The sequence below is a fragment of the Pelobates fuscus genome, chromosome 1 (assembly GCF_036172605.1).
Source record: "Pelobates fuscus isolate aPelFus1 chromosome 1, aPelFus1.pri, whole genome shotgun sequence".
NCBI classification, from domain to species: Eukaryota; Metazoa; Chordata; class Amphibia; order Anura; family Pelobatidae; genus Pelobates; species Pelobates fuscus.
In genome coordinates, this window is record NC_086317.1 from 26,152,483 (window position 1) to 26,296,661 (window position 144,179).

General features: G+C 40.5%; 2 protein-coding genes across 3 annotated transcripts in view; one reads left to right on the top strand and one right to left on the bottom strand.

Moving 5' to 3' along the window:
- The window catches only part of LOC134602216 (putative gastrointestinal growth factor xP4), a 14,406-nt gene extending 6,290 nt beyond the window's left edge, over positions 1-8,116 (top strand). For both annotated transcript variants that reach the window (XM_063446888.1, XM_063446879.1), the window contains exons 2-6: positions 313-453; positions 1,022-1,168; positions 3,146-3,295; positions 4,650-4,796; positions 7,918-8,116. In XM_063446888.1, coding sequence (XP_063302958.1) covers positions 313-453; positions 1,022-1,168; positions 3,146-3,295; positions 4,650-4,796; positions 7,918-7,934 — 602 coding nt within the window. In that variant the 3' untranslated portion in view covers positions 7,935-8,116. The remainder of the gene's footprint in view (positions 1-312; positions 454-1,021; positions 1,169-3,145; positions 3,296-4,649; positions 4,797-7,917) is intronic.
- A 43,522-nt stretch (positions 8,117-51,638) lies between these two features.
- On the bottom strand, positions 51,639-114,631 carry ABCG1 (ATP binding cassette subfamily G member 1). The gene is made up of 15 exons (XM_063442388.1): positions 114,416-114,631; positions 108,058-108,301; positions 70,879-70,996; positions 70,359-70,491; positions 68,579-68,629; positions 67,550-67,695; positions 66,427-66,550; positions 64,918-65,032; positions 60,316-60,464; positions 59,887-59,988; positions 58,622-58,790; positions 58,012-58,112; positions 53,943-54,101; positions 53,664-53,782; positions 51,639-52,158 (listed from the first exon to the last, which is right to left on the bottom strand). The coding sequence occupies exons 1-15, from the start codon at positions 114,455-114,457 to the stop codon at positions 51,930-51,932; spliced, it is 2,001 nt and encodes a 666-aa protein (XP_063298458.1). The 5' UTR covers positions 114,458-114,631; the 3' UTR covers positions 51,639-51,929.
- Positions 114,632-144,179: the final 29,548 nt, after the last annotated feature.

Genomic DNA, 144,179 nt, shown 5'->3' on the forward strand with positions numbered 1-144,179 from the left:
TAAAGAAGTAAAGGTGGGGCAATTACCATGGAAACCAGTAGAACCAGCAGGTACATTGCATTGATGATTCCTCCCCTTTTATATATTTGCATCAGTTTTTAGAAGAGAACATTTTGATAAATTTTTAATAATGCATGAAGGAAGGTAACTTTTATTGAAATGAGATGCACATATGTCTTCTTTTCAAAGCAGGGGGTTGGGGGAGAGAGAATGCTATAGATATTGAATATGTTTAGATCTGTCAAAATGAAGCCTGTCTGTGATATATCTATTTTTTGTGATGCAGATTTACTTACTTGCTTTATCACACAGACAAATGTGGCGTGCAGCCCAAATCCAGAGATGAGTGTGGATTTTCGGGGATTACCGCTGATGAGTGTGAAAAGAGAGGCTGCTGCTTTGACGACAGCGTTTATGACAGTATCTGGTGTTTTACACCTTGGAGATTTGAATGTAAGTTTGTCTGTACACATACTGTAACCTACAAGACTCCTTGTGAGAGATTCCTTCAATAATACCTTCGCATGCAGCACTGCAGGGGTTAACTTAATTGGCCTGCCATTCCAATCATGCTCTGCATAACATCAATATATGCTAACCTGTAGTTACATTTTGCACAAATCTCACAAGTGACAGGGCCTTCAACTTATCCACACTCAGGACCTCCAGAATTAGAAAAAATACACATCTATATACACAAATAGATCAAGTTTAATCTTGCTAAGCAGCTGTGTTGAAGTATAAGTTTAAAAAATGAAGTATAAAAAAAAACCAAAAAAACCTACAGCCACTATTTTACCAAAGGATAATATTATTAATGTATTAATTTTAGGAGGTTTGATGAATCATAATAAATAATATATTAATAAATGTATTACTTTGTTTGAATATATAATTGATTCTAAATTGTGAACACAGTTGGATAACTTGCTTTTATTTTTGTGGGGTTTTTTTTTGGTTTTTTTAACTTTCTTTTGTTTATCCATTATTCTTTTTCTCTTGATTTTTTTTTTCCCTTCAGCAACAGAATGTAACCCTGCCAATCCCCCTGCCAGAGTGAATTGTGGGTATCCAGGAATCTCTGCACACAACTGCACAGATAAGGGATGTTGCTTTGATTCCAGCATACCTGATGTTGTGTGGTGTTATCAGCCAGCTATACAAGCAGGTAACATTTCATTGCAATCACTAAATATAAAGTTATAAAAAACATAACTGTATGAGACAAAACCAACCAAACTAATATATATATATAAAGATATATATTTTTTAATATATATACACCAAACTGTCAATAGGTGTCGGATCCAAGATAGCCCCCTCTGCTAGGTTTAGCAAAATAATATTTAAAACAAAAGGAATGTATATCAAATTGAGAATATCTCTAATTTCACATTTGCAGCAAAACAAAACAAAAACATTAAAATAAAATAATGAATATAGCATAAAATGTTCTGTATCTGAGTCAGATAACCTATATGGGTTTTGTATCACATTTTGCTTTTATTGAGAATATCCCTAATTTCACATTTGCAGCAAAAAGAAAAAAATTATGAAAAATAATTCTGTATCAAAGGTTCGGTATCTGTACCAGAGGAAAGCAAATTATAACCCTAAAAAAAAAGTGCTCTAAAAAGTCTATTTAAAAACAAAATTAAGAAATTAGCAGTATATCAAGGCTTGTCTGGAGATTTGCAGAAAAATGTCTTCACATACAGTGTTAATTGGTGATGCTATATGCAGGGAAAGAGCCTGACTTTGCTCTTTCACTAAACTAGTGATCAAAAGAGGGGTACGTATAAATGTCTCTCTTAAATCCTCTAGTAATAAATTAGATAAGTGTAGAAAAAAAACACAAAAACAGAAATAAAAACAGAAAATAAATAAATAACCATGGAACATGGAACAAGAGTCAAAATATGTAAAAGTCAAAGAATTTCTAGGTTTTAGTTCAAATATATGAATATATAGGAATATATAGCAGCGGCTACACATGCGGACTAGAGGGTCCTTCCAAGGAAAATGTAACAAGTAATACGTAAAAAAGTAAGTGAATCAAAAATAATGAAATAAAAAAAATATATAAACTGGAAGAGCCAGTTAGATGTGAAACGTGCATCGGGACAGTTGTGTATGAGGGTGGCTGTGAATTTGGAACGATGCTGCAGCTTATTATTTGATTGTATAGACTGCCACCTCATAATTAGTATTTAGTTCTTTTATTTTCTATTTTTAATTTTTTTTTTACTTTTTTACGTATTACTTGTTACATTTTCCCTTTTCCTTTCCTCCGTCTTAGTTACAGGGAGGTAGTAAGGGGGGTTTAGCATTTTTTAAGGGGGTGCCCTCAAAGGCATGATAGGAATACTTACTTGCTCCCCCCCTACATGATTACATTAGTATTCACCTATTTTACCTTTTTTCCTTTTTTATTTCTGCACTTAATGACAGATTTTTTTCAGGACAGTTATCTATCTCTCTCACAGTGTACTATTATTATTTTTTTTAACTTTATTGGTTATCTTATCTGTAGACATCAGATACATTTGATGGTTCCTTTTTCTTTCACTTTTCCTTCCATACCTGATACATGTTTGTTAGCTAATTTGTATCTTATATCTATGTCATGATATTGATTTTATATGTCTTTCACTATCTTTGCAGTCCCATTGACTGGACAGTAGCCAGGATTTACTACATATGTTTTCTCTTAGGCTATATTAATATGTCATAATAAACTTTAAGTTTTATTTATCATTATTCCGTGGTTTGCTTCCTGTCATGAAAGTTATAGTTGGAGTGACTTTTATCTAATCCCCACTTCTCTTTCATGAGTGTTTTTTATGTTTTTTCTCAACATTTACATTAGAGGTTACCCCCCATCTCCAACCTAGCAACCTGACACGCTCTCCCTATAATAAATTAATTTCTACAAGTTAATAACTTAGCATTTATTATTGTTAAAATTGTCAAAAGGCATTGGTGTCCTGTAATTTTCGGCAACAATCCTCCAGCCACCTTGATATTTCTTTGACATTTACTATCTCTGTTTTGTTAAGTTTTAGTCAAGTAAAGTTTGCTTAATTTTTGGAAAAAATAAATATTCAATAATATTCTATATAATAAAATCTTATTTTTCTGCCAGTGGAACATGACTGTTCTGCTGTACATCCCCACGATAGAGTGAACTGTGGACCTCCTGGAGTGACCCCAACAGAGTGTGAAGAGAATGAGTGCTGCTTTGATTCCACTGTCTCAGGTGTTCCATGGTGTTTCAAACCCGAGATCAAAACAGGTAAAATAATCTGAAAAAAAGCTACTTACTTACACTGGTCAATCAGCTTCTCAATTCACTGCTAGGAGACAGAGGCCATTATCAATATAAAAAAAAACAAAAAAAACAGAATCAAGATATAAGTTCATACACTAAATCCTAAACCCTGATAAATTATTACTTAAATATAGAAAAAATATGGATGATTTTAAAAAAATTACGTATTTGGAGAATTCTTCTGCCATTACACAATTTTGACCTAAATTTAGTTCTCATTTCAACAACATTTGCTGTTAGATGAATAAACCCAAAAAACAATATACACTTAGCGTTCCAAGGTATACCGTAATGTACAAGGATGGATAGGCCAAAGGTGCGCTAATATATCAAAAACAAATTTACTACTGACCTATGAAAACAAGAACACTCCAATAATGGATCAGACCTTTCAGACCATTTTAACCTGAACATGTGTTTCTGAAAATAATGAAGATACTTGCTGATCTGCCCTTGGAAGAGTATTAGGAGATCTTCTAAACCGTTGAAGAACCACAAGAGGCTGTGTAGCGGGATATGAAGAGTTCAGAGCTTTGCTCATCTGCATGACATTTTAACTGTGAATGTCATAATACTGTTAGCTTTTACTGCAATAAAATACAAATATTTGTATTCGGCGATGGCTCACGTGTAAAACAGCACCCCCCATGTACAGGTTTTATGGTGTTTTGGGAAGTTACAGGGTCTAATATAGCATGTTACATTTTTCAGTTTTTTGCACGTTGAAATTCGCCAGATTGGTTACGTTGCCTTTGAGACCGTATGGTAGACCAATCTTTTGTAGTAGTCACTTAGTCACAAACACTGGCCAAAGTTAGCTTTAATATTTGTTTGTGTGTGAAAAATGCAAAAAACTAAATTGAACGCCAATTTTGGCCAGTGTTTGTGACTAAGTGGCTGCTAAAAAAGACTGGACATAGCCCATTTGCAATACCTTGGGTTGTCTACTATTGCAAATGGTATGCCATCATGGGATGCCAGGTAAGTCCTCCCATCGCAATCGCCATCATTGGATCGCCAATGAGCAGGTAAGTCCCCTGGATGGCATGGGCGTGCTATGCCGCCCGCCGGCGTTTAGAGCCGGGTCCCCAAGGATGGCATAGCATACCAGCCATCCTTATGGGGTTAATCATATATTAATACATGATACTTGGTAAAGTTTAGTTCATAGTATAGAATGGTTTTTATTTTAGAGTCTTTTAAACCCATGAATGAAAAGCTAATTCCAGAGAGCAATGGCATACAGAAACATACACACAGTATATAGACTGTATTTAATCCTGTCATAACATGCTTTGTATTCTCTCTTGTTTTCTAGAAACAATACACTGTGCAGTGGAAGCAAAATCTAGAGTGAATTGTGGTCATTCAGGAATTGACATGGACCAATGCTACAACAAAGGATGCTGTTATGACTCTTCCGATCCAGACGCCGCATGGTGTTTCTATCCAGATATAACAGATGGTAATGTCAAGTTCTATAGTCGTATTTATCCCCGTGCTGACTTGTTAATTTGATTATGTACAAAAATGTTAACCATATTAGAAGCCAGCCCCTGCTTTTACAACTGTACGCTCTGAGCCCTACCAGCCAGGCCTAAATGTTGCTTGCCACTACAGACCTCCTCCTGCAACGTGACCTTTGAGAATGTGGGTGCCCAATGTGGGTTTACACTAGGAATTGCAGGATGTCTTGTGCACCTGTATTTTTGTAGTTGGGAATGCTATGCCAATGAAATATTAGTATGGGTTTGGGTTTTGGGAATATCATTTTGCTTTACATTTTTTTTATTTTAGATAAGACAATGTATACAGGGCCGGTGCAAGGATTTTTGCCGCCCTAGGCAAAAACAATTTTGCCGCCCCCCCCCCCCCCCATATGTCCTGCCCACCATGTGACATCACAATGCCCCACCCATATGCTCTGCCATATGGGCCAACGCCAGTCTTCACAAAGTGTCTTTTATCTGAAAAGACAGTGTGTTTACATTAAAAAGCCTACAGGCAGAGGCTATAGACACCAGAACCACTACATTATGCTGTAGTGCTTCTGGTGACTATAGTATCCATTTAATGTGCGGTAAATTAGAGATTAGTGCCACTAATAATATATTGGATTGCCTACTTACCACCAGATGAGGACAAGAGGCTGATGATGGGCTCAGTCTGGCTCCACAGGTCTGGTGTAGAAGAGGCTCTCTGGAGACTGTTTTTAACAGTGCTCACAACAATTAACGAACAGGAAGCAGCTCAATTTTTTAGGGCCCCTTACACAGCTCAAGGTCTGGGCCCCCAGGGGGCATACGCCTACAATGCCCACCCATAAATCCACCTACATGGCCCATCCATGAGTTGGGGATTTTTTATGTGTGCAATTTGTGTAAGGGATGTAGTGTGTTTATATGGGATGTAGTGTGTGTTTGCGTGTAAGGAATGCATTGTATGTTTCTGTGTGTGTGTGTGTATGTGTGTGTGTGTAAGGGGTGCAAGGTTTGTTTCTGTGTATGTAATTGAATGCAGTGTGTGTCTGTAAGGGGTGCATTAATTATGTAAGAGAACGTAAGGGATGTATTGTGTGTGAGTAGGAATGCATTGTATGTTTCTCTGTGTGTGTGTGTCTCACTTAGTGCTCTCCCTTGGCCCCCTGCCCCTCTGCAGTCCCCCCTTGGTGGTCTTCTCACTCCCCTCTCCCCCCCTTAGTGGTCCTCCCTCTCCCAAACCCCTTAGTGGTCCTCCCTCTCTCAAACCCCTTAGTAGACCTTCCCCTACTCCCACCACCCCCTTAGTGGTAATCCCCCCCCCCCTTAGTGGTCCTACCCTCCTTCCCTCTCCTTAGTAGTCCTCCCTCCTTACCCCTCTTTGGTGGTCCTTCCCCTCCTTAGTGGTCCTCCCTCTCCCAAACACCTAGTGGACCTCCCCTCCTCCTCCCTCAGTGGTCCTTACCTTCCCACCCCTGTTCCCCCTGTGTTCCTTCACCCCCCTCCCCCAGTGGTCCTGACTCACCCCTCCCCTAGTGGTCCTTCCTCCCTCCTCCCCTCCCATAGTAGTCCTTACCCTCCCTCCCCTCCCCTAGTGGTCCTTCCTCCCCCTCCTCTAGTGGTCCTTACTCTCCCCTCCCCTAGTGGTCCTTACCCCCCCCCAGTGGTTCTTACCCCCCTGGTCCTTACCCACCCCCAGGGGTCCTTATCCACCCCCTCCCTCCCCTAGTGGTCCTTATCCCCCCTCTCCCTCCCTCCCCTAGTGGTCCTTATCCTCCCTCCCCTCCCCTAGTGGTCCTTACCCCCCTCATGATCCTTACCCCCCTAGTGGTCCTTACCCCCCTGGTCCTTACCCACCCCCAGTGGTCCTTATCCCCCCTCTCCCTCCCTCCCCTAGTGGTCCTTATCCTCCCTCCCCTCCCCTAGTGGTCCTTACCCCCCTGGTCCTTACCCACCCTCAGTGGTCCTTATCCCCCCCTCTCCCTCCCTCCCCTAGTGGTCCTTATCCTCCCTCCCCTCCCCTAGTGGTCCTTACCCCCCTGGTCCTTACCCCCCCCAGTGGTCCTTATCCCCCCTCTCCCTCCCTCCCCTAGTGGTCCTTATCCTCCCTCCCCTCACCTAGTGGTCCTTTCCCCCCCTCATGGTCCTTACCCCCCTGGTCCTTAGCCCCCCCCCTGGTCCTTACCCACCTCCAGTGGTCCTTACCTCCCTCCCCTCCCCTAGTGGTCCTTTCCCCCCCTCATGGTCCTTATCCACCCCCCCCGGTCCTTATCCAACCCCCCCACCCTCCCTCCCCTAGTGGTCCGTTATTCCCTCCCCTCCCCTAGTGGTCCGTTATTCCCTCCCCCCACCCCCACCCCCATCCCATAGTGGTCCGTTATTCCCCCCCCCACCCATAGTGGTCCGTTATTCCCCCCCCCACCCCCCCTCCCATAGTGGTCCGTTATTCCCCCCCCCCTCCCATAGTGGTCCTTACCCTCCCCTCCTGCCCATGTAGTGTGGCCGGGCGGCGCGGAACCCGGGACAGGAACCTCTGTGGAGAGACCGGCAGGAGGGAGCGCTCTGTGCTTCCCTCCTGCCGGTCACTGAAACCCGGCCGCCCTCCATGCAGCAGTGCTGCGCCGCCTGGGGCTTGTTAAAGCGCTCAGGCGGCGCAGCATGAGGAGGTGCACCGGGGACAGGGATCCGGCGCCCCCTGGTAAGTTGCGCCCTAGGCGGCTGCCTAGGTCGCCTTACAGGTGGCGCCGGCCCTGAATGTATAAGTAAAATTGTAATGATGTATTACATGCATACAGTTCATGCTTACATCACAGTGAAGTAAGGGAACCAATAGTTTAATATACGTTACCTGTTACAAACATTTTTTTCTAGATGGTTACGTATAATGGGAGGCGAGAGGAACTTACTCAAGATCTCTCACCTACTTATTTGTTAGCTTGTCTGGAAGGTATGCAGACTGCTTAGTGGGGCATTGGAAACCACTGGCCCCTGCTTAGAAAATCATGTTAAGAAATATTAATGTTAATGTTTTCTTTCTATAAAGCTTGGTTAGTTAACCAAATATCACTGCACTTTACACTAAACATGTTTATTTTTTATTTTTTGCAGTTGTCATCATCTCCTAAGAACATTGCCAAGAAGTCATCATTTATTTAATCATTTCATAGCTGCTTGCCATCCATAGAACTTTAACCTTATTTTGTAGCACAGTCTGAATTCAACTGATTACCAGGACATTTAGGCATGTTGTATCTCTTGTAGACAGCTGTCACTATGAAACAAATTACATCAATAATAAAACTGCATCATTGTCTCAAGTTTTATGTTTTAATTTTCAAGACTCCTTGACTTGACTACTTGACTTCTTTACAAAACTTCAAAACTACTTTCAAGGAAAAATAGTCATGTGTGTGAATGTGGATGGATATAAAGCAGGTATGTAGGTGGAAAAAAAGACCTGTATGGTTTAGCAGATTTGTGTACACAGAGAGAAAGAGATAGAGAGGGCTTTTATCACTAATTCTCATTGTTCCACCTCCTTAATGCTACCCCTTATCCCTTATTTGTGGAGTTTATCTACTGAACAGTGATCAGTTTTAAAATTAAAGGATCACTATAGTGTTTTAAATCATTTAAAATGATTACTTATTTTTAGATACATTTTTAAAATAATATTTTCTAAATATCCAAATATCAAAGGATATGTCCTATATAAAAATGCATCAATATATTAAAAAATATTAAAAATATTAGAATAGTTTTCAAAAATATTGCATCATTTTAAAATCTTATTCAAAAATATGAAATCATTTAAAAATGTATCTAAAAGTATTAAATTGAGGCCATACTGCTTTGTCATGTATTTGAGATATTTCAAGAAATAGGTTTACAAAAACACAAGTCTAAATGTAGGTTAATGCAGTACATATATACTATCAAGATTGAAAACCACTTCTGTACTCTAGAACAAAACATGACTTTCTTTCTGCAGTAAATAATCCCAAACCTACGGAACAAACGTATATGACTAGTAGTGAAATGTATTTTTCTAATTTATTCCAAAAGCATAACAAAACAAACATTTCACATACTGACGAAATGAAATTGAAATACAATTTTCAAGGAGCGTTCTATGATGTTCAAAGGGTTGAGTTTGATGATAGTCATCTGATGTTATCCTGCAAGGTAGCCATCAAACCTCGAACCCCAATAACGTGCCGAGTGCTGAGTAGACTGGTGCACCGTGGAAACATTTGTTTTGGCCGAACAACGTTGTCCAAAAATATAAATATATGTGTATGGATTTGCATAATTTAATGCATGTGGCAGTTAAGCTTATCAAATTTTGTCCATGGAAAAATATTAGGGAAACAAATGATATGAACCAAAAGGACTCTGAAACGCGACAATCAGTGTACTGCAAAATATATACATAGCATTTTCCTGCCTTTTGGTTCATATATCAAGTGAGGAAAAGTATCAAATAGAGGGAAAAAGAATAGGAACAGTAAACAAATATTTCTATACATATTTCTAAAATATATAGTAAATAAATCAAGGTTTTTATTACTACTCCTATTTTTTTCTCTTCTATTGGTCACGTCTCACTTGATCTGCGAATAAATTCAACATTTAGTGGTTGTCCCCTAACCATTAATCATCTTTATTTCCATCAATGCAATATAATACACCAATCTCTTTATTTGGTGCAATGTATGGAATTCTGAATCACGAGTGAAATGAATATGTTTGTCTATTTTGCGAGTCCTTTATTTTGTGATTAGTTAAATGGTGGATCGGAAATTGGGAATTTGGATGATCACCCAATCAGCCCAAATTAGGACAAATTGCAGTTCACATCAAATGAATTTCCAAGTCTAGTAATCAATGTTACATGTTCTGGGGGTTAAAATATCATCACCAAGAGACCTGTCATAGCTAGGATGAATGTGAGTTCAATTCAAGCTTTTTACAGGATAAGTCACTAGTGAAAGGAAACATATTCATAAGAAACGGGAGAGAGAACATAAGAGAGACAGCCATCATTAAAGAAAGAAGGATGGAGAGTGATATAAAACAGTGAGTTCAGTTGGAGCTTTACAATGGAGAAGAAAGGAAAAGGATGGGGAAAAATACCTGGCAAGGTGAATACATTCTGAGTTAGAATTGGAACTGATGGTACAGAAACTGGGTCCAAAGACAAAATTAGACATGGTGGAACTGGAAAACAAGGAGGAACTTGAAGAAACATAGAAACATGGAAAGTGACGGCAATTAGAAACATTCGGCCCATCTAGTCTGTATTTTTTAAAAATACTTTCATTAGTCCCTGACCTTATCTTATAATGATATCTTATAGTTAGGATCGCCTCACGCATGCTTACACTCCTTAAACTCCTTTACTGTGTTAACCTCTACCACTTCAGCTGGAAGGCTATTCCATGTATCCACTACCCTCTCAGTAAAGTAATACTTCCGGATATTATTTTTAAACCTTTGTCCCTCTAATTTAAGACTATGTCCTCTTGTTGTGGTAGTTTTTCTTCGTTTAAATATAGTCTCCTCCTTTACTGTGTTGATTCCCTTTATGTGTTTAAATGTTTCTATCATATCCCCCCTGTCTCGTCTTTCCTCCAAGCTATACATGTTAAGTTCCTTTAACCTTTCCTGGTAAGTTTTATCCTGCGATCCATGAACCAGTTTAGTAGCCCTTCTCTGAACTCTCTCTAAGGTATCAATATCCTTCTGAAGATATGGTCTCCAGTACTGCGTACAATACTCCAAGTGAGGTCTCACCAGTGTTCTGTACAATGGCATGAGCACTTCCCTCTTTCTACTGCTAATACCTCTCCCTATACAACCAAGCATTCTGCTAGCATTCCCTGCTGATCTATTACATTGTCTGCCTACCTTTAGGTCATCAGAAATAATCACCCCTAAATCCCTTTCTTTAGATTGTGTGGGGGGGGGGGGGGGGGGGAGAGGGATAGATTTAAAGAGGATTTTATTGGGGGGTTAGGTACACATGGGTAAGACACTGGTGTGACATGAAATCATTAATGGGGTTAAATGAGGACAGTGGTCAAAGAAGAAAAAAACTAAAATATTGCAGTGACCGAAATGAGGATGAATAAAACTTGAGTGTGACTAGTTTCAAATCTGTTACTTGATTTCTGCAGAAGACTGAGCACTCAGGCTAATAGAACACCCCAGGCACCATACCCACTGCAGCCAGCAGTAGTTGTGGAGTCAGAGGTGCCCTGGTGCCATCCCACAGTATCATGTAAAACCTTCCTTGCATGGTTTGACAACTTACCTTGGGGCCACCATATGCCCACACTGCATCTGATGCTTCAGGTCTTCTCTGGCTGGATAATTTGGAATGCTCTATAGAGCAATGTGAACTAATACAAAACGTCGCTCATTCAGCTGATGCTTCTCAAGGCACTAGGCATCTGGATATAGCAGATGTGGTGCAGGCTCCGGGCAGAAAACAAGTAAATTGTCAAATCATACTACAATTGTTGACATCTTACCATGAGACTGCACCAAGACACTCCTGGCACCAAAACCACTCCAAACTGATGTTGTGGTCATGGTGCTTAGACTGTTCCTGCTGTCACTGAGTTGTGGGCTGCACTAAAGCATTGTCCCTGCAGTACCACATATGGCAACAAAGTGATATATGTTACGCACATGTAACCCTCAAGTGCTATGTGTTTGTGTGTACTCAGAGATATATCAGTGTGTCCGTGCGTTTTAGATGCAAGTCATTTAATACATTATAAGGGACATTAATCTAAGTTTAAATAGTCTGAGTGTTTTTTTTTTCTATGGTCACTGGGCCAATTTGTTATCATCCCCCATGAGTTGGAACTTTCCCAGAAGAGGCTTGGATTCTCTGGGTAATGATTTAACCTGCTTACCGAATAGCAGATAACAATTTCTGTGAGAATCCTGATCATTAAATATATAGGAAAAGTATGGATTGTTTAAAAAGCGCAAACGTGAATGGAATTTATAGTCAGTGTTTTTTTTCAGTTCTATCCAGAGTGCCTGCAGACCTAGGTAGACAACGCCTATCAAAATAATGGCAATACGAAGACATGGACTGGGTGGCTATTAAGATTTATTGGAAACAAATCGTTCAACATTTTAACTCCAAAAAGAGAAAATCTATCAAAAGTGCAACAGCAAGTTCTTAAGTGGACTTATGAAGGATGTTACATGAAATGGCTGCAAGAGCAAAGCTTAGGCCAAAGCTCAGGCCTGTAGAGAAATGTGAGGATCATTTGACAAATTAGAGTCTTATATAATTGTTCCTGGTAAGCATGCCATGACATGTTCAATATCTTGCTCTACCCTATCCAGCTATGTTCTGTACTGCCTTGCTACTTGTTTCTATGCCCAGCCATGGCATAAAATTAAAAAGTTAGTGCCCGTGAATTGTTCCCTGGCAACAATATTACACATCGCATAAAAATAAATGTAACACAAAGTACAAATCAAACACCATCCAGATTTAATTTGGGGGGGGGGAGGGGGCGTGTCCGGTTGCCGACAAGTATGGCCGCGTGAAGGAGAGACTCCTCGAGGCCCGAAACATTTTCCAGCCATAATAAGCGTACCCCACGCATAACATCCCGCAATGGGGCGCACTAAGAAGCCCGCTGAACCCCAGGGTACCCCTAGACAATCGGGGTCCGGGACCGAGCAGTCCATCCAGTCCTTCCTCACCACCCTGAGGGACCACACATCCCAGCCAGAAATGGAGGCCCTGAGTGAGTCGACGGACTCCCCGCCCGAGACCACGGCTCAATTCTCTCCGGCCCCATAGGCTTTACCGGCAGCACGGGGGACACTGGATGGTGACCTGCACGCCCTACTTCCCAATCTACTCACCAAGGCAGACCTGGAGGCACTCTCCGACCGCCTCAGCAAAGTGATCCACGACGAGCTGGCGCAGGTGAAGGCAGATGTAGCTGGCATGGATGCACGCCTCACAGTGACTAAAGCTGACACCAGAGCAATAAGGTCAGAAATGGAAACAACCCACAAGGGCTGGGAAGCCAGTTTGGCCCATCTAACAACCTGGGTAGATGACCTTGACAACAGGGGCCACAGGCTAAACCTCCGTGTGAGGGGGGTGAGAGAGGGGGGTCCAGAGGAGAATATACCCGAGATCCTACGCACAGTTTTCAGCAATGCCCTGGGAGGCCAGCAAATCCACAGGTTAGGCCTGGTCAGAGCTCACCGTGCCCGGCGAACAACCATGAGATATTGTTTGCTGTTTAGACAACTTCGCCCTAAAGGAAGATATACTGCGCAACGCACCCATGCGTGGGGGGACACCCTTGATACCCACAAAGCAGCGCGCACCCTACCCCGACGTAACCCGCAGACTACCCACACACGCGCCAGCACCGCACGTTACGCAGAGCCCACAACCTGAGCTTAAAACGAGAAGTCGCTAAGGACATGAGACCCTAGAAGCAGCCCACACACAGGCAAACTGAGACCTGCCCCATTACCTATGCACAAAGGGGTAGTATACCGAGATGGAAGTAGGGCCTACACGGGCCACAATCTCACATTACCCGGCAGACACCAATTCCCGTCTTTGACGGCTGGACAGACGGTTACCCCCCCGGTGCCACTCAGGCCTGGCTCGGACGCTCCCTTCCGTCAGCCGGTGGCAAACGGGGGATACCCGAGTACCCCGAAGGTTTGGGATTAAAAGGTACCCTCAACTGAGCAGAGTACTCCCGTCCAGGAGTGGTCCTGGACACCAGACTTTCTGGGTCTCCGGACCTTACCACCAGGACTTCAGTCCACTAACCCGACAGTAACTTAGGTCTCTTGGAGACCACAACACAGACACACATACACACTCCCCATCCCCCCTTTTTGTTTTTTCCTCTCTCTCTTTTTCTCTCCTCTTTTCCTCCCCTTCTCTTTTCTTCTTCCCCCCTCCCCCAGTCACCCACCTTCCCCCCCCCCATATACTGCCCGCCAAAGGCACACCTGATGGCCGCCCCGGGGACACCGGCCCTGGGCGACGCTCCCTACGTGGAGGAGGACCTGAGCATCCTCTCATACAATGTTCGGGGCCTCAACATTCGAGAGAAGCGATCACGACTTCTGCGGGACCTGAAACGATACCACGCATAGGTGGCTTTCTTACAAGAGACACATTTTCAAGAGAACCGAACACCGTCCCTGCGAGACCACAACTACCCATTAGGATTCTTCAGCAACAATCCTCTCCATCGCACACTGGGCGTGGGCATCCTGTTTTCCAGGAGGATCCCATTCGTGGAAAGAGACACGCTTAGATGCTCTCAAGGCCGCTACATCTTTACGAAGGGGACCATCCAGGATCAGACGTACACCGTTGCGACTTTCTACGCACCCAATACCAACCAATTCGGATTCCTCCGCTTGGCACTGAAGACCCTGATGGGATTTGCGGATGGCACCCTGATCATAGGAGGAGATTTCAATCTTCCGCTCTACCACCAGGACTCCACAGCAAACCCGGCACAGCAGACACCCAATAGACACTCACGGACGGTACAACTGCTTCACCATCACCAACTCACAGACTGCTGGAGAGTGCTACACCCCACCGAAAGGGACTAAATGTTCTACTCCACGACACACGCCACATACACCAGGCTTGATTACTTCCTCTTACCATATCACAACCTGCCTCTCCTAGTGGAATCGGAAATTCTGCCCATGACGTGGTTGGACCATAATCCCATACGCATACGAATCAAGTCACCCCTGTTCCGACCCCGCCAGGTGTCTTGGCAGCTCAATGAATCGATTCTTACAGACCCCAACCTGGTTACTAAGACTAAACAAACTATCCAAGCCTATTTCCTTTTAAACGAAACAGAAGACGTGACGCCCCTGCTCTGCTGGGAGGCCCATAAAGCGGTACTTCGGGGACACTTCATTACACGATTACAGACCTCAACAAGGAAATTGCAGAACTGGAATGTCGCCATAAGCGTACGCTGAACCCCTCGACATACCGAGATCTCCTTCTCAAGCGCACCCAGCTCACCGAACACCTGAATCAAACAATCCAACGCTCCTACCAACGATTCCAAAACCGGGTATATGAACATGGAAACAAGTGCGGGAGACTTCTGGCAACACTACTAAAAAATGCAGGAACCATCTGTATATACCCATGATTCGAAATGCCACGGGGCAAATGTGCCACCTACCCGACCAGATCTCGGCAGCGTTCACCCGATACTACGAGGACCTCTATAATCTGAAACCAGACACACAAGCCGCTACGACACCTCACAAAGGGGAGGCCATCCGCGCATACCTTGACACAGCAGGATTAAAACATATAGCCGCCCCAGACCGGGACGAGCTGGAGGCCCCCATCACCATGGAGGAGCTGACATACACAATCAGAAAGGCTAAGACTGGGAAGGCACCAGGGCCAGACGGACTGCCTCTACTGTACTATAAAACGTTCATGCCGGACCTCCTACCGAAATTACACTCAGCTCTAAACTCGATCTTGGATGGAGCAACCCCCTCCACCCAGTTCACGGCCGCGAACATCACCCTCCTCCCAAAAGAGGGTAAGGACCCGACATCGTGTGCAAGCTACCGCCCGATATCAGTCCTGGATGTGGACGTCAAGCTCCTGGCAAGCGTGCTGGCCGGCCACCTGGCACCTTTGCTTGGCACCTGGTACACCCTGATCAGACGGGGTTCATCCCAGGGATAGAGGTTAGAGATAACACCATACGGGCACTGACCTTGATCTCCGTGGCCGCACAATCCAAACAGCGAACCCTAATCCTCTCCACGGACGCCGAAAAGGCCTTCGATAGGGTCGACTGGGAATTCCTCTTCGAAACCCTACGAGGCCTAGGCTTCGGCCCCAAATACATACAATGGGCCCAGACGCTCTACAGTGACCCGACAGCGAGACTCCGGCATGAACATTTTATAGTACAGTAGAGGCAGTCCGTCTGGACCTGGTGCCTTCCCAGTCTTAGCCTTTCTGATTGCGTATGTCAGCTCCTCCATGGTGATGGGGGCCTCCAGCTCGTCTTGGTCTGGGGCGGCTATATGTTTTAATCCTGCTGTGTCAAGGTATGCGCGGATGGCCTCCCCTTTGTGAGGTGTCGTAGCGGCTTGTGTGTCTGGTTTCAGATTATAGAGGTCCTCGTTGTCAGGGTGGCGGTCCGATGCCCGGGACCCAGACACTATCCGGGCGGCGGTGCAGGACCGGGACCCAATATGCCTGATGATCCGAGTAGGAGTCACAGAGTGGAAGTAGAATAGCAGGGTATGGAGCAGGGTGACCGCACACCCCCTGGTGTTGAGCACCAGCGTTTGTGCGGCCACAAACCAAGACCCTGTAGCAGCTTAGTGGAAGCCAGAGCAGACATATGCTGAGATGTATCCAGTACTAGAAACAAGATAAAGCTAGAATAGACACCAAACAAGAAAACAAGACAAAACTAATAGAACCCAGAACCAGAGAAAGATAGTAAGCTAAACCCAGAACATATACACAAGACATGAGGAAAACCTGAACATAACTTGGGCAAGACTGGACAGGACTGTACATGGACTGGGTATACAAACTAAAACAAGACAAGATAAAATAGGCAAAACAAGAGGAGGCATAACTAAGCACTAATGAGAAAAGTATGGGGATTTAGTTACATTATATGATCATACATTGCATAAGCCTGCCACAACGCCAATGTACCCCATATTCGGCAGGTCCTACACTGCCTAATGTTCACTAAAAGAACCATACTAGACCAATAGTACTTACCTGCAAGAAAGGGCAGAAGTCTTGAGCAGCTGCCTGCAGTAACTCTGAAACCAAAGGGAAAATGGAAAACAACGGGTGTGGCAAAAAACAAACATTTAAATGAAACCAAGAGACTGGGAAATCCAGAGACGGAATATACGAATGAACCCAGAAACCCAGCAATAAAGAAAACCATAGACTAGAAAACTAAAAACCAAGAAAAACTAAACAAGAATAGTAACAGGAGTACTGGATACCAGAAGCCAAGTCCAGACATCAGAACAGAGCAGATCATGACACTCGTAGTATCGGGTGAACGCTGCCGAGATCTGGTCGGGTAGGTGGCACATTTGCCCCATGGCATTTCGAATCTTGGGTATATACAGATGGTTCCTGCATTTTTTAGTAGTGTTGCCAGAAGTCTCCCGCACTTGTTTCCATGTTCATATACCCGGTGTTGGAATCGTTGGTAGGAGCGTTGGATTGTTTGATTCAGGTGTTCGGTGAGCTGGGTGCGCTTGAGAAGGAGATCTCGGTATGTCGAGGGGTTCAGCGTACGCTTATTGCGACATTCCAGTTCTGCGATTTCCTTGTTGAGGTCTGTAATCGTCTGGTTGTACGCCTTTTTCCGCTCCGAGCATCGCGCAATGAAGTGTCCCCGAAGTACCGCTTTATGGACTTCCCAGCAGAGCAGGGGCGTCACGTCTTCTGTTTCGTTTAAAAGGAAATAGGCTTGGATAGTTTGTTTAGTCTCGGTAACCAGGTTGGGGTCTGTAAGAATCGATTCATTGAGCTGCCAAGACACCTGGCGGGGTTGGAACAGGGGTGACTTGATTCGTATACGTATGGGATTATGGTCCAACCACGTCATGGGCAGAATTTCCGATTCCACTAGGAGAGGCAGGTTGTGATATGGTAAGAGGAAGTAATCAAGCCTGGTGTATGTGGTGTGTGTCGTGGAGTAGAACGTTTAGTCCCTCTCGGTGGGGTGTAGCACTCTCCAGCAGTCTGTGAGTTGGTGATGGTGAAGCAGTTGTATCGTCCGTAAGTGTCTATTGGGTGTCTGCTGTGCCGGGTTTGCTGTGGAGTGCAGGTGGTAGAGCGGAAGATTGAAATCTCCTCCTATGATCAGGGTGCCATCCGCAAATCCCATCAATGGGGCTCTCACGGAACCATTCTGGATACGCAATGGAACACGTCAAGGCTGCCCCCTGTCTCCCCTGCTTTTCGCGCTGACCCTGGAGCCATTCCTTAACAACATCAGAAGCAACGAGGAGATACGCAGACTCCGCATAGGTCGCTCACACCACAAAGTTCTGACCTATGCGGGCGACCTCATCTTCATCGTACAACACCCGGCTACGACACTGCGAAAGATCGTTACGAAATTCGAAACATACAGCAACTTCTCTGTAAGGAAGCCAAGTGTATTTAAACCTCAATCGGTAGTTTCCTCCCGGACCACCAGAGCCTAGTGAACATAGCCCTCCGTTCGGTAGTAATGGTAGACGAATCCCTGTGTAATTTCAATAGTGTCCCTGGATAATTCCCTCAGTAAGACACACAAACTCCCAAACAGCATACGTAGACAGAAGAAGGGTACAAAGATAAACTGAAGATTTATTGACAAGTTGAAAGGAAACCAGGGAGTCAACTGACAATTTTTTTTTAAAATCAGGCTCAAGGTGTCAACTGGCAACATGAAACAAGGGAATACAAACTGTCACCCCAACGCCAAACAGGGGAATTCCTTCACACTGCTCCCCTATATGTCCATAGGTCGGCATACCCGCCAAGACCCTGACGGGTTGGCTTGGGGATGTCCGAGAAAAAAAAAAAAGAAGAAAGGTCTAAGTTAAACATCCAGTTCTATTTGGCGGGACAAACCATCTGCATTAGCTGGGCTCCAAGCTGATCTCTCTCTTCCTGCATCATTCGGAGCTGCTGGTTTGCATCTGGAGTCCCCGACTGACTAGAAAACTGTTGGATCATAAGGTCTGCCATCTCCAGTCTTTTGTGCAGATCCCCAACCTCCAGTCGCATGCTTGCATTCTCAGAAATAAGCGCATTCAGCTTTTCTGACAGTTCCGAGTTCTGCTGCTTTAATTCATCTGTGTTCTTGCTAATTTTTAGGGATTCAAGTCGAAGGTTGTCACGTTCTTTTTCCAGTTCCTTGTTAAGCTTTTCTGCCTGATTTTGCTGTGTGGAAACAGATGATAAAGTACGTTCCAGCTCTGTCACCCTTTGTCTGACTGACTGCAGACGCATAGAAAGATCTTCAGACTCCGCTGTCTTTTGACGTGCTTCTTGCTGGGTGTACAAGAGGGCCGTTTGCAATTCTGACTTCTCAGACACCAAAATGCCAATAGTCTGTATATGAACCTGTAACTGCTCCCGCAGAGCTCCTTGTTCCTTTGCGAACTTCTGATCAAAAGCTTTCTTTTCCTTGTCAAGCTGATTCCCTATCTCCTGGTTCTGTTGCTTCAGTTCCTCTATCTTTGTACTGAGTTGTTTGTTTGTTAGATTGCTGGAGTCCAGGGCCGAAGCAAGCTCCTGGAAACGAGACTCCAGTCTCCATTTCCGTAGGAGTTAGTCTGTGATACAAGTCCATTCAGTTGCTCCGACAGCTGCCGCAAACTGTCCGTTGATGACAGCGACTTGTTGTCACCTGTAGATATCTTCATACCGTCATAGTCCGTCTGTGGGTCAGGAGATCGGCTGGTCGGCATGTCAGGGTGGCCGTTTGTTTCTTTTGTTTTCTTTTTTCTTTTTACCTCCGCTGGGTGTAGGAGCAGTTGATTTCTGCTGATATTGCTTCAACTGGGTCTCCTCAGAGTGCGGCGGTGCTTCCAGTCTGGCTTGAGCTCGGGTGGTAACCGGGTAGGCTTCGGACGCAGGATCTCAGGCTAGTTGGGAAGTTAAACAGCCCACATCATTCCCCAACAGTACTTCGGCTGGTAGTCCCTGCATAATGCCAACCTCCAATTGTTTAGATCCAATTTATTTTATTTTCCCATAATTGTGAATGTCCTCATCAGGTATTGCTTGTGCCGCTTCTGCTGCTCTGCCTGATAACTTGCTGCTCAGTACTGCGGCCCATTTGGTGGAGTCTAATCCCTCCAGTGCACATTGCCTTTCAAAATCCTGCAGATAACTTTCAATCTCCATTTCATTGTCATTAAAGGTTTTAAATGCAGCATAATTTACCTTCTTTGGTAGGTCATTTGTACTTCCCGGGGAGTGCAGCAGATCCCCCTGTAGCAGACTGTCACGGTCATCTCGCTCCTTCTGCGATTGCCTGGCTTGCGCCATGACCTGCAGAACCGCTTCTGTTGCTGGGTTAGGTCCCAATAAACTGAGCATCCATCTGATGTCTTTCTGCATTTCAGTTTCATCCTCACGCTCCGTTTCTGTAGTGCTGGATCTGTCGCTCTGTAACAGCTCTGCAAATAACGTGGCTTTTGTTTTGTTGCTTGCTATTACGCCTCGAGCTTCCAATAAATCCTTAAGCGTGGCTCTCTTAAGCTGTCGGTACTGCTGAGCCATTCATTCCTTTGCTTGTTTAAAACGTCCGTTTGGGATTCGAATCCCGCCGCTTGCCACCAGTTGTAAGGAAACCAAGTGTATTAAAACCTCAATCGGTAGTTTCCTCCCGGACCACCAGAGCCTAGTGAACATAGCCCTCCATTCGGTAGTAATGGTAGACGAATCCCCGTGTAATTTCAATAGTGTCCCTGGATAATTCCCTCAGTAAGACACACGAACTTCCAAACAGCATATGTAGACAGAAGAAGGGTACAAAGATAAACTGAAGATTTATTGACAAGTTGAAAGGAAACCAGGGAGTCAACTGACAATTATTTTTAAAAATCAGGCTCAAGGAGTCAACTGCCAACATGAAACAAGGGAATACAAACTGTCACCCCAAGCCAAACAGGGGAATTCCTTCACAGTCTCCAACCTACGTATCTATTATACCAAATCTGAAATGTTAAACCTCAACGTTGGACATACCCAAGCGCAGACACTCTGGCGCCGCTTTCCCTTCCGCTGGTGCACCACCAAGATGCGATACCTAGGGGTGTGGCTCACGCAGAACCCGGCAGACCTGTTCACGTACAACTTCCTGCCACTCCTCAAGACTGCGCAGGCAGAACTACAGGCCTGGAACGCTTACTACATATCCTGGACAGGCTGCATCAACGCGGTGAAGATGACTCTTCTCCCAAAATTTCTATTCGTATTCCAAACCGTACTGGTTGCGGCACCGAACAGCTTCTTTACATCCATCCAAGCGGCAGTCAGGCACTTCATATGGAAAGGCAAACCCCCCCGAATAGCCCACTCCCAACTGACTCTCTCGAAACCCGATTTCAAGAAGTATTACATCGCAACCCACCTCACACGGATCATTAGTTGGTCAACCAAGCCGCAAGGGAAACCATGGATCCAACTGGAAGCGGACAGCACTGACTGCGACCTTGGAGCCCTACCCTGGCTCACAAGGGAAGCTAGCCGACGCGTGCAACACGAGAACCCGTTTGTGAAGACCACACTCAGGATCTGGCACCAAAATGGCCCCAAATTCTATCTCACGACAGACCCGAGTCCCCTACTTCCCCTCAGAGGCAACCCAGATTTCCCAGCAGGGGACATGGGCCCAACCCCGCAATCAGGGCTCAACAACGCACTGACTCGAATAGTGGATGTGCTCACATCCACAGGCGTAATACACCCAATAGCCACCCTTTTTCCGGACCAAAGACACACCCTACTACACACTATAGCGCGTGAACAATTACGACGTTACGTATGCTCAATCCCCCAACAACTGAGCCTTATACGAGAATGTACGGAGTTCGAATCCCTATGCAGAGCGGATGCACCGCCCCCTAGAGCGATCTCTCAAATATACACCTCGCTGGCAACCGGACGGTACCTCCTGGCACTGCCGTGCATTCGGAGATGGGAAGAGGACCTTGAGGAGCCACTCACAGACTGTCAGGGTACCTGTGGTCTCTACCTCCGAAAGAGGTAGAGACTTAGCAGTTCCTTCATCCGGACGGTCTGATGGCTTCCTTCCTCGCGGTCTATCCGGTCGTGCAAAGCCGGCCGCGAGGGAGTGACTGCCTTTTACAGCATCACGTCCGGAAGTCGTCAGGAGACTTCCGGAACGACCTGTCAGTCAATTGCTGCAGGACCAATCGGGACGCCTCAGAGGCGTGGTTACTTTTCGGAACAGGGTATTTAACGGAGCTTCTCTCGTCAGCTCATTGCCCTGTCGTGGTTCTAGCTTGTTCTAGTCACTCAGTGCTTGTGTTCTGCTTATTCCCTTTGGTTTTGACCCGGCTTGCTTATTCTACTCTGCTTACCTCTGTATCCTTGATTCGGCTTGTCTCTCGCTCTCCTGCCTTCTGTTACCCTCGACCTCGGCTTGTCTTTGACTATTCTCTCAGTACTACTTACGTTAGTCCGGCCATTCTAAGGTCCGGTATACGTATCTGGCTACTGTTTGTACGCTGCGTGTTGGATCCCTGTCCCGATCCTGACATTACGACAGGGCCAATGGATCCTGCAAGTACAAACAGTCAGCTTGCTTCCCCTGATCCTAGGTTTGAAGCCATGGATCACAGAATGGATCAGATGGCACTTGCGCTACAGGCACTATTATCTCGTGCCAATAACCCACCAGAGGAAATACGTAATACCCCTATTTATCCTGTCAGTTCAGGGTTAGAGGTAGCCACAGTGGGTGCTTCTTCTCGCATTACCCCCCCAGTACGCTATGGTGGGGCGCCTGAGAAGTGTCGTGCTTTTTTAAACCAAATTAGTATCCATTTTGAATTGCAACCTCGCTCTTATCCTACAGATAGGGCAAATGTAGGATTTATTATCACCCTACTTATTGAGAAGGCTCTGAGATGGGCCAATCCACTATGGGAGAACGATAACCCATTAGTATATAACTATAACGCATTTGTAGCTGCTTTTAGAAGAACATTTGACCCTCCAGGTAGAAAGGTTAATGCAGCCAGATTACTGTTGCGCCTGAGACAGGAGAACCGAACCCTTGTGGATTATGCACTAGAGTTCAGGTCTCTGGCGTCAGAAGTCAAGTGGAACGAGCCAGCGTATATGGATGTATTTTTGAATGGTCTATCTGATGTAATCCTTGATGAGGTTGCTACTAGGGAACTCCCTGAGAATTTAGAAGATTTAATTTCGTTCATCTCTCGTATAGATGAACGTTTAAGAGAGAGACAGAACACTCGAGAGAGGAATCAGAGACCTTCTTTTAGGTTAGCTCCCTCTTTTCCAAGTCCTGACTCCATGGTATCTTTGCTTGCTGAACCTATGCAGATAGGGTATACCCGCCTCTCTGAGGAGGAAAGACAGTACAGAAGAAGAGAGGGTTTGTGTATGTATTGTGGAGCCAAAGGTCATTTACTCTCGAACTGTTCTAACCGTCCGGGAAACGCTCGCACCTAAGTCTTTTTTAGAGGACAGGCCTTGGGTGTTTCGATTTTGTCCTCTAATCCTAATTATAAAGATCACAGGCTTCTGCTACCAGTTTCCTTGACTTGGGAGAGGGAAGTAGTAAGGGCTATGGCATTGATAGATTCCGGTGCTGCAGAGAATTTTATCGACCAGGCCTTTGCGAGTAAAAACAACATCTCAACCCAGCTAAGGGAGACACCCTTGGCCGTTGAGGCCATAGATGGTAGACCACTACTAGACCCTGTTATCTTTCGTGAGACCATACCCATTGATTTAAATGTTGGTATCCTACACGTTGAGAATTTATCTCTTATGCTCATTTCGTCCCCTTCCGTTCCCATAGTTCTAGGGTACTCATGGTTGAAGAAACATAACCCTATTATTGATTGGGAGTTAGGGGAGATACTTTCGTGGGGCCAGGGCTGCCAGGAGAGGTGTTTAAGCAAGGTTTCTCCCTTAGCTAATATTAACATACCGGAGAATCCTACTCAGTCCACAGAAAGACAAATACCAGACCTTTACCTAGACTTAAAGGCAGTATTTGACAAGAAGAATGCCGATTCTTTGCCGCCACACAGGACATTTGATTGTAAGATTAAGCTTTTACCAGGGACGATGCCTCCGAGGGGCCATGTATATCCTTTGTCTGTTCAGGAAAACTCGGTTCTCGAGGAGTATATTCGGGAGAATTTAGAAAAAGGATTCATTAGGAGGTCTTCTTCTCCGGCCGAGGCTGGGTTCTTTTTTATTAAGAAAAAGGATGGTACGCTGAGACCTTGTATCGATTACCGAGGCTTGAATAAAATAACTGTCAGAAATGCCTATCCTATCCCACTGATTACTGAATTATTTGATCGTCTTAAGGGCTCCAAGATCTTCACTAAGTTAGATCTTAGAGGGGCATACAATTTGGTGAGAATTCAGCATGGTCACGAGTGGATGACGGCATTCAATACCCGGTATGGCCACTACGAATACACGGTTATGCCATTTGGACTTTGCAATGCTCCTGCAGTATTTCAAGATTTGATTAATGAGGTACTTAGGGAGTTTCAACATGATTGTGTTATTGTTTACCTGGACGACATACTAATACACTCTAAGGAGATTGAGACTCACCATAAACAGGTCAGAAAGGTATTACACAAACTTCTGCAACATGGTCTATACTGCAAATTGGAGAAATGCAGTTTTGATCAGTCTCAGACAGACTTTCTTGGGTACGTGATTTCTGGGGAAGGTTTTAAAATGGACCCTGGAAAACTCCAATCTATTTTAGACTGGCCTTTGCCCAAAGGACTCAAGGCTATCCAGAGGTTTATTGGTTTTTCCAACTACTATAGGCGCTTCATTAAGGGATACTCCTCTATCATTTCGCCTATTACCAATATGACCAAACAAGGGGCTGATACTAAGGTCTGGTCTAAGGAGGCTCTTGTTGCTTTCAAAACTCTCAAGGAACTTTTTGCCTCGGCTCCCATCCTAGTTCATCCTGATACGACTCTGCCTTTCTTGCTCGAGGTCGATGCCTCTGAGACAGGAGTTGGGGCTGTTCTATCTCAAAGGTTAGGGGTGGATAAACCGTTACACTCTTGTGGTTTCTTCTCTAAGAAATTATCTGGGTCTGAGAGCAGATATGACATCGGGGAAAGGGAACTATTAGCGGTCATTAAGGCTTTAAAGGAGTGGAGACATTTACTCGAAGGGACATTACACCCTGTTACTATATTAACGGATCATAAGAACTTGTCTTATATTGGGGAGGCTAAGCGCTTATCCGCCAGACAGGCTCGCTGGTCCTTGTTCCTCACTCACTTTAATTATGTACTTACTTATAGACCTGGTTCTAAGAACTCTAAAGCCGATGCTTTGTCTCGTCAATATGAACCATCCACTATAACTGAACCAGTTCTGTCCTCCATAGTTCCCAAGGGAAATATCATCGCTAACACGAATCTTAGGATTCACTCTCCATTGCTTTCCGAGATCATGAAATCTCAGCATTTGGCACCCAAACAGACTCCTGGGGATCGACACTTCGTTCCTGCCACTCTCCAACTGGAGGTGCTACGCTGTCTCCATAACAGCAAAGTGGCGGGGCATCCGGGCATCCGCAAAACATATGCTCTGGTCTCTAAAGATTTTTGGTGGCCTGACTTACGTAAGGATATTAAAGAATTCATAGGGGCATGTGAGGTTTGTACCAAGACTAAGCAACCTCATTCGCTTCCATGCGGATTTCTGCATCCTTTAGAGGTCCCTGAAAAGCCATGGTCCTGTTTGGCCATGGACTTCATTGTTGATTTGCCTATCTCTAAAAAGCAGACTGTTATCCTCACTGTGGTGGACAGATTTACTAAGATGACTCACTTCATTCCCTTACCTAAACTCCCATCTTCGCCTGAATTAGCGGAGATATTCGCTAGGGAGATTTTCCGTTTGCATGGGATACCTTCCCAAATTGTCTCTGACAGAGGCTCTCAATTTGTTTCCCGTTTTTGGAGATCTTTCTGCTCCCAACTAGGCATCAAATTGAATTTCTCCTCTGCCTATCATCCTCAGTCCAATGGAGCTGCTGAACGTACTAACCAAAAAGTTGAACAATATTTACGCTGTTTCGTTTCTGAACACCAGGACGATTGGGTCGGTTTGATTCCTTGGGCGGAGTTTGCACATAACAATCTCATTTGTGATTCTACGCAGTCTAGCCCTTTTTTCTTGAATTATGGCTTCCATCCTTCCATCCTTCCTTCGGAGTCTTCTTCTCAAGGGGTACCGTCGGTGGATATTCATGTTGCCAATTTAAGGAAGTTGTGGGATCAGACTCGACAAATCCTTCTGCACAATTCCATGCTGGTTAAAAAACACGCTGACAAACACGCTGGTGTTTGTTCCAGGCGATAGAGTTTGGTAAGTACTAGAAACATTCGGTTAAAGGTGCCGTCCATGAAGTTTGCTCCTCGATATATTGGACCTTACAGGGTACTGTCTCAAATTAACCCAGTTGCTTATCGTTTAGCGTTGCCTAATGCCTTGCGCATTCCGAATTCATTTCATGTTTCCTTGCTAAAACCACTAATATGTAACAGGTTCTCCTCCGCAATCGCCCCTCCTCGCTCTGTGCAAGTGGAGGGTCAGGAGGAGTATGAGGTCAATTCCATCGTTGATTCTCGAGTCTCCCGAGGGAGACTGCAGTATCTGGTCGATTGGAAGGGTTATGGCCCTGAGGAGAGAAGTTGGGTACCTCAGGAGGAGGTGCATGCTCCCCGTCTCCGCAGGGCGTTCCACTCTCGCTTCCCTTCTCGCCCTGGTGTCTTCCGCCCGGTGGGCGTATCTGAGAGGGGGGGTACTGTCAGGGTACCTGTGGTCTCTACCTCCGAAAGAGGTAGAGACTTAGCAGTTCCTTCATCCGGACGGTCTGATGGCTTCCTTCCTCGTGGTCTATCCGGTCGTGCAAAGCCGGCCGCGAGGGAGTGACTGCCTTTTACAGCATCACGTCCGGAAGTCGTCAGGAGACTTCCGGAACGACCTGTCAGTCAATTGCTGCAGGACCAATCGGGACGCCTCAGAGGCGTGGTTACTTTTCGGAACAGGGTATTTAACGGAGCTTCTCTCGTCAGCTCATTGCCCTGTCGTGGTTCTAGCTTGTTCTAGTCACTCAGTGCTTGTGTTCTGCTTATTCCCTTTGGTTTTGACCCGGCTTGCTTATTCTACTCTGCTTACCTCTGTATCCTTGATTCGGCTTGTCTCTCGCTCTCCTGCCTTCTGTTACCCTCGACCTCGGCTTGTCTTTGACTATTCTCTCAGTACTACTTACGTTAGTCCGGCCATTCTAAGGTCCGGTATACGTATCTGGCTACTGTTTGTACGCTGCGTGTTGGATCCCTGTCCCGATCCTGACACAGACGCAGACTGGGATAAAAAAATTACACTCATCCAGAAGACTCCCGGCTCAGTGAGGCTCCAGGAAACCTCATATAAACTATTCACAAGATGGTACGTCACCCCAGCGGACCTTCACACCAGAGACAGCTCAAAATCGGACGCATGCTGGAGATGTGGAAGAGAGACCAGGACGTTCTTACACCTCTGGTGGGACTGCACTCTCATTAGACCATTCTGGGTAACAGTGGGACGAGTGATCACCGAAATTACGGAGGAATGCCTCCCAATGACACCGGCCCCCTTCTTGCTGCACCACACGGCGATGCCCACACCGGTATATAAACGATCAGTGATACCTAGGCTTCTCAACGCAGTGAAAACAACAGTCCCTATCTTTTGGAAGCAAACACACACCCCCCCACTCAGACGGTGGGTGGAGGAGTTGGAAAACACCCGGAAATTCGAAGACTTGAAGTCAACCACGGCAGCGGCAAAGGAAAAATACATGAAGAGGTGGTTCTACTGGATGAAATATGTCACCTCAGATGACTTTGTATCCCTAACAAAAGAGATTCCACCTGTGAGGATGGGTCCAAAACTTGGAACCGTCTCACTGATGGAGATACACCTTATGGACACTCCAGGGGTGTCCTGGGGCTTAACCCCTATTCAATAGAAAGAGAAAAAAATACTCAAAAAGTTGGGATAATCCAACCAGCAGAGTATATAACTGGAAGGTAGAAAAGGATATAGTTACATAGTTACATAGTTACATAGCTGAAAAGAGACTTGCGTCCATCAAGTTCAGCCTTCCTCACATATGTTTTTTGCTGTTGATCCAAAAGAAGGCAAAAAAAAAATATATTAGATGTTCAAATCAGTGTAATTAGATGAATAGTGATAGAACGGTAGAATGGTGATAGAACAAATAGTGAGATAGAGTGCAAACTAGCCTTAGTGGCTCACCTCCAAGGAATCCTAGGGAATATAAAGCCTCCCAAGGAATAAAATTGTGATTTTAGGAGGGATTATTATACAGACACTTGTTGTTTATTGATCAAAGAATATTCTGTCTGCTTGTGTGATTTATGCACCCGCTTAAATAAACAAAAATAAAATAATAAACTTAGCATAATAGAGAGTAAATTGATTCAGGTTATTAAAGTCACCAGTACTTTAGGATTTTGGCACAGTGATTTTGTAAATGTGCCATTGAGTAGAAAGTTGAATATCGCCTATGAATGGTGTTGAACTTTTTTTTTTTTCATGAAATGCTCAATTTTATTTTAATTTTAGATTAAAGATTTAGTAAATTGCATTATAATCCAATTTATAGAAAGAAAGGACAAGGACAAATACAAACTCTTATATATTGGGATAAGTACCGGTAAGCATAATATTAAAAATCTAAGGATGGGACAGCTCTCCATTTAAATTGAAAATGGAAGAAAGGAGATTTTGGTTCCACCACAAAAGAAAGGGTGTAGAGTAGCTACTGTACTCCGACAGAGTACCTCTGGCCAATTCAGTTTCCTTGCTGCCGCCAAGGGACTCTGAAGCAGTTCAGACCTAGTCACCAAAGCTTAACTGGGGTCTCTGAGGGCCTCTTCCACAGGACCAGGCTGCAGCTCTCTCCTACCAGGCAGTTATTGTCTCCTCTGCCTTTATGTCTTCCTTTCCTCTCCCGGGCAAGTATCAACACCTCTGCCTACACTGTTTTTAACTACTGTCTTTACAAAGGTTCTTTTGGGTCTCAGGCCTACCTCTGTCTTAACTCGTCCAAGGAATGAGGTACCAGTGCAGCTAGCCAACAGGTCCGAAAACTCTGTTACTGAGATCTCTAAACAAACCACACAGGTCACACAGTTCTCAATGGAACTAACAGACAATATTTTATTTTTAACTCAGAACTAGCCCCTATTGACATTACATTAAACTTATGGCAATACACTTAATACAATAAATATAACCAAATCATATGAGGAATCATAAAGACACACATAATAACACAATAAGTTCATTTTTTTTTTTTATCCTTTTTTTTTCTTGTGCATTTGATCATATTACAGAGATACCTGTAGCACCACGACAGCGTTTACAGGCTTTTCATTGGCATACACAGTCATGGCATAACTTAACCGCACATTTTTTTAGAAATAAAAACAGACTAGTAACACATCAAGGTTCATAAACTGAGTACTGGCTAGAATTGCCTGTCTATTGTGTTGGGTCACGGTCTGGTCATCCAGCTTCATACATTAAGCATGCTATGATTCCAACATATACAGTAGCAATTAAGGCCGTTTAAACATTGCCTATCTGGCTGAGAATGTTGTTGCGGTTGCTCTTAAGCTTGGCATTAAACCAGCGGCATATTGTTGTTTACTGAGCAAGTAATATATACAAACATGGGATAACATGAAGTAACAGGAGATTAGTTCTACAGTTTAAAGCGTTGCTACTTAGGCTTAGAATACTATTAGCTATGACAGCATGGCCCAAACCAACATATGATCTGCTCTAGGATACATGGTTAGTCAGTGTTAGGCTGATAGGATTGTAGGGTAGAGGCTTTCCGGGTCATTAGTAACCCTAGTGTACCTTGGGGTTCGCGCTTAAATTTCATGCTAAATTAATGAATATAACACATTTTAAACTGTAGTATGTCATGTTAGGTACACGTGTCTAAATAGTTATGATATGCGTGGGGGAAACATGCTGATTATCTGCTCTAGAGGGTTAAAATGAGCTTGGCATGTAGCTATGCGATGTAGCCTGCCAGTGGGATAAAAAAGATTTCGACTGAGCCTGCTGTGGCCAACGAGGCTCACCCCCGTGGCTGCACCCAGACACAATTTGGTCCCCTAAACTATGTATGAAAAAGACGAAAAAATTAAAATAATAGAGCAACAGAAATATCATGGAGCAAAGCAATACTAGTTATGCAGTGATCATAGGAGCCAGTCTCTGTGAGTCTCCGATTGGAGTTTCAGCCGACTCCAGCGCTTGGTTGGCCCAGCTCGTGGTCAGGATGCGTGGTGGTGTCCTTTTGCGCTCTCTCGCTGACCTGCGTCAGGTACTGTGTCTCATATGGATGGGGTTCGGTCAGTTGTGGTGTTGCATGCCTGGGCCGACGTGGCGGGCCGTTGTAGTCTGGGAGCTGGGTGGGCAGTGGCATACCCCGGTCCCTCAGGCCTGTCGAGTCAGGATCAGCTGTGTGAGGGGTTGGAGACCTCTGCATATCTTCGTCTCATTGTCTGTGTCTTGCTCTGTCACGTCTTGGGGACCTTGCTTGGGTTGTAGCGGATCTGTGAGGTGTCCGGTAAGCCTTTGCTTGGGCCCTGCTGGGTGGCCTCTGCGTTGCCGGTTGGCGGAACCCTCTGTGCTGCCTGCCTGCTGTAGCTTGTTGGGGCCACGTGTGCGGGCAACCTTGTGGTCGTGAGGTCTCCACCGAGCCGCAGTCCCAGCGTTTGCCCGCTTCCGGGGTGTTGTGAGTGCGTCTGGGTGACACAGCTGGATGTGAGGGGGTGCAGGTTGTGGAGCTGCCGGTTTGGCCGGTGCCGGAGCAGGGAGTTGACTCCTCTCTTCCAGTCGCTCCCAGAATTGGCGGCACACGGCTTCAAATTTGGCCCGAAAGGCTGCTGCCCAGTCACTAGTGTTATGTAGCTCTGGGTGAGCTGCACCGCCGTCGGCCATCTTGGCTAGGCCACATGCGTCCCTTCGGTCGGAGCCCTGCTCCAGAGCGACCCAAAGGTGAGTGCTCCCAGTAGGCAGGTGGACCGGGATGACCCCCGCCGGTCCATAGGGGGGGAACAAGGGCCCGTATACACAGAGGCTGCTAGTTGTGGCAGTGGTAGAGCGGCCGTCCCTCCCGCGCACACCTTGTGGGTAGGCCTCAGGTGTTTGTCGGGTGAGTAGGTCTTGCATTGTCGCTTAAGGGGTGTCATTTCGCTCCGTTCAGTGTCCCCTCACGTTTGCTGGCCTTTGTGGCACGATTAGTCGCCGTTTGGGTCGTGTGAGACTGTTGTTTTTGAAGCTTGGTGCAGGAGCTCATGAGGCTAACGTCCTCTCAGCTCCGTGGTCAGGCCCCGCCCCCCAATAACTTATTTTTAAAGGGGTGGGAAGACAATGACAAACAATAAATATGTACTGCCTGTAGAAACCATAATATGAAAATCTACCTAAATATACAAATTACCAAGCCTTGCTTTTCAGGTAGTGCACACAACAGTTGCAACCAACAGGTGGAGCTGCATATAACTGTTGTAAGATCTTCACAATCAACAGATGGTGCTCTATAGGCTTGTGAGATCAATAACAACCAACAGATGGCTCTGTACAGGTTTCACAGCCAAATCCACTTAGTTGGTACAAAGCATCACCAAGACCGGAGAGCACACAAAACATGGAACAAAAAACAATAATACACACCCTAAATCTATAATGGGCACATAAAAGTAATCCGGGGACCTTCATGAAGTGCCCATCTTATGCACCCAGTGATGTGACTACTGTCACAAAGTGATTTGGTCTTACAGTATGAGAAGAAAATGTGTGGAATTCTAATTCACATTACAACGTTCAGTAAATAGCTTGAGAAAAAATGTAGGTGTAGTTTACAGAAAGAAAGTGGGAAAGGTTGATAAAGAGAGAGATAACACAATTAGACAGACAAAATACAGACTAAAAGAAAATGTATTTCATATATACACATTATTGCCAATCCTTATATGTAAACTGTGGTTTTGAAATCCCTTTAAGACATGGATTATTAGAAAAATAAAATCTCCCTTGGTAAATATCAAATATAAGTTTTCAGTATAAATAAATCTTCCCGAAAGCTTCATTAAAACGCTCCTTAAACCAGACCAAGCTCAAGACTTACCAAACAATGACCTCTAAAGCCTTTCGCATCGCTGTGTTAGCCCTGCTCGTCTTGTTGTGTTTGCAATCGGCTGAAGGCGGCCCTGTGCTAAGTAAGTGTATCCTTCTTTGGTGTTAGTAGGAAAATGATTACCTTTATACAAGATTATAAAAACAATGAATATAATGGGTATAATATGGCATGAAATAATGTTAACAATTAAACAATATATTAAAAAATATGTATAATTGCACTAAAACTACATTAACTATAACTTTATAATTTCTATAATTACAATTACTGTGGGATATTGATCAAGAGCAAATCAGGATATTATACATTTTCCACGGAAACAAATACAATGTTGATTAATATATTTTGACATGCTCCATAATTGCTTAAAAAAAACAAAACAACACCACAGAACTTTGTTTAAATTGTGATGTTTTAAGAATCATAGTGTTATGCGAAGGGTAATACACAGTATTCTGTTATGTAGTGGGTGTTCGGAGTTGTGCTGTAATAACAGATACAAGGTTTTATTTAAACATATATATTTTATACATTTCCTCTCTGTCTTGTTTATCCGTCCATCAGTTGGCTCATGCCTAACCCTTTATATCTTAGATACAGTTGGATAGATACATCTTGGATATAACTCAGTTCTTTACTAGCCCTATATATCTGGGATACAGCTCTTTGCTAACCCTATATATCTTGGATACAGCTCTTTGCTAACCCTGTATATCTGGGATATAGCTCAGCTCCTTAATAACCCTGGATATCTAGGATATAGCTCAGCTATTTACTAACTCTGTATATCTGTGATATAGCACAGCTCCTTAATAACCCTGTATATCTGGGATAGAGCTCGGCTCTTGAATCCTAACCCTATATCTTGGATACAGCTCTTTGCTAACCCTATATATCTTGGATACAGCTCTTTGCTAACCCTGTATATCTGGGATATAGCTCAGCTCCTTAATAACCCTGGATATCTAGGATATAACTCGGCTCTTTACTAACCCTGTATATCTGTGATATAGCTCAGCTATTTACTAACTCTGTATATCTGTGATATAGCACAGCTCCTTAATAACCCTGTATATCTGGGATAGAGCTCGGCTCTTGAATCCTAACCCTATATATCTTGGATACAGCTCTTTACTAACCCTGTATATCTGTGATATAGCTCAGCTATTTACTAACTCTGTATATCTGTGATATAGCACAGCTCCTTAATAACCCTGTATATCTGGAATAGAGCTCGGCTCTTGAATCCTAACCCTATATATCTTGGATACAGCTCTTTACTAACCCTGTATATCTGTGATATAGCTCAGCTATTTACTAACTCTGTATATCTGTGATATAGCACAGCTCCTTAATAACCCTGTATATCTGGGATAGAGCTCGGCTCTTGAATCCTAACCCTATATATCTTGGATACAGCTCTTTGCTAACCCTGTATATCTGGATATAGCTGGGCTCTTTAATAACCCTGTATATGTGGGGTATAGCTTGGCTGTTTGCTGACTCTGTATATCTGGGATACAGCTCAGCTATTTACTAACTCTGTATATCTGGGATACAGCTCAGCTATTTACTAACTCTGTATATGTGGACTATCACCTAACACCGGCTTCCTTTCCCCTAGCTGAAGCTCAATGTGCGGTGGCCCCCAAAGCAAGGACAGAATGTGGAGTTCCAGGTATCAATAAGGAGGATTGTGTCCAAAGAGGATGTTGCTTTGACTCTGAGATTCCTGAAGTAATTTGGTGTTTTAACGTCCAGAGACCTTTGGATTGGGTGGAAGATGGTAAATACATAGCTGTTCATAATCCATTTCTATTGTAAATAATGCAATCGAATTAACTAACTATTGTAAATAACTGACTTTGTCTTTGTGCCATGCTACACTCAATATACTAAGATTGAGACTGGTGATGCACAAGAATGGGGCTCCTTACAATTTCTACTGATGTCTGTTCAGTAAGAGCTGAGCCACAGCCTAATGACATTTAGATGGCCAATTCAGTTATTTTAACTAAATGTTTGTCTGTTCATAAAGACCAATTTATATTATTTCACCCTATTGGCACTATCATTCGGCTACCATTTGATTAAATATTAAAATCAGCCCAATCTATTTTTAAGTTTCCTAATTCAGCAATTTGCAAATACCCGAATGGCAATAAAATAAATTTCCTTGGTTTCATTTAAATTTCTCGGATACAAACTAGGGGGAATTACACCCGTAACCCTAGTTACTGAACCACAAGACACCCTAATTCTAGATTCTAACCATAACCTACCCTGTAGCAGTACCCCAACCCTACATTGCCTTATATTTGGGAAGCTGGGAAGATATATTTTCCGATGAATCTTACTGCAGCAATGAGACTCATTTGAAAATAATAGACACCCACAACGCTCAATGGTTATTCAAATCGGGTGATAGTGAATAAGGTGAACTTTAGAGAGATGTTATCAGACCAATTGAAGAGAATTGAGCTGAATGACTGAATTTCCAGCTGATTCTGCATTTAGATAAAGGACCCCGATATTTTTAATCACGAAGCTTATAAATGATTGCCTACGTGATTTTTTAGAATGTATTTAGCAATGTATTTATTTGTTCTTTATTCCTTATTTTCTTGCACGTACCATATTTTATTCTCATTCTACGTAATAATGTTTCTCTCAATAAACTGTTACAGTAGAGGAACATTTTTAAGATTTATTGCTCTGTTTGAATCTCATTATGTGTGAGCTGAACGGAATTCTGAATATGAAAGTTTTGTAGTTTTCTAATCTTTTTATTGTATATTCTTCTTATTTACAACAAACCCTTATGTATATTACTGGTTAAATATATTGAACTAAAACTTTCTACGGGTCGTTCCAAGATTGTTCTTGTGAGTGGGATCAGTGTGACATACAAATGATATAGATTCCTTCCTCAATAGCACATTGAGCTAAAAACCCTTATGAGACCTGAGCAGGGATTAACATAACAACGTGCTGAGTTTTTGTCAGTTCCCTGTTTGTACAGCTAGAAAGATTTACACACATGCTAATGTGTTAAAAATAAATATTGGAAAATTAAATGATAAAATAATTTACCATTAATGCCCAAATATAAACGTCAAATTACTGGAATATGATCATTCTATAGTCATGTGCTTTTCATGCAGGAAATGACTGAGATCTATCATCGCAGGCATAGGCAACCTTTGGCACTGCAGATGTTTTGGACAACACCTCCCATGATGCTTTGCCAGCATTATGGGTGTTAGAGCATTATGGGGGATGTAGTCCACAACATCTGAAGTGCCGAAGGTTGCCTACCCCTGTCCTATCGTATCGTACCTATGGGAGAGCAGTCTATTTCCCATAAGTCCATTTGCATCAGGAGTTGGCTGGAAACATACAGCAGTATCCAGAAATACAAATGCATCTGTTTATAGTGGTTTTATTTTTTGAAATAAAGGAATAGGGGCATAAAGAAGGAAAGTGCCATTACCTTCAACGTTAAAGTAGTTTTCATATATATTTTATTTCCAATGAATGAGACCAGCATTAGTAGCTGTATTCAGACGTGTGCTGCTGTGTCTGTCGGATTTTTTATTATTTATTTTCCTCTTGAAAGTAGGAAACAGAAGTTCGAATGACAAAAAGCCTTCCATTTGTGATCATTCCAAAGCACAGTGCGTTTAAAGTAATCAGTTTGTGGTTGGGTTCCCTAAACCTTTTTTTTTTTTGCTCTGACAACAGAACAGAAGCAGCATAGAAAAAAGATAAAATAGAACGAACACAGAAAGACAACAAACCAGATCCAATATTGTAAAAGTTCCAATTTGTTTACTTTGTGTAAATGATATGATTACATTATTTGTATTAAATCTCTGAATTGACATTTATTTATTGTTCATATTTTAGCAGATTGTTAGAACATCCGCTGGCCATGAAGATAACTCGGGAAGCAGTGAGAAAACTACATTGAATTATGAATTATTTGATTAATATGAAAAGTCCCTTCCTTTTTGCGATCTGTCTCAATCTGTCTTCAATAAAGCCATCTTTACTTATGGGATATTACTGAGTTTTCTATTTGTTACTTTCTAACTATTTACTATCATATATATATATATATATATATATATATATATATATATATATAAATATATATATAGGAGAGAGGGTCTAAACTTGGTCTAATAGAACTGAAACGCTGAGTATATGGTTCTGTTATATTCCTTGACAATAGAAGTCATCTTTTTACTTATCATTTGTAGTTAAATACTTTTACACACACACACACACACACACGCACACACACACACACTCACAAACATGTACTCACATGTACAGACGTACCCAGGGGCACATGCACGTGCACACACAGAATAAATGTACATGATTCATAATGGTGTGTCTTATAAGAAAATAATGCCATTGTGCATTTGTGAAGACCTCAAGAACCACAAAAGCAAACGTTGAGTATTATTTTCAAGTCATGTGCCAGTCACTGCCACATACTCCTTGCCATGATTCATACCACTTACCTTCGTCTGAAGTCCAGTGACATGTATCCAGTCCATAGAGCACAATTAATCAATGAGAAATACACGTAAAGGATAATATGTATCAAAGTGTCAGAATAACTTTTAGAAAATCTTACAGTTACTGTTTTTATGAGCATGTTAAATATTTCTATATATAAAATGAAATATCTATAATTGATACATTTAAGCCTGTTTCGAAAGGGTCTATGCTGGCACTGCAACTAATTTGTTGAATATAAACAGCACCATTTAACACCTATTTTTTATACATTGGAAGAGCCAAAATTCAGAACAAAAATAACAGTTCAAAACACCCAAAAGAGTTAACAGTTGCTAGTACAGACACCAACGGGAATTATTTGGAGCATACACTTGGCTACACTGGCAAAAAACACATCTTGTCCTTACTTCTGTCATTTTATCCCACTCTCGTTTGAGCATGGCCCACCACAAATTCTGTCTCTGTATGTCCAACTGTTTGCTTGTTAATCCACCTATGGAACCTGTAGAATTTGTTGCTGTAATTATGATAGATAGATAGACAGACAGATAGATAGATAGACAGACAGACAGATAGATAGATAGATAGATAGATAGATAGATGCACTAACCATTAAGAATGTTTCCACCACTTTTATACATAACCACCACTTTTATAACCAACTATGTCTGTCTCCTAAACATATGTATGTCAATAAGGGCCCTTAACTGTTTCCAATAAATTTTTTATAAAATATCATTACTACTTACCAAATCTGGTGGAATCAACTAGTTCCAAGGTACCTTTGGTATCTACCTTAATGTAGCGGTACTTACCCTCTCCAGGGGCCGGCCGGGGTCCTCTGTTCGAGCCGCGTGCGGTCCTGCTGCTGCACGAGCCGCGCGCGGCTCATCCGACGGCTGGAACAGGAAGGCGGGCAGTGACCGCAAGAAGCGCTCACGTGTCCCGCCTGAATCTAAGAGCGCGCCGCGAGTCTCGGGCGCGCTCTTAAAGAGACAGTGGGAGCCTAAATTGCCAAAAGGCTCCCATTGGCCCCTGTAATGCCACACTCCCCATACACTTACCTTTTGGGGGTGTGGATATGACAGGAGCCAATCACATTAGTTTAGAAGCTATTTAAACTTACCTTTTTCCCTTAGTTCCTTGCCCTATCGTGGTTTCTGCTACAGTTCCCTTTAGCGCTTGTGGTGTTCAGTTGTGTTCCTCCGTATTTGACCTTGGCTTTGTATTCTGACTTCGTTTTCGCTTTATCCTTATCTGTTCTGTTTGCCGGCTTGCTGTTTACTGTGTACAAGACCCCGGCTAGTCCTAGTTTACGCTGTCTCTTTGTGCCCTTAACCTCGGATCGTTCCTGACTCTGTACTTCTCCTATATACGTCGAGTCCGGCCACTCTAAGGTCCGGTAGACGTATCTCCCCTCTGTGTTGTCTTCTATTTAGCTGAATCCTGCGTGTTGGGGTATATTTTCGTTACACTTAGTCCGACAACTAATTATGTTTTGCACATAAAAACAGAAACTTGAGTCTGTTTTTTTAGGAAGCAAGAAGTATATTTTATACATTGCAGTTCTTCTAAGAAAAATTAGTCTTTTGAGTCAAATGAAAAAATTGGAATACTTTATTTAGCTTTATAATTTGCATCAATTAAACTATATTATCAACAAAGCAATATGAAAATACCATTGACACTAACGTAGAGAAAAATGCATTTTAAATGTTGCTATAATGCTTAAATACACAGAAACACGCCCTATGCTATGTCACAGAATAAGGAGTGTCCACGATCTAACATTTTGCTAAAATGCCCCATATCCTAAAAGTTTGTCTACAATATATTGTTCCAAAGAATGGAGACAGCAAGTTAGTTACCGATTCATGTCTACAGCAGTGCAATTCTAAAACAGCGTGCGAGAGTCCACTATACAATGTTCCCCCAATGAAATAGTGCAATGCACTGGCAAATACATTGACACGAGCAGTAAATAGCCCACTTTCACAATATACATTGTTGCACGCTGATCAAACGTTATTTGCATTGATTCTTGCCTTGTAAAAAATAAGAATTCTAATTTCAAGACATTAGTTAAAGGTTCATATAACATTAAATATATTACATTTTTAAAACATATTTTTTTGTAATTTTTTTTTTTTTTTGGTTAGAAGTTAATGATTAAAATATTTAATATAAAAAGCAGTTCCTTACCCTTCCAAGAGATCAATACAATCATAACATAAATGTATTATTTCCTTTCATGTAGATTACAAAAATAACACGTCCTTTTTATGGTCAAGTGTTTGTGTGAGCAATAGATATTTTACACCAACAAAAGAAATAAAAAGAAATGAAGTATATGTTTTTACGTTTGTCAAAAAAATATGGCGCTACAGCTAATAATATATTAATTCTGATATATATATAAACCTGGAGTGGTACTGGAAACCACCTGTTATTTAAATTTGCATAGGGATTTGGGATAGAGCGCAGGTAACATTTTTAACTTTTATTTGATGTATTCTGGATGATGGATAGCATAGCTGCCCAAGAGTAATGGGAGTTTAGGTGCAGGGCCTATTTTTGAGTGAGTGTGAATATATTTATTAACTGGTCTGCCATTGCAGTCTGCGCCAGGAAAAGAATGAGCATGTGTCATATTATTTTGGCAGGATCAGCTTGCTTCTAACACGATCTGCCTAAAGTGGAAGGTTCATTTTTGTGGCTTTTTAACCTTTCTCAACGTCACCCACTGTATGTTCCAACATTCATTGTCAACTAAAGAATTGTACATTGGCGATTGCTGAATCAGATGCTGGCACGTGTACAAGCTGTGCCAGTGATTCCGATGAAGGTGTGTGTGTTTATGTGTATATGTGTGCGTGTGTTATCATAACTGTAGTTACTGTTTTTTAAGCGTTTTTTTTTTTGTGTATGTTTTTATTGTGTTAGGGATAAACCCTTCTGTTGTTTAGATTTAAGAAAATGTTTGAATGAGGAATAAATAGTTCAGATGTGTACTGGATGGAAGTGAAGAAAACAGTGATTGGTTAATTTCAGATAAAAAAAGTTGTTAAAGTTATGTATTTGCTCATGAAATCAGACATATTTCTGCCTCTATCGGAGATGTAGGAAGATTCTTTTTTTGCATACTTGTATTTCGGTGTCCTATATATTTTTGCAGCAGAATCTTTGAGATTAGATTAGTTTTTATAGCTAAGCAACATGGTAGCACATATAAAGAAAACCTATTCTGACTGCCAGTGGTTCTATATGGAAAAACAGCCCTCCATGCTGTGATTCAATGCTCCCTCTAAAATTCTCAGATCCAATTATTGGACACAACAATGTGTAATATGCATGCAGGAAAACATTGTTTACACTTTTTTTTTCTCATAATCCAATTGTTATAAACAGTACGGGGAACAGAGTGCTCCAAACATCACACTGACAGCAGAGCAGGCACCTGCATACCAGCAGCGGAATTGTGTAGCCAGTGCCAGCACATCACATTCAGAGTGAGGCAGACATAGTGGATGACAGAGGAGCTCCTGGGATCAGTCTGTGCTCTGACTGCACAGCTCCCTCGCAGCCCTGTGCTAATGCCAAGTACCTGGAAGTAACATGACCCGGGGTCAGTACAGAGCTGCAGGTGGCTGTGCAATCAGTGCGCAGACTCATCCCAGCAGCCTAAAACTAGACGCCAGGAATAAATATTTGTGTGTGTATAAATATAAGTGTGTTTATGAATGTGATTGTGTGAATATATGTTTTGGCATATAATTGTGATTGAATATGCGTGTGTGTGTGTGTGAGTGTATGTGTGTACAGGAATTTGGGTATGTCTATACGTGTACATCCATGTGTGCGTGTGTCTGTAACACATAAAAAAATCGACTCAATCAATTGGGGGGATGCCAATTTACATCTTCCACTAGCAACACTTTCATCAATCTTCCCTCACGTGTTCGGAAAAAATAACATACAAAAAAACAAATAAACATGTTTTGTCTGCATTTTGTGTTGTGTTGGATTCACATAAATGTTTTAGTAGATTTGTTTTGTAGTCCATTTGAATATGGAGAATTATGTACATTTGGATATAAAAACTATAATTTGATGTTTCTTAAGCACTCTAAGTTGGAAAACCGAGATGTAGACGGAAATGTGACTCTTTGAAACTAGCAACTACATGTTGCCCAATGGACATGACACACATACATAGAATTCAGCTATTTACTCATCGAATAGCTGCTTTCAAATTACATTCATAAAATACCCTGTTGGCCAAAATATGGCTCAAATACAATCTCTATTGCTGATCCAAGCTGATCCAACACAATCGATTACCTTCACAAGTCTTTGGCATTTCAACATTGATAAAAGCAGAAAACAGAAACGATGTACCAAATGGGTTTAGCAATGACATACTGATACGAGTATTTAAGAAGCAACAAAACAGTGGACCAGGCTAGACAAAATAAGTGTTCCAAGCGGGAAACAAAATGTTTGTTTTATAAATTGCTGTGACTCCTTATTTCTATAGTGCATGCCTGTTACTGACTATGGCTTGAATTCAATTTGTTTCAATCAGCATCAGAAATGATTCCAGAAATTAACTATCTACAGAAATCATCATTAAGGTCCATGGGAATTTATGTTGATAAATAATTTGCAACGGGTTTTTTTCTAACAGATTGGAATCATTTCTGATGCTGATCCAAATGAATTAAATCAAGGTCAATGAGGATAAAACTGTGTGAGTATATATATATATAATATTGTGATTTTTAAATCAAATGGCCAAGTTAAAACATTATTATTTGCCAACCACTAATTAGGTTGTGATAGAACACAAACATTTTCATATGTTTTCTCTGAACACGACAACTTTGGTATCTGATTTCTAGAGTGACGTAGAAGAGATCAGTTTGTCAACATGTTTCGCAATTAAATTGACATTTTCTCAAGTTGGCAATATGCAAGACTACGGCACGAAGGGGAAAAAATCTAAAAGAAGTGTTGGTTCCTAGCCATTTATCTACAAAAAGGGGCAACACTAACTGGCTCTCCGTGCAGGGAACTTACCAATGTGGCAAGTGTGTGGCCTGCCACTATATGTTAAAAGATTCTAAAGTTCTCCCAGACTTGATTGACCAACCAACATGTCAGATTAAACAATTTTTTAATTGCAATACGAAGGGGATTATTTACCTACTGATATGTGTGTGTGGCCTCAGATATGTGGGGAAAACTATTCGCCCCTTCAAGAGGCGTGTTATGGAGCACATACATTCGGTTAGGAATTTTAGAGACACCCCAGTTTCCAGACATGTCAGAAATGAACATCAAGGGGACACGCGAGGAATCAAATTTGCGGGTATAGAGAAGATTCAGCTAGGACGCAGAGGTGGCGACCTGGACCGTACCCTTCTCAAGAGAGAATGCTATTGGATCTACAAATTCAATACACTGGCCCCCAATGGACTAAATGAAGGGTTTACATTCACGCCCTTCATTGAAAATTAAAATGAGTTTTCACAGTAGTTAATATTCAACATCAATAGTAATGCAAATTACTTCAACTGTATATATGTATATTTAACAATTTGTGTAAATACCTTAGTTATTAGAGTGTTTAAGTTTGGTTTTTTAATGCCCCTCGGCCCCTCTAGAACAGAAGTGGATTGGCGATACCACACCTACATTTATGGAAATATGGTTAAAGAACTAAAAGAGATTTGTATATACACTAAGTTCTGGTCCTGTTCAGCCCCTTTAAATAATCAGGACACAGACCTTGTGTCCCTGACAATCATGATCACATATCACATATATTCAGATATGGATGTATAGGTTTGTGGATCCTGCCCCTTTAAATAAGGACGTTAATTATGCTAACATTTATAACATATAAATAGGTACAAATACTTTTCCGTATTACTGAAGCATCCCCTATGTGTATATGTATATATATTACGAACAAAGCTCCTTTAATTATAAATTTGGTGCAAAGTGGATTGCTAACTGGACCATGAAGACTAATAATGGATACAGACTAATCTTTGTCTGATCCACTAGATTAAAAATGACATAGATCGTCAATTTAATCAATGGGAATTGAACGTTTAGACGATAGTGCACTAGGGAGGACCTTCAGAATCCCGGCCAATCAAACGGTGACGTTCTTAGGGGGGCGGCACCCATCTGAACCGAATTTTTTGGCGCGAACAAGTCTTTGACACGCCCACTGTTCTCCGACCAGGTACTCCTATAAAAGAGTTGCACGAGGGACAGTCTGATATAATACCTCTGACGAAGGCGCATCAATGCGCTGAAACGCGCGTTAGGTTAATTCAGACAGGAGAAGCCACGCTACTTAGATTCCAGCAAACTTTAGATAGATTTAACAATCTGGGGGTTGAGGGGTTCGTTATAATCAATTATTTTACTCCTCAAAGAGGAGTTTTGGATGCTCAGCTCCTTTCATGTGATTTGGGTGTTTGGGAGGTGGATCCCTCGAGAGAAGGGGCTTCCTACGTTTGTGCATTTAGCTGAGACAAATCTACAATTTAGCTCCACTGCTTTTTTAGTGGTAACAATGTTGATAGCAAAGCAACAAGTTACTATTCAACATCCCACAATATAGGGATACTGAACTAGGGGGCAACTATGTGCACTTGTTAAGATATCCCTACAAATAGGATCTTAAGAGCAACAGAGTTATAAGGTAGCACTTGTTACAATTTGGTTTCAGATTTTTATACTAATTTTGTGCTCCTCTCTCTGCTTTCTGGCAACAAGAGCCCATTTGCAGTAATCCTATTTGGGGTGTGTGTTTTGTGTTGTCTTTTTCTGGGAGGACTATATATATTATAGATTATAGTCCACACCCAATAGGTACTTTTTACACCCAAGCAAAAAGTGTAATTGATCTCACAAACACAGAGATCAAAGAGCAATTGAGCACCATATGCACTTGATAGAATTCCTAAAATTATCACCAAGTGCAACAGGTTTTTATACCTACCTTTTGAGCTCCTCTCTCTATATCTTACCCCATTGGGCTTTTGAGCCCACTTGCTGGAGTCTTATCTGGGGTGTCTTCGGAAGGACCTAATATATATTTTATGGTCTACACCCACAGTCATTTAGACTCAATATTAATTTTGTGGCTCTCCGTATTATTTTTAATCAATTTTCTCACCATTTTTCTTCACTGTATTATTTTTTGGTGTCAACACATATATAGATTATTTTATTTTTACGTATTGAAATAAACGTTAAGTTTTAGTCAGAAGCATTACCGAAGGGTGGGGTTTCCTATTGGGTGGATCAGGGTTGGGGCTGAGGAGGTTCCTCTTCTCCACCTAGATCTACCTTTTTGTAAATATTGTTCTCTTTCACGTATGTAAGGGTTACCCCCTTGTTTGGATTCCCCAGGCACACTCAGAGGCCGGTTGACTTAGTCACTGGCTTCTTTTCTTTTCCTTTTTTTTTGAATATGCAAGACTAGAATATATTATAAAAGGCTATAGCTCAGATCTTCCTAACTAAATTGTATTTCCTCTGCAAACTAGCGGTCATGTAGCATATGGGAGTCTATAAAACCACATGCCATGAGATTCATCATCAGAGTTTAAGTACTATTTAACAAAACTGCCAATTACTATAGATCAGATGTTGGTGCAAGTTGATGGGATGGACAATGTATCTTGTAACATGCTCAGCTAGTCCCAGCCAATCCAATAGCTCAGGGATTGATCTGAAACTAGTTGAGCGTTCCAGTTCGAATCTGTCCAGCTGATGCTGTGCATCGATGATGATGTCACGCACACGCATCAGATGCAGACCATCTAGTAGATCAGAAATATATCTCAAGCCAATGGAGCAAGCAATTCCACAATCTGCCCAACTGAACCACTAGTCTAAATGTTGATCACAAGTTAGTGGGGCTGTATGCTTGATCATGGGCATAAGAACCCGAAGTGAGAGGCTCAAGGGGACAAAATTTCAATATTTTTGCACAAATCTAGTTGACCTATTTGCCCATCTGATTCAACAGATCATGGATAAGTCATCCTGCCATCCTTTTGCAGCCTTCTTTGCCACCAGCAAATGGGATTTTAATATATTGCATCGTCCCAAGCAACTTGCAGCCTTCCCAGTTCACAGAGCAGAATAGATTTTGGTTAAAGGTCAAGAAGGCATTTCATTTCCCAATGGGTCCACTGATCCAGTAGATCAATTTTCATTAGAAGACAGTGGGCCATTCCACTTGCATCGCCCTACAGCTTATTTTCCACATCTACCATAAAAAACTATTCTCAGTGCATTAATACGTTATCTTAAACAAAGGATCCTAAGTACTTATTACAGCTGACTGGACTTTGAATAATGTCCATTTAAAGTACCAAAATATACTGAAATCATTATGTTTGATTAGCATCAATCTTAACAGCAAATTAAACTGGGCTGTTTGTTGAAACTCTCAGGATCTCAGCAATATTTAAAGGCTCTGCAGCTAGGGATGCCTAGGAGGTAGAAACTAATGACTTTGCAGACACAGTGTCAGCACTGACATAATACAAACACACCAGACACACCAAACTAGATACATTACAATGTTAATGACAATGTTTGCAGTTTTAGTGCTAGTGCATGGTCACACCTTGAGGTGTTAAAGTTGGGACAGAAAATAAAGATACCGGACTGGGTTTGGCTTCCAAAGTATTTACTTTGGACTTGAAAAAATTATCGATAACAAAGTTTTGGATGTCAGCCATCTCTCTAGATACTTAGAGGTTGAGTGTTCTCCTACCATTAACCCTTTCAACAAGCCCTAACCTTCTGCATCAAACATGGATCTATCAAAAAGTGAGCAGTTTAATTATTAAACATCAAATTGCAGTAAACTGTATGCTAAATTGTACAATTTATGCTAAACTAGTCAAACTGTAACTATAGCTGCGTTGAAGAATTTTTCCAAATCAGATGCTTTAGCCTAAATTTTGCAATTTTGGTTCTCACTTCAATTCAGTGTTTCGTGAATTATCCCCCAGTCCTTAAAGAGACAGTTATGGTTTTAATTCTTAAAAAAAAATCCTATTTGCAAAAGTTTAAATAAATATGTAAATGTTATGGAACTTTCAGTATTAACTCTTATGGCTCCAGACTCTACATTCTATAGAAGACAGATCTTCTATTAGTTAATTCTCCTGAGCATTTTTAAATACATTTTCTATGCTGTCTCCACCTACAGGTCCCATTAAACCATTAAAAGCTGTCTCTAAAGTGCAAGATTGCTTGTCACCGGAAAAAGTCCCATAACATTTATATTCATATAACTTTAGACATATATTAACGTCTTTCAAATAATATATATATATTAACTTCTACTGCACACTTTTAGATTTTAGCTAAAAATTACCTTTTTATAGAAGCATTTTTGACCATTCAAGAAACCACTACAAAATTGAATTTTAGAGTACTCCTAATAGAAACAAGAGCACAAATTAAAGGGACACTCCACTGTCCAAATAGAAATACTGTTTAGCAGATATACCACCAGTGAAAACCTGCATGTATTAAAATATGTGTTTTTCATTAGGGGGTAAATCTAAAAACATCTTGCAAAACCAGCAGTTCTTTTGTCGGCTGCCTCTTCAAGCCCTCCCCTTCTAACCACGCACAGACTTTCTGTGGCTGTCCAATCACTGATTCCCCAATGCAGCTTTGCAAGGCAGGTACTCTGGGCAATTGCTGAGTTTGGCTCCACTGAGCTAACCAAACCAGGAAGTAACAGGACTAGTTGTCTGATTGAAAGTCTGGGGGTATGTAACCAGGTTAATTTCTAAAAGTGGCAATTTCTATTAAAATCTGCACTTTTTGTAAAATGAAAAAAATAGGACACACTCCACAATAAATCGTTTCAGCAAGATCAAGCGCTTTAGGGGTACGGAGTGTCCCTTCCAATGACTGCGTTCTATTCTCGAAACACTGAATTTAAATTGAATAAAAAAAATAACTTTTCCACAAAATCAATCCAGCAGACTTTGGCAAAATTACCCAACTCTGTGATATAGTCATAACTGTCTGTTTTAGCCCAAATTTAGCAATTTAGTTAGCTAGAGAGTAATTAAATATATTAAACCCCATGTGAGGAAAACACTTTGAAATATATCATGTAACACAGTATGAACCGAGGCAGGCCCTAAACTATAACAAATGGAACAGCTTAGTAATTAAATGTTCTCTCTTTTGACAACTGATGGACAAATGGGGGACACATTTATTATTTATATTTCTTTGAAAATCTATGAATTTGATAGCAATTCTGCTAGAACATCTTTAGATGAAATGGTGAGGTATTTCATTTAAACTAAATTGCTTTGTCCCTTAAAAGGTACACTTTAAATAAATACTGCCTTAAGATAAAATTACTTTATTGTTATGTATTGTGTCACTGCCCAAACATTTAATTGGACAATGATGACAAATAAGTAGGAGATAAAAATAATTTCTTGGTGATTTGGTTACAGTTACAAACTTTGTACCTAATTCATGAAATGATGAGTTTTGAACTACAGATGTTGAAATGGCAAAATGTGTGTGCATGTGGATTGTACTTGTGTCTGTCAGAGTTATTCACTGATTGGGTTATTTACTAATGGATGCACAAACTTCTCTGAAAATGCCGAAATTCCAATTCTCATATTTACAGAAGCCAAATGCTGTCGGAATTCGGTCGGGCCAAGCGAATCTGCAGCAATCGCCCCGAATGCATTCAGTGTCTGGATTAAAATCACTGTTCGCATCCAAATCCTATACAAAGAATAGATTTTGTAAGACCCACAAAAGACCTTTATTAATAAAACTCGGACCCAAATCCATCCAGCAGGATGCACATTCGCAAATTATTACTCTCTTGCTTTTTTGCAAGTGATTCGATAATTTGATGTACTATGTGCCCATGGGCGAAAAGTTAAAAACCTTTGGCAATGAGAAGGTTAATTATCTGGCAGCTGACCAGAGCTGCTTAGCCAGCCTCCACATCAAAAAAGTGAAAAAAACAACACGGAAATTGGTCATTTATACTAGACATATCTACATAGCATGACTCCATAAAAAAAAAAAAAATGCCATGCCAATGTTATAACATGTCTGAAAATGCAATGTTTGCTTCGCTGTCGTGGTGAGGCAATCTTATTCTGTATATTCTTTGCGCAACAAAAATAAAGATTTAAAAAAAAAAAAAAAGTGAAAAAACAGTTTAATACATTAAAAGGCCTATGGGGGTCAACGAGACTCCCATAATACTGTAAGGGAGGTTTTAAACATATCTCTGAAATGTTTAAAACTAGCAACTGGCAGCACCATCCCTATGGGATAAAATAATTGAGGGGGACGTATGGTCTGGTTACAGTGGTCTTTAACCCTGCGTTGTAAATCATAGAAGTTCTTTAGAAACTTGCATGGGTTAAATCCACCTTTCGTAGGTGTCATACAGCACTGATCGAGTAAAACTCAGTCACATGACATAGGAGCTCTTAGGAAAGCACTGAATCCAATGCTTTCCTGTGTAAAGTTTTTGGATACAAGGGCGAAACTCATCGTTACGCATGCACATCAGTTTATAATGCGCCTTTATGACGAGCATTTGATTGGCCATCATCTTGACAGCTGGACGACGTTGTAGGAGGAAGAGCAGCTGGTAGAACCAATGGAGTCCCAGCTCTTGAGTGAAGAAACGTAAAAATATTTTAAAATTATTTTTATGATAAACGTGGGGATGGTACCTAATACAAACCTGCAAATACGGCACTATAGACAGGTTTGCATTCCTAACATGTTAGTTTTCCTTTATTTCAATTAAATAACAAGAATAGAAATTCAATGTATATGCTTGGTATTTCATTGATTTCCATCCTGAGGCATGCGGTATGATGTAGGCAGCCATTTTCATGTACTACACAACAGCATGAAAAGAATGAGAAATTAGTCAAGGAACACAATGAATAATGGCAGCTTCTATCAGAAGGATATGAAAAATGGAATGCAACATATAATGAGAATGTTTCTACATGACACAAATTAACACAAACCTGAGGTTTTCTTTTCTAAACTGTTAAACTGTTAAAGGGAATGTTCTGTAATATACTTTACTTTTTCATTGTAAAGTCAAAATAATCACTTGAAATTCTGTAAATAAATCCCTCGAATAAAAGTGATTTATATGTTAAAGGATCACTATAGTGTCAGGAAAACAAACTCGTTTACCTGACACTATATAACCCTTTGGTCCCCCCCACCCTCAGGGCCCCCCTCCCGCTGGGCTGAAGGGGTTAAAACCCCTTCAGCTACTTACTTTAATCCAGCGCCAGACTCCCTCCGCACTGGTGATCTCTCCTCCCACTCCGACGTCAGCTCCCAAGTGGAGCGGAATGTGCATGCGCTTAAAAACACCCATAGGAAAGCATTTCTCATGCTCATTTCATGCTTTCCTATGGACGCTTTGCACGCTGAATGCGATTTTCGCATTCAGCGTCGCAGAAGCGCCTCTAGCAGCTGTCAGGAAGATAGCCACTAGAGGCTGGATTAACCCTGCAATGTAAACATAGCATTCTCTGAAACTGCTATGTTTACATCTGAAGGGTTAAAACTAGGAGGACCTGGCACCCAGACCACTTCATTGAGCTGAAGTGGTCTGGGTGACTATAGTGGTCCTTTAATATTGACGTTACTCTAAAATCAACTAGAATAAACTCACTAGGCCTACACAACAATGCAGATTTTATGGGCTAATTTGATTTTCCGAGTGCTTTGGCCAAACTGAAAATCTGCTGTCATGCTGGGTAATGATGGGGTACAAGAATGTTTTTTATTTAATTTCTCTGGAAGTGTAAGTATTGACTTTTCTCATATCTACTGACGTTAATGTTCCTTTAACGTTGTGTATTCAAGGTCAGCAAACTGCCTCTTGGACAGTAATGTACCATTGCTCATTTGAGATTTAATTTGTTTAAAAGCATACTGCTTATTTTCAAGGTGTTATCATACTTAATAAAACAAGCCTCTCCCAGTCTGGGCGAAAACCTCAGCAAGCAACAAAATGTGCAGCGGAACAAAAATGAAATTATACGGTAACTGTGTCCACACTATAAATCTGTCACATTGTTTAAGATCGTATTTATGTATCTGTCATTTTATTTATTTATGGGTTCTATTTTATTAGATCAATTTGCATCCCATTTACAGCACTGTAGATTTTAGAATATTTATAAAATATAAATAAAATAAATTTTATATATCTTAATTTAAAGACTATTTGATTCCCAATACAGACCCAGAAAAGCCTATCTCACTGAAAAACAAATCCTAGATACACAGAACAGCTTTCCAGTAGAGGTGGTATCAGCTAAAAGAATGTTTATATAAACTGAAATTCCGAGCATGAAACACAATTGTTAATTGTTTTACATAGTGAATGGGCACACACATAAAAAACACACAACACAAAATGAATGAACAGACTGACACAAGCAATGGGGTGCATTAAAAAACATGATACAAAATGACAGATGGCAACGGTGAACTTTATGTCTTTAGTACAAATTTATTGTTGACTATACAAAACGCTAATAGACGCCAACGTCGCCATCGATGCTAAAAATATTTCTCAGGAACGCTGGAATGTGTTTTCAGGGCAATAACGCAGAACAATATCTCGGGGGAATTTATCGGTTCTCCATACTAGCGCTTTGTTTTATATAACTATATAAAAAAAATAATAATAACAATAATAATGATAATAAAATATTGACAATCAAAATATAATACAACAGTTCATCATTTGTGACAGCAGTGAGCATTGACAAATTAGTGCATCATTTTCAGTATCGCATAAATGTTGCATCTTTATCATATTTTACATGCATACGGCAATAGGTACATTGCGCTTTGCCCGTATTATACATGCCTTTTTAAACATGCAAGAGTTACTCCGACTACATTCTGTTATGGTACAATTGTGTCTCATCGTCCGAGTGCTAACAGTAAGCTATTTTTTACACTCATCTACCATTTGAAGAGTTAACATGTTTCAGTAAAAAGCTAAATCAGCGTCTTAGATCTGTACACATTGTTGAGGTAGTTCTTATATGTTTTTGGAGTAATGTACAAAGATGACATGTTCCATAGTGAACCAGAATTTAACTTAGAAGAGATTGGATTTACACTTAGGTATATGTGTCTAAGAAGGGAATTAAGTGAGTGTAGGATTTACAAAAAGCAAAACCAAGAATGAGCATATGTCATTTACTGTAGATCAATTGAGGTAAGGTGTTTAAATAATAAAACAAAAATGAAACGCACAAAACGAATTAATAACATAACGTATTGTCGATCACATGAGTACGCAATGCAAACTCTATACTTTTTCTCATTCATTTAGTTATTTTGTGGGGTGGAATTATTTTCTATAAACTACCGCTGACATTTAAACCCTCTTCATGCCAATGATCATGTCTAATAAAATTACTCATGATCCAAATCATGGTGTGTGAAACGCAACAAGATATAATAAATTGCAAACAGGGTTGGCAGTGTTAGTCTACATGGGAGCCATAAAGGCCTTTCATTAATTCAACATATTCTGGACCAAAAGTGAGTTAAGCAGCTTTTTTCTACCAAACCAGTTTTGCATTAACTAACTTATATCTCCTCTATGACATTCATACAATCTGGATTGTTAGTGTAACAGTTACTACACTCCATTAGTTGAAGCAGACATAGTGCAAATTGGACGGCCATGGTACCTTTTGCCAGGAGAAAATTAACACTATTCCCCTTATTGTAACACACAATTATGTTCAAAAAGTGAGACCAGCTCTTAACCTAATATCTTGATAGTTATTGAAAGGAATGATAAGGAGAAGGAAGGTTTTTGCATTGTTTACATCCCTTGGATATTTAGACCTGGATATTTAGACCTTGCAAACTCAAGCGGGAAAGTTATCTGCTTAGTTATAGAATATCTTGAAGATGATTAGGCAGAAACACCAAGATTTTACTGTAAGAATCAAAGCAGGTCTCCAACCAACCATTGTCCGTCCATTATTTAAAGGATTTTTTGACCCAGGATAGAATGGTCATAGAATAAAAATAAAAAAAAAATAAAAAAAAATAGAAGATGTGAAAGCTCGTTCGGAACAATCCGAAAAACCCCACTGATGTTCTAGGATTTCATTCTTTTCCTTCCTAGTTAAATCTAGAAAGTTTAATTAACATGTGACCCAGGAACAAAAATCCCAAAAGGATTGCAAAGTATTACCCAATAAAGTAACTAACACAATGGAGTTCCACGAAGGTTAGGTCTTGATACTGTTACTAGAGCAGGGGTTTATATTCCAAGTACAGCGGGACAATACCAAGCTTCATCGGAAATATTCTTAACCATTGAGTGTGTCTACAAACACTTGTTTGTCATTCCCGTTGGGTTCTGCTTTACCTCTCAGCCCGGATTTTATACTTGAGAACAAAATAGGCCGTGAGACGGAGAACAATAAAGAATACTCCAAGAATGATGAAATCTAGGTACAGCTTGGCGTTTTCTACATCCAGCTCCTTAAGAATAGCTTCTGATTTCTGAAAGTGGCATATCTCGTCTGGGTCGCAATGCAAATCCTCCCTGTCAAGACCGTAAATTGATAAAATCACCCCTTCAAATCCATACCTGCAAGAGACATTAAATAAATGATTCATCTCCACATTAATATCACATGGTAGAGTAGGAAATAAAATGTCCATATGCAATGAGCTGAGAAACTAATCTAGACAAGTGGCTATAATGAGACATAAAACTACTTTAAAGAATATATCATACATTTACTTGGATTTGGTTTACATTAAATGATCAGTTCAAGGTTCTAGTGATATTATAAGTCTGTACACATATATGCTCCATATACAGTTATATATGTACATCCAACAATCTATGTATCTATCTATCTATGACGGTTGCCAATGGGGTAGCTCATTCTTAGGGATATTTCTATAGAGTGTTTTGGACAGCGTTTTGGACTCTACCTTTAAATGTATCGATGCCTGAGTGCTGTCCAATACACACTATAGAAATAATGTTTCTATAAACAAAACCAGAATAAGTCTAAAGGCAAACATAGCACAGAAAAATAAATCACAACAAATTGTCACATTGTTCCTTTGTTCACTAAATATGTTATATGCTAAGGCTATATAACACAAGGCAAATTGTAGGGTTCTTGAGATTTAGGGCAGATATTTTGAAACATGTAACATATCTATTATCATGGTAGTATGCATCGTTTTAAATCTGGGGAAAAAAAACAACTTTGCTTAGTTTTTACATATCCAATGTTGATGGATAAATTAATTGAGATTACAATTTCTTTTTTTTTTTTAAATGAAATTTCTGTTTGGTATTTTGGTCAAATAAATAATGTCACCCAAAAGGAACTATGATGTCCTACCTATCGGAGGCATATCTATGGAGATATCCCAAATCCAAAAACACACACGTGCAAAACAGAAAAGGTCCCTGATAAATGTAATTCTTAGACTCAATTAAAATTCATAATTCAAATTAAAATAAAATATTTAATTAATTGTCGCACTTGATTAAAGGCACGAACCAAAAAAGGAGAAAACACATAAAAAAACACTGATTAAAAACAAGTTATGGGCTAGGTGAACATTGCTACTATTGCTTAATATAAAACTTCCCGCGTTTAGGGGATTGTATGAATACACAGGTAACAAATAAAATAAAAATAACACTATTAGATAGGTCTCTGAATTCCCTAGCGTCAACATATAATTATTATATTTCATTTTATACAATGAGGTGTCTTAGGTTAATAAATGGGGAGGAAAGTGGAAATCCAAAAATCCATACTTAGGCTACCTGCTCCTTTTGGTTAATTTACTTCTAACCTTAAACAGGCTGCACAAAAAAAATCACTTATTAAGACTTGTAATTAATGAGACAAATAAGAGTGAGACAGTTGTTGTTCTGTAGAAATTGCCATCATCAAAGATGATGAAAGCTGGAATGTAACAGAAAATACAATCTACAGTGACTTTTTTTTTTAGTACAGATGGGATTTGAATTTGACCTCAACAAAAATAGGCTTCCTTGCCTTAACTGAACCTTGTTTAATTATTTTTGGATATTTGATAGGAGTGTTTTGAGGTCCATACCTGACGTAGGACATATATGACATCCACTGAAGGTAGCTTGGGATAGTATCAAAGCTCACAAAGAACCCAGAGAAAAGCAGGACTGGGATCGCTGTAACCGGACCCACAAATGTTGCCACCTGAAAAGAAAAAATAATTATTTAAACTGATGAACACAGTACATATTTCATTTGTTAGCTTTTGATTTCCCAACCTCACAGGGACACTTCGGGCTGGAGAAGATCAATTTTTGAAGCATTATACAAATAATACATTAAAAACTTGCCAAGCACCGCATACCTGTAGTGAAGTGGAAGCTGCTCCTATCAGAAGACCAAGGGACTGAGCAACTAATGAGGTCATGGTTCCCAAAGCAGAAAACAGGACAAATCTGAGAATATCTGATGGCTGAGATGTCATCCAGTAGACAATGCTACAGTAAGCGACCGGAAACATGATCTGGATACAAAATAAAATACAGTTTAACAGCAGCACACAGCACACTCCGTTGTGTGGAAATTTAAATCACAAAACATTATTTAATTTCTCAGGAGCCAAGACTATGAATACATTTAAAACAGTATATAAATGTGGTCTGTGCTTTAGAAGGTTTCTCAAACCTTGGAGGTAATATTAAACGATGTTTTAATTCTCTTCCTCATTTGCAATGTGTGCCCTGCCAGTGCCTGGACTGAACTGGATTGTGATGTTACTAAATCTTTAACCCCTTAATGACGGTTGACGGACTGGGTCCGTCATCCTGGGGAAACCCTTAACTACGGGTGACGGACCCGGTCTGTCATGCGTTAAAATTAGCCCCCAATCGCCACGGTGCCTGCGATCTCAGGGTTAATGCTGTTGCTGGGTGCCTCCAAGTCAGGGGCAGACCAGCAACAGCAAATCTCGATGTACCAGCGCACGTGATCGCTGTGACAGCCAGTCACATCGGTGACAATGCTGCTGGGATATCTGATCCGCCTCCCTCCACCTCTTGTGGGTTTTTGAAGTGGAGAGAGACGGATCGTTGATACTTTGTGTCCCTGAAGAAAATGAAACTGTTCTTAAAGGTTCCAATTCCCTTTACCCTGTACTTTTTTTTTTTTTTTTTTTTTAATATCCCTTTCCCTGTTGATTGATCACTGCCAGCAGTGATCAATATACAGGTCACAGTACTTTACTGTGATCTAGTTTTTTTTACCTTCAAGGGTTAAATTGTATTTATTAGTAACCCTAAGGGGTTAAATTTTAATATTTTATTTTATTAATTTGTGATTTAGTTAGTTGGGTAGGTGGAATTTAGTGGGAATTGGGGAATTTAGTGATAAGCTAGTTAGGGGTTAAAAAATATTAAAGTTTAGTTATTTAGTTAAAGTTTATTACCGTAGTAGACAATGTTTAGGAAGTATAGCGCAGAGGAGGCTTATGCCCTTTTAGCGGCCGACTCAGAGGTGACCGACACTGCCTCAGAAAGTGACGCAGGGGACAGGGACTATGTGCCACATACTGCAGGACCATCAGGGGAAATCGCAGATTCCCCTAATGCTGAACATGGCGCAGATGACTGGGTACCCCCTAATATATTTTCACCAGACATCCCAGAGTTCACTACCAATCCTGGCATACAGACTGACCTGTCTGGTTATAATGCGCTGGATTGTATGCAGCTGTTCTTGGGGGGGATTAGATTTTTGGGGAGATAGTCACTCAGACTAATTTGTACGCGGAGCAGTACCTTGCACTCAATCAAGACTCTCTTATCGCCAGGAAAGAGAGATGGACCCAACCAGTGTGCCAGAAATGAAACAATTGTGGGCACTGACAATGCTAATGGGGATAATTAAAAAGCCCACAATTAGGATGTATTGGTCCTATTTGCAATAATCCCTTTTTTTCCCAGACAATGAGCTGTGACAGATATGAAGACATACTGTGATTTATGCACTTTAGTGACAATACGAAGTGCCCCCCAAAAGGTCATCCACAGTATGATCTTCTATATAAAATATGCCCTCTAATTGCCCACTTTAACGATAAATTTGCCACTATTTATACCCCCAAAAAACAAATTTCTATTGATGAGGCCCTCATGAAGTGTAAGGGAAGACTGGGGTTTAGCCAGTACATCCCATCCAAAATTTTATAAATTGTGTGAAAGTGGCAGTGGCTATGTGTACACCTTCCGTGTATACGAAGGAAGGGATTGCCACCTTGATTCCCCAGGTTGCCCAGATATAGTAGGGACAAGTGGAAAAATTGTCTGGGACTTAATAACGCCATTACTTAAGAAAGGTTGGCCTGTGGCACTATTCGGAAGAGTCGCACAGATTTCCCAAAGGCTCCAGCGGGAAAAAAAATAAAAAGGGGGGAAACAGCATCTCTCTGACAGAATGAACTGCTGGCACTCAAGTTCCGAGATAAAAAGGAGATTTTCATCTTAACCACCATCCATGGTGAAAGCACTCGCAGGGTCGCAGTATGTGGCAGAGAGGAATTTAAATGGGTGCCAGTCTGCATACAGCATTATAATCGGTATATGGGGGGAGTTGACCTGTCCGATCAACTGATGCAGCCGTATTTGATCCTGCAAAAGACCAGGGCATGGTATAAAAAAGTGGGCATATATATAATGCAGACAGCAATCCACAATGCCTTTGTCATTTTTAAAAAGGTAAATGCTGAGCTGCAAATACACATTTCTCTCATTTCAGTTCCAGGGTTGCTTGAGTGCCACAGAGGGGGACCATCAGTGGAGCCTAGCAGAAGAATGGAGGCAGGTCACTTCTGCTTCAGGATTCCACCAACCCCCAAAAAGAAAACCCCCCAGAAAAGGTGCAGGGTGTGTTACAAGAGTGCCCCTCTAAGCCCGGCCTATGTATTGGGCACTGTTTTAAAATTTTCCACACCAAGGCCGAATAAGTAGACCAGTTTTGGGTGTGATTTTAGTCATCTGTCTGATTGGTTACCGAATCTTGGCTTTGTCTCCCGTTTATCCTGTCTTCTCTGATCCTTGACCTCAGCTTGTCCTATCGTTGTTTCATTTCTCTTTACTCCTTTGACCTCGGCTTGTACCTTGACTATTCTCTGCTTGTATAGCCCGGCTATTCTAAGGACTGGTATTACAAGTTTCTCTCTCTGTGTTCTCTCTCTTTGTGGTCTGTCTGTGTTTTGGTTTCGGAATCCATGACAGCTTTGCCCGGGACGCAGATAACGGTATACAACCCCTGATAAGTTTACGCCAACTATTCCCCCTTTCACAGCAAATAGTATGCACTTGTTTATAATTTGAATTGATGAGCTTCATAGATGTGGCCTTTGAGAGGTAATTTGCAATCCTGAGCTGCTAAAATGAGACTTGGGCCCAGCATTCACTTTTGAAAAATATGAAAGTGATGTGTCTCCAATGTGCCCCTTCACCATCCACTTATCCCTGACAAAGGTACACATGGGGGTATTGTTGCACTAAGAGGACATAGCTGAGCAACATATTAGGTGTTATACTGCCGTAGCACAGATAAGGATTGCAAAATATACAGTAACATCTCCAAGTGTGTGTCACAAAGGCAGAAAAAATGCTAATTGCTACTACACTTGGTACAAACTAGCAAAAAAATTATCCTACACTAAGGTTTAGAATAAGGTTTAGGCCTTTGTGTTTTTTTTGAACAGCCAAACTGCTATAACGCCCCAAATTGACCCATTAAATCTGTCTCTCAAAATTCTACTGCAAATACTGAAATGGACAGGTCTCCTATATGGCACTGTAGCTTCACAAAATAGTGCCAAAGACATTCATTGGGGGTATCATTTTACTCAGAAGACTTAGCAGAGCATAATTTTGGGGCTTTGAACGTTCAACCCAATTAAGAAACTAAGACTCTTTAAAGAGACAAAGAGGCAACTTTAGCTTTAGCTTTGAATGAGACAGTTGCCTTGCTCTGCAGACTGACAAAAGCAGGTACATATGATTTTTACTCCCTCTGAGCATGACATATAAGCAATGTATAGATTTTAAATAATTTGGAAAGCTAAACCAACAATATTAAATTGAGACCTAAGTTATTTACCAAGTGATTGCAGTTTCCGCCTTCCTTTGTTTTCTTCTACTACATATGTACTAATAGTAATCAATGTTTCGTCATGTATTTTTACCTCTGTGTGTATATGTACAAGTGCTCTTAACAATATATTTGCATTTGTGAGAGCAATTGAAAAGGCTTTATTTTTTTGAGTGGCATGCCTACTAACTTCTACTGATCCCTCCTTCAATATGACTGATCTATACCACAGTGGTATTCGCATGAATAAATAGATAACATCCAATCATAAACAAGAAAATACAGAGTCAGTTCGCTATCAGACAAATGTTTACCTGAAAGGGTACATCTGCCATAGTTTTAGCTAGGTAATACGCCTTCAGACTGTACCAGTAGTTCAGATGTTCTCTGAGGAATACTCCCATTTCTAGTGGAACTGTTAACAAAGAAAATAGAGCAAATTAGGTTTGTGAAAAGTTTATGGTTACATTATTAGAGACATGTACAGCCACTAACATTATAAAGTTATATAGTTTTGTAATTATATTTATGATATTGTTCTGTAAACATTTATGCAAAATGGACCACATAGTTATTTTTTTTTTCAATTTGTATAACATTTTTATGGATTTATGAATCAAGATGCTTAGATTAAGTGTGTACAAGAGGTAGATCCCAATATGATGTGGAGTTACAGCTCCCATGATGCTTTGCCATTATCTGGAATAGAAAAAAACATTATGGAAATCCAGTTTTAAAACATTTGGTGATCTACCTCTTAGGACCTTAATTTAGATTTTCTTTTCCTATAATAAATGTTATTGTTGCCTTCTGTGTGTGTCACAAGTGCACATTCCTAATAAAAAACGGGTTAAAATGAATAAGTTGGTATTGGAGTTAGATACGTAGTAATCATACATTTTGAGTATTCTATATAATACCTACATGTTAGGACAGTCGGCATTAGAGCAGCAAACATTAAGAAGAGCATGGAGAAGAAGAGGAATCCAGAATTACTGAGGACCTTCTTAGCTTCATTCCCGATGCCTAGGTATAATAATCCAATCAGGATTCCAATCCCAATATGTGACATGATCCGTAAATGGGTGAGCACCTAAAAAAAAGAAAAACAATGTTAAGCAGCATATTATTATTATATACTAACCAGATTGAGATACAGCTAACCTAGCTTGCAGCTAATGACATTTTACATTTTTTAAGCTTTTTAAAAAAAATTATTGGTGGGTTAATTGGTAGTTCCTTATCTAGTATAGAGTCCCGTAATAGGATGTTCCAGTACTTTTTGAACACTAGTTTATTTTTTGTATGTTGACAATGAAATTGTGTGATAAACATAAATTGAAAAGCTTCATTGTTGTAATTTTTAACCTCTCTGGATTTTTTTCCTACCTCTTTAATAACTTTTGCTATTATATTCCAGTCTTACTTTTTTCCACTAGGATTTTTATTTTTAATTTAGATTGTTCCTCAACATCAGAATATTTTAAAGATTTTTTTTTTTTTTTTTATAAAAGTGCAATAAAATAAATTAATGGAGAACGTTCTGCACCATCTTTTGTATAGTTTATTTTTCGTGTGACATCAAGATCCATACTGATTTGAACATTACAAGATGATTTGAGATCTATCTATATACTTGTTCCACTCAGTGGTTTGTGAGTACAATATATTACTCATATTGGGCTTTATCACCTAAGCAGTTCTATACTATGTGGTTTTGTCTTTGTTACTTTTTAAGTTGGGTATATTTAAAAAATAATTTGTATAAAATATTTGCTTTATTAGGAGTGGGGAATCCCATGAGAAGTAAATCATTAATTGTGCTAAGTATCCAGATTCCTGCATATGTTTAGTGTTAAGGGTTGTTTTGTGTGTACAATATATAACAGAATCACATGTAAAAAAAGATTTATTGTTGTGTGTTGTTTGTTTTGTCTTATGTAATTTAACTTCCTGGTTTGATGAGAGCTCACTACAGACTCTGCAAACCTATTAAAATTATTATCTTCTTTTATTTATATTTTTTTATCAGACATATTTGTATATTTTTAATGTGTTATCTACTAAGGAATTAAAAATAAATTAAAGTTAAAGCTAGCCTGGATTGTTCCTTAAAAACAAGCTTGCATTGTCATGGGACAGAATACATTTAGTCTTTTCTTTAGAACAGTACGGGTAATGTGACTTACCGAGTCCCTCATAATACTGAGGCATGTCCTCTTAAACAGGATACAGAACTGAGTCAGGCAACTGGCAGAAAAACTATGGCAGCCTTCAGTGGGTGAGGAGTCCTGAAAGTAATATACGCACAGTTATGTGGCATGATTATTTTTATTTAGAATCGTCACAGAAAAATGTACACCATTTAAACTCCAGTTTACCGTAATCAGTTTGCGAAAATTGTACAAATTCAAAATTACATCAGAGATGAACTCTGTCAGGCAAATCGATGATGATGTGTTCTAGCAGAATATGTAGAAACAAACTATATATAAATTATTTAGTATTTGACATATGGGGTGGAAGGTTGTCCACTCTGTGCCCCACAATGCTTACAATTTCCACTATTCCCTGAGTTACAGAGTAACATTTATTTTTGTGCAGATGGATTGATTTACCTCATCAGATGGCTTATGCCACATGAAAGGGTTTAACTCGTTGTCTCCACAATGGTCCATCTTTTCTTCTGTTTCAGGCACGTGATCTTGTACGGCTCGGACAAGACGTGGATTCTGTTCTCCGTATTCCCCAGAGGCAACTTCCATTACTGGAAAATATCACAAACTGTATCAGTTCTGGGTAACAAAGTAACTGTGATGATGTATCGCTACTCTATAACTTATCAAATGAAATGCAGAGATATATATAATCCTGTCAGGTCTAGCAGGCCTAACCTCAACATCTGAGGAAAGGGATTTAGAGGTGATTATTTCTGATGACTTAAAGGTAGGCAGACAATGTAATAGAGCAGCAGGAAATGCTAGCAGAATGCTTGGTTGTATAGGGAGAGGTATTAGCAGTAGAAAGAGGGAAGTGCTCATGCCATTGTACAGAACACTGGTGAGATCTCACTTGGAGTACTGTACACAGTACTGGAGACCGTATCTCCAGAAGGATATTGATACCTTAGAGAGAGTTCAAAGAAGGGCTACTAAACTGGTTCATGGATTGCAGGATAAAACTTACCAGGAAAGGTTAAAGGATCTTAACATGTATAGCTTGGAGGAAAGACGAGACAGGGGGGATATGATAGAAACATTTAAATACATAAAGGGAATCAACACAGTAAAGGAGGAGACTATATTTAAAAGAAGAAAAACTACAACAAAAAGAGGATATAGTCTAAAATTAGAGGGGCAAAGGTTTAAACATATCAGGAAGTATTACTTTACTGAGAGGGTAGTGGATGCATGGAATAGCCTTCCAGCTGAAGTGGTAGAGGTTAACACAGTAAAGGAGTTTAAGCATGCATGGGATATGCATAAGGCTATCCTAGCTATAAGATAAGGCCAGGGACTAATGAAAGTATTTAGAAAATTGTGCAGACTAGATGGGCCTAATGGTACTTATCTGCCGTCACATTCTGTGTGTCTATGTTTCTACGTTTCTAACACATTTTGGAAAATAAACAGCTGATATAGTAAAGGCATTGTGGGATGAAAGACTATATCTTTTCACATTTAATTGTTCCACAGGTAAATTAGCATAACTACAAAAGACGTTATGGGGTGTAGCTCGAATAGGATTGAGTTATATAAGTTCTACGAAAATATTTGTTCCTTATTCTTTAATTAAAATTACGATGAAGGAGGCCGTTGAATGGAGCATTGTAACCATAGAGAAAATACGGCCCTGATTTAATACGTTTTCCAAATGATTCAATACAGTGAGAAAAAAGTTCCAAACAATTTATCTAAGTCACCATGAAAATCGACGGGAATGTTTGAAGATAAATCAGCTTCAATTATTTGCTAACTGTATTGCATCAATTGGAAAGCATATTAAATCGAGATCTATGTTTGATATGCTGCAGTATGTGACACGTGTTTCTACATAACCAAATGTTACTGGTTGGTAACAAATACTAACAGTACTAACAATTCCCCATGGCTGATTTTGATCACATACATTTTTTTAAATTCTCGTGAATTATTTCTGTAAGATTCCCTTTCCTGCTGCCTCTCTCTGTATAAATATTCCCTATCCAAATATGCAAATTCCCTACACTCTTATGCAAATCCAAGACTAATCTAAATACAGTTTCATCCAATGGGAATACCTGAAATAAAGCGAAATGTCAAGCTCCAAGGTTGCCTAGAGACAGTTTTACCGTGCCGGGGCTATTCTTGTTAAAACCACACAGAGAGTAACAACTGGTTTTGCCAATTTGCTGATGGTTTTGCTCAGTTAGCATTCAGAGCCAGACTGGATGCTTCCTACTTGCTTTACTTTCTCCATAGCAGCATTAACCACATGAGAAAACAAAATTAACCGATCAGAAAACAAGGTTATAGAAGAGCTGTTCGGTCTCTCTTCGGACATTGACCATTACTATTTGGGTGTAAGTCCCCACCTCCCTAGCAGCTATAGAGAGGGCATCAGGGAGCAGCAGAGCAGTAAGTGTGTTGTGTCATTGGTACTGGGGGTATAGATATATACCAATAAGGGGAAATGTATATTGGGGCAACAAAAAGCCAGTGTCTGTGTTTAGATATTGGGGTTTTTATTTATTGGGGTTTGGGCGCTTAGCCTTATTACTTTCTGTCTAGCACTTGAGCGATCAATGTCCAGTCATCCAAGCACGTACGTCAAGGTTACTTCAATACCAGAAACTTTTTTTTTTTTTTTTTAAAGCTTTACAATTGGGTCCTGTAATATTCTGGTAAAACTACATATCGTTAATCCTGCACTGAGCAGTTTAGCCAGCAGAGGGTGAGCTGACTCCATAGATCAAGGTTTGGCAAACAAGCACTGCAGTTCTCATCTTAGTATCCCATGATTGCGGGACAGCCATGACAAACAATGTTTTGCAGAGAAGACTGCAGTGGGGCTGCAGTGCCAAAGGTAACATCTTTCTAGCACTGATATCACAATGGCAGCTTTTACTTTACACTGAGGGAGATATTCTACATTAGCAAGGTATAGAATATATGACTTAACGAGAAAGGAAATGTATAGGAGTGAATAAAAATGAAAGGACTAACAATAATGTCAATAGTGGGGATAATAAAGAATACAAGATAATAATGTATGAGTTATTATACACCATCTTACTATAGTTGCTCTGATTTGCCCTGAAACAATGTTTTTGTGACCATGCATAGCAGGGGGCATTTTAAACCTTAATTAATTGGACACTACAGGCACCAAACAACAGTAGTTTTGGTGTATAGATCATGCCCCTGCAGTCTCACTGCTCAATTCTCTTCCATTTAGGAGTTAAATCACTTTGCAGCCCTAACCACACCTCCCTACATGTTCTTAAACACTTCCTGTAAAGAGAAATCTAATGTTTAAACTTCCTTTACTGCACCTTCTGTTTAATTTAGAATACATCTCCTGCTCTGTGTATTGCCTCTTAGACTCTGCAGGATTTTCAATTCACAGAACAGGTTATAAAAACTCACAAAGCAAGCTAACATCTAATTAAAAATGGAACTACTGTGTCATGAAGGCTGTGTGAGTTACAGCAATAGGAGGTGTGGCTAGGGCGGCATAAACAGAAACAAAAGTGATTTAAATGGATACTATAGTCACCAAAACAATGTTAGCTTAATGAAGCAGTTAAAGTGTATAAATCATGCCCATACAGTCTCACTGCTAAATTGTCTGTCGTTTTTGAGTGAAAATACTTTGTTTATGTAGCCATAGGCATACCCCCCTGCATGTGACTTACACAGCCTTCCTACACACTTCCTGTAAAGCGTTCACTAATGTACACTTACTTTATTGCAAATTCTGTTTAATTTAGAATTTCTTATCTCCTGCTCTGTTAATAGCTTGCTAGACCATGTAAGAGCCTTCAAAATGTTAAATGTTAAAATGTTAAAAAAGTAAAATTGACGTAGCAAGAGATAAAAACTTGCAAAGTAAGTTACATCTGATTGAAAATTAAACCATTTTGTTTCCATGCAGGCTGTTTCAGTCACAGCCAGGGGAGGTGTGACTAGGGCTGCATAAACAAAGGGATTTAACTCCTAAATGGCAGAGAATTGAGAAGTGAGACTTCACAGGCATGGTCTATACACCAAACCTGCTTCATTAAGCTAAACTTGTTTTGATGGCCATACTGTCCCTTTAATTAAACGTAATCTGGGTAGCTGATTTGACCCATGGATTAGGGGCACAATCTAGATATAGTTTCCAGATATGTGATGATCCCAATTTCACAAAGAATAGTTATACGGAACATGCTTTTCCTATGAAAAGTTATGTCTCACAGGCACTGTGCAGAGAACGTAATGCTCTTCATTTTAATTATACACATTTATACAGCGCTACCATATTCCGCAGCACATTACAAATATAGAAAGGGACAAGAGGTGAAGAAGGCCCTGTCTAAACAAGCTTACAATCTATAAAGGTTTGAAGTATGTGGATATAATTAGGTGTTTTGCCCAGGGACACTAACTGGTGGGGTGCTCTGACCCAGATCTGGTCTTCTGATTCTAAAGCAGTGACGTTACCACTGACAGCCAATAGTCCAACAAGGTTATCCATAAATAAAAAAAGCAGGTAATCAAAACCTCCCTTAAAGTCACTTCTGATTATCCTACAACGCTGGATTATTTAAATGATTTACAATTTTTCAGCATTTTTCACCAATACTCCCTGCTTTTCGATGCAAGTTCATCACAATATTTTTTGAAGTTGGAGGTGGCTTTTATCTTTTATCTTGTAATGTGGTAGACACTTATTTCTTACAAAATGTATAGCATTTATTTAATATAGGTTATTTAATGTTCCGAGGTACCTATCATTTGCAAAAAATCACAGCTGGTGACAGTAACGTACCAAGGGTACAGTTCCAAAAATATCAGAAAACTAAATATTGCCTCCAGATTGTGCACACTATCCACTATTGGCAATGACCCCAGATGTATTTTAGTAACCATTCTTCAATAAATACACAAATATATTATAAAGCTAAGTATTTCTCCAATCTAAAATAGTCAAAAAATAAGGATCAAGAGGTAGCTTTAGATAGCCACGGTACTCACTGAAATCTGCGGGATTATGGTATGTTGGGCAGTTTAATCCCAAGAACCGTAGGTAAGGGACGAGATTCGACACTTTCCCACGGTAGATGCATTGTCCTTGGCTTAAAACATAAAGCTGTTTGAAAAGGCAGAACAAGAAAGGAATATTAGAGAGGGAAATAGTATACCTGTGCTGGCGTTACATGAAAAGAATAATTATCACATTAAACATTTTTGGGTGAATTAACCATTTCGTTGCTGTCAGATACATGAGCACTTGGTTATTTTATTATTTTCAGATCAATATTCATGTGTATATTTAAATACATAGCATACTTCACACGTTTCATTTGGAAACCATTCAACAAACATTATATCTTCTAAGTTTAAACATACCTTTACTGCATGTTATAATTATACCATGTTTTAATTGTCTATTTTTATTTCTGTGCTACAGAGCTTAACTTATTCAGCGCTGTATGCTATTAAAGGGTTATGCAAGAACTGATAAACTTGTAGTTAATGATTCAGTGTTTTTCATAGCCAGTCCAAATTTTGTCATTTTCTAAATTATTTTAAATTATTTTTGTTGCATATAAAAAAAAACCTTCCTTTTAAGGCAGTCTGTATCTTTTTCTTTTCTAATTAATTCAATTTTTAAGATAGGGATGCTTGTTTATATCCCTGTTTTCTAACTGTCTTGTAAAACAACAATTTTTTTAGTACGTAAACTTTGTTTTTGTTTTTTTTATTAAACCTAGGGAAATCACATGACAAACAGCTCCCGTGTCAAAACCTTTTACCGTGGTTCTACCGTCCTCCATAAGCATTGGACCCCTATATGGCCAGTTGGGGGGAAGAAGATGCTGTTATTAAATCTTCATCCAGACGCCTTCATTACAAGCGAGAAGGTACTTTTGGCCAAAGCACTTTAAACTATGTTGAACGGCTATTACTAAGTATTAGAAATTACAGACAAACCTCTAGTCCTAATTTCCTTGAAAACTACTACAACAACTACAATTAATTATTTCTATAGTGCCAACATATTCTGCAGTGCTGACCTGAACAACATAAGACATTATTATCGTCTTCCAGTTTCCATTTCCAGTGGGCCTCGTATGATGCCTATTGCTCGATATTTAGCCATGGCATTGACAACTTGGGTATAGACAGGTAGCTAATTTGCCCTTTGCAAATAAAAAAGAATAAAAATTGGTGTATCTGTAAAACCACCCTTCTTCTACCTGCTTTCTGTATCCAAATTGTGTAAAAAAAAATCTACAAAAAATGGTTAAAACTAATCTTTTTTTGCTCTTTCGCGCATGTTCTCAAGTCAGTTCAAGAAACTCTAGTGCAATTTGTACGTAGAAGAACAAAACAAGGATAGTATTATTTTATATGTAATCTGCACCACACGCCCCTTCCCCACCCCCCACCCCCCCGCTAAGTAAAATATCAGATATTCTTTTTCACATTAACATGATATTTATTGTTACGCATTTAGAAAGAACTGAAGGAAATACTGACCTGATCGAATAATTCAAACAATTTGGCACTGGGTTGATGAATGGTACAGATGATATTTCTGCCACCTTGGGCCAATGATTTCATCAAGGAAACCACCTGGAAACAAGACGAGCTGTCCAAGCCACTGAAGGAGGGATACGAGCCTGCTGTTAGTAGGAACTTCTCTAAACAATTGAGCTAGAACCTCATAATTTGCATCTGAAGAAATCCCAGACTACTTGGAAATCAAATCTATGTCACTACATGTTCCACAGAGCTACTATTGAACTTACTATCTAGATGGCTTGGAGCCTCATGGGTAATTCGTAATCTGTTAGAATGAATGTCTGGTTTATTTGCCCAATTTTTTTGGACATAGTTATTAGCAAAGTCCACACTGTTGACAATCCAAAAAGCAGCGGAATCTCATAGAAATGAGGATATTTAAAGCTTGCATTTGACCTTGATTAATTTTGGTCTGAACTGCAATTCGTCTGAATTTGGGAAGATCAGGTGTTTGGACGGATTTCCGAACTCTGAGCCGAAATGCAGCTGAATCCCAAACCAAACCGAAATGCTCAATGGCTGAGCATGTTTGTTTTGATTTGTCGTGCCAACAATAGATATGATTGTTTGGGAAATCATGATGATTGATGGCTTGGGGACAGTCACTAAATGTGGATTTTATTCTCAGATGAAGTGACAAGTGATCAACAGCAGGAAAGATATGAGGAGCAATAAAACAAATCTCTATTTATATAATATATGTTTAATAAATATATCATATACAAATATATACTTTTTCTTACTTGATCAGTGAATACAAAAAGGTGGCAAAATGCTTCTACCCATGTACTGGAAAATATATCCATAATAATTAGATTATCTATAGATTTTGCAGTACACTGATTTTCTTAACCTTTTGGTTCATCTGATTTTTTTCCTATAATTTTGCCGTTCCCCTTCCCCCAAAAAAAACAATTATTTTCAGGAATAAAGAATTCAGTAGAGCCAAATGTTCTCATTGTGCACAAATCTTGCTAAAAATGAGAGTGAGGGACTTTACCCTACTGATGTTACTGCATATTGCACATGTTGTAAATTTAGACTGTATAGTTTATCATAACTTTTAATAGTAATTTACCTTGTTGGTTCATCAAAGAACATAACTGGGGGATTATTGACTAATTCCAAAGCAATTGCGAGACGCTTTCTTTGACCCCCAGAAAGACACCCGGTCCTTGTGTCAGCACACGGCAACAAGCCCAGTGCTGTTAAGATCTCCTTAACCTGAAGCAAGGAAAACAATATATCTATCTGTAGAAATGTCTAACATGTTCTGGTAAAATATGTTTCATACAGCATAAATATCAGCAATCACATTATGGGACATTACATGCAGCTCTATGTGTGTGCTTATGTAGTGTATATGGATTCTAGTTTGTGTAGGGGATGTAGTGTGTGTATATGAGATGAAGTGTGCTTGTGTTGTGCGTGTGTGTGTGTAAAGGATGCAGTGTGTGGTTTCTGTGTTTGTTTGTGAGTGTAAGGGATGCATTATTTGCTTCTGTGTCTATATGTAAGGGATGCATTATGTGTTTCTGTGTGTGTAAGGGATGCATTGTTCAGTTCGACTTGTGTTTCTGTGTAAGGGATGCAGTGCGTGTATGTGTAACGGACACATTGTGTATTTCTGTGTGTGTGTAAGGGATGCACTGTTTGTTTCTGTGTGTGTGTGTGTGTGTGTGTGTGTGCTTCTGTGTACATGTATGGTATGCATTGTATATTTGTAAGAGATGTAGTGTGTGCGTGTGTAAGGGATCCATTCTGTGTTTCTGTGTGTGTGTGTGTGTGTGTGGGATGCATTGTGTTTTTCTGTATGTGTAGTGTGTGTAAGAGAGCGTTTGTGGAGTAGGGTAGGGTCTTAGTTTTGCACGGTCAGTGAGGGGAGCAGCATGTTATTTTTTTACATTTTATTTTTTTAAGTGTAATTCCCCTCCCTTACCGTGTGTGTGTGTATGGGGCCCAGGCCATTGTGGACATAGGGCTAGGGTTCACTGGGCCCCGTGGTGTAGGGGGCCACTTACATGCGCAGGAATTTTACAATTATTTGGGCCATTTAGTTGTACGTTTTTCTTTTAAATTGGCATCATATAATAAGTATGACATTTACCATTTCTCTTCTGCCTTCATCCTTTTCCTGGAGTTTTAGGTGTGCTGAAACCTATGGTGCAATATCAAAGTAACACATTATTTGCCTGATAAAACCATTTATTGGTCCATAACACCCCTAAAGTTATACATTAAGACGCTCCTCAACTAAGAACAGATTTTTTGTGTGAAGATTATAAGAAAAATGGCATCTCCCCTCTAAACAGTTTGCAATGCTTGCAAGGGCAGACTAACCATCCTCGAGTTTGTCTTGTTTTCCTTCTGCTCCATTGAACTATGACACGCATTTGAAAAAATGAACAACTTTGACCCTGTAGCAGGGCTTACAAAAGTACCAAACTCGTAAAAGACAAATTAAGTGTTGGTGGGACGTCTGCATAAAGGGGGTAGGGCTTTGGCAATGAAAAGATGGCGTGTGCTGACTTAGATGAGGGACATTTTCTTCCGTAAAATGAAGACGCTCTAACACAAATATTTCCTTATGGGGGTTGTAGATGCTAGGGTGAAAAATTAGTTTGTAACCTTGACCTGATATTTTATCAGTTTACCACAGTAAGCAGCCGGTTATTGGGCACACTGACTAGTTAAGCTCTCTCACTCCAGTGACTGCACGCAACTCACAGTAATTCTAAGTCAGCATTCCATATGGCTGAGTATATTGGGAGTCCCATTACGTATGAATAACGTCAGCCCAAATAGTTTGGAAAAGACTCAAAGTTCCCAGAGGTGAAGCACTGGGGGGGGGGGGGGGGGGGGGGATCCTCATACTGCACTCAAAGAGGAGCAGTGACATTCTGCGTTAAATATCGGTAACTGTTTGTGTGTGTCTGGGAAATGTTACCCCCTCGCCCCCTTTTAATTTAGACAAAAAAGCATACTGCAAGGCGATCCTTTTACAGGCATAATCCCGGGTGAGGCTGCCATAAAATAATTAGATGTTCACAGCTGCAATAAAAGTAATCATAATGAATGAACAACTTTAGCATAGGCTAAGCATGGAGAATTATTTAAAGAAACACTCCAATAACCATAACCACTGCATAGTTATTTACAGAGCCATCAAGTTAAAACCAAAACCCAGTTATAGCTATTTCCATACTATATTACACGCTGCCACTAAAATGTTTGATAGCCCCAGCCTCTCGCCATACACGTACGTATTCTGTATCTGTCGGCTCGTCATAGAAATTACTGAAATAGAGACCTGCCCCCCTTGGAGTTTGTTCACAAATCTGTTAGAGTAACAAAATCTCAGCCAAAACAACACACTAGCCAAAATCTCCTAAAATCTCCAACTCCCTAGTTTGACCTAAATTTTGCAATTCCATTTTCAATTCACTGTTAGTTTGATAAGAACTATTGTTACTTTCTTCAGAAGAAAAAATACACTCTATCTTACTAACCAACAATAACTTCTATTGCGAAATACCCTGCAAGCCTTTTTTAGTTTGTATACTGATAGCTGATTTAGTATACTTAAATCAGCTAATTGATCAGGGAGTGTAAGACAAATTCATGTTCATTAGAATATACTTTAAGATTGGTCTCAAAGATGAAATATACTAGCACCGATCTTATATACATATCATTCAGTAAATTAACCAACTGAACTATCTCATTGGTTATTTCAAGTGTATTGACATAAAATACAATATGACAATATACCTTATTAAATGCTTTATTAAACTGGCAAAAAGGATGAGTAACTATTTCAGTCAGATATCTATCTGCCCCTTATTAACATTTATTTATTAGGTAAGCGACACACTCATTGGCCGTACCATCATGGCCTCCTGGACCGTGAGATGAGGCAAGAGCATGTCATCTTGCATGATGTAACAGGATACTTTTCTGAATGTTCGCAAGTCACGAGGCTGCTCATTAATGAGGACTTCTCCCTTCATACCAGTCTCTCTGGAAGGTAAACACAATAAAATGGTTAAATACCCAGTGGGAAAACTCCTGTTCATCTAAGATAAGGCTTCAAAATGTAAGGCCAGAGTAGCCGAAGCAAAAAGTACAGCTGACTAAGAGAATTTTTACCTTAAATTTAAAAGTAATTTTTTTTTCAGAAAAATTAACTTTGAAGTCTCACTCTAATAAACAGCAATGTAAATGTCTTCTGTGAGCTTTCTATAAACTAGTGATAAAGATATAAAAGTACAAGGCTAGTCACTCTATATAGAACTGCGGATCATGTGTTGTCTTGCCCCCCGTGGTTAAAAACATCCCATTCCTGACTGAAGCATGTCTTGTTAAAGTCCAATAGTGGTATCTGTTCGTTCAGTATTTAACACGTACCTGTAACCTGCTAATATATTCATTAACGTGGACTTTCCTGCTCCAGAAGGGCCCATGATTGCAACAAGGTCGCCACAGCTGAATTTTCCAGAGATTCCTTTCAGTAATGTTTTGTACCCTAAACAAGATGAAAATAATTAATATTCAACATGATGGAAAGTCATTATTTTCTGAGATAAGCAATCTAGACACAAAAAAACAACAACAATGTAGACATTTTCAATAATACTTAAATAACAGCAATTTCTTCCTGACTGCCATTGCAAAAAAAATAATTAATAATAATGAAAAAATAAACATAAAATTGCATTTCTAATGTTCAACAAAAGCAACAATGTAGACAAAATGACATGGCAAATCGCAAATGTAAAATACAGGAAAACTAATATAGCTGCTAAAATATTTCTATTCATAACCAACATTTTGTCATCTCCTACAGGGAGTGTATAAACCCCAAGCAGCTTATAAAGTATTTAGAGTACTTAAAGGAAGATTAAAGTCCAAAACATACGGGAAGTATAATAATCTTTAAGTTATTTTTTGTATTTTCTGCGAACATTAAATTAATCTAAAGTTAACAAATAAATAAAGTCTGCGTTTTATCCACATCTTGAATTCAACATAATATGCAGAGGGTGGATTTGAAGGCTCCCAGCTGTTTTAAAACACTGTCTTTCGTGACATATTTATCTGGGTTTGGTCAATACTTATCTGGTCTATGTTTTTAATTTAAAGAATTATGTATCAAATCAACAGAGAAGCAGCTAATTAACCTCACACAAAACTCACTGCATTTTTAAATAGAAAGTGAAAGATCTATAGAGGGCTGACCACACCACTGCATTAATTCTCCACACTCAACATTCTACCTCGCAATGCATTAAAAGATCATCTTGTTTTTGCTATCTGTCTTTGCCCATTATTGATTGAGTTGGGGCAACGCAGGTCACTGATCTTCCTGTACAATATCCATTAGCCATTGCCAAAAAATACAGCAACTACAACAGGATTTAGTGGTAATCTGTGACACGAAGAATGGCTCCCAGTCACAAAATGAAATGTAACAATTTATTTGTAGTTATTAGTGTGGTGACAGTGAAACATAATGAGATAAGGGCTGAAATGAGGGGCTTAGTCACAAAACATCATAAATGTAAAAACAAATAGCAATATTTAGGCTAATAAAGTTCATTTTGAAACATTCTGTGTTCAATTCACTCCAATTCGAAATATATTAATTTAGCTCGGAATTGAACACGTCACAATGGAACACACTTGAGCACAGCAAAAAAAATTGGTTTGTAAACCTTTTAAAATTTGTAAGTCTTTGTAAAGTTGTTAATTCGTTTATGATCTACTATATCTGTTTGGATAAAATGACGCTAATACTATATATATATGAACAAAGATACGCATGAAAAATTAAATTATCAATAAAAAAATATTGGTTTGGCTTAATTGGTACTGATGAAAATGTAAAATTTTCGGATCAGAAGAATACCAGAAGAAAATGCCAATTAAGCCCTAAAACTAAACCCTTTAATAAAAAAAAAAAAACTCTCAAACTATAAATTAGTGATTCAAAGTTAGTGCTATGTGGCAAAGGCTACTAGGATTCGGCACAGCAAACCAAATTCTGAATCAACTAAGATATCTCGCCTATTGTGATATTTTGGTGATTCGTGAAACAGTTTGGGTTTCAGAAATGTGGCCGAACACAAAATCAGTCCTAATTTAAATGATTTCCGATTCGGGCTGAACTGCAACTCCAAGTCTAATTGCAAATACATAGGAAGTAACATTTATTTAAAAGGTCATTCAATAATGTGTGAATATTCAGGAGCTCGACGTGATTTCAAAATGAATTTCACATTTTAGACCACAAGGGCTGGAAAAGAAACATTCTCCAAGTCAGATATGTTTTCAATTTGGCTATGTCGGTCTAATATTTGAAATTTACTTTGAATTCTCTCTAAATTCCAAACAATCCAAACTGTAATATATAGCACGGTTAGTGAATAAACACAAAGAGTAATTATAGAAAAATCTGCCCCTTCCTAAAACAGTCACAGGTTTAAATAAAAGAGATCTTGACATATAAAATCAAGGATTTGAAACAAAGGCTTGGTAAGGATCTGGTATTTTAATTTTTTTTATCAAACAAAAAAACAAACAGATTTTTAATGAAAAGGCCACGAGTCACTGGGATATCAACACATAAATAATTAAAGCTACTTTGAACGCAGATTGGCGCTTGCTTGTCTAGAAAGAACTGAAGAACAGCTACAATATTTATAGGCGATTATGGCAGTTTAATCCATCAACAGACAGTAGATGGGTAATGATAAGTTAGCTACTAAAAATATCAAGTGTAAAGCCCAATGCTTACTTTTATTTATCAATGGATTTTTCACAGAGTCTACAAAGCACAGGTAATCGTTCACCTGAGTGTGCGAGGGTTCCTAAAAAATTGTGAGATTTTTGAAAGCAGGATGAAATCAAAATGCCCTTCCAAATTAATTCAGAGATACAGCTAAATGTATTGTACACGGCTTGTAGACATTTAAAGAGACTCTCCATGCACCATAATCACTGCAGCACGTTGTAGTAAATATGGTCCCAGGAGTGGTGTGTTGCTGTCATACGGCAGGATGTGAAATTGTTTTAGTCTGGTTTGATGACTTACCTTTGTCTGCTTCAGCAAGTCTCCTCTAGCATGAGAAGCTTGATCTCACTTCTTAGAGCAAAGGGATACTGCAATCATTGGCCGAGAGTGTAAGATTATCACTATCACACAATGAGCGCCGTCCTGCATTGACCTGTTTTGCTCTATAGGGCAATCCAGCTTATCTATCTGGAGACTAGAAGCAACAGATTGGACATCTGGCGGGACAAGGGTAACTTGTCAAATTGGGCTTGAATAGTTTTGTCATCTTACTCTAAGACAGAGCCACAGCACTCCTGCCACCATATTCACTACAGCAGGTGTTTGGTTCTTGGAGCATACCTCCCCGGTGTCCCTAATTAGGGGGGACTGTCCTTATTTTGGGTCCAAGTCCCTTTCTCCCCATTTTCTCTCATAATTTCTCTTTTCCTTAATTACTCATTTAACACATTTGTAGTAAACTAAATAGTAAATTACAAAAGTTAAGCTAAACTAGTCAAGCTATGATTACAACAAATTTGGAGATTTTTTCTTTTCATGTATTTAACTACTACAATGAAATGCTTATGGAGAATGAAGTATGTATGCAAATATAACTTCATCATGAATACATAATTTCTTAAATAGTGTGAAATGTTCAATAAGGGATACCATGAAATCATAAAAAAGTATTTTTTTTTAATTCTTTATTTATGCTCAGCTCACAAGTGTGAGAGGGCAATCATAGTTGGTGCAAAAAAAAAGACAAGAATGTAAATACAAACACAAACATAAACATAGTATAAGGGAAATAAACAAAATGATTATATATGAAAGAAAAGTGCAGGTAATTCGCTCCAACTCTAACTTTCATTATAGGAAGCAGCCCAAGGTAATCTAAGATATATACAGTTCAAAACTTAACATTTATTAGCATTACTAAAAGTAATCCAGAGAAAGTGCAAATAGTTATTTGGACCAAAAAAGTCTCTGTGCGCGTTAGTAGTCTGGAGACAAAATGCTTAATTAAATACTATATAACACAAAAGTCTACTAAGCATGTGTGGAAAGTATCGTAGCTTTTTAAAATACAGCGTAACTGCCGTGAGTCTCGTGGCCACCCCTAAGATAACTGAAGATAAATGACAGCTATCGTGCCTTCGAGGGCACCCCTTAAATAAAAACTAACCCCCCCTTCTTGACTGTCTAAAATGGTATAACTAAATAGTAAATGATGAAAAGAGGAAAAAGTGTACCAAAAGAAAATAGAAAAAGAATAAATGTTAAAATAAAATATGAGGTGGCAATCTAAAGTATCGTTTTAAAAGCTGCAGCATCATCCGCAGATCAGAGCCACCCTCATATATAAAACTGGCCCAACTGTCTCATAACATACAATGTTTCGCAAATTTAGCCTGTGAGACAAGGTTTTTTTTTTTTTAATAAATGATTTATAACTAGGAAAAGTGGGCCCCCTGAATAACCGGCCAAATACTAAAAGACTGTATTTTGTTCCCCATATTCGTGGGCTGCATTTGGGGCAGTCATACCTATTAATCTGGGAACGTTGACCATCAAAGGCCAGTGGATACATAGAGGAAGGGAAACTTGGTGTCAAGTATATGTCCCATTGCCTCAAGTGATGGCTGCTACATAAGGAGCTGACAGGGTTTGTTGTTGGTCAAATGGAATGATCTTCGCCGGGTCCCATCTGCGTACTGTCGAGATTGTCTCTTTTGTTCCAGATTGTGACAAGGAGTCCTCCGGTATGCTCATGGTTTTCCGAAGAGCGGCTGTTTCCTGAAGGTCGAGCATAGAGTGCATAGCATTTACTTGCTTGAGTTGCAATGCTGGTATTGAACGGGGTTTCAGGACTCAAAAGACTCAGTCCAAGGTAATATTTTTGGCCTGTGTTGGTGCCAGAAGGTCTCCCATCATTCTCCTCAGCAGGTGTGGGAGCTCCACTGTGGGGACTTTCTCCGACAACCCTCTGATCTTGAGAGGCGAGGCCAACATCCCTCCTCATACTCTGAGGTAATCTAACCTCGTTCCAACGCATACCTCACTTGTCACTCCCAATACTATTCTTTCTTAATTTTTCACCGAGAGGTCAACATCCCGCCACAGCGCACTGTGGTAAATAGGCCCTCGGTCCAACGCATATATAGTGGCTGATTATAGATCTTTCCACACCTCACTCCTCCACCATCCCCAGTTTTAATCCCATCTGAAGAATTCTCTCTACAATATGCCTTGATAGATAAGCCATTCAAGCTATCATGTCAGCCGGTGTTAGGGCCTGGTTGAGCAAGGACGACATCGTTAATGCATTTAAATTACTCTCAATTCACCCTTCTCTATGGAATCTCAATGGGATTAAGTGGAGAGACCAGTATCCATTTTCTCCATGGAATCTTTGGTGGTCTTCACTTCCTTTTGTCACCTTAAATTGCAACTATCTTATAACACAATGAAACTTTATCTCACAGGGGGACAACATCACATGCTTTCACTAAATCCAAACAAACAAACTTTCTTATCCTCATATCAAATTAAAACAATATGAAAGGGAATCCCGAGGTGCAGTACACAACAACCACATCAGATGTTACCAATCGATGGGAGCTTATTCAGGTCTCTCTAAGATATCTTGGACACTTCACCATGCAAACCCAAGACCAATCAAACTTTAAAAGCCTTCATATACTTAGCTTTTTACAGGTTCCGTAGACCTAGGGAATTCACTACCATCTGAATTAGGTTCTTGCCTTAAAATATCACAAATCATTAAAAATGAAGACCACTATGTACTTTCTCTACAACACACCAAGACCAGTCAACCAGGTCAAATGGTAGAAATCCCTTATTACCCCAGGTTTAATAAATGGTACCCAGTAAAGACATTAGATGTATATCTTGCCTTACATGTGACCATTCTCACTATGAGCAAGTTCATGCTATATGTTAGAATTCTATTAATGAGATAAGGATTCAACCCCATACACTATTCCGGACACTCCTTTAGGATAGGTGCGGCTTCTGCATCCTCCAATAGGAACATTACTGCTCATTTTATTAAATCATTGGGACGCTGGAAATCAACAGCCTACTGCCGATACATTCCTCAACCAGAAAAGGAAATCAGACAAGCATTCCAACACTTAGCGTTTTAAAATTCTATGTTGTAATAATGTTGATGATTGTTAATTGCATAAATTATTTTGGCATGCATCCTTTTTGCCCACTTTATTTACAGGCCCACCAATACGTCGGTTTCGGCACACCACACCCGAATGTTATATATCTCTACATGTATGGTAAATGTATCAAGAACAAAACACAGCTTTTGCTGCCCCATGCACGAATGTAATGGCATAGTGAGTGTTGTGAGAGGGACTAGTGCAGATAAAAGAACTCCCCTAGCATCTCCAGACTCCGCCTGTGTATTGCACAGTTTGTGTCCCTCCCACCACTCCTATTTTTATTTTTTTTAATATTTTTTTTAATTTTATTTTAATTACCTGCTTGATGGGTCCACTTTATTTACAGGTCTACCGATATGTCAGTTTCGGCACACCACAACCGAATATTATATATCTCTACATGTATGGTGAATGTATCAAGAACAAGATACGGCTTTTGTTGCCCCATGCACAAATATATCTACTTTAATTTTTTTTTTTCAAAATGCCTACCGGGTGTTTAACTAATATTATACAATCTAAATCTCTGAGGAAAGATTGGTCAAAAATCCTGATTCTTACTGCAACAACACAAACTATATAAACTCTGGCGCCTGTCAAATCAATCATTCACTACTTTTGTATTAATAGTGAGTAAGGACAATTTCTTGTCAAACACTTCCAGATTGATGGCTATGACTGAAGAAGAAGTGGCTATGTTAACGACAGTGTCAGTGACAAGAACGTGGAGAGAAGCAAAGTATTATGAGAAAACATTTAAACTGCCTAAGGCAAACCATTCAGAAGGAGAACACCACAATTTCTAATGAGTTCATTTTTAGATATATATATATATATATATATATATATATATATATATATATATATATATTGCAATTTTTGAAGATTAAACTAAAATTATGTACAGATGCTCTTTACTTACCGCCCGGGTTCCATTCTTACGACCCAGTCGTAAAACGAGTTGGTCGATAAGTGCGGCACATGCGCACCAGTGCAGGTCGATGTTCAGGGAAATTTCCCTGAACATAGACAAGCACAGCAGAGCAGGGAATCCCTCAAATCTATGTTCGGGGAAAATTCCCCGAACATAGACCAGCTCTCTAAAATGGGGAATCCCTTGAAACCCCACGTTAGAGAGATGGTCGTAAGTGCGAGCCATTGTAAAACAGGTGAGGACCGCAAAGTCAGGACCTGTATACTAAAAAGGTGATAGTTGTGTGTCTGGTGAAATGCCAAAACTGTATGTAAAATATTGAGGGCGTGTGTTATGAGAATGTTTAAGGCATGCAGATCACTTCATCTCAATGCACTAGGCGCACGGTTCCATTATTTGTAGCCCTGCAATGTAAAATATGACCGTTCAGTAGATACAGCAATGTTTCCATTGCATGGTTAAATGTGTATCTAGTGGCTGTCTTCCTGACTTGGTCAGACTTGGTCAGGTAACCACCTCCTGAATGCTTCTCATAGAGAACAGATAGGAGTCCAGCGTTCAGCTGGTGGTCCAGTGGGCTGTCTGTGGAATATGCCCTCTGGCTGAGAACACACCCCTTGGAATGTCCCCTTCCAGTCTCTGACCGAGAGGGAGCACTTCCAGAGTACTGCTCTCAACCAGAGTGCAGTATGCAGAGCAACAAGCACAGCGCATGGAAGGAGATCTCTAGATCATTATATAGGTGCAAACCCTGGCAATCTGGTATAAACGAGTGCCACATTAAAGGGGTTAAGACGGAATTATTATTGATGTTGTTATTATTATTATTGAAATGTTAGTTGCCCATATAAACCAGGGGAGATTTATCAAATGAACTAGAAGTACATATTTTTTTTTAACTGGACGTGGTCTTCTGAATAGCTTCCATTCATTCCAACCCAATTGGGCCGCCATACTGAGGAACTTAATAGATTTAAGTTTGCTAGGGGGTACCTAAGTGAGCCCCTAGCCTAATATTAGACAGATCAGGGATTCCTAGTCCTCTGTTAATTATATTTTTATGGCATATAATGCTTATATTTTGTCTTAAAAACCTAAAACACATACCCATAAATATCCCTGCCCTTAACTTGGAAAATGGAATGCCCTCTACTCACTATAAAAAAAAGAGTAAGAGAGACGATTTAACCCTTGGCATTCTAGAATGGTGAGCAATGCATTTTTTATTAGTCGTAAGGGTTAATACCAAAAGGAGCAAAGGAATGTGCTGAATCTTCCCTCCATACACAAAGAATTTTGAAGAAACCGAAATCCGTTTTTAGTTTGAAAATTGTGCAATTCATTAGGGAATAAAAGAAAAGTAGGTCACTCATAACAGATTAGCTTAAAAAAATAAAAGTTCACATTTTTTTATTACAGCTACAGTGTACAAAATAAAATTCAGTTTATTAAATAGAGCACGAGACGATTTAACTACACCAGCCAGAGTTATATTGGCATAAAATTAGCAAATCCTTAGACAATGTCCCACAATTCCAGGTTTAGTAAATAACTTAATTTGTGCAGGAAATATTAACAGAAGATGCATAAATTAAAGGATATGCATATTCTTCTAATTCAGTCAATCACTCTTACATACAATGTGCACAACATTCTTTTTCCTGTTCAGTGCAGTATAAAGGCCTACTGTAGGTGTTCTCAACCCAGTCCTCAAGGATCCCCTACCAGTCCAGGATTTAGGGATTACCTGGGTGTTTCTAAGGTGTTTAGAAAAAGAAGAAAAAACACCTTAGACTCTAAGGTGTTTTTTTATTTTTCTAAACACCTTAGACACACCCAGGTAATCCCTAAATCCTGGACTGGTAGGGGGTCCTTGAGGACTGGGTTGAGAACCCCTGCAGTAGGCCTTTATACTGCACTGAACAGGAAAAAGAATGTTGTGGGAAAAGGAGACAAAGGCATTATGGGGCTTGAAATAGTTTGGAGATACCGATGACGATTCAAAATGTCCTCAAAGTAGTATTAACTTATATTCTATGTTAAATGGTGTCTTTATCTAATGCTTAATTGTCTCAGGTTGCTGTAATCATGATTTTCTATTTAAATCTTGCACATTGCTCGATTATTGAGCCCCCTGACCTGCCTTGCGTAACACTGTTCCTTTTCCCTTCATGTAGGCTCAAAGTAACCCATCCGATTACTCTCTTTCATCACTCGCTCCAGGCCCTGAGTAAGGTTGACTCTAACTCTAGCCTAGGCCTGTTCGGTTCCTGAATTGCAAAATCCAAACATTGTTAAATAGTGTGAACAGTGTCTGGATTTTCTGAATGGACTTTGGTAAATACCTCAGCAAGTAAATTAACAGCAAAGTCCCTTTGATTTGGACGTGGTCAGTTGGTATTCACAATAGTTTAACAAATTAGCCTTTACTAGGAATCATCAGCTGCCGTCTGCCTTCGATGCCCTGTTTTTGGAGCTACAGTATTTACGTCGCTCCTCTGTACACTACCTGTTGATATAGTTAAAAAAATAACTATTTTGGATCGCTGAAGATGTCCTTAGTTTTATCCTATTTTGTGTTGTACTACTCAGAGCAAAGACTTTAAACTGTATTTTTGGTGTGTGTGTGTTTGTGCACTGTTCCTTTATGCCGGTTGCCAGTATTTAGGTTTTCACAGCGGCACCACTGCGGAGAAATGAATGTTGTTGGTGTGTCCATCAATTCCCTTCTTCTGTACAACTGAGAGCAGGCTGCAATGATCATGGACAGAATTTATAAGAATTTATAACGCCTGTGGATCCTCTTTCAATTTCCATGCAGAAAGTGATGTTACAACATAGCATCATGCATTTTTATCACCGGAGGGCTAACCTTAAAATATGAGGATATTTTGTTTCTACATAATTGGTTACTAAAATAGTTTGCTGTTTCGCCGCTGCCATCCACGGGAAAATGCTTCTCTAGGCCTCAGCCACACCACTACAATGGTGCCAGTTTGATCTTGAGAATTTATCTATTTGGCCCATACGACATAATCTGCAATTAGTACCTAAATATTTAGCTTCTGTAAACATGGAAATGGTCAGGCAACTTTATCATGCGTTTGGCAAACTCAATGCGCAAGTAAAAAAATATATATTTTTTAACAACTATCACTATTTAATAGGGTATATGTAAAAACAGCTTGCAAAAGCAGCAGGCGTTCTGTTTACAAACTTTGCAAGCCCACCCCTTCCAACCCCACCCAGGCATTCTGTGGTTGTCCAATCATAGATTTTGCAATGCATCTCATTAAGAGAACCTTTGCAAGGCAGGTGCTCTGATCAATTGCCTGTTTTTCCCTTTTGCTCCACAGCTCAACAAACCATGAAGTAACCGATCCATTGTCTGATTAATAGTGTAGCACGGTTAATTTATAATAGTTCCAATTTCTATTGAAATCTACACCTTTTTTATGCTACCTATACATTCATAGAAATGTCTTGAATAATTACGTCACTTCCAGCTGTTGTCACACAGTTTACCGTTTGAGTGCTGAAGGGGAAATGAAAGAGAGCAATATGTTGGTATTTAAACAGTTATCCTGAATTTTGAAAGGATACTTTGCTGAAAATGCTGAGGTAATAATTATTTAATGGAAAATGCTGGCTGAAACAGAGAAATTAGTTCAACTATGACATATCTTTATTTATCCACAACGTTTTCATAAATCTGCAAGCTTTTGGAAGTGCGTAGTTACCTTTCTCCTTCAGATAAACTTGGCTTTGTAAAAAGTGGCTAACATTTAAAAATGAGATTTTATCATTACTGGATAAGGGCAAATCTCTAGCAGGTAGTCCAGTGTAATTATTGAATCAAAACAAGTTTGGGAGGGACTGCATCAAAATGGCATCATTAATACGTGTATGTACGTCTCCTATACTTGTTATCCGATATAAGCTTATATATGTATTTTCAAAAAGAAGAAAATTATGTTTGTATTTTAAATGGATTTTCTAATTTAAAAAAAATAAAAATAAAAAATGGCATCACTAAAATTTTGTTCCAGCTTAAGCCTGGCATTGTTGTGAGTTAACAAGGGAGATTTTAAATATTTTCTCCAATATGTTACATATAACCACAATAAGCTAAGACACTTCAGTTTGGCTATGTAGAACTGAAATTCTATAGCTCACAAGTATCAAATATAATGTAATACACGGCTAGTAAGCAAAACCATTGTCTGGAAATCTATTCATAAACAGAACTATTAATAGGACACATGTTCATGCATTTAGACTGGAAGAAAGGAAATTTAGTCTAAGTCAAATGAGTGGGGCTTTTTTACAGTAAGAAGAAAAAGGATGATGAATTAAGAGGTGGGTTTATCAGAATCTATACAGATGTTTAAACAGCAGTTGGATGGATACTTGCAAAAACATAATATTAAGGGGTATCATTCTAATTTATGGGGTAATAGCTTCTTAATTCAAGGAGGCATCTGACTGCCATTCTGGGGTCAAGAAGGATTTTTTTTCTAGTTTGTTGCAAAATTGGAAAAAAACTCAAACAGTTTTTTTCCCTTCTTGGAACAGCATGTGGGAAAGGCTGAACTTGATGGACACATGTTGATGTAACTATAACAGACCTAGATCCGGCAGGTCTGCTACATTTTTGGAATGTAGAATATTTGTCCCTGTAGCCTTGGTTTAATGCTGACCCCTGGCCTGGCCCTGTATAAAACCAAGGTAGAAATGCCTGCCCAAGGAAGATCAATAATTTAAATGACAAGTTATGGGAGGGAGGGCATGCCTTAAGGCAGAGGGTAACATTAAGGAAACTCAACCAACCAACAGCAGTGTTCTCATTGAAATCAGTGGGAACCCCAGGTACAGTTCAAATAGTTCAACTACATTAAAAACCACCGGTACCTAGTAACCTAGGTTCATGTAAAGATATTGATTTTACTTTGTTATTTATTTTCCTTCTTTACATGCTTTGTAGTGCAATATCTCTATATAACATATTTTCATAAGGTACATTTTTTGTCAAGTTAATATTGATGGCGTTTCCTTGAAATTTAAAGTATCTTCCTACAACAGAATACCAGCATATATTTTAATGCAAAATACAGGGGCCAAATAATTTGCTGTTATTTATTATTTACCTAACCCGTTACTTGTTCCATTAGACCAGCATACAGTGTTGATGACAAACTAGATTATAAATCAATGAAAACTGCTCTTTTTTTTTTTTTTACTTAATTATATTTGCCTACACATTTCTAATTATTAGAGTATTGATGTTTTATGATCACGGTTTGTCTCAATTGCCTGCCATTTAAAGGGATTCTCCAGTGCCAGGAAAACATATTAGTTTTTCTGGCACTGCAGGACCATCGAGGGCCCCTCTACCCCCCACCCCCCATTACAAGTTGCTGAAGTCAGTGATTTACTGGAGTCCAGCACCGATGTCCCTCGGCACTGGTCAGGCTCCGCCTACTCTCCTCAGCGCACACGCATTAGACCTCCCCATAAGAAAGCATTATTCAATGCTTTCCTATGGGGATTTCGGCGACACTGGAGGTCCTCACATAGCGTGAGGATGTCCAGCGTCGCTGAAAACACTTTTCGTGTTCTATGAACACGGAAGTCCCTCTACTGGCTGTCTACTAGACAGCCACTAGAGGAGGACTTAACCCTGCAAGGTAAATACATGAGTTTAAGAAAACTGCAATAATTACAGTTGCAGGGTTAAGGGTAGTGGGAGTTGGCACCCAGACCACTCCAATGGGCAGAAGTGGTCTGGGTGCCTGGAGTATCCCCTTAACATCACCTCTCTCTTACATTTACATGCAATTTTCACTTCAATAAGAACAATGCTCTAAAAAAAACTCACAGCCAGGTGACTAAGCCCAACATAATTCCCTTTATAGCCGGGGAAGATAATATCTGTACTTAACCTGCCATTCTGTTCTCAAATGTAGCATGTTCATCCTGGTGTAAATATAAGGTTTATTAATACACGGATAACAAGTTTTTCTTCTTACCTTATCAAACAACCCATGTTACCCATATAACCTCAAAACCCATAACCTATAACTCTGAGCCAGGCAGACCATAACATTAAGACAAGATATACAGAAACCTTAAATGGAACATTCCAACTAAATGCTGCTCAATTATACAGAGGGCGCTATGCACGCATGTTATAATACGTAATATACTAAAGTAAATACTGAATTACAGCAAAAAATTTACTAATCTTTTTCAGGCTCAAACTGCAGCTCAATTTGAATTAACAATTACATGTTCTATCTGACATATTACAGTTAAAGGAACTGAATTTAATATTGTAAAGCGCTACGGAATCAGTTGGCGCTATATAAATGGCAATAATAATAATAATAATAATAATTAATTGTGGCAGCTGAATATCGCAGCACATGCCTTAAATTAAACTAACCAGTTCTTTCTCAATCCTTACTCTAGTCATAATCCTAGCTCTAACCAAAACCCTAGCACTCATTTAAAAAGGACCTTCTGTCCCGTGATTTAGTGGGATCTCTCCCATGTTTTAAGTTCTTGTTTTGATAAGATTTCTAAAATGCATTGCATTTTTCACCTAGAAAAAAAATCTTTCTCCATGGATTGATTGGCAGGATGCGTCCATTCTGATGGGGCTTTGATAATCAGTGCTTGAAGGATATAAAGTCAGATTAGTGAGAGAATCCTTGTCTAGTGTCACTCATGCATCATATGTATCACCCTAAGCAACTTCACAACTGTAAATCCCAGAAAAGAAGTTAAATAATTTGTAATACTGGCTACATTTGGATGCATTTACCACCAGTTCTGGTAGTAATATGAAAAAATACTATTATTACCGGTTAGCTGAGCATGATTGACATCTGAAGGTTGGTATGATTGGCATAATTGGGATACAGCTATACAGAAAGACAAATCAACAAACACAGTTGAGATTTAATTCTGGGTTTTCAAGATGGGCCATTATGATTTTATTTACGATTCCAATCGACATTTCCAATACAGTTCATTCATATTTGGAGGAATATGATAAACAGAACCAGATGCTCCTATAACCAAACTTTTGTTTTATTTTCACCAAAGAGCATTTAGAGATTTATCTGATTGGATCCTATTTAAACAAGTGATAACTCCACAATTCCATTCTTCATCGTCTCGTCCATCCTGATTTCCAGCTCAAAGCAGAAGCACATTGCAGTATATTTAATACTGGGCCTACTGCATCTATGACATAATTGTCTTATATAAAAAGACAGAAGCAGGCAGGTGGCAGCACAAACTTGAAGATGTCTCACAGCATTTTGGTCTCTTCGAATATTTGCCAAGCCAAAATTCACAGTCATTTTGAAAAAAATGCAAACTGCGAGAAATTCTTGCCACATGTAAAAATAGTTTGTTATATGTTAATAATTATCTATGGAAGCACTGGATATTTTTATTCTGCTATCGTAAGACAACACAATAAACAATTTTAATGTAAAGACAAAATGTGCAATAATTATTAAACTTAATTTATACTTCGCATTTAAGTCATGTAAATTTAGTTACACAACTTTATTGATTTACATATTATATTTATATTTTCTATAAGTATTCATTTGCATACACTACTCATCCACAACATTAAAACCACCTGCCTGATATCATGTAGGTCACCCAGGGGCTGATGTGTGGATATTTGACTACACAGGCGAAGATGCCTTTTGTCACCTGCCCCCATCCCTCAACAACATGCATCTTAACCTGTGTGTCCCTTAATCTCCCTCTCCATGCCTAGTTTGGTGTTTTTTATCCTCCCTTTAGTATATCCTATCCCCCATATTTTCACTTTGTGTCTCTAACACCCCCTCGTGTGTGTCTCTTACTTTCCTGCGGCCCCTTTGTGTGTCTTTCTCCCCTTCCCCAGCCTCTCTGTGTGTCTCTTTCTCCCCAGCTCCTTTGTGTGTCTCCTTCTTCCCTTTTCCAGGCTCTCTGTGCATCTCTTTCCCTCTCCTAGCCCTCCCCAGCTCCTTTGTGTGTCTCTTTCTCCCCTTCCCCAGCCTCTCTGTGCATCTTTTTACCTCTCCCAGCCCCTTGTGTGTCTCTTTCTCCCCTTCCTGACCCCCTCTGTGTGCTTCTTTCTTTGCAGTCCTCTAGGTTTTCTCTTTCTCCCCTTCCTCACCCTCTCTGTCTCTTTCTATCCCCAGCCCCTCTGTATATCTCTTTGTGGCGGAGAGGTAGTATCATCCACAGTATCTCCGCTGGGTAACAGGAACAGCATAAAATAATCCAGGCAAATAAGTACAGCATACAATAATCCTGGTAGCGTTGTAAGAATCCTTCCTTCCCAAGAACTAGACGACACATAGGCTGGGAGTCAACTGAGCTTTTAATCACAGGTCACAGTATTTATGGGATTCCCCATGTAAGGGGTTTCCCTACTGACATTACAGGGGTTGTACAGTAGGGGACTACATGGGGAACTTAACAACCTGGACATTTCTCCCACCATGCCCTGCTGTACGAAAGGGATACTCCCACTAGAATATACAGTTAAGTGGATTATCCCTCTGTACAGCAGAACTGACATTTTACATGAAAATACATAACTTGTACAATATTCATTATATTTAAACGAATGGACGTTCGGTAGCTGGGGTCTGAGCGCACATTTCGTGCAAGTACCGCTCAGATCCCAGCACAACTAACCAAATGGCGCACGAAACAAACATTACGTTTAAGTTACATTACAAGTACCAATTGACTTTAGGGAAACACATTACCGAAGGACCGGGGATCCCGAATGGCTTGGAAGTCCAGCGGTATTCGTGCCGTCGAGTAGCCGATTTTAGTTGCAGGCGCTCGCCGACCAAATACCGCTGGGCTAACAAAGGATCCAAGATGGACGACCGCCGCGTGGTCGGTAGCCGAACGGCGGCCACCCTGAATCCTTCTAATTACCGATTGCAACAATGTTGCAATCCTTAATGGGAGCCACACGACCTCCTGTGTGTGGTCTCCCTTCGGTAGTTTGTTCGTTTCACGAACAGTGTTGAAATTCACTGTTCATGAAACCATTGTATGAATGCTGGTGGCTTTCATGTCGCCAGCATACGAACGTCATTGTTCGCATGGAATACATTCTGCAGACATACACTTGGTTCTTAAAGCGATATACACACATTTATGAAAATACAGTTTGAAGTGGCTAATTTTGCCACACTCTTACTCCCCCAGCCCCTTGTGTGTCTCTATCTCCCCCTCCCAGTCCATCTGTGTGACTCTTCCCCCAAAGCACCTTGTCTCTTCCTCCCCCCCACCCCCTCTGTGTCTCCATCCCCACCCACAGCTCCCCTGGGTGTCTCGCAAAACACTGTGCTGCCTGTTACTACTAGTTTAATAACTGCTGCTGCACATACCCACCATCATTTTAAAGTGCTAAATCACTCTACAGCTGGGACTTAATACATTCATGCTGTGGCTAGTTAAAAAAATGCAGAACTGGGGCTGTGACTCTGAAGACTGATCTAACTGTTTTAATCAATCTGTTTTAATCTGTAATGATTGTTGGTTCTGTCAACTATGTCAGCTACTTCTTGGCTACATATTACCCCTGCAGAGTAATTATATTGCTGGCTGCAAAGGTAACAGGGAGTTTATTAGTATATTGAGGCTTTTACCCTGTGTACACGGTGTGCTGAGAGCTAATAGTGAGTCAGGAATAGCTTAAATGGTTGGAGTCTATCAGTCTCCTGCTGCTTTAAAGGGACACTCCAGGCACCCATACCACTTATGCCCATTGGAGTGGTCTGGGTGCCAACTCCCACTACTCTTAACCCTGCAAGTGTAATTATTGCAGTTTTTTATAAACTGCAATAATTACCTTGCAGGGTTAACTCCACCTCTAGTGGCTGTCTACTAGACAGCCACTAGAGGGAACTTCCTGACTCATAGCACATAAAGCATGCGCATTAGGTCTCCTCGGCCGGTGGGCGGGATCAGTCTCGCCCACTGGCCGACGGAGTCAGTAGGAGGAGCGGCGCGGAGGAGGAAGCAGCGATGAGGGACCCCTTCAGCAACTGGGGATTGGGGGGTGGGAGGGAGAGGGAACTTGCAGTGCCAGGAAAATGGATTGTTTTCCTGGCACTGGAGTTTCCCTTTAACCGTGTGCACACTGTGTGCTGAGAGCTAATGGAGCAGCTGGCATGTTTCATAACAGCAGCAATATTAAATAGAAAACGAAAGTTATCATAGTAGGAGCACTACTGAAGATGAGATGAAGACAGGGCTAGGAAGAGAGAGAAAGAGAGAGAGATGGAGCATTATACAGAGATATGTACTGTGTGGGTATCTCTGTATTGCAACTCTGTGTAATCCATCATGGTGACCATGTATGTGTAAGAAAGTTACGGTACCTTTTTATTGTGCCCAGCTCTTTGTGTTATTTCTCTGTATTTTACTCAGCTCTACCTGTTGTGTGGGTATCTCTGTAGTCTACCCAGCTCTCTGTATTGTGGGTAGACTATGGGTATCTCTGTACTGCTTAGGGAGGAGTAAAATTTTGAGGAGGAGTCTGGTGCTCCACCATCTTAAACCTTCACCAGCCACCACTAATGTAGCTAACACTTCTGGTTTGCTGAGCTAAATTGTCTTTTTATCTAATGCATGGGAAATGCAATGTAGTTTGTGGAAGCTAGCTCAGCTGAGACACCCAGTTGCAGCGGAGTGGGCTATAATCAGAAGGGAGCCCTGTTTTATTGTCAAAATTCTCAATAATGGTTTGAAAGTAAATAAAAAAGGCAGCGCGCAAAGACTCTTTGTACCATAACCCCTACAATGAGTTGCAGTGGTTATGGTACCTAGATTGCCTCTTCAAAGAATAGCACTGGTTTACATTTACAGTGCAACCCTCACGTATTTAAGTAGGAGAACAAGAGCTATTATTCAGTTTTGCAATATTATAATTGTTACCCCTCTGGGATTATAGAAGTCTGGTTCCATTGTACCCTCCAATTTTGTGTGGTGACCAACAGATGGCGAGCTTCAGAGCGCATGGCTAAATACAACTGGGACTCCATTTTGTTTTGGAGTTAATGCAGAGCTGGATATAAGCAGAGAAAGAGCATGGTCAAGAAATTGTTGAGCCTAGGGACTTATTCTAAGTGCTCAGAGGATTACTGAACTGCCAGAAGAGTATCCCTGCAGGTGCTGTACGAGGCAGAGGCTGCTGTGACAGTGAAGGCTTCTGTGACAGGTGAACTGATCTGAATGCAGACTGCGGAGGGTAAGCTAAAATATTCTTCCTCCTGTCACAACAGGGCACACTGAAACTGACCCCATCATTAACAGACCTGGGTCTCCAGTTCTCTGACCAGTTTACTTCAACCATATTGTGGAATACAAAACCCACGTGCCCCAACCACGTGCACCACTAAGGGTACCCTTAGGAAGCCTAGGGTGGGCTGCAGTGTTGTTGGGCTGGTGAGGTTCATGTTGGTCAGTTATTATGGTTACTGCATTATGTTTTTTCTCTGTTATTTAATTGTATAGTGTTTTGGCTGTGCAATACAACGTTAGACTTAAAGGGATCCTATAGTGCAGGGAAAACTTGGAGTGCCACCCTCCTTTGGGGCCCCCCTTACTTGGCGCTGAATAGGTTAAAAACCCTTTAGTCACTTACCTTAATCCAGGGCCCGGCTCCTTTGGCGCTGGTGACCTCTCCTCCCCCGCCGATGTCAGCTCCCAAGTAGAGCCGAATGCGCATGCGCAGCCAGAGGCGCGCACATTCAAACCCGCCCATAGGAAAGCATTATTCAATGCTTTCCTATGGGGATATTATTTGACGCTGGACTCCGTGAGGACGTCCAGCATCAAATAAGTGTGATTTACTCAGTGAAAATAGAGGAAGCGGCCCCTAGTGGCTGTCAGGGATACAGCAATAGAGGATAAACCCTGCAGTGTGAACATAGCAGTTTCTCTAAAACTGCTATGTTTTCAATTGCAGGGTTAAAATTAGGAGGACCTGGCACCCAGACCACTTCATTGAGCTGTGTAGTTTCTATCACTCGTGTAGATATGTTCCAAGTGGGACCCCACATCAACAGCCTGGATACCCAGCTGGGTGGAGGCACTGCCACAATCACATACCCCAACTCCCAGGTAGCAGAGACTCTGGATCTCCTGTAAGTGTTAAGAGGTAACTGGGGTGAGGGACCCCATGGGTATAAGGGGATTCGCCAAAAAACCTGTTACATAATAAATGTAGTTGCTCACACATGCGCGTTTGAGACATATTATACTTTTTACGTATAAGACACTTTATACTTTTAGATAAATTTAGCAACCAGCTAATATGTAGTGGATACATGGTGTTGTATCCCAGCAGGAGGTAGCTGCAGCAATGACATTTATACATCACACTACCTGGTAAACAACACAGACGCAGGGATGGGGTAAGTGAGTAGGCTGTGTTTTTCACACCAATTTAAAAGACAGCTTTATTTTGTATTTTATTTTACTGCTTTATTTAGAATTAACTGCAACCAGATAGAATTTAGCACCGCAGTTAAAGGGTTTTATATACTAAACAACCAAGAAAAAATAGCACACACTCAGAAATATACAGCTGTAGCAAACAGATGCACATAACTGAGTATGACTGGAAAGATTAAAGTAGTCTCACATGAGATGAAAAATGCTGAATAATGCTGGATATTAGGATAAAAAATAGATAGAGAATATCTAGAGCCCCTATTTAAAAATAACAACCAAATCTATACATATAGTACAAAGACAGTCCAAACAAAGCTTTAATAATCAGGCTAGATACTGTCATAGATATATACAGTAGGTATACCCAGTATAGAAAGGTAAAAGGGGCAAGTGACAGATGTGTATATATATACAATCTAACTCTACCACAAAAACAAAAAATATTACAAAGAGTCAAACACATATATATCACCAGCAATATCCCTAGTGAATATATGGACAAATACAGTAATCTCAAAATGTCCATATAAACAAAAAATATTAAATAGAGGAATGTGGTGAAATATGTATAAAGAATACTCATATACAGAGGTAAAAAATATGAAAAACGAATAATAGATATCGTGGAGCTTAGAATGCCCACGGCATATCTATAAACAGGATAGTATACAGAGCAGATAGAAGGAAACAATACATAAATGTGGGCACAGCTGTTAGGATGAATGCTGCCTAAAGACCACAATGTATCCAGTAAGTAAGTATACTCAGTATCATATCCAGTTACGTATATTAGCCTCTGAGTGGTAGAGAAAAGAAATCTATCTATTAGACATAAAACACATAGTAAGTGAAATAATTATAGTGACATAATGTGAACAAAAAAGTGAGTCTAAAAGAGACAAATAAACGCCTGACACGCGTTTCAGTGCTTCTCAGTACACCTTCGTCAGAGGCAGCAGTGAACTGGAGTGGATTTAAACCCATAGTGCAAATTCAGATTATAGTTGCCAAACGTTAACTGGGTTGGATATTTGTTTCCAGCCAATGTTTGCCTTATTTACGTCATTCAGTTTTTTTATTTACTATTTAGTTGATATATCATCATGTATCAGGAAATAGACTTGACCCACTTACAGGTGCCTTGTGCTTTAAAACAGGGAGGACAACAATCAGGGTTACAACGCCACATTTTTGCAATTTGAAATCTGATTCGTAAAATTCTGCTTTGACTGTAGACAAGTTGGGTAATTTTTTTAAAAAGTTATTTTCTCCTAAATGTTGCCATTCACATTTTTAATTCTCCAAAATTTGAAGAATAATGAATCCAACCCCCACCACTGTGAGTGTGTTTGTGTGTTTGTCTGCTCATGTGTTTAAATAACCAGTCCAAAGTGATTTAAAATGACTGTCACTTGGAATTTAGTCCAGATTAATCAATTTGAAACAAAATCCCAAATGGATTTATAGTATTTCCGTCTAACAATTTTTCATTAATATTACAAATTAATCAATTTCAATTTGACAGCAGACATTTTTTTTAGCAACGTTACAAAGTTTGCATCTTCGACAAACATTAATCAAATGAATTGGCCTCAGCTGGTGCATGAGATTCCAGCGGCCAATCAGAACATGGGATTTAAACAGTGGAGCTGATTAGCTTTCATCATTCCACTGTCCACAATTTAGGAAATATAACTTCACAAGAAAATCAGGTTAGCTACAAACCGACAAACTGCTGAACAGATTTTTAAATTTAGGCTACCAGGCACACCTTAAAGGATCCCTGTTTCCTGACACTATATCATCCTCATGACCACCCCCCCCCCACCCTCCCCCCGCAGGGTCCCTCTCCCTTGGCGCTGAAGGGGTTAAAACCATCCAGCATCACATAAGTGTGATTTACTCTGTGTAAATAGAGGAAGCGGCCCCTAGTGGCTGTGAAGGATACAGCAATAGAGGATAAACCCTGCAGTGTAAACATAGCAGTTTCTCTAAAACCTCTCCTCCCCCGCCGATGTCAGAGTGGAGCGGAATGCACATGCGCGGCAAGAGCCACGCGCGCATTCAAACAGTCCATACGAAAGTATTTCTCAATGCTTTCCTATGGATTTTCTGCACGCTGGATGCGATTTTCGCATCCAGCGTCGCAGAAGCGCCTCTGGCGGCTGTCAGGAAGACAGCCACTAGAGGCTGGATTAACCCTGCTATGTAAACATAGCAGTTTCTCTAAAAACTGCTATGTTTACATCTGAAGGCTTAAAACCTGGGGGACCTGGCAACCAGACCACTTCATTGAGCTGAAGTGGTCTGGGTGACTATAGTGTCCCTTTAACATAGGGTAAAATCTTTTTCTTTGACCCACATTTAGACTATCCTTCATGTACTATTGCATCAAAATGGGTCATCTCAATGTTTGGTTGAATATAGTGGTGATCTTGAAATGTTTGAATACACCTGGTTATCACTGCAGCAATAATCTGGTATTTTGTACATCGATTTTTACATTTATTCTTGTAGTCATTTTTGTTAATTAAAAAAGTATAAGTAAATCGATAAAATAATCTCAGTGGTTATTAGGACTGAGCGTTCAATGAACTAAAAGGTCATCTTCTGCAGTAAAATCTTTGCACAACTTTAATAAATCTGTGCACATTAAATAATTGTGCTGCGCATGCTTATCGATTTGTGACATAAGAATGGCATAGTGTGGGCGTACCTATTAATTGGGGCTGAGATGTTAAAGCACAGTTGTGGCGGATATCGTGAGGAATGGGACCTGCTCTTTTGATGTGGAATTATATTGAACAAAAACAGCTATATGTTCTTCACAAAATAACAGTATGGTAATGCGCTACGGAATCTGTTGGCGCTATATAAATGGCAATAATAATAATAATAATAATAACAGCCTATGAATTCTTATATATTTAATTGTTTCAGTCAATGACATCTTTAACAATCATCACTTAGAAATGATAAGGTGTTAAAATTATACTGAATATGTGCAATGAACATACAGGATAAGACATAATTCAGTGATGTATCTTAACTTTCAAAATTACATTGGAAACAGTATCAAAGTTTTTTTAATTATATTGTTTTGGATCAATATAGAAAGGTTGAAAAGTGAAATGATCTGTTTTGGGCTTTTTAGCAATTCTTTTGGTCGGTTCCTTTCAATTACTGGATCATACACACTTCTCAGTGCAGTCGTTATAGGTTATTGAGCCCTGCATCTAGTCCCCGATAGCTAGGAGATTAGTTTAACTACCCTTGTAATTACACAGCAAGAAAAAAAATTAAAAAAATAAAATAAAACAAGCTACTAAAAGCATCTTGTCGTAGATAATTTTAATCAGTGGATCTGGTTTCCAATCTATAATGTCCCTTTTGCATTTCACTCATGAAACATTCTTGCTGTAATACGATGGTTTTGTGCTCAACGGGTTAAAGCCCTAGGCTTCGATCAATCGGCTTCTCTTGAGAAAAAAAAAATAAACCAGAAAAAAAACATATGGCTCGTAAAAAAAAAAGAGCAAGCAGGGTTTGTTATATATATAAATCTACCTCAATCAGGAACAAATGAAACAACACATATGTGTTTGGATATTATATAGACCTTCTAATCCACCCATTTATTCATCTCCTTTAGCAACAAGCCAGACACCAGCCAATAGGAAATGTTTCACTCCATAAGGCATCCTGATTCGAGGTTACTCTAGTGCATTGACCAGGAGTAACCGGGGAAGAGATATTGTTCATGAATTACCTACACTGCAGTGCACCAGCTGATGGGACTATTGTCTTTTCTAGTAGGGATTAGCAACCAATATAGGACACGGGCTATGCTCGATGATAAACAACTTGGCGATGCGTCTATTAACAGATAATATCAGACAGTGAACCTTCCTGGTAAAAGATATTAACTCTAGAACAACGACAGATCGCAGAATAGGGGAAGAATATTTCGGTGTTAAATGCTCTGAACATTTTCTATATGAGCTGTGAAGAAAAATGGGAATATTAGAATAGGGGAAGATACATTTGAAATTAGAGACTGTAGTAATAATATTAATTAACGTTACAATGCTGAATGCAGAAAATGTGAAGGCTCTTCTCTGCATAATACTTTGTCCGTTCCAAAAATAGCTGGTGGTTCATCATAATAAGGTCAGTAGATTCTAGACTTGAGCACAAATCCTTTTCAGCTGCATCAAACAAATCGCATTTCTGTTAATCTATGCCCCAACGAATCGATCCGTCCGGAATTTACTTTGGAGTTGGACAGAACAGTTCGTTCAGGAAGTTGACTCATTTGATTTATATACACATCTAATATATTCCTTTAACCCTTAGGGACACATAACATATGTGACATTTCCAGAAGTTTGGTCCTTAAGGGGTTAAAGCAGTAATAGCTAACCTTGGAACTGATGATTTTTGTAAACTGCAGCTTCCATAATACTCTGCCATACATTTAGGCTGCTATAAAAATTAATATAAATCTCTTTTGGAAAAGATATTTTTTTACCGAGTGACCGGATTAGTGCTATGTACCCTCCATCTTAACTACTCACTACACTACCCTCCTTGCTAATTTGTCATCCTTCCTCCTAACTAGCCATTTTCCCTCCTACCTAATTACCTTCTCTCTAAGCCAGTCTAATTTCACATTAAAGGACAATATAGTGTCAGGAAAACAAACTCCCTCGGCGCTGGTGATCTCTCCTCCCCCTCCGACAGCAGGTCCCGAGCGGAGCTGAATGCGCACGCATTAAAAACGCCAATAGGTAAGCATTTCTCAATTCTTTCCTATGGACGTTCTGCGTGCTCAATGCAATTTTCTCATTGAGCGTCGCAGAAGCACCTTTAGCGGCTGTCAGGAAGACAGCCAGTAGAGGCTGGATTAACCCTGCAATGTAAACATAGCAGCGTCTCTGAAACTGTTACGTTTACAGCTGCAGGGTTAAAACCTGGGGGACCTGTCACCCAGACCACTTCATTGAGCTGAAGTGGTCTGGGTGACTATAGTGGTCCTTTAAAACCCCTTAAGGACCAAACTTCTGTAATAAAAGGGAATCATGACATGTCACACATGTCATGTGTCCTTAAGGGGTTAACCAACTATTGCTCCAATTACCTTCTATCCCAAAAATGTCCCTGTATACTAAAAAGTAACAGCCATTCGTTCTAACTAGCCAGTCATATATCCACCTCCATCTTTCCAAACCACCATCATTCATAACTAGTTAGCCACCACTGCAATTGACTAGCATCTTCTAATTCTAGACAAACTATTTCACAGTCAGCCAACCAACCAACTAAACAAAAGCTCTATGTCCTTACAATATCATTCCAGCCCCCAAAAAATATTTATATATCTCCTATCGAGTAACTCTTCCTAACAAGCTATCAATCCTGCTTACAAGTCAGTAATTAATCTTTTAAACTGACCACCATCATTACAAACTTCCCCTATCAAACATCTCTCCCTTCTAGTTAGACACATTTTGTCCCAGCCACTCCCCGCTAGCAGTTTATAAAAGAGAGCAAGCAGTTAAAAAAGAGCCACCAGTTAACAAGCAGTTTCTAGCCACCAGGTAGAACCACCAGAACTAGACTTGGTATAATGACCATCAAACACTTTTGTTGATAAACCCAGCCAGCTCCAACATCCAAAACACCCAAGTTGGGATATTAAGTGATAACCTTCTATGTTTCGCAGATAAAGATCTTAATTTGTCTAAATGTGTGGTTTAGTGAACAAACTCCCTTATGTTGATTGTCTCTTATTTTCCACACCGTTGTTACTGCTCTGGAAGCGAAGCTTGGTGCTGAGAAACTGATAGCAATGCCTTGTTTTAAAAACCCGTGCCCTCCCCAAATCTGTCATATTGTTTGGCATTTGTTTTTGCAGGTACATTCGTCCTTCTAAATTGGGTAAAAAAAAAAACAGTTTGTTCAGCACTAAGTTAAAATCTAAATGTCAGGGAAAGAAAAAAGAAAGAGAAAATATCCTCAGTATATCAGAATTCATGAGTTCAACAGAAATGTAAAGGGTTCTGTATCTGTGCACTATCAGGTTTAATCTGCGGGAGTTCTTACAACTACCAACATAGTCTTTGTTACATTGTTGCATGACGTTCAAGTGATGGACGTGACAGAATGTTCTACTGACTGGATGCTTCAGAGGGAACTAGTCTCGGAACCAGTAAAACAACTAAGCCAACTGATATTCTGAGATAGAAGCTCACACTTTCAACCTAAAATATATGTGTTCGTTTTGACCAGCTCCCAACAAACCACTTATTTAGAACCAACTGGAACATTTGTACTTGTTAGAACGGCAGTTCACAGCTTACATGCATTTCCTCCCTAAAAAGTTGATTTTTTTTTTCCTTTATAAAGGGGTCACTACATACAAAACAATCAGTTCTTATCATGTTTGTGCCCGTCTGACTTCATGCCACCTAATATCAGAGTGAAACCTTAGGACTTTACAAGCTGCCAGGTAACCACCTCTGCATTAACAATATCCATGCATTTTTACGAATTTAAATAATATACAAATCAAGCTCGTTCTAAGCAAATGGCATATGTGTCTTATCATATCCCGGACTACAGTTCCTGGGAGGTAACATTTGGTACTTTATACCAGATCAATAAGATATTGGTGTATTCGTTTGGTGTCTTTTATAAGCAAGAAAGTTTAAAGGAAAGGTTCCATAAAAACTGGAATTCAAACTGTTAGAATGGATTAATCAGGTTCTGTCTGTCCATGAAGAACTTCTTCTATCAAGAATGTTATCACCAAAATAAAAATGTATGCTTTACTTGAGATAATATTTTTCAAATAATTATTTTGCAGCAATTTTCTGTTAATTTCAATAAAACAAAAATTCCCAAAGATTTTTGCGTGCACCCTAAATATGGCTTTATCTATTTTAAAAACAATTCAGAATAAATCTTTTAGCAGTATTATTGCAATATTTTTTCGTAAGTGAAAGTTAAGATGTTCTAAGATATGGCTTAATATGAGCTCTCTATCCATATGTATCTGGTAAAATTGCTAGCATGCTAATATGACTTTACCAGAGTTAATCCTATAGACCAGCTCTGTATTGAGAATTATCAGGATTAGAGGGTTTAATTGCTTATTAATTCAGTATGTTAAACCTCACTTCAGAAACTCACACAATCTGACCCTGCAGGGGATTTAAGATACGATTTGTTGTAAGGTTACAACCTGCAGGGATTCACTGAAGACAGCAAGGGTCCTGGTGTAAGATAAGGCACTGGGCCTCCTGAAGGCATGTATACTTAAAAATTACACAACAGGGGACGGGGCTGCTGGATGTGTTTTGGGAGAGATCCTACATAAAGCTATTCCCTTGCTTAAATAATGTAACTCGCATTATGCTTGACCGGCACTAAACCTATCCTAAGGGTCAGAGGAACCATTTGGGGTGCACTGGAGAGGTCTATTGAGGGAGTTCCGATTGAACCTCATAGGAATCCAGCAAGGCCTAGTGTCTCACTAACTGGGACGCTTTCTGCTACCTGCCGACTGCCCTGGGGTGAGAGACCTGCTCTGGGGTGAGAGACACGGATGATCTCTCACCTTGAAGGCTGACTACTGCGACTATTGCCTGGCAACCGTTCCACCCCCCCCCCCCCCCTTTGGACTGGTGGGGGTTATCCTGGTCCCCGCTGGACCAGCGTCTACAGCTCAAAGCAGCTTGTTCAACTTCATCTAAGACGCGGGGCCGACTCAAGTAAATTGCAAGACGCCGACGCACATGTATCAGCCTTACAGAGCTCACTACTGGAACCAATCTGTTTACAGAGCTTATCTCTCTCAGAGAGGCTGGAGGCACTTTTTGACCAATTCTGGGCAAAATTGGAGAAACTCAAGCGGCTCACGACTTCTACAGCTCAGCCTACCGCAAATGAATGGCGAAATGGAGTGCAGCCGGAGAGGCCCCGACCAGGCACAGCAACATCCGAAACCACATCCCATACTACCGCTGGCCCACCTGGGAAAAGAGCCACCCCTACACACCACCCACGTCTGCGGAGGACTGCTCGACACCTGCTAAATCAGCGGAGTGCAACCCTGCGCAGCCCCTCACCGGGGAATGACTTGGCCTGAGGAAGGCTCTGAGTCTGTGGATTAGTGGCACTGGCTCCTGAAGAGTCCTGGGGCTGGAAGGATGCCTCATCCGGAACGGGCTGTGTGGCCCATGAGGGCGGACTTGAACGCTGCTCATGCTTCATACCCACACAGGGAGTTGGGTGACTGTCTTTCCATGTGGGCTGCCATATACCTCTATAATTAATATGCTCTAGCCCCAACAGCAGCTGTTTATTATATTCCATATTTAATTTCAAATGTTACTTCTTACTGTTTATTCTTTGAATGTTTGATTACTGTGTGGGGCCCCAGCAGTGCAAGCTCGAACCTACTCAGCATGATGAGCATAATTTATTTTCTGGCCCTGCCTTCTCGCACATCATCCATATGACCGTGCAGACGCATTTACATATATGCTTCACCACCAGCCTGATTCCTCCGGCATTGAGAAAATCTGAGCATTTTACTGGTTGGAATGCAATGCCTCCATATAGCTACCATGTCTAGTTCTTACGATAGAATGACATTACTCTCTGCCTGCACCAGCCTCCCTACCGCAACACCCAGCGGCACACACAAGTTGTTTAACATATGAGCCGTTTTGTGACATAACAACATAATCAGACGACCAAGCTTGTAATTCATATGCTTTCCCTCTTTGTCACTCCTCTGATTATTTATCTTGCTTAAATTATTATAAAAATATGCATGTCGTACTCCGTACCCCAGTATACTACATGAGGAATGCTGATGGGGTACCTCAAGCCTGTTTGTACCAAGCTTATGAACTGCAAAAATATAAAATAAAATTTAAAAAATTACACAAATGGCAGAAAATGACTCCCATTTGTATTCATTCAATAGGCAGGAGATGACTCCCATTTGTATTCAGTCAAGAAAAGACAATGGATAAAAAGTACTTGATTGTTATGTTCCTGCACTCGTTGCAAAAGGAAATGATATGCAGTTACTGCAGCTAGTTTTCAGTAAACCAGGAAATTGCCATTATCGCCCAGCCAATCCTAGCTTTCCAATATATGAAAATATTTCCTGGACTCCTGGCCAGCGTGCATTAATGGGATATGTAACATATTTCTTAATACATAAATAAATCCCGTTGAACAAGCTAATAAAAGCCACTGTGCACATATAAGAGAAAGTCTGTCAGACGCAGGGGGCCTTCTTCTCACTTTTACCCATTGGCTCTCCCTCTACTATCCAGACAGCCCCTTGATGTTTTAACCCTGTCTTGCACAGTTCGACCCTTCGTGTTAAGTGCCAGGAGAAACTCGAAAAGAGAAGAGATTCTGTGAGAACAGGCAAAGAACACTGAGTGAATTGTACATGATGATGTCATATCAAGAGCTCTTCACCGATTGGCCGAGCTTAAAGTTCCATGAAGAGGCAGAAGAAGAGATCAGTTCCAGAACAGACTGAAATCTCTGCCCGTCTTGTCCTCATTATAAAAGTGGAGCACGGCTTCATTGTAGCGTATTGGTTCATGGTACTGACAAGAAAAAAAATTATTAACTTATTGCCAATTCTCGGCTCAAAAACGGCAAAAAAGGTAAAATGCAAAAAAAGAATAATGTTTCTCAGCCATGTGAAGTGACAAAAAAAAGACAACAACCTATATTCAGCTGAAATCCAGTACTTTAAATTTAGCAATTTTTGTTTTCAAGTATGTATATTAAAGATCAAAACATGTACACATTCCTAGGGGTTTGAGATAGAAAAGGTAAGCCACTATACAACGTTCCCACATTTTAATTCGGAATGACCAGTGCCTTGCCGTGATTAGACTGATCGCTTGTTGTGTATAAACAAATACTATTTTCCAAAATATTAAAATGAGTGGATATTGGCTATCTGGAACACGCTTTGTGTCTGAAGGTGACACAGTGTGATGCTCAGTGTTGCAGGACCCAGATGGCTTGTTATATCCTGATCATTTTGCTGTTTTATTGGGGGAGAATAGTTTCAGCAGATTTCTAATATGTCACAGATTTTAATAGCCATATAAAAATGTCCAGCTATGTTTTACTATATTCCTCATTCCTGTTGAAAAAGGAGATTACTACCTACTGCTTCAGCAAGAATTCAGCTCCTTGCTTAATATATACCAATATAATAAAGATATTGAGATAATGCAGCTTTCTTCCTTAATACAACAGGGTGTGATCTATAAAAAGAAACTCTGGTGCAAAGTTAGAAAAGAACAAAAGCAATGAGCAGGAACAGCCCATTGGTTTCCATAGTAACTGCATCACTTTTAAAACTTTGCATCACAATTGCTCCTTAAACATTTACTTCGGAGACTCTTTGTAGTCTGGAAAGGCCTGTAAGTTGTAGGAAACATAAAGGTTTGTGTTTTTTTTTGTTTTAAATCAGCATTTTTAAAGCATTATATATGTTATGTTTTATAAAAATGTCGGTCACTTCCAGCCCTAGAGTGTCTGTCTAAGCAGCATCGAGGTTTTCTCTGTTATATAATCTCTAATAACATATCTAATCTCACCCACTGGGGTAAATCAAGAGGTCATAGAGATTTGTGCCTCTTCTGGAACAGATCTCAGGCACAGCTTCCTGGTAGCACTATGTGCATCACTGTACTGGTTATAGAAGGGGAACATAAATGGTTCAAGAAGAGCAAGGAGGGGGATAAGTGAGACCCCAAAACACTTTAACAAGAGACAGGTGCATCCTATTGAGAAAGCCCTTGAGTGCAGTGGAATAGCTACCATGGTCGTAGGGGTCGCATCTGAGGATTGGGGGAGGGAGAGAATGAGACAAAAAGAGGGACTTTGGGGGAGAATTAGACACATGGATGATTTGGAAAGAGAATGAGACACATGGATGGACTGGCGGGGATTGAGACAGGTGGAAGGGCTATAGGAGGAATGAGACATGTGGAGTGGCTAGGGGAGGAATGAGATATGTGCTAGGGGAATGAAACATAGAGAGAATGGGGGGAATGAGACATCTAGAGGGGCAGGTGGGGAATGAGACATGTGGAGGGGCTAGGGGGAAGAATGAGACATGTGAAGGGGAAGAGGGGAATGAGTCATGTGGAAGGCCTAAGGGGGAATAATGAGACACATGGAGGGGCTGGGAGGGGGTGAGACACATGGGGGGGGGGGGGGGACCCAGGGCAATTTTAGCACTGGGGCCCAGAGGTTTCTAGTTATGCCTCTGCTTGAGTGTATCCACTCTGCACATTTTGAAAAGTCTTTTTGAAAAAAAGAAAAATGTAAGTGTTTGGCCTTTTAAGCTAGGAAACTATGTGACAGACAGATCCAAGGTCGATCTGTGAACACAAAGAAAGTCCCTGTTACAGAATGTATTCTATGCATTTACAGAACCTCATTAATTCGAACTCGATTATGCAAAATCCAATAAGAGGTTTTAATCTTTTGTGGTATTTTCATGAGCAAATTTATAAAAAATGAATTTAAAAAATGCATTTTCTAGTCTATGTGATGATTTATTTCCTCTTTTGAAAGAAATATTCTTGTTAAAATATACGATTTACATGTCGCATACGAACATTCAGGTAGATTTGATAAAGCCTGAGACTTTTTATCTATCTGCAAAGTTATGACAGAATGTGATTACAAAGTGGTGTAATATAATAGCAAGAACAAAATAGCTTCCAAAGGGATTGTATTCACGCCACAGGAAATTATAGAAACAAAAAGCTATTCTTATTGAGACTGTTTGAGGTGTTTCAAGACAGTAGCTGCAGTGCTAGTGAAATTATTTAGTACGGAGACACAGTGACGAGCAGCATATTGGGGAAGTGGAAGTTAAATCATAGAAGTTAATAAAAATACTTGATGGTTATCTCTACAGTGGCCCTGATGGTCAGAAGAGCACTGGCTTGGCATTGGAACAAACCAACACTACCATCCCATATCGAACTTCACAATATCTTAACTGAGGTCAGGGTCATGGAACAACTCACAGCTCAATTTCACAACCCGCCATAATGTTACTGTAACGTTTTGTCTGCCAGGGTGCAGTATCTGCTCCTCTCATAAGGTGTAGGCCATGGCCCCGTGGTGGAACCTCCCTTTTCTCTTCTCCTCTTGATTCAGAATTTTTATTGAGATTTGACCTCTGGCACATGTAATGTCACTCCCGTTCCTAATCTATCTAATAAGGGCTATTTTCTGATTTACACCTCATGTTTCTAATTATATTATCCTTGCTCATTCTACTTTTAAAACAGTTTGTATTGCCTCTATTGTCATATTGGATAAACAGATTCAATAATTAACAAATTATAAAAAATTTAAAAACCTGATGGACCCCATGTGCATGTGGTAAGTGAAGGTGAGGCTTATCCAAATAGAGACCCAAAGAAGTCCCCATACTTTACATTAAAGTAGAGGGAGGTACGGTAAGTGCACTATATAGGCAGTGTGTATATTATTTATAATGTATTAATATGGAACTTTAAAGGTTAAATTAAAGTAGAGTAGGGGTGGTAAATGTATGGCCTGCAAAATAATTTGGACTGGCCCTGCTAAGGAAACCGCTGGCGGGACAAGAAATTCTAATGACATTTAAATTATTTTTCCCCTTGGACTGTGAATGAGAGTCCAAGAGAATTAAGGAGGGAGGTGCTGGCAGCTGTTGTGGCTGCATTACAGCTGCCAATGGCCAGAGGGAGCACTGTAGCGAGGGAGCTTTCTGTGCCTCTCCTGCTCTACTCTGCTCTCAAGCTCTGCCCCCCAGGCTCATGCAGCTGACCTCACCGACAGGAAGAGGCTGGAAAGTGGGAACTTTACCTCCCAGTGCTCCCACAGCATTCAGTGAGAGTGCTCCCACAGCAACACATGACTTAAAATTATCTTTTGTGTGTATTTACCTGTTAGTGAGTGAGCTTATCTGTAGTGAGCATGTATGTGTGACAGTGAGCTTGTCTGTAGTGAGCATGTGTGTGTCAGTGAGCTTGTCGGTAGGGAGCATGTGTGTGTCAGTGAGCTTGTCGGTAGGGAGCATGTGTGCGTCAGTGAGCTTGTCTGTAGTGAACATGTGTGTTTGTCAGTGAGCTTGTCTCTAGGGAGCATGTGTGTGTCAGTGAGCTTGTCTGTAGTGAACATGTGTATGTCATTGAGCTTGCCTGTAGTGAGCATGTGTGTGTCAGTAGCAACATAATCAATACCAGCTCCTCACCAGCGCCTCACCAAAGAGAAGCAGTTCCAGCCATCACATTAGGGATGAGTTAATTAAATGTCTGATTAAATATAGCAGGCTTATTTTAAAGCTGATAATTTTGCATCGCCTGCGAATTATGTTATAAATATCCAAATGGCCCTTGGCAGAAAAAAGGTTCTCCACCCCTGAAGTAGAGGGAGGTACAGTAAATCATGTCACCATACAACATGTGTATATTTTGTCCAATTCATACTATAATACAGCTGTATTAAAATGCTATTTTTTATTTTTATTTTTTTTAAAGAGGGTTATTCAAACAATTTATAATTTTAGAATAAAGCTATAGAATTTTTCAGGTAAGTATTTTGGTCTTAATATTGCAAAGCTGATTTTCCATTCACCTCGTTTCACTCTATAATGAGTCACACCTATGCACACCTGGGTACAAGGTGACACATATAATAAGACACCGTCATATATCCGGCTGCATTGCTGCAATCTTTTATTCATTTTCCAGCACGTGCAGAAATTCTTGAAAGTTGCGGCGATGGAGTGAATGAATGCCATTATTTATCACTCCTATTAAATGGCTGGCGGTGTCTATCATCGGAAGGAAGACTATACTTAACTGGACATACTGGTGAGACAAGATCCAACCACCAGCTGATTTAATAGCCTTCTATCAAACCGGCAATCCACCTTTCAAAAGATGTCAGGATGCACATGTTATATTTATACCCAAGGATTTGTCCATGTTATCAACAGGCTGGAATATGAACTTCATGGATACAAAACAATATCACGTTGGCCTTACGACACCAAAATAAGAAAGAAGCACTGAATATGGGAGAGAATAGCGCTATCTACAACAAGAAACTGGAGAAAATGAATAAGAGAAAAGCAAGTTTAAGAGAAAAGTAACTGATTCAGAAAAATAGCGGAATTCTAAAATATATTCAGTGTGAGCAAGTTGGCCTAAAATTTGCGGTTTTCACATCAATTTAACACAATATCATGTTTGGTGAATAAACCATGAAAAATACAACTCGTTTCGGGGATCTCTTTTCTGTGCTCACTGAGGGATTTAATTACTAAACTCTACGTTTCATAGAATACAAAATTGTTTACAAATGTTTTCGTCATAAATAACGAATTTGTAAGAATTCTCCGACCCAGGTGTATTAATAGCTGTGCTACGATAGCCTAAAATGCGCACTTCAGTTTTCAATTTACTACAAATTGCTATTTAGTGAAGTAAACCCCCATGCGTTAAACAAGCCACAAACCGGTTTGGAAGTTATGTTTCCTTTGTTATTCGTTGCTGTGAGCTGGGCAACTCAAACGACAAGTGGGCTTTCTACCTAAGCTGTCTGGTATAAATAAAACAGCAAAACGTTTCACAAAACTGGTGGCTGTCAAAAATCTATACAATTACTACCATGCTTTCAGGGTTATTCAAACATGTTTTTAATTCAAGTTCAAGTCTATATTTTATTTTTTTTAAATCATTTATTTCACTATGTCTTTCACTGCTCTTCAATTCCCATCACAAAAGGACATCTATCTGGGGCTGATTTGCATAATTGTGTTTTCTCGTTAATTTCTGATGGAACTGGTTATAACTAAGGAACATTTCCCACAAAAATATGAAGCTCTATTGAGGTAAAGTCGTTCCTATTTTCTAATGCAGCACGGTTCCTATTTTCTAACTGTAGATACTTCACTATTATCAAATAGAAGTCAAGTGCACTTCAGTCGCAATAAAATCTTCAAATTTCAGGCAATCTCAAAAGTCCACAGCAATAAAATGCAGCTTTTCATTTATCTTGACTTGATTTACAGGTACCAAAAATAAGATAAGCAAAGCCAAAATACAACTGCAGTAACTGGGAATGCATATTATTTAACAGGATACACCGCTGCCCAAACACAAAATAATAAAAAAATCACTATTTACTAGATACACCCCAAATGATAACTTTCATGCATTTAATTATGATTGGTTTTTCATTGGGGGTAAATCTAAAATCAGCTTGCAAAACCTGCAGTTTTCTTGTCTGCTACCTTTACAAGCTCTCCCCTTCTAGCCCCGCCCAGACTTATGTGGCTGTCCAATCACAGACTTCCCAATACAGCTCAATGAGAAGTCTTTGTAAGTTAGGTAATTGTTGCCTCTTAAAGGGATTCTATAGTGCCAGGAAAAAAAAAGCCTTTTCCTGGCACTGTAGGGTTAAAACCTCTTCAGCTACTTACCTGAATCCAGCATCGATGACCCTTAGGCACTATTAGCTGAAGTGGTCTGGTTGCCTACAGTGTCCCTTTAAGGGCAGCTGCACTGAGCTAACAAAACCAGGAAGTAGCATTATCTGTTGTGTGCTTGAAAGCCAAGGGGGTGTAACCAGGTTAATTTATAAAAGCGTACATTTCTTTTGAAATCTGCCCATTTTGCAAAATGAAAAAAGGAGGACACACTCTTCACAAACAAAGCTTTTCAGCAAGCTAGAGTTGTTTAGCGGCCTGGAGTGACCCTTTAACGCTTACCTACTAAAGAATGATTTGTGTCAAGCTGACATGTAAAATGTACATTTTCGGCAAAGTTAAATAAAAACCTGAGTAAAATGCTAAGTATGTGATTTCATTCAAAATGAACGTTTTTGGTTATCAAATGCCACTATATCACTGTATATTAAGCAACGCGGTCAAATTACTATTTTAATCCATAATGCAGTTTAAAACTTACTTTCACCTAACCAACATAGTAATATTATCTGCAATTACACTGTGAATATTTGGCAGTTTTTCAGTACAAAAGTAGCCATCTTTGAATTTCATCACCTAAATTCCACGTACACAATACATAATAATAAGGTAGCCTGCAGAGAGTTAAAGGGACACTCCAGGCACCCAGGCCACTTCTGCCCATTGGAGTGGTCTGGGTGCCAACTCCCATTACCCTTAACCCTGGAAGTGTAATTATTGCAGTTTTTTTATAAACTGCAATAATTACCTTGCAGGGTTAACTCCACCTCTAGTGGCTGTCTACTAGACAGCCACTAGAGGTCACTTTCGTGTCTCTAGCACAGATTTTCTGTGCTAGAGCGTCGCTGGACGTCCTCACGCTGTGTGAGGACCTCCAGCGTCGTTCAAGTCCCCATAGGAAAGCATTGAAAAGCATTTTCAAGGTTATCCTATGGGGAGCTCTAATGCGCATGTGCGGCATCGCCGCGCATGCGTATTAGGTCTCCCCGGCCTGCGGGCGGGATCAGTCTCACCCACCGGCCGACATAATGCAGAGGAGGAGCGACGGCGGAGGAAGAGGCAGCGACGTGGGACATGTGGCTGCCTCTGGTAAGTGACTGAAGGGGTTTTCCTGGCACTGGAGATTCCCTTTAAGTTATGTCAGTAACTGGTTTGCAGAGTAAATTTTCTTCTTGCACAAAAGATGGAAACATTCTCTGATGATGCCGAGTAACCAGTATGTCTTAAGCTATCTAGAAATATTTTATTAACTTTTTACAAAAACTGGTGAATAGTTATGCACAGTGAGAAAGTTCTGCTCGTTCTGACCTTTTTTCCCAAAAACAGAACCTTTTTTTTTCTGACGCCTGAATTTCGGCATAATGTTGGTTTCGCTCGGTAAAATTTCGATGTGAAAAACCCAATTCAGCAGCGAATCAGATGTACCAAAAGAACAAGAAAATGGGCCAATGAGCGTACTGCAAAATATATACATAAAATAATATAATATATATATTTTGAAGTACACTGATAGAAGCACCTTCCCACCATTTGGTTCAGAAATCAAGTGAGAAAAGGTAACGTATAGATGGAAAACAGGAAGAGCAAAACAAAAAAAAAAACAATAAACTAAATTATATAAATTATATTACTATTATTATTAGATTATTTATATTTATTAAATGTAGAATATGTAGATATATAAATATATATTTATTTATTTTACTGTTCCTGTTCTCATTTGCTCACTTCTTAATTGATCTGGGAATAAAATTAACATTAACATTTAGTGAAATAAAATATACCCAAATCACAGACAAACTGCAGTATGCAATGGCAGAGTGTGTTCATTTTAATTTGTGATTCTGTTGCATTTCGGCTCAGAATTCGGTAATTCTACCAAATCCAGGTGAATTAGAAACATAGAAACATAGCATGTGACGGCAGATAAGAACCATTCGGCCCATCTAGTCTGCCCAATTTTCTAAAATACTTTTTAATAATTAGTCTCTTATATCTAAGATAGCCATATGTCTATCCCGCGCATGCTTAAACTCCTTCACTGTATTAACCTCTTGCAGAATTGCAGTTCAGACTGAAACTAATCTCCAAGTCTAATAAATAGATTAGATGATTAGCCCAATTTCTGATGGTAGTACCACTTTATTTAAAAATAGATGTTAATAGTCAAAAAGGTATAACAACATTTCTTACTAACTCAACCCTTGGCTGAAATGTAACATGTTTAAACTGTGAAAACCAAGTGAGTATGTGCATCTATTAAAGTGTTACTGTGCAATATCCATTGCTTGTTCACAATATATAGTATTTTGTGTATATGCTGTATTTAAATCTAGTCCCTTACCTTTCTTTTTCCACCACGGTCCTTCTGGTATAGAAAATGAAAGGTCTTTGAACTCAATGTTCACAGCTGGCCTCCTGGGCAATGAGGAGAAGCGCTGAGCCTCCGTGAGATTGTTATCAACCTTTTTTAAGTGTCCGTTTAGAAGTGGAGTCTCTTGATTCCCGGCACAGTTGGAGACCACCTCATCCAGGCACACGCAGACTGACTTTGAGTCTGACATTGCCATAGAAGTGATATTAGAATTCTGAAATTAAATTAAGCAAAGTGAATCGGTTAATATAGAATACAAAATGCGTGAATATAAAGCATGTCACCATTTGTAAAAAACAAAACAAATAAAAGTGTGAGTGCACACGATTACATTTTTTTTTTACCTTTTTACTATATAAAAAATGCATTATTATTTTTTTTTATAATGATAAAAGAACCCTGTATAATAAAAAAAAGTACATACGTAGATGCACGGCCATCTTGGTGGGAATTGGACTATGGGTGAAACCGGATGTATCACCATCTCAGAAGTCTTGGTTTGCATCCGGTTCGGATCATATATGAACATACGTTGTATTTGGCAGTTAGCACACCTGTATTGAATACGATTTGTTTATAGGGTATATAAGCCTATGTCGTCAGTTTTGTTTTAGAATGCACCCGAGGAAGACCTATCAGGTTGAAATTTGCTTGTTTTACTATTGCCACTTGGTTCCTGATCCCGCTGGATACTTTGTTTTCTAAACAAGAATCATGCATATACATCCAGTTTTCCCAATGGTGGATGAAATGCAACTATAGTTCAGAGCTTTAAAATTGCTCTGTAAATTGTGAGTGTTCCGTTTTACTCTAAATTCATATTTTTATGTTTAGAACTTACACTATGGTACTTTTTATATTACACTGGGTTCTTTTATCATTATAAAGAAAAATAATCCATTCTTCATATAGTAAAAAGGTAAAAAAAAAAAAATGTAATCATTGTGTGCACTCTCACACTTTGGTTTGGTTTTCACAATTTCTCTAAGTGTATTTGGTGACAATACATTTTAAGTACCGTATGTTTTTTGCTGTACTGGGTTACTATTTATTTAGCGCCACAAACAACTTCTAAGCATATTCTTTGCATGTTACCATTTGTACTACTAAATTTGTCCATCTCTATATGGTCCACTTGTCAAAATGCTGTTAAACATGTCGACATTTTCTTTTAATGTCCTCACTGAATTATTTGTAATATTTATTGTGACATTTTGCATTTAAAATGTATTTATGGATCCTATGAAGAACATAAAAAACAGTTATTTAAAAAAACAAAACAAGATTTCAATATTGTGTTTGGTAGTGAATTCAGACTTGCCAATATTGCTGAATTAGAGCTGCTTCTAATTTGTTAATTTCCAGGAAGTAGTCAGATGTCTGGGCCAAGGGTGTGGAATTTTAGGGTATAATGTGACTGAACATGGATGGGTGGGCAGACAGCCACTAGAGGCTCTTCTTGCTTACATCTATCGAATTTCAATGGCATTCACAATCAGCATCATGTCACACAACACAATGATTGTATATGATACTAATGCTTATATAAAGATGCATTGAGTTGGAGGACCACAGCGGTTACTGTGCATGAGTAAAATAGGTCCACAGTGGGTTTCTATAAGAATCATTGGATTGGGTCACACATCATCAATGTTGATGATCGGGTTACGGGAAGGATCAATGCTAGATGACAAGTAAATCAATGGCTTTTTATAGCTATTTTGATAACTAGTGGGACCCAGTGATCTAAAGTAAACTAGGAATACACTAATATTAACCTTAGGGCATTCTTTGAAGCTTTCTTAAAGTCATCTATTAAACTATACACACACAAAATGTGATTTTTTTTTTTTTTTTAACTAATGCAGTTGTTTTTAGATATCTTTGGCAAAAAAATGTCAAGGACAATTCAGAAAAGTGTACAAATTGCATAGCAAATTAGTCCACTCTCTCCTTTACCCATAATCCTCCCCGCTAATGTTTTCAGAAATTCCAAACATCTGTCACAAATGGGAGGAGTCATCAAGTTATAAGATAAAAGTTAAGATAGACGCTTTTATTGGCGTACAGAGAAAGAGCAACTTGCATGCATAAGTAAGTTAAAAATCATTGGGGCTCACAGTCTGCTCCATGAAGACGTTTTCCCCCAAGCATGGCCTGTGTTGGTTCATTTATGTCAGAAGCTATATACAACCCTATTTTCATCAAATTAGCCAGACACCCCATTTTAGGATCCTTATATATGAGATTGTACAGATAGACATCCACTGGACTTTTTTTTTTAAAAAAAATTGACAATTTTTATTTTTGTCTTTTCTGCAAACAAAAGGGGAGGAGATGGAGATGGGTACAGAAGAGAGAATGGGAGGGGAGCAGGGGGTAGGGGGTATACAGCAATCACATGTTCGACATTTCAAATGGATTCACTGTACTTTTAAGGTTTAAAACCTACTTGATTTACCATATGAAATTTGGGGTATATAAGATTGAGAATCGCCACATTAACTTGTGGTATAAAATATGGATATTCTTAATTTACCGATACAGTATGGGTTTAATTATATAAAGTTGCTGTTTTAATTACGATGTATTTTTGTTAGCAGGCATAAAAGCAGAATCACAGTTGGCCTTTTGAACCTACAGCTCTTTTTAACCTTGCGTGTTTAGTACATTAGCTGCAGATTTTGTCTCCCAAACACACTAGGGTCAGTATCTGATCTGTGCCACTTGATACTGCCAACTTTGAAAACATTAAATCTTTCTTTCTTATTTTACAAAGACTAAATACATTCCCAAGGCACAGAAAAAGGGAACAGATCATATTATTTTAGTATAAAAAAAACAAGGATGATAGATCAAAATTCAAGTATAACTTACAATAAAAGGTTCATATTGCCGAGCCTATTGAAATGTGCCAACAGATATTGCTGCCAAGTCGTGAGAAAGGATTCAAATGTTCCAATAGCTACCATGCAGGTTACTTTCTAAATACAAAGTAATGTGTGGGTGGGGGTGATGGGGAAATTTATAATTCTCGTAAGACCATATACATACAATGGTCGATTTTAGTTATGGAGTGCTGTCCTGTTTTCTCCTCATTAATGTTTTTTTGTATTATTTTGCATCTGTGTGCCTATTTTGTGAAAAAAATTCTTAGGATTTTATATATTTTTGTGTTGTGGGAACTCCTGTAACTGTTTTAAAGGATTTACACTGGAGGAAAAATATATAGATATAAAATCGAAGCAAATGCACTGTAGCAAAAACAAAAATAAAGTATGAAAATAATTTTTAAAGATTAGTTATCTGCTCTTGGTTAGTTCCCAATCAGGTCTCAAACAAGGTTTTTTCACGTTTGCCATTAAAGTTACCTGAACCCTTTGCAAATCAGACTGATCTCACAAAATGCCAGCATGTTTCCTCTGCATAGAAGATACAGCAACTCCAGTTGACCCTTTGGGAATTAAGCAGGGATCCATCATAAGGCAAACATTTCGATTTTTGGTCCATACCTCATGGACAAGGTCCACCAAGGCTGAAAAGATATGTAGCTCTTGTGCAGATGGAGCTGGCCATCATTTTGGATCTGTACTACCTTACACATTAAGATCAGTCTGGTATGCATATGATTTAGGTTCTCTCTGTAATGGCCCAAGTTAAGAACTCACCAAAAGGCAAGATATTTAAGATGATTCCATGATCAGCATTAATTTATGCTGTTTTGAGGTTTGTTTGCAAATGAAACCGGGTTATTTACAAAAGTGAAAATTCAACGTGAATTTCAGATTTAAATTGAATAGTTGAATAAAATTCAAGTTCGGCTATTTTTGTCTAAAATTTGAAATTCACTTTGAATTTAAAAATAAAAAAAACTGTTTGTTTATGCAGCCCTAGCCACACCTCCATTGGCTGTAGCTCACACAGCCTCCCTACACACTTCCTGAATTCACTTTGAATGTTCATGCTTGTGAATAATCCTGTGTTGTGTTTTTTTTAAAATACTTTTTCGCAACTGAATGCAAGATGAAAAGTAAATCTGGTGTATACACCTGTTTAGAGATAAGCTTAGAGTGGTATGAAAGCAAAATTAAAATGTGTATCATGGGTGACTGCTTAGGGTATGTTATACTGTGGGGTATATTCTCTAAATAGTGAGATGTGAAGCAACACTAACTCATTTGAAAACTTTGGAAAAAATGAGAACCTAGAAAAGAATGGCAAGCTCCTCTTTGTTGGAGAGTTTTTCCAATATTCCCTTTCTCTAAATTTTGAAAAAAAAAATTCTCGTTGTATTTATACCCACAGTTCAGTGAATAGAATTCTGTATATTCCCAGCAGGTATCAGCTGATGTTACCTTTAAAGGATATTGAAAATTGCTCATTTCAACGCACTGAGCTATCCAAGACGTGTAACTGTATTTTCATTTAGTCAAAGCACTTAGAACTGCATTTGAAAGGCAAGCCAGTCTAATATTAAAATATACAGCGCAATACTTGCCAAGAAAATACGCTATGGCCATTCTGTGCCTTCAGCGAGTACCCTGGTAATGAGCTGCCAGCCTTTGCCAGTTGTTCAATGTACTCACCCCCACGGCTAGTTCAGATTATCATTAAAAACATTGGAGGCGAGCACTCGCTTGTCCCTTTAGTTACAGCTACAAATTACTTTAACTGTAGCACCAGTTCCAGATATGAAACCAAGTCAATCATTCTAAAATCATACTTTTAATTTAAATATAATTTTTTTAAACTAGTGCAAAAAATATATTTTAACAACTAATTATTTATTATAATTTTATTATTTTAAAATATATATAAATCCATATTTAACTTAAACATATTTATATAATATATATATATATAATGCACAATTATATCAATCTATTTATCTAACTATCTATAAACACACACATATATGTCTGTGTGCCACTAATTAATTGTGTAAAATATTAATTTAGCACTTGATTAAGAGAGAGAGAGAAAGCAAGACAAGTTCATTCCCTATTGATTTGGCCAGACTGCATATTTTGCATTAAAGCAGCCAGCAAGGCATAGGATATTAGGATGCAGTGAGCTGCTACTGCGCATGCTCCCAGCATCCTGTAATCCTGCTTGCGCTGAGCTCACAGAACAGGGAGAGGTAACTATCGGTCACATTCAGCTCCTGCCCTAAAAAAAGCAGGTGCAAAATCAAAACAAAACAAGTCGAATGTTCAGAGGAAATAGGACAGGATCCCAAAATCACTGAATGGCAATGACAATCCCCTCCTAGCTTCCCATGCTCAAATAACAACAACAACACTGCTTACTGATTCTTCACAAACTTCAAAAAGACAAACCACAGCTGTATGTATCCAGAAAATAGAACACTGGGATGGAATGTTTAGCAAAATAATGGAACTTCGTATTAAACATAATAATTGGCTGTGAGTTACCCTTGGCTTGATGTATGTGAGTCAGGGGGTGGGGGGACATGTTAAATCAGTGATAATTCTATCAGCGTTTTATTTATTTAAATCCCTTTTAGCATTTATGGGGTTAAACAAAATGACCTCATTCTATTTCACGAACAACATTTTCATGATATGGCACTGAAGGAGTTAATGCATCGAATAGACAGCTTCATCAATCAATTACAAGCACTTTGTAATTACAGGCACATTATTTAATAACATAGCACATCATCATGATTCACTTAGAACATATCCCAGCAAATTCGTCCTGCCTCAATGGGTATAAATAAACACAGCTGCATCCACACCTAATCAATGCACGATCAGTTTGATTAACCTGTTCTAGAATTACACAGGAAACACAGTATTCTTCTATTCAATGCAATAATAAACCGGGTTATGCACTTATTTAATACATTCTGATTTCTATGTATAAATAGCTCTTTTGATTGGATCTGCAGCAGCCCCTCAATTATAAAATGCTCTGTAGTCTGGCAGCTGAATGGGAGACAAACAGCCCTGTCTTATTATGTGAATCCTTCATTTTGGGCTAAGTTCTGAAATATCCATATATATACACTGCTTCTCCATATATACATCCTGATCCTATCAGCCATAATAATCAACTGCTCTGTAATCTGTCAGCTGAATGCCAAACACAGCACCTTGTTTTATTCTCTTAACCCCTAGTCCCAGGAGCTGACAGTTTAATGTTTACCTCACATATATGCTATTTTATCACAATAACATAATAGTACCCCCTCCAAAAAATAAAATAAAATATATATATACTATTATGGAACCAATGACCTTCACTGCTGATCCAATACATTCTAGATTGTTGCAAATAGAACACAATAAAACAATTCACTCACCAGATTGTTGCCCACAGTAAAGGCTGCAGTCAGGCAGGCCATTCCCAGCCCCTCTAGGATACAGGAGCTGTCTATAGGTAGTGGTGCTGAAACTGCTGCTGTCTCTATGGCTCTTAGTTCTCTGCTTTCCTTCAATATTCTGCTGGCCACAGCATTGCTCTAGAATGCTCATAGAAAGTACTAAACGTCAGCACATTCTTCTCTGGATTGGTTGGAAGGCTGTTAATGGGCTGGGTTTTCTAATGCTGTTAAACGTGCTCTTGTTTTCCTCTCTTCCATGTGCATTCTCTCCAAGCCCATCATTTGCACCTTCCTGTCTCCTTCATGTGTCATTCTCTAGAGAATGCTCACTATCCCCATCCATGCAGTCTGAGCTGCATTACCTTCAGTGCTGAGAGTTCTAGATAGAATGTGGGTGGCAGGTTTTGGAGAGGAGGAATGCTGTATTGAAAAAAATATATATGTTTGCAAATTGCATTAATGGTGCAGTGTGGGATTTATCCTAGCCTTTATAAAATGTCACAGTCACATTTTTTTTTTTTTTAAGAGAGAAAAGAGAAAAAAGATTAAAAAAATAAATCAGCTATTATGTGGAATCAGATAGCTGCAGCAAAGATGGAAGATATGTTATTTTGTTAATAGGAAGAGGTTAAGTTTGCTCTTTTTTTTTTTTTAACAAATATTTTACCAACAGATGCAGACAATTTAAAATATTATTTTTTTTTAAAAAAAATGGCCGCAGAGAATTACATGGGCTAGTTTTAAAATCCAATTTTAAATGCTGTCTGGCATAAGTAGCTAAAATGTAGATCTCCCTGTTGTAGGACAATTCACGATTGTCAAAGCATCATGGGATTTGCAGTCCTGCAAGCACTGGGGAAGTACCTTTTGCATCCACGGTACTGATGGTCCGGGATAGATAAATGAAAAAGGATATTGACCTAAAAGAAGTGGGAGAACTGGTGGGTTTATATAAAGAAAATAGATAAGTTGCACAATTACTGAATATATATTTTATATGTTTATATGCTCACAATTTGAATGCATATGCCATTTTATTTGAATTATTAATTCAATTTTAAAATACCACCAAGCAGAACATTATTCCTCTTTATTAGTTTCTGAAAAAATAGAGTACTACTCATGGTGAGTATAATGAATGCTGAGACCAGGGCCGGATTTATTCTCTCTGCTGCCCCAAGACCAGTTTTCTCAATGTGCGCCCTGTGCCCCATTAATGCCTTTATATATACATACATATAAATATAAATCAGGTGTGGACCCAGAGTCCCATCTCAGTAGGGGCACTGGAAGATATATTCAATATCTTTCTTTTACTTTTGTGACACACTCCAGCTTTTGTGCATTTTTTTAACCCCTGTTGTGCCAGACACTGTGCCACAGATATTCATTCACCCACACAGACACACACAGATAGGCCAAATGTTGACATAGAAACATACCAACACAGATATACAATAATACTATCAGAAACACACACACAGACAGATAAATGTACTTCAGAAATACATACAACACAAATACAGCAACTTTAGAAATGCACACAAATCTATTTGGCAAACATTACCAGTGAGACAGACAGGTACACTGGCCCTTTAATAATTCCAATTTCTCTACACAAAGTTAGCAAATACAGTGGAACTTTGGAACTCAAACTTAACCCCTTAGGACTGAGCCAAATGTACACGTTGTGATCAAAACAAAACGTAAACAAAACCTGGCATTTGCGCTATATGTCTGTCCAACCATAATTCACCTCTTTCATATTAAATGCTCCCCCCTTATTATATATCATTTTATTCGGGGAAAACAGGGCTTTCATTTAACATCAAATATCTAGGTAAGAAACATAATTTAATATGAATAAAATATAAAAAAATGGGAGAAAATAAGATTCGTAAAATTTATTTTAGTTCTATGTGACATTTTAACTGTGAATGTCATAATACTGTTTGCTTTTACTGCAATAAAATGCACATATTTGTATTCAGCAATGTCTCGCGTGTGAAACAGTACCCCCTATGTACAGGTTTTATGGTGTTTTGGGAAGTTACAGGGTCAAATATAGCTTGTTACATATTTCAGTTTTTTCTCATTGAAATTCGCCAGATTGGTTATGATGCATTTGAGACCATATGGTAGCCCAGGAATAAGAATTACCCCCATGATGGAATACCATTTGCAATAGTAGGCAACCCAAGGTATTGCAAATGGGGCATGTCCAGTCTTTTTTATAAATATAACATTGCATAAGTGTGAAGCAGCTAGTAGGGTTGCTTTTATGCAATTTTATATTTATAATTGTTTGTATACCCAGGTTTCTATTGCAACGACCCCTGGCCGCGTTATCGAGCGTGACACCACGTGGCTGCAGACTTACGTCAGACAGCCTGCGGCAGTCTCGGTCCGGGCGTCCTGGGAGTCGGATGTTACACAGGTGGGGGTAAGTAAGTCTTAAGTTTTATGCTTTATATGTTGGGATATTTTTTGTGCACAGTGTGTCCTGAGGAAAGCTTGAGAGGATCAAGCTGAAACATTGACCGTTTTTATTTAGAAGATAATAAAAGTTATATTTTATATCAAGTCCTTGGAGTGCTATCCGTCCACATTTTTCTATGTTTTTGTCTGGATAAAGCACCAGGCATTATACTAATTGTTTAAGTGGAGTGCAAGATTTGTTACTATTTTATATATATATTTATATATATAAATGATCTAATTATCTATTATTTCATTTTAACTGTAATTAACCATAAGGGGGTTAAGAGGGAAGGAGAGGGGCAGAGACAGTGTCAGCAAGTGATTTGAGATCATTGGCTGACACATAGAAACAGTGATCACAGTGACTGGCTGTCATTGTGATCACATCCTGCAGATCACGGTAATTGGCCACAGGGGGAGTGCCTGGGTGGTAGAGGAATGCCCCCCACCACGATCTACAGGGGGATCATGTCTGCAGTTACATGTGTCAGCCTGTCACTGCGATCAAAGGCTGCAGACCGCGGTCACTGGGCACAGGGGGGCTGCCTGTGTTGCCAGGCATACCCCCCGACCACGATCTGCAGCGGGCTAATGGTGCCGGCCATGAGGGCGGCAAGAACGACTAGGACGTTCTATGCTGCCCGCCCGCTGGCGTTTAGAGCCAGCCCCTTAAGGACGGCATAGAACACCCGTCGTCCTTAAGGGGTTAGTTCATTCCAGAAGGCTGTTTGAAAACAGAGGAGGGGGCTGAGAAAGGAGAGCCAGCCCCTAACTCCCAACTACCATCGCCAGATCTTCACACTGGATCCCAGGGAAGCCACCCTCCTGCACCCAAAAGGTAGAAAACAGTAGGTTGACTATAAAAGTGTATATATTGATCAGCATGTGTCTGTGTGTGTGTGTTTATCTGTATGTCTGTCAATGTGTGTATGTGTGTGTATCTATATGTCTGTCAGTGTGTGTTTGTGTATCTGTGTGTATCTGTATGTCACTGTATGTGTGTATCTGTATGTCTGTCAGTGTGTGTCTATGTGTATGTCAGTGTGTGTGTGTGTGTGTGTGTATATGTTGCTGTATGTCTGTCACTGTGTATATGTCAGTGTCTGTATCTGTATGTTGTCAGTGTGTGTATCTGTGTCTGTCTATCTGTATTTTATCAGTTTATATATATATATATGTGTATATGTGTATTTGTATGTTTGTAATTGTTTCTGCATGTGTGTCTGTGTGTGTATCGGCGTGTATGTGTATCACAGTGTGTGGCAGTGTATGTGTAATGTGCATTTATCTCAGCAGTTAAACACCAACACTACACACATATACACCCCTGCATTCAATTACTACATACAAAGACACCCCTGCATTCAAACATCAACACTACATACAAACACACTACAATATTCACACAAACATACTCCATACAAAAACATACTTACATTCAAACACACAAACACTGGCCTGAAATGTAAATACGTACTTGTGACTGCATGTGTGACTGCCTGTGTTTTTATATCTCTGTATGACTGTATGCCTGTATGTCTCTGTATAACTATATGTCTGTGTATGCATGCCTCTGTATGCCTGAGTCTGTATGTCTCTGTATGATTGTGTCTGTATGTCTCTGTATGATTGTGTCTGTATGTCTCTATATGACAGTCTGTCTGTGGTAATATGACAGTTTACTTGTATGTGTAGATTGTATGTCTGTGTCTGTATATCTTTGTCACTGTGTGCCAGAATAACTATGTATATATGGGAGAAAGAGACACAGAAAGGGACGGGTGGGGAAGTAAGAAATACACAAGAGGGGTTGTAAGAGACACACTAAAGGGGATGTTAGACACAAAGGGGTAAGACATTCAAGAGAGGGGATATGAAACACTAAAGGGGGTGATAAATTCTAAAAAGTGGTGGTGCCACAAGACACAAAGGTGGATACAATGTTTTTTGGGGGGATGCATCTTCGCCTGTGTATCCAAAAAAATCCTTGCACCAGCCCTCGACGTTGCATGCTTTATTTTTGTTAAATACATCATGCAACGTCTAATATTTATTTATTTATAAACTATTTTACCAGGATGGATACATTGAGATTTCTCTCCTGGGTCCACAAAACATTGCATTGTCCCAATAGGATACAATACTACAAAAAATACAATATACAAGACCTTTCGCACAGGGCGCTTAATTGTCTGAGGCCGGCCCTGCAGGCAGTAATCATTCTAACATGACATTCTTATTTGCATAGCCGTTATTAATTCTCACATAATTGTCAACTATAATAGATAAAAGAAAATTGCTAAAAAATGTTTTCCTTTTCTGTGACGTATCATTCCCTGGGGAACATCCAAGGGTTAATAGAGTGTGGGTTATGGTTGGAGTTATAATTAGATTACAGCGAGGCTTGGTGTTAGGCTAGGGGTAGGGTGCAGTTGTGTAGTAGTAGTGGATAGTAGTAGTGTATAGATTAAAGGAAGTTGTTTTCTGTTAGGGTATCATTTGGAGGTTCATGTCCCAAAGCTGCCTGAGGTTAGTGAGAGTTTCACTTCCTATTCCACTTCACTCACTCACTATTTCAGCTGTTGCCATTCATTCAGCTTGAGAATGCTCTTAATTGCAATTGGGTCAACTACAGCTCCCACAAATCTGAGGCAGACTAGGACATGGATGGTGCAGGTGTGTCCAGCACTATGCTCCATGAAGTACACAGAGGAGAACCCTACAATATTCCCTGTTCATTACAAGACACATTGCACTCTTATTCCAGACTGGTTGATGACACTCAATGTATGTCAGGTGGAGGTTTCAGAAAAGGTTAAACTCTGTATGGGTAGAGTTTCATATCAAAATCCTGCACATACAGGTGCTATTTGCCATCAGGGCTGGACTGGCCCACCGAGATACAGGGTCAGCATACCTTCGGACTGGTGTGCGGCCATCTAGGGTGCACTGGCACAAGGGGCACATGGCACAATCTCTTGGTGACCATCATGTAGCGTGGCCAAGTTGTGGACCGCGGTTGAGGATCCTCTGATTCCCTACCTTATCTGGCAGGAAGTGCTTTTCCTATCAGGCCATGGAGTGGAAAACAAAGGTTAATCCAAGAAGGTTCATAAGGTACTGGGGGGGGGGGGGTGAATGAGACACATGGAGGGGCTGGAGGAAATGGGACATAGTAAGCGGCTGGAGGGGAGGGGGGGGTGAATAAGACACATGGAGGGACTCAGGGGTGAGGGCTGCATTAATGGACACATAAATGGGCTGGTGGGGGAAATGAGACACATGGAAGGGCTAGAGACACATGGAGGGGCTGGGGGAATATAAGACACATGGAGGGGCTTGGGGATAAATGAGACACATGGAGAGGCTGGGGGAATATGAGACATGGAGGGGCTTGGGGATGAGACACGTAGAGAGGCTGGGTGGAATGGAACACATGGAGAGGTTGGGTGGAATGGGACACATAGGGAGGCTGGAGGGTGAATTAGACACATGGAGGGGTTGGGGTGGGATGAGCCACATGAATGGGCTGGGTGGGAATGAGACACTTGGAGGGGCTGGTGGGGAAATGATTCCCAAACCAAATCACTGAATGGCAATAGTGTTTGGAGTAATCCTTTAAATTTTCTGACATTAATTAACGTTAATTAAAAATCCACAAAGTAAAAACATTTATTCTACAAAAGGCAATACGATTTTAAATGTCAGCCTAATCTGTAATTGTTAGTAAACATGTGCATTTGTTTGGTTCCGAATCGAATTTTGTCTGAATTGTGTCCAATTTGGCAATTTAGAAGTGTTCCTATTCCTACTAAATGAAACAAATCAAAAACAAAATAATTCAAAACAAATTTATTGATTCTTTAGACCCATTTGTTTTCATAATGATAGCAAATTAGGAACTTGTCTGTTAAAAACTGAAACAGCAAAATTAAGAAATGGGCTTTTTTTCTTCATGTTCACATTTCTGCTATTTAGTAGATAGCTCCCTTATTTGGTATCCTTTCGTGAGATTCCCATAATTAACCACTTAACAACCACATGGTGATCTATGCCGTCATGCATTGAAGGACCCAGAAGGCCCAGTGATGGTATGGACCATTGTGCAGTAAAAGTACAAGCAGGGGTTAATTCTCTGATGGTAGAAAAGAACCCCAAATATCTTTCGATACCTGGGGCCCCCTTTGTCAGCTGGGGTCACAGTGGCCTCAGACTTACAGATAAGCTATGAGGTGCACTCAAAAGGCTCATTGCCCTTTAAATACCGCAGCTGTGTGATCTCGCTCACCAGTGATTTTTCTTCTCTGGCCCCATCCTCCAGCATAAAAAAGGAGATAGTAGGTATCTTTTGATACCTGGGGGTCCCCTCTGTCAGTTAGTGGCCCCGGGCTTACGGGAGTGCTAAAGGTTTTCCCTTTAAAACTGTAGTTCACTCCTTGCAGTATTTGTTTTATAACATCTAAAAATGTATTGAAATTGTAGACATATTGGACAATTTGACAATTAGGACTAATTAGTGAATCTAGTTTGAGTTAGTTTTCGTTAGTTGCACTCGATGTGCAGCAATTAAATGTAAGACTGGGAAAAACAAGTTTTGTTTCTCTAAATTGTTCCCCATTATTTAATATGTTATTCCTATTTGATATTGTGTTATGTGTACATACAGGGTATCAAAAGAAAGGCCTATTGTTCTTTTTCAAAATTCTATATAATATGTATGGGTACATTTAAACAGGAAGGGAGAAATAGTGTTAGAATGAGTGCATGGCAAAAGTGTCAAAAAGACATTGATCACAAACGCATTGCAGCTCAAAAAAGCCTTGGTCCTTAATGGGTTAAGGGTACCAAATTATGGACTTATCCAGATCTACTCAGCAAATCAAACTGCAAAATTGACCCTTCACTACTGAGCACTATGAAAATAATATTTATTTGAAGCAAGGGATGCTTAGCTTGCATATAAACATATAACACAGCAATTTTGTTTAGAAATTGCTTTGCAGGCAAATGTAAAAATTAAAAATATGTAAATGTTCCCAATTATTATGTTTCACATATTCGTTCAGGGAAATGAAAACCTTTTCGACAGTGTACAGTGAGTGTCCTTTATCTGGTAATATTTCCCACAGAGTCTGAAATGTAAGTGTAAAAGCAATTCTTCTCACATACAGTAGGTGTGACGAAAAATAAATACAAATTCTCAAACATCTTACTTAAAGCATTTTGCAAGGATGCTGAATGCATTACTTATAGTACAGATTACTGAAGGCTGCTGAAGGATAAAGGATCCTTGTAGTACAGATTACTAAAAATTGCAAGAGAATGTAAAAAAAAATTAAAGAATGTCTGCATTTAAGCATAATGCCCACACACAGTAAATATATTTAAATCTTATACTTCTATATCAATCTGTATCAACCTCCAGATGCTGACAGTTAGATGGTAGAATCCATTCCTTCCTGCCCCTACTTGTATTATTATTATTATTATTTATAAAGCGCCAACAAATTCCATAGCCCGGTACAATGGGCAGACTAACAGACACGTAATTGTAACAAGACAAGTTGGACGCACAGGTACAGAGAAGGTTGAGGGCTCTGCTCAGTAAACTTAGAGGGAGTTGGATATAGTGACACAAAAGGTAGGGGGAAGAGTAGAAAAGTAGGTTGCTACAAAAGGATTAGCTGAGGACTTGGGTTATTTTTGTCAGCTACAGGAGAGGAATCAGGGTGCAGGGAGGGACAGCTGTTAACAGTTTAATTGATAGATTTTCCTGAAGAAGATATTTCAGTGATTTTTTTGAAGGAATGGAGACTGGGTGAAAGTCTAATGGACAAGGGAATGGAGTTCCACAGGAATGGTGCAGCCATGGAGAAATCTTGAACAGGCAGAGGATAGACGTAGGTCTTTGGCAGAGAGCAGGGGCCTAGATGGGACATACTTGTGTATTAGGAGGGATAGGTAGTTTGGAGCAGCATTATGTAGAGCACCAGAATCTTAAATTGAGCCTAATATCTTGCAGGAAGCTAATGTAAGGACTGACAGAGGGGGAGGCATGGGAAGTGCAGGCAGGCAGGAAGATAAGCCTCGCCGCTACAATCATTATAGACTGCAATGGGGAAAGCTGGGAACATATAAGACCACTGAGAAGGGGATTGCAGTAGTCAAGGCGAGAGATGATAACAGCATGGACCAGCACCTTAGCCGCATCCAGCGTTAAATAGGGGCGGATGTTTTTGAGATGGAAGCAGCAGGATTTGTTTCTGAAATTGAAGCGGCAGGATTTAGCGATTGACTGGACATGAGTAGTGAAGGAGAGGTCAGAGTCAAAGAGAACACCTAGGCAGTAAGCATACAAGGTAGAGACAGACACGGAGTAGCAACACTTGATGGAGGAAAGACCAGAAGTTCTGTTTCGGGCAGGTTGCGGTGAAGGAAGTGAGCAGCCATCCAGCTGGAAATCGCCGAGAGGCAGTCAGAGACACTAGTTAAGAGGGGCAGAGATAGATCAGAAGAGGACAGATAGATTTGCGTGTCATCTGCATAGAAATGATAATGGAAAACTAAAGGAGCTGATGATGAGTTTACCAAGGGATGCAATATAGATAGAGAACAGCAAGGGACCAAGGACAGTACCTTGGGGAACACCAACAGAGGATTTGGGGAGAAAAGACAGAGTCAGAGAAAGAAACACTGAAAAAGCACTGTGGCAGGTAGGAGAAGCACCAGGAGAGAGCAGTATCTCGTAGACTGAGATTACGGAGAATGAGAAGAAGCTGTTGATGATCAACAGTGTCAAAAGCAACAGAAAAGTCAAGGAGAATTAGGATAGAATAGTGACAGTGAGTATTAGCAGTGATTAAATCCTTGGATACTTTGGTAACAATCGTTTCGACATAGTGACAAGCGCAGAATTCAGACTGAATTGGGTTAAGCAGAGAGTTGGATTTGAGGAAGTCTGTCAATCTCACATATACAACTCTCTTAAGCATCTTGGAGGCAAATCGCGAGGTTGGGCTTTTTCAGAATCAGTGTTATGATTGCATCTTTCAAGGGTGAAGGAAATGTTCCAGAGGAAAGGGAGAGATTGAAATATTTAGTGAGATGGAGAGCAAGAAAAGGAGACAGAGTGTTGATGAAATATAAAGGAATAAGATCAAGGGAACAGATGGTGGTTTGGGATGACCAGAGCAGAGCACAAACCACTTCCGCTGTAGTGGATGCGAATAAGCATTGAACAGCAGAGTATTGGGTGTAGCAGTACTTACCCTCTCCAGGGGCCGGCCGGGGTCCTCTGTTCTCGCCGCGCGCGTTCCTGCTTTTGCACGAGTCGCGTGCGGCTCATCTGACGGCGATACCAGAAAGGCAGGCAGTGACCGCGAGAAGCAGTCAAGTGTCCCACCTGACTATAAGAGCGTGCCGCGTGTCTCGGGCGCGCTCTTAAAGGGACAGTGGGAGCCGAAATATCAAACGGTCTCCCATTGGCCCCTGTCATGCCACATCCCCATACACTCACGTTTTGGGGGCGTGGATATGACAGGGGCCAATCAAATTGAATACTAGGGTATTTATACTCACCTTTTCCCTTAGTACCTTGCCCTATCATGGTTTCTGGTTCAGTTCCCTTTAGTGCTTGTATCGTTCAGTTGTGGTTTTTTGGTGCTAGACCTTGGCTTTGTTCCTGACTCCTTTTTCTCTTTATCCTTGCTTGTCTTGTTCGCTGGTTTGCTCTCCTGTGTACCAGTCCTTGGCTTGTTCTTGTTTACGCTGTCTCTCTGTCCCCTTGACCTCGGCTCGTTCTGGACTCTGTCTTTTCTTGTCCTCGTCTAGTCCGGCCATTCTAAGGTCCGGTAAGACGTATCTTGTTTTCTTGCCTCTAGACTATCTGGACTATTCTTGCGTGTTGGGGTATATTACCGTGACATTGGGGAAGTATTGCCATATTTAAGGGTACCAAATTAGGGAGCTAACTTTAGTTTTCTGTGTGATCAAAATTTAAAAAAATGGCTTTTCTTAAGTTTGATCTTTCAGCTATTTAGAAGATAGCTTCCTGGGGCGGAGCCTGGACATCAATGGAGCAGGACGTGTAAAGTCTGAGCTTTCCCGTCCAAGAGTGACAATCAGCTTATATCAGCAACATTCTCCAGGCATCTAGCCTTACAAACAGGTTACCCGATACCTACACAGCCACCCGTCTGAAATACCCATGGGGGGCAACAAGAAGAGAAAAGAACAACCAACCTCAGTGGCCTCAATGTTCCGCGCCGCCAGAGACCTGTCTCGACCATCTTTGAGCCAAGAAACACTAAACACTCACGATTCGTGTTCGGATTCCGACAACGATGAGGCCACGGACAGCAGGCAAGAGCCCCTCACAAAGACAGACCTCTGCAACATGCTACAAGAAGCCATGGCCGATATCAAGGCCCACACAGCGGCGGAATTGGAGCGGCACATCTCGGTTATCAAGGAAGACCTCGAGGCCCTCAACACCCGTACCACGCAGGCATAAACAGACATTACACAACTTCAAACAACCTCATCCCAACATGGGCAAGACATATACTACCTAAGCGACAAGATTCAATATCTGGAAGATAGCTTATAAGATTTAAACAATCGTTCTCAAAACAATATCAGAATAAGAGGCCTACCGGAAGCAGTGGATGCCGAAGCCATCTTGCCCACGCTCCGTGACATCTTCCACACCATACTCCCAGACTCCACAGAGCAGGAACGCAAAATAGAATGGGCCCACAGGGCACTGTGACCCCTGGCACTCAACCCCACATCACCTAGGGACATTATAGTCTGTATGCTGCACTTCGCCACAAAGGAAAAGATTATGGCCGCCACCAGGGCCTCACCGCCAAAATACGGGGCCTATACACTGGCCTTTTTCCAGTACTTGGTGCCATCCACCGTTAAGAAAAGGAGAGACCTGAAGCCCCTTACGATGGCCTTAACCAAAAAAGGATTGAAATATAGATGGGGCCACCCCTTTAAGCTGCAGGTGCGCTTTGGAGACCAAGACCATGTCCTACATCACGCCGCAGAAATAGAGGACTTCGCCACAGCCTTGGGCCTCCAGCTCCTCACCTGGACGCTGGCAGCTGACCGGAGCAACACAGCACCTAGAGAAACCCTCAACACAGCGCAGTCATCCAGAAACCAAGCCAAGAAGCGGCCTCCTCCACAGGCCGAAAACGCCACTCCAGCGGCTACCTGATGAACAATATACCCGCAGATACCAGGTAGCCGCCTAGACAGGTTCTATATGTTCATTTATCCACCACTGAATGCCACGTTATGTTTTTGCTTACACAAAATGTTTTGTTAAACTTTTATTGCTGTTACTGGGGCCACGGGCTGATGCTGCAGGGCCCACATAGCACCGCTAAAATGGATCACCAACATAGATCGCCAGAGCGCCCCTCTTAACATTACACGCCCACTCCATAGCCCCTCTCCCTGCATAGAGGACAACTACATAGCACCCAGTAATGGCGACCCCCACCTTTGACAACGGCGCCACAGTACCGCCGAAAAGAACGTTGGGCTTTATACCTTTTCTCTCTTTCCTTCTTTATTGTCACCACAGCGCTGTCCAATATGCTCTATGGGTGGGGGAGTGTGATCAACTTAAGTCTAGGCAGGATTAGACTGGCTTAGAGGGTATAAGAACTCACACAGACACCTCTTGAACGTAGAAACTTATTGCTATTAATAGAGGTGACTTCCACAGACACACTGGCAGACCCTAACTATCAGCTTACGCCCCCTGGGACAATGGCGCTTATCATTACTTTCTATAGAGCGATAACAGGCTTAGAGTACTACCCCGAGCGGCGTACTACGAGTGCCTCAACCCGATATCCAGAGCATTTAGCCTATTTTCCACGTGAGGTCATTTTCACCTATTATACAGGGACTAATATTAAAACTAAAGTGCCAATGACGTTAGTACAGATCATAGAGAAAAACCTCATCTCCTGAAACACAGAATACTGCATAATTTCCTATCTCTTAGTGTCACCCTAAGACTGCATGATTCTATTCTTATAATGACTAAGATATCCCCTGTGTGTTTTTCTTAGACGTGGTGGGATCTATTTCAGATCGCCCTTTTTTGGGGGGGACCTTATGCCCAATAATGCAGTGTTTTTAAACTAGATATGTACGAACACGGTCCAGAGAACCCCTTTTGATGCTCCCAAAACGTATTTTGCTAGAGGTTACCTTCACTTTCAATTATAGAGTTTTGTATATAGCTTAATTTCTAGACCCGCACGGGACCGTTCCTTTGATAGGACTCACCCTCCAAGGTCAACTATACGCATTTCCTCAAATATTGGAGGAAGGATATAGGGACTCCGGGCATTGTCTAAACTGTAAACCTACTATGTACTGTTTATGAGGATATGTAAATGTTGTACATCAATGTGTCAAGAGGTACATACGACGACTATTAACAGAGCCCCACCATAGCCCCGAATCACCAGCGCAGACAAAGGGCGTTCTTGGGGCCATTGAACCATACCTCAGAGATCCCCAGGGGCGGGAAGGGGTCCCACCCCCAACATGAGGCAAATACACAGGAGCAAGCCTGTGCACGTTAGACACGCAAGAGCAAAACTACACAGCACCCGAGCCCACCTAACCGCCAGACCCACGACATGCACCACATCACAAAGACCGTTGATTCACCCTGACTTCCACCACACCCCACAGGTAGGGCTGGAGATACTAAGCCCAACCCAACAGGCTACGCAAAGATCCTTGCCCGACTAGCACCGATTAATGATGCCTGTTATATCGATACCATTACAGAAAACCAGGAGCCCTGCTACCCTCTGAGGCGATTCCACCCGGGCCCCCTCCAACTGATAGGAGTAACCTGACAAGTAAACAACATTGAAGGTAAACACTGACAACACTCCGGAGTGACGGGAGGCGAGAAGGGATACCCCTCTCGACACTTCCTACTCAACCCACACACCTTCACCACCACTACTTACCAGCCAATACACCCATCGTCTCCCACCGCTTCAAACACGGTTGTACAGAGGGAACCGGTTTGGACCTGTACCAGGTACAGACAACCAAACCCCCTCCATCTCCGTCCCTAATACTCCTGGCAACCTCTGTATCAGACCAGGCACACCCCAACCAACCTATCCCCATCTAGGCACGCAACCCTATCTAGGCCCAACACCCTAGAAACTAGACTTTGCAACAACACTCACATACGAACATCTTCACCCCCCCCCCACACCATGCCCTCTCCCCCCGTATTACCCCACCCCATAGACAGGCGCACCGCACCAGCCCGAACAAATAACCCCTCCCGGTAATAACGCCCCCAGAGAGATCACCTTGACACCATGACTACCAAACTCACCTGCATTTCAATTAACTGCAAAGGCCTTAACAACCCAGCAAAGAGGCACCGCCTTATGAGGTGGGCGAACCGCATGGGAGCGGACATACTACTTTTACAAGAAACGCATTTCACCCAGACCAAACCGTTCCCCCTCCTTTGCCGGCACTACACCGCTAACTCCCCCAATACCAAACAGAATGGAGTGGCCATACTGCTACGCAAGACTTGTCCTCTAAACGTAAAACAAGTTATAAGAGACCCTCAGGGTCGGTTCCTGACACTCACAGGTCGGGCTGACAAATATGCCATCACAACACTGTATGCCCCGAACACCCCTGATAAATCATTCTGGGACACACTACAGGCCCACCTGACTCTGACTCCGGGCCACCATAAAATTATTGGTGGAGATTGCAATGCCACAATGTCGACAGCAGCAGATAGGCACCGCACATGCCGATGCAGACAAGATTCCACCCCCACAACCAAATTCGACAAATTGCTACAATCATTTGCCCTCCAATTACAATTCGTAGATGTATGGCGAACATTGCATCCGACTGCATCTGACTTCACGTTTTTTTCATGCAGAAATTGCTCTAACAATAAAAATCCCAAATGTAGCACGCCCTTGGACTTGGAGACTCAACCCGACTCTGCTTCACAACCCCCTCCTGAGAGACACCATTCACAAGGACCTGTCAGAATATTTCACCATTAACGCACCCTCGGCACCCTCTCCGGGAATACTATGGGCTGCCCACAAAGCGGTCATCAGGGGGAAATTAATTAGCCTTGCATCAGCACACAAGAAGTCCCAACTGGCAGAACTAGCAAACTCCCTTGAAGCCCTCAGGAACCTAGAAACCCACCATAAACAAAATCCCACCCCCGACATCCTCGCCAAACTGACAGACTGTCGCACTAAAATTAAAGATTTCATGGCCAAAGACTCAGCCAAAGCACTGCAATTGTCGAAACAAACGTACTAGGAAAAATCTAACAAAGCAGATACCTTACTAGCTCGAAAACTTAAACGTAGGGCCGATCAAAAAAGAATAGACAAAATACAGACACCAGATGGAACCACTCACTCTCTCCCATCGAAAATAGGAGAGTTTCTTTCAAACATATTTCACAGCACTATACGACCACAGCCCCGCCGCGAGACAACACCCGGACATAACGCTAGGGTCCATAAATACATACCTACAAAAAATACCATTACCAGCCCTAAAACCAGAAGTGATAGCCAAACTAAGCGAACCCATCACTATAGAAGAAGTGGCTAAGGCAAAAACACAAAGCCTAATAAAAGCCCCGGACCCGACGGTTTCTCGGGACTTTACTACAAAACCTTCCCCACCACACTCCTCCCACACCTATGCTCTCTCTTTAACTCTGTAATACAGGGGAAACCACTACCACCAGACATGCTTCGAGCGAACGTATGCCTACTCCCTAAACCAGGCAAATCTCACATGGACCCAAGCCATTACAGACCAATCTCCCTACTGAACGTTGATGTCAAACTACTCACAAAACTACTCGCAGACAGGATAATCCCATATATACAGAAACGTATTCATCCCGACCAGGTCAGCTTCATACCCCACAGACAAGCCTACGACAACTCAAGATGGACTTTCGACCTCCTCTGGACCGCGACACACCGACACACCGACACACCGACTCTTTCTCTCTCTAGACGCTGAAAAGGCATTTGACTGACTCCTATGGCCTTTTCTGTTCACTACCCTCCGCAAATTTCAGGTACCTCATACGATCCTCAACGCGCTACAAACTTTGTATTCCTTTCGCATTTCAATGGAACCAGACAGGGATGCCCCCTTTCCCCACTACTGTTCGCCCTCTCGCTGGAACCCCTCATTCAAGCCCTAAGGCTCAACCCCACAATCACGGGCATACGTATAAGAGGGGAGGAATACAAGGTAGCAGGGTACGCAGATGATCTCCTCCTAACTCTTACCGAACCAACACAATCTCTCCCACCACTACTCCGCGCCCTAGATGAATACTCTAAAGTCTCAGGCTACCGCCTCAACCTAGATAAGACGTAGGCCCTACCAGTCCAGATCCCAGCAGGCGAGTTGTCTCACTTACAGGCCAGCTACCCTTTCCACTTTAACCCATCACAAATACACTACCAAGGCGTTAACCTCCCAGCAGATGTCACCCAAACCTATCATCTAAATTATACCCCCCTACTACAAAAAGCGATGGCAGACCTTAAGACATGGGAAGCCTACTCCATTTCCTGGCTGGGGAGAGTGGCCTGCATAAAGATGAATCTCTTACCGAGATTCCTGAGATTCCTGTTCCTATACCTATACCTATACACTACCAGTTCAGGTATCGATCAAAGACTTCAAAGGCCTACAAACGCAGATAGACCGCTTCATATGGGCAAACAAACGCGCCAGGATCAGGCGAGATATCCTCTACCTCCCGACCAGGGCTGGGGGACTGGGTCTACCCCATTTCCTACCCTACTTCCACGAGGCCCAACTAGCCCAGATTCAGACACTACACGCCCCCATAGGACTCAAACGGTGGGTAGATCTGGAACATGACCTATTCGGCATGGATTTCCCCTCACTATACATATGGCTGCCCCACAGCAAGCACGCCCGAAGGTCCTGCAGACCACCCCAGCGCTAACCACCTCCATAGCTACATGGAATTTTACTCTCCCTACTATACGCACTCACATCGGACCCATCGCCCCTGGCACCCATATTAAGAAATTAACAATTCATACCGGGCATGACCCCACGGGACTTTGCTCACTACGAGGACAACAACCTCCACAGAGTTTACCGGTTCTATAAGGGCCAACAACTAATCCCTTTTACGGAACTGCCCCAAACAGTGCCACTTACCACACGCGACTATTTCCGATACATCCAGATAAAAAACTTCCTAGAGACAACCACTTACAAACAAGCAGGACGAACTCCCCTCACCCCCTTTGAAAAATCCTGCATTCACACCCCGACACAAAAACAGCCACTCAACTACATCACGGCATGGGAACAGGACATGGGCCCCCCCACCGATCCCTCAGACTGGGCGGCCATTTGGGTGGCTACAGCAACAATAACAATATGCGTCACGCATAAAGAGCAGGCCTATAAGACCCTCTTGCGATGGTACATCACACCACTGAAACTCAAACAGATGGGACTATCCACCTCAGACAGATGCTGGAAGGGATGTGGCCAACAGGGGACATACTACCACCTCTGGTGGGAATGCCCTCTTATAACACAAATCTGGAGAGACATAGCAACGCTCGCATCACAAGTCCTACACGACATCATCCCTACAGACCTCTGGCTGTGGCTATTATTCAAACCCCTGCCCGACACACCCCGTGCCCACAACAAACTCCTGGCCAAACTAGCCCTAGCAACCAGAAGAGCCATAGCTACCCACTGGGGAGTGGCCACGACCCCAACACTAACAGATGTCAAACGCAAAATGACTGAAGCAAGGACGATGGATAGAATGTCGGCCCTCATCCACGAAACCACAACGCATTGTGACAAAATCTGGGACCCATGGCTTGCAGAACCCTCAACCCATATCTAACACACTACAGCGGTGCGCCACCCCCCTTTCTCATAACCCAACACCCCACCCTTATCTCCCTTTCCCCACATTAGCAACCACCACCAAAGGTCCCCCAACACTGCAGACGGTGATCATGACAACCCACTACAACCACACACTTATCCTACCCCATCGCAAAAACAAAACAGAATATCCTAGGACAAATCCCCCCCCACCTCCTCCTCTCTGTAACCCCTTCCTAATGAAACAAAGGCATAACTAGCAACATTAGGCAAAGACACCCCCACAACACAAGGGGACAATTGCGAAGATAAAATACACCCATAACGCAACAGGGATGGGCCAGCGGCCATGAAATAGGCACGGTGACAAAACCTCCTGCCACCAAGCCAGTCACAACCACACGACACCACCACCGAAGCCAAGAAGATGTCAAGTTAATATTAAGCGGACGAGGTGACCTTCTCTATACAGAACATAACCTAGACGACAACACGAAACCTAACAGGTCAGGTATCCGAGTTCCAGAGTTACCCTTTACTTTTTCAGGAACAGACCCAATACGGTGTCTCCTGACTTAGAACCCCACGACTACATAACAAAGATGACAGTAAAACATAAGACAAAGACCATTGACAGACAACAGCCATAAGAAAAACATCAATGATCGAAAAGACAGGCCTTTCAAAAACCAAATGTACCGCTAACCAAATCATTGTTTTCTTTCTGTACCTGTACCGTTTCATTGTACCTCATGTAATTTGGCTTTTGCACAAGCCCAAGTTTTGTTTACAAGTTGTATGTCAATGCAAAAATAAAGAATTATATAAAAAAAGAAGATAGCTTCCTAATTTGCTATCCTGTGTATGTCACATACATTATATATGCAGACTGTGTATATCACATACATTATATAAACATGCAGCACATACATTTACTGCTAACCTCTACCACCTCGACTGGAAGGCTGTTCCAACTATCTGCTACTCTTTCATTATAACTATTAACCTGTGCCACCACTGGAAGGCCATTCCAGTTATCTACTATCCTCATGTATAAGACGATCTCATGTATAAGTCGAGTGCAGTTTTGTGACCAACAATTGTGAAATATGCTATGCCTCGTGGATAAGTCGAGGGTAAAACTTGGGGCTATGAAATTCTGTGATTTGTATAATTATATACACACACACTGCATTATATACACACACACTCATACAAACACACACTCTGCATTATATACGCACGCTCTGTGTATATATAATGCAGAGTGTGTGTGTTTGTGTGAATGCAGAGTGTGTGTTTATATAATGCAGAGTGTGTGTGTGTGTTTGTATGAGTGTGTGTGTTTGTATGAGTGTGTGTGTGTGTATATGATGCAGTGTATGCGTTTGTATGAGTGTGTGTGTGTGTGTGTATAATGCAGAGTGTGTGTATGAGTGTGTGTATATAATGCAGTGTGTGTGTTTGTATGAGTGTGTGTTTGTGTGTGTGTGAACTGGGTGGGGGGAGGGCATTTTTATTATTTTTATTTTTTTATTTTAATATTTAAAAAATATTTTAATTTTATTTTTTATTTTATTATTATTATTTTTTTAAATAATTTAATTTTTTTATTGTAATATTTTTTTTATTATTTTACTATTTATTATTTAATTTTATTTCCCCCCCCCCCCCCCCACTCCCCCCTGCTTCTTAGCTGGCCAGGAAGGGGAGCTCTCATTCCCTGGTGGTCCAGTGGATGGGCTGTTTAGGACGGGGCTGGCAGAGAGCTCTTACTTACCTTTCCTGCAGCTCCTGTCAGCTCCCTTCTCTCACCTCCGGTCCGGTCAGCTTCCCTGTCAGCTCCACTGTAATTCTCGCGGTCTCTTGCGAGACTTACAGTGGGGCTGAAAGGGGAGCTGACCGGACCGGAGGAGAGAGAAGGGAGCTGACAGGAGCTGCAGGAAAGGTAAGTTACAGCTTCCTGCCAGCCCCCAACAGGACCGCCGGGCTTGTAATGAGCCCGGCGGTCATGGTCTGTAATATGGCAATGTAAGTTGCCATAATACAGACATTAACTCGAGTATAAGACGAGTTGGGGTTTTTCAGCACAAAAAATGTGCTGAAAAACTCGACTTATACTCGAGTATATACGGTACTTCTTCGTAGAATGCAATTAGGTTAGTTTGACATGACCTATGTTTCATAAAACCATGCTGATTATTGCTAATAACACAGTTCTGACCAATGAATTCCTGAATATTATCCCTTAATAGCCTTTCAAATAATTTCCCAGTCACAGACGTTAAGCTCACAGGTCTATAATTTCCAGGCAAGGATGCGTGGGTTTAACAGTATGCGGAACAATCCCCACTGATGGATATGTAGATTCTGGATGGTTTTAAAGCATTAAAGTATATTTGGCATTCATTACTAATTGTGTTTGTCCATTTATTACACTTTTTATGCTTTTAGTTGTTTTTATTATTTTTTTTTTCTTCTGTTCCTGTCACTAAAAAACTTACCTAATAAGGAAACTTTGGATACTACACCTTGAAGAATTGTTCTCTCGAGAGACTTGGCTGTCAGAGCTGGATGCATTCGGTCCAAAATTTTAATAAACCTGGTAAATGTGGATCTTCCAAATCCTGTACTTTGTGTAGGATTTGAATGAAAAAGCACTAATATTAGTCTGGACACAGAATGCCTCTAGGCGATAGCTGCAGATTCACTCGGGACAACCAAAGTCCTAATGTATTTGGCTGTAGTAAATAAGAGAATTACCATTAAGGTTGCAGCTCGGTCATTTTTACTAGATTTTTTCCACCCTGACAATATCCTGAATGTTTAGTGAATAGCCCCATAAATGGAGAAACATTCTCTTGTTCATTCTATAACTTCTGCAGCAGTAATTTGCAACAGCCCCACCTATCATCCAATCAGCCAAACACGCTGACAATATTTGATAATAAATGATTGAGTTATTTCACCAAGTGTAGACCATCACCAGTTTGATGAAGCAACAATTCACCTTTTTTTCTGATTTCTCACAATGCAAATTACGATGAAATAATGTAACACTGTAGTTTACTGGTCTCTGATTTCTTATTTCAACATTCCTTGCAAGTTGATAAGAACATTTACTGAATTTATTGAAGGTACAGTCTTTCGGAGTCACAAAGAGGAAAAGCATTCAAGTGTACCTTGTGCACGGCTGGTACGTGTAAAGAAAAGGGTCACTTTTTAAAACTAGTACAAACCCCCCTGAACATGCGATAACCAGTCACTGATACAAAGAAATCATTGCCCCAAAAAATAAGCAGGAACATAGTGGGGAGAAGGATCTGCAATAAGGTCGAAAAGATACACTGTTAAAAACAAAATCTCAATATTGACTTCTCTAAATGACTAAATGAAAAGAGAGGCCTCTAAGACAAGTAACAGAGAAGAGAAAATTCTTGCTATGTAATGTGGATGTCAGAATGTTAAAGGGACACTATAGGCACAATTCTATAACTTAATTGAATTGATTACTAGAAGTGTGGCTAAGGCAGAGATTACATACTTTTTGGTCATACCAATTCATACCAGCAATAGGCACTGTGATAGGCTGAAAGTAGTCAGCTGACACTCTCAGCCAATCACAGCCGCACATTGCTGCCCAGGCTAATACTTCCTCATTAGCCCTAGCCACACAGAGGAAATGGAACTGCTGCGCACTCTCTTTCTGCATAAAACATTAAAAACAGTGCTGAATGGAAGAGCGGCATCATGGGACTTGAGACACTATAACCAATGCGGTCAGATGAATCAATTACAGTGCCTACAGTGTCCCTTTAAATGGAGACTCTAATGAGTTTGGCATATCCCATCAACAAGACCCGTAATTATTAATCTCGTAAATAGATGTTTATAGATTTCTGAAGACCTATACGGGACAAACCTATGGTCATTAGTGAAAGGTCAGTCTGACTTGTCATAATTTATGAAGAAAGACTGCATATTGATGAAAATATTGATTTCAGGGTAAAATGTTTACAGTTTGTATACATGTGTGATATTTTTAATTAAACTGTATTGAAAAGAGAGACAACAATTTATTTATCATTAGAACTTGTGTGCGTGGGCTAGAATACACCAGAATGCGTACTTATGCCATATGCTGAGTGAGGAAGTGGATGTATTGAATAATGCGTATTTATGAAATTATTATAGCAATTATTTAATGTGTTTAATTATGCTGATTGGCGGCTGTTAGATGATCAAAAATTAGTTCCTTTTCAGAGGTTTTATTGTCAAGCAGATTATTTTTGCTTAATATAATTAGCACAGAATGTCTCTGTCTCTTACACACAACCAATTAGGATCACACTATCAGAAGGGATAATGAGAATTAAAGTCAACAAGGCTGCAGCACCTCACAGCATTTCAAGAGACTGCATAACCTTTAAGGGACATTGTAGGCACTGTAACCATCATTCATCATTCCATTGAGTGTTAAAGCATTTTAATGGTTTAATGCTAGGCAAGAGTCATCAGCAGCCCATCATCTCCAATGTCCTTGGGTAATGACGAAACATTGCACTGAGAGTGTCATCTGATTGGCTGAGCGTGTCATCTGATTGGCTGAGAATGTCAGCTGACCGCTTTCAGGATGTTGTATATTAAGGTTACAAAGAGAATATTTCAGTTATAGTATCTATCAGACCCAGCTGGCCATAAGGCAAACTGGGCAAATCGAATTGGGCTATTAGAACGGGGCAGTTTGGTCCTATGGCGACGCTTCATCGACGATGTGCTAATCATTTGGGATGGCACAAAAGAAGATCTAGATATATTTTTGAGCCAGGTTAATATAAATGACTACAACCTAAAATTCACTTATGAGTCCAATACCTCTACTATCAATTTTTTAGACCTAACGATATATGTAGAAAATAACCAGCTAAAAACAAAAACTTATTTTAAGCCAACGGACTGTAATACAGCGATAGAATATTCCAGCAGCCACCACCAGCCGTGGCTCTCTAACATTCCCAAAAGCCAGTTAACCAGACTCAGAAGAAATTGTTCAGAGAACCAGGTTTTTCTTGAACAGTCCAAAATTATAAAGAAGAGATACGCGGATAAAGGTTATGACATAAAAAAATATGGAAAAGACAGAGATTGAGATACTAAATACAGAGAGAATAGTATTTCTGAAAGAAAAAAATATCAGTGAAAATGAAAATAGCAAGGGAGATGGCCTTACAACAGTTCAACAACAAAAAATTGGAAATAGGTCTATATATAAAAATAAAAATAAGAATAAAAATAAGGATGCGAATAATAAATTTGAATTTGCTTTTATGACTCAGTTTAATTCTAAAGCAAAACAGATAGAAAAAATACTCAAAAAACATTGGTATATACTGAAAAGAGATGATATTTTAAAACATATAATACCAGACTCTCCAATGGTTATTTATAAAAATCCACTAACCTTAAAAACAAATTGGCACCCAGTCTGCTTCCTAGCACACCGGCCTGTAATAATAATTTCTTAAAAACCCCGATACATGGTTTTTTTAGTTGTGGTCATTGCTCAACTTGCAAACATCAGAAAAGAAAAATTAAAGAATTCATAGGTACTTATACTAAAAAAACATATACTATAAGAAAACATATCCAGTGTTCTTCTTCATTTGTCATTTATTTGCTGCAATGTAGTTGTGGGGCCCAGTATGTTGGCCGTACATCTAGAAAATTACATATCAGAATTCTGGAACATTTTAATAACATAAAGAAAAATAAACTTGATCATAGTGTTCCAAAACATTGCAATTCATGCCCCTTGTTTAGTTGGGACTCGTTTCAGGCTTTTGGAATTGATTCTGTACATTTAGGATGGAGAGGAGGTGACAAGATGCAGGAATTAATCAGAAAAGAAGCTTCCTGGATTTTTAACCTCAAAACTTTGAAGTTGGGATTAAACCAGGAAATTGACCTACAAGGGCTCATTTGATGTTTCTTTGTAATTTCCACAATCTATTATGCACATGTATTTGTATGTACACTGTTTTATACATGTCCACCAGATCCTTATATCTAAGTATGATGAATTAAGATGCAATTTATATTTTCCATATGCAAATATGATAACTGGGTTTGCCAACAAACGTGCCCCAATTTTGAAACATATTATTATTATTATATATGGTTGTATTTTGGATATAGTGATACATATTATGTTGGTGTGATATCCCAAAACAAGATAATTACTAGTTGACTGTACTGGTTGGTTAACTAGAAAGTTTTTTTATATAGACCATAATTAGTGTGGTTTCGGAATTATCATCTGTATTTTTCCCTCATTTTGTATAGATACATCTCTCCAAATACATTGTGCGTTTTGGTTACCATCACACCCACATTATTATGTACGTTTTGCTCGTCAGTATTAGATTTTCAGGCGGTTTTTCGCCTTTCGTTTTATGTCCCTCGCAGGTTGCGGTACTCTCTGCATACGCATGCGCGTACTTCGCGCATGCGTCTTCACACGCGGAAACACCAACTAAGAATCCCGGACATTTGGCGCCTTTATGCGTTCCATTTCTGAAACGCATGTGAAACCAACAGCTGATCGAGGTGAACCGGAGATTCCATCAGGTATAAATACACGCAAGGAATAACCCACAAGAATCCCTGAAGAAGTCCAGCATTTTATAACGGACGAAACGCGTTGGATTTTATTCCCTGTGGACTTTTATTTTATATTGTTTATTTTATGTATTGTAACTATTGCATTACTGCTCCAAGACTCCTACCACGGAACTTTGGATTTCCAGACATAAGGAGGTCCATAATTATTTGGAGATATGCCTCTTTTTTACTACTGAAGTGTAAGTGCGACCAATAAATTTGTTATACTTTTTTACATACGTGCTTCACTATATTTTTATATATCTGGTTGGAAGACTACCTCTCATTTTCGTCAAAGTACCCCTGAGTGGGTGAAAGGCTCGATTTTCTCATTCGTTTAACACATACCGGAATATCTGCCTATACAGGTTATTCTGTTTTGTACAATATTTCACGTATTCTTGGTGGGTTCCACTCTTCTATAAACTGGGCAAATGCCTGGTGGGCTGCGATGGCCAAGGGCCGAGGCAAGCAGGGGAGATCAACGGAATGCAGAGCGAGTGCATTCACGGACAGTGGGGAGATCAGCTGGATAGGGTCGGAGGAGGAAAGTTGCAAACCTTTTCTTTGAGCAAGCCCCGCGGTTCAGAACATTGCCGCAGGTTACCACATGGGGTTACAAAGTGGGGTCTTGACCTGCACTCAGTGGAGGTGCAGGTCTAGAAACACAACACACCCCCTGGGCTTTCAATGTCCCACCTCCCAAAAGGTAAAACGAAGGGAAGAGGGAATATTATCCATTTCATTTTCAATTCATAATTAATTAAAACAAAAATATATATTTATTTATTTATATATATTATACTAAGTTATTCATTTGCTCCCTTTTCATCCCTCCCCCACACACAATACACACTCACATACACTGCACCCCTGACAAGCACTAGATCCCCTATAGACACACTGTACACTCTCACAACATACCTGACACACACAGAGCATTCTTGACACACTGAGAGCATACCTGAGACTGGCTAGGCCACTCCAGGACCTTAATGTGCTTCTTCTTCAGCCACTCCTTTGTTCCCTTGGCTGTGTGTTTTGGGTCATTGTCATGCTGAAATACCCATCCACGACCCATTTTCAATGCCCTGACTGAGGGAAGGAGGTTCTCACCCTAGATTTGATTGCACATAGCCCCGTCCATCGTCCATTTGATGCGGTGCAGTTGTCCTGTCCCCTTAGCAGAAACCCCCCCCCCCCCCCAAAGCATAATGTTTCCACTTCCATGTTTGACAGTGGGGTTGGTGTTCTTGGGTCAAAGGCAGCATTCCTTCGCCTCCAAACATGGCGAGTTGAGTTGATGCCAAAGAGCTTGATTTTGGTCTTATCTGACCACAACACTTTCACCCAGTTCTCCTCTGAATCATTCAAATGTGCATTGGAAAACTTTAGACAGGCCTGTACATGTGCTTTCTTGAGCAGGGCGACCTTGCGAGCGTGCAGGATTTAATTCCTTCATGGCGTAGTATTTTATCAATAGTTTTCTTGGTGACTATGGTCCCAGCTGCCTTGAGAACTTTTTTGACATGCGTTTTTCTGGATTTTTTTGTTTTTGTTATTCTGTCTCTTACTGTTAATATACACCTACCATTTAAATTATAGATTGATCATTTCTTTGTCAGTGGGCAAACATTCAAAATCAGCAGGGGATCAAATAGTTTTTTCCCTCATTGGATATCCTGTGAGTTTCTCTCCAGCACCTCCACCAGATACATGACATTTGGGAGGTCTGACTGTTTTAGTGTTTTTCGATAAGATTCTGTAATTAGGCCTATCATAATTGTTAGCACCAGGCCCAATTGACTCTTAATCTTGCCCCAGCTGACACACACAGAACATCCCTGACATGCACAGTACATTCCTGACACACACAGAACATTACTGATACACAGTACATCCCTTATACACACTATGGATCCTTTACACACATACTAGATCCCTTATAGACACACACTGCACAACCTACACAAACACAGTGCATCCCTGACACACTACAGCACATCACATATACACTAGTGATCCCTTAGGAACACTCTAACACCCCTACAGACACACACTTCACCACCTAGATACACACAACATCCCTGGCACACAGAGTACATTGCATATACACACTATGGATTCCTTACAAATATGCTAGATCCCCTACAGACATAACACATTCCACTTATGGAGACACCAGAGACAAGTCACAAGCAAACACATCACTGCGCTTTACACAGGGCCATGCATGAACTCTTCAGTAGAGCTCTACGCATGGAAGAGCAATTAACTAACATGTTCACTTTGGTGATGACATGAAACCCCCCTTTTCCAGTCCAACCCCTTACCAGTTGGCCTCTCTTATTAGAAAATTACCGGACAGAATTTATTTTCCAGTCCGGCCCTAGTATCTATATCACTTGGTCTGCATATATTCCTTGTCACCCATGGACTATTAGTTCCTAGTGCATGCCACTTCCAAATTGCACCCAGCTAACCCACTAATCTTTGTTTTACAGCCTCAGTCTCTTAAACACAAGCAACAACTCTCTACCCTCCTGCCCTCCCCTCACCGACCTACCCTTGTTGCTGTTTTAATAGACCCCCAAATCACTTAATTATGGTCATCAGCTGCTATCTCCTCTATGCAAACAGCTCTCATGCAACCTCCTACATGGGATATTCCACATTTTCACCATTTGGTGTCTTCCTGTCAGACTGCTACACTACCTGGCACCACATCCCCCAGTCTCTCTAAAGCTGCCTATCCAATGTTCTCATTTTTACTCTTTCCATTTAGCATTTTCCTCTTTTTCATTTATCTTTCCTTCTACCCACCACCAACAAACTCAATCTGCATTACTCCTTCTATACTTCTTTCACCACTTTTTTCATCCCATGTCACACATCTGCTTTCCCCCTCCCAAATGCCAATATCCAACATATACATTCATTGTCCCATTCCCACCTATCTTCTCTCGCAATCCTTTTGCTTTTAGCAGCTGGAAAAGTGTCCCAAAATTCTGCTCCCGTTAAGCCCACCCTGCCTACAGTTCAACCTTGGAGCATATGTGCATATATCTATGTATGTGTCTATATTCTGCCTTCTTCCTTACCAAGCAAGAGTAGATTACTTCCCTCCTTCTCTCATCTGCATCTTCCCAAATGTCTTTTCACATACCAAAACTCCTTCTCCCGGGGGGCGTGGCCTGGCAGCTCATGGACTCGGACGCGTGAGCTGTTAGCTCCTCTGAGGGTACAACTATAATCAGCGACTAATAGAGAATCCACTAACCTACCTGCTGGACAATCTACAGCCCGGAGTAGCCCCAAGCCACTATGTCTCACGGAGGCCCGAAAAGAGCAAAAACGAGGCAGACAGAGCTGCAAATCTCCTCCTTAACACAGCCACAGAGCTGCACACAAAATGGCGCCAACGGCCCCAACTCTCCCGCGGCCAGCTCTGACCGGAGCGACATCAGAAGATGCCATGCAGCGGATGCTACAAAACTTACAAAATACACTGCAAGCTGAATTCGCCAAGTTAGCAAAAGACGTCCACGCTGATATAAAAGAAATAAGCGAGCGCACCGCTGCACTTTAGGACAAGGCTGAAGAAATAATCGAGGCCCACAACAACCTAACAGAGGTATTTGACTCACTAGACTCCCGACTGGCCCTCCTGACTGCCAAAGTGGCGGACCATGAAGACCGCAACAGGCGCAATAATATACGCCTCAGAGGGACCCTCAGAATTATATGATTATGCTGTGGGACTGTTTAAGGCCTTGTGCCCAGGCCTCACTGACGCTGACCTTCGCCTTGACTGCATACACCGCTTGCCGCGGCCCAGATTTCTGGACTCATCCACACCAAGGGATATACTCACTCAAGTTCATTATTTCACATCGAAGGAGGCCATTATGGGGGCAGCACGTAATGCTGACAACTTCCCAACCGAATTTACTGGGGTCAAATTATTAATTGATCTGTCAGCAGCGACTTTAGCTAAGCGCAAAGAAATGAAACCACTGACGCAAGCTCTGCAGGATGCGGACATTCTATATAAATGGGGTTACCCGACTCGCATAATCGTAAAGAAAAATTGAGCTGAACACCACATCCATAACATGAATGATGGAATCAAGCTACTGAAGGAATGGAACCTGCAAGTCCACCAACAACACACAGCAGCGCGACCGAGAGAATCCAAGAAGTCACCAATAAAGCTCACCAAGGACTGGGTCACCGCATCAAAAGAGAAAAATTGAGGACTGATTTCACTCTAACAAGAGACTTTTGCTCATCTCGCACTGACTCTCCAACAAGATATGTGAGCATGTTCTGATACTATACATGCGGTATAAATGTTTTTATGTTACAGGGCTAATGCGTGCCTAGCGTTTTAACAATGTTCATGCCCTTTATAGTGTTCACCCCCTTAAGACAATCTCCACTCCCAGGGATATGTTATAATGAGACACTAATTTACAAATGCCTCCAAAAGGCATTTCTCCTAACTTTTCTACCACTCAATAGGCGGGTAGGCTGGTATATTGCATCTTAATCACCCTCCCCATGTCTTGGCTTCACGGAGCCATTAAAAATCTGGTTACTGTCGGATACTCGTTATCTGACCAACACCCTGTACATAGTTCTCCCCTGGTTGCTCCCCCATTTCTCCCCTTCCCGATCACTATTCTACCTCCAACCCCCTTTGTTTCACAATGCACAACCTCATAACATGCTCCACCTCAACAACTGGCCACAAATACGAGACAACATCCATCACTATGAGCCTCTCAAACACATAGACGATGGCAACATACAAGTGCAGACACGCTTTAAGAAACACCATGGCCCTAACTATAATATCACTTAATGCGAAAGGTTTGAACTCTCCGCATAAGCGAAGGCTCGCCCTTGACAAAGGGTTTCTTCCAAGAAACCCACTTTTTGAAATCCAACTTGCCCAAACAATTCCCTATAGGCTACCACTCCGGATACTCTAAAAAGAAAAGAGGGGTATCAATACTGATCAATAAGGATGTGCCCTTCTCATTACAGAAAAAAATCAGTGACAAAGAGGGACGTTTCCTCCTGGTACAATGCCTAATCAACAATGAACCATACACTCTTATTAATGTGTACGGACCACACGAGAACAGGGCAACGTACCTGGACAAACTTAGACAAATTGCATACCTTTGGCAACGTAGAGATAGGGGGGAGACACCAACCTTATCTTAGATAGCCACCTAGACACACCCTCCTCCTCACACATATCACAGACCACGGCCAAGAACCGATCAACCACAACAAAGGATATCCAGCAATGTCTCCATGACACTAGTTTCTTAGATGTATGGAGGATATTACATCCCACTGAAAAAGATTTCACCTTCCATTCACAAGCCCACAATTCCTAGTCCCGGATAGATTCCTAGTACACTCCTCTATGATACCTAAAATAGGTCTGATAACATGGTCCGACCATGCCCCTATCTCTATTACACTAACGACTCAATACCCCAACAAAGGCACGGGTTCGTGGAGATTGAATGAATCCTTATTGCGTGACCCTAACATCATCACACAAGTTAAGACAGAACTCGCAGAATATTTCCAACGGAAT

What these genes read in the sequence shown, in the direction of transcription:
- ABCG1 (XM_063442388.1), bottom strand. Translation starts at nt 114,457, where the DNA reads ATGGCCTGCCTGACTGCAGCCTTTACTGTGGGCAACAATCTG. An exon ending in TTACTGTGGGCAACAATCTG is followed by an intron (nt 108,302 to 114,415) that starts GTGAGTGAATTG and finishes ATTTAATTTCAG; the next exon opens with AATTCTAATATCACTTCTAT. An exon ending in TGTTTGAATTATTCGATCAG is followed by an intron (nt 65,033 to 66,426) that starts GTCAGTATTTCC and finishes CTTTTCAAACAG; the next exon opens with CTTTATGTTTTAAGCCAAGG.